This window comes from Rhodamnia argentea, chromosome 1, assembly GCF_020921035.1.
Source record: "Rhodamnia argentea isolate NSW1041297 chromosome 1, ASM2092103v1, whole genome shotgun sequence".
Taxonomy (NCBI): Eukaryota; Viridiplantae; Streptophyta; class Magnoliopsida; order Myrtales; family Myrtaceae; genus Rhodamnia; species Rhodamnia argentea.
In genome coordinates, this window is record NC_063150.1 from 23,299,988 (window position 1) to 23,443,077 (window position 143,090).

Sequence of the window (143,090 nt, forward strand, 5' to 3'; positions counted from 1 at the left end):
CCAACATGGATTTTGAATGTGATCATGATTCGGTCAACTTTTCCATATACATACGGATACATTCACTTGGTTGTGGATTTTTTTTTTTTTTGAAGCACCGTTGTTGATGTGAAGAGGTCTTGAAGCGCCGTTTGTTGAGTGCTTGTTCGTGAGGTTTATTTCATGAAATTTCACCAACGATACAAGTGTTGAAGTCAATTAAATCTTGTGAGTTTAAGGTTTGCAATTGCTTTGTGAGATTGAGAGATTATTTCATGAGAAATTGTAATGCTAAACAGTTGTCGGTTATTGGTGTAATTGGAGGCTGATAAATAATGAGAGTATTTGAGTAGCTTGAGTGTGGTTTGTAATTTCCGTTATATCACTTTATTTATAGTGAAATTCGTTACTGCTCTTCCCGTATACGTAGGTCTCTACAACCGAACTATGTAAATTTGGTGTCAGAATTATTTTCTTGTTCTATCTATTTTATTGTTTGATTGCTTGCTTCCGCAATAATAAATATGCATGCATGTGAATGTGTGAGTTCTCTAAGGGACGATCCTGAATGATTTACTAGACAACAGTCCATGTAAGTGGACCATACTAAAGATCTCAAGATGAACTCTGCCAATACTAACAGGAAACAGGAAAAAAGTCCGAATAAATATTAGTCTCAGCCAAAATCACTTTTCATGCCGTAAGTCTTTGGTTAGGAAAAAACTCACGTGTAGAATCTGCAAAGACAGAAATTAACTAGTACTTGCTCTGGGGAACATTTGATACTTCTTCCAAATTCCCCCGCATGGGTGAGGGTATAATGTCCACACTTGCGTATCTTCTCCTCTATGTCTCATAGCAACAGCAATAAAATGTCAAGAAAAAACTCGTGGCTACATCATTTCAAAATGCAGTGCTGAGAAATGTAAGGTAATGTCGAATGACTAAATCACATGCATGGACCATCCGCACTTTGAAATTCTAGAAATTATTGTCAAATGATGGAAACTTCTATATTTGACAGGACAATGCAAACAAACTCGATATGTTAGACAACACTGTTAGGTTACACATAAATAGTACAAGAATTGCGGATGTTTATGCTAAAAATTTTGAAAGCAATAAGAGATGCCAAATGGCAAGCAAACGGAAAGTACAAGCCAAATTCGAGGGAAATACGTAGATTATCAGAACCTACGAAAGAGAGATTGTCAATGTCATTCACTTTATTCGAGCATATACAAACCTTAAACTTTACATCCTAAAGCAATCCCAAATTGGGTCATGAGTCACAACTACCAAAGAAGAGAAACACTGTTAAATGGAGAGATAAAAAAGGACCAAAACTTTCATTCCTAGACCTTGGCAAAGACTTTAGCTTATGGATCAAAGGTCATCCACCACACATTGGACTCTTCCGGCGAAAGAAATTGTTAGGATCATTGCGGGAGCGTGGGCGCTTTGTATTATTTATTTTTATCCAAGTATGATTGATTTTCAATTGATTATAAATTTTTTATCCGATTTACATTTGACTCGATTTTTATATCAACCGAAAGCTCGAGATCGAAACTTTTGAAATGGACAAGTAATTAAAGAATGGTGCAATATCAGTCAATGAATGGAGTGAGTAGCAAAAAGTGTTAATTTCCACAAACATTGCCACAACATGAAAAGCAACACAAAGCAACACGATTTTCAATTGTGCATTTCAACATTTCGGATTGCGAGCTTTCCATTGATATAAAAATCAAGTCAAGCATAAACCGGATGAAAAAGTTATATTCGATTAAAGATGGGTCAAATTTAGATGAAACTAAATAATAGAGATAACGTATCATAGTAGAAAAATTGGTGACTAACTCACCCGCATTAATACATTAACAGGACAAAATACGAAAGAAAAAACACGTAACAATTGCAAAGCTGATCTGTAGCATGTATGCGGAGGCCCTAATTTTGAGGTCACGAATATCAAACAGGCCAAGCTCGCCCAAAGTGCCACGCTCGCGTGATCGTCGTGATAATCCCGTTCACCGGAGGAGTCCAGCGCGAGGTGGATGAGCCTTTTCGTGGTATAACCATAAAGCAAGACAAAAACAAGAGGATTTGAGATGCAAACCTTAAGGCTAACTAGAACCATAGTTTCATTAGCATGGTTCATTTTTGCTTCCCCACAAAGTTGGAATAGTATTTTCAAAAGTTCGGATCACGAGGTGTCTATTAAAATAAAAGTTGAGTTAACCAAAAAATCAACTATAGTCAAAAGGCACATTTAGGTGGGATCAGACATGGATTGTAAACAATGATAAGTATATGCTGACATATGTTGGACTAATGCTAGAAGTGTCACAATAGATTTGCGATAATACTTTCTTAGTTAAAATAAAGAATCAAACTATTTTAATTGTGCGTAATTTTTTCTTGCAACTATGAATTGACAAACCAGGCTCGAATAGGAGAAGTACATCATGTTAATATGCCTTGGATGATCCACATCTCGGTGTCAAGCGCTGATGAGCACATTGAACTATCCATGTGATTGAGAGCCCTCATAGGCCATGCTCAAGACACTATTATCAGGGGTGCTCTCTAACATTGAGCTAATAGTCCCCAAACATTCGCCCTAGATTAACTTCTAAATCATAATTGCTTTAGTGAATAACTAACTAAAATAGATGGGAGATAGAAGAGCGCGATTTTGGTATATATGGAATACTTTTGTAGTTAAAATTAAGAATTAGACCTTACAACAAAAAATAAGTTAGACCCAAATTTTAATTGTGCATATTTGTTTCTTGTAACGTTCAATTGATGCTATTTTTGGATCTACAAATGCTTATTTTTCGAACTTTCGAAAATAAAGTTTCATTAGAGAAAATTTAATTGATCCAATGATTTTGGGAAATAAACCTAAATAGCAAACAAGCAAAAAAGCAGATATTTTTCTTGTTTTAAACTAACATTTTGAAGATGGTCATCCGTGATAGGCCATTCACACTCATATCTCCCTTTTTGGTGCCTGCCAATTTGGCCATCGCCGGAGCTCCGTCGCCAAGGGGACGAGAGGGAGAGGTGCCCAGGTCAGCTCTGGGATTTCACCTATTTAGGGCTGGAATCCACTGCCAAATGTTTAATCCATAGGAAAGAAACAAATCGTGGTGTTAAATAAATATTTATTAGTCCTAAACATTTTCTTGAAAATCGTAATTAGGTTGCGAAATCATTTAGCCTATTGGTGCATGGGTCGTCGCATACAAGATCATTTAAAAGAGCAACGTGTTTCCGCAGAGAAAATTGTCAAAAAAATCCTAAATTTATTGCATTTTGCCAATTCAGTCCTAAACATTTTAATTTTATCAATTCAGTTCTAAACCTTATACATTTATACCAATTCAGTCCTAAGCTTTTTGCATTTGTGCCAGTTTAGTTTATTCGGCCAACTTTAATCGGCCGGGGCTGATGTGGACTCGACCGACATTGATGGGAAATTTTTTTATAATATTTTAATAATTTTCAAATTCTTTATTTTTTTTTCCTTTCTTTTATTTGCATGTGGGGAAAACTACTAAAAAAAATTATCCTTTGCTTATTGGGGATGTGTGTGTGTGTGTATATATATATTATTCACCATAATTGGCAGGAGCTATTCATGGGTCTCCAAGAGCTTTGAGATTCCATCAATTATGAAGGACAATGTCAAGGCATCAACTTTTTTGTTGATATTATCATGAACCGTATACAAGGTCTTATTTTTAGTGGTACCCCAAGCTCAAATACCACATAATCCCCACTACTTTTTGTCTTTCCCATTTCAGACACATCTATGGACACATGACAAATAATATTTAAAAAAAAAAGAAAAAAGATACGATGAAGTGTATTATGTGACAGTTATATCACGTGATAACCGTAGGTGAATAAATCGATCGGTAGGGAGTAAAAGTTTCGAAACTTACGCGCAAACATTAGCCAGGGTGCATATCACTAGAATAATGTCCGATGGGTCGATTATGCCAACGTCGGTTGAGTAACACACATCACGTGGCGACGATACGTGAAGAAACAGATGGATAGAAAGCGGGTACCCGGGATGTGTATTACGTGAATACTGCGTGATGGGTCGATCATATCATGTTGGTTATAGTAGCTGGGATGTGTATTACGTGAATAATGCGAGATGGGTCGATCATATCATGTCGGCTATAGAGCACGGCGCACAGGGGCATTGTAGCAGTCTCTTTTTTTTCCTTTTTTCTTTTATTGTGCTCTTTTTCCATCCTTATGTGGCAACAAATGAAGAAGGGAGAGGAGGAGAAATCCCTTTGAAAGTCAACTGTAACCCTAATGATTTGGACAAAGTCCACCATAATGTCATCTCACTCTCGCTTGCCTTCTTCGTCTTGTGGACCTCAATTCTTTCATGATTCCTTGGCTAGAACTGGTCAGTGCCACTCCTTAAGGTATCATGAAATAGGGACACCAGGAAATATGAGAAGGACAAAGATTGTGATGTCAATTCAATAGGGCTATAAAAAGAGAGAGGAAAAAAACACTCCACGCTGGTTTAATTTTGGGTTATCCAACGTTTAGAGGTTATTTATTCGTTATGCTCAAAGAGTAAGACAACTAGTAGCATTAATTTTCACAAAATATTGAGAGTTTTTTTTTTTTTTCCGAAAGTTTCGCATGTGACTGATTGTGTGGGAAAAATCACAAAAAAGTTATAAACCTATTGCAATTGTGGCAATTCCATCTTAAATATTTTGCATTTGTGCCAATTCATTTCATCTAGCCAACTTTTGTTGGCGGGCGCCGACATGGACACCACGATGCGTGGCAATTTTTATTAATACTTTAATATTATTTCAATTTATTTATTTATTTATTCCTTTTTCTCTCTTTGAGGAAGGAGGAGAAGCAAAATATAAATAAAAAATAAAAAATAATTTGAAAAAAATACTAAGATATTTTTGAAAATTACCACGTCAATGTCGAGAGCGTCGGGCTGGCCAAAATTGATCGAACGACTAAATTGACACAAATTTAAATGGTTTAAGACTTTTTTGATAATTTTTTCGTTATTATGCGCTTAGGTGCGTGTCTGTTAATTAATTTGTTCCGTTGTTTGTCATTTTTGTCCTGTCAAAAAGCTATATCTTCATCCATCCCCCACTTGAAAAGTGAAGTGAAAGAGATAAAAAGAAAACAAAAATCGCCGTACAGTTCTTATCCGAAACAATCAACAAGCGCTTCCAATGATTTTCGGTTTAATCTTTCAGCAAGACGCCTTCATATATTCATGAATTAGTTCTGCAATCACTAACCTAAGTACGTATTGCGATCAAGGGTATTGTGATACCCACATAAATATAATTGGGGATTTCTGATGAATAATGTGGAGTCAAAAGGTGTGGCTACGCATGCTTGTTCAGCACAAAGCTATTCTTAGTTAACTGTTCAATAATTATTATTATTATTCTAGAGAAGCTGACAAAGTCCAGAGTCTTAGTGGATGGTCGGTTGTGTGTTGACTGTTGACAATGAAACGGCCGATGGATGTAGCCATGCAATAACAAGTGATCCTTCTTGTTCTGCGTGCGAGCTCTTTGATTTCTCGTGCATAACTTTTCTCCAACAAAGTCTAATCCAACGCCATCTTTTCCTCTTATTCATGTCAACAAATTAAGATCAGCATCGACATACATGGATTCCTGAAGTGCACAAGGCATGCTCTTTGAAAAATAATCCCTTGTTTTTCCAAAGTCTATTCGAACGTCGGGGAATTTTTCTTTCAAGAATGGACTCTCACTAACTGCAGCTCGGGCCACCTCTTTTGACCAAAAATCTGGACTTAACTAGTCCATGAATTTTGTAGGATGTTTTATGAATCTCTAGGTTGTTGGCCTCTATGTTCATGAACATAAATCCGTATAGTAACCTCAATTATTAGTTTGGGTGTCCTCAATATGGGGGTCCAAATGAACTATTCAATGAGTGCCACTGGGCATCTTGCTGGTCAACATCTCTTTCTTTCTTTCCCTTTTTTTTTTTTTTTGTGGTACTACTCTCAAGCTGATCCTTGCAACACTGCTTCCCACAAACCGTTTGTGGATTATATTGTCCACAAGTGACATAGATTCTATAATTAGAACAGGGGTCCGCACGTTGCGATGGTTGTATAACATTCCTCGTACGGTTTGACGCGATCATACAAATAAGCAGTGGCTTTTTTTTTTAATCGAAAAATAAGAAGTAGCTTGATAATGAAAAAACGAGAAAAGAATTGTCCTATGATTTCTTCTTCTTTTTTTATCCCTCTAGAATACAAAATTAAGCATTTCTTTTGAAATAATTTTCTTGCTTTGGGACCCTTTTTAGAGTACTTATTCCTATTTGAATCAATCAGTTTAATAGATAACGATGGATATTTACCTCGAGTAAGCATGCGATTCATTATAAAAGAATAATGTTTATACGACTAAAATGCAAACTTTAAATTCCATTTAAAGCAAACTCTAGTGACACTAATATCTCCGCTTTAAAGTTTGACTAATAAGCATATATGGGCGAAGTCAGTAAAATTTTTACGTTATCATATGTGCATGTGTGTGTGAATTTAAATACTAAAGTTTATATCGAAATGTCAATTTCAGTTTTAGGACGACTCTTAAATAGATTTCACTATACTATCCATGCACCTGGAAAACAAAAAAGAATTAGTTAAACTACCTAGATATCTTGCTTAAAAAAAATTAAACTAAAAATAAAGTAAAAAGCGACTAAAGAGGGAAAAACCAAATGACAAGTGGAATTCGACCAAAAAAAAAAAAATGACAAGTGGAAATTTTCAAAATTTGACATGCCAATCTTTATGTGTAGCACAATTTAAAAAGGGAAAAGAAAAAAGTGATTGGACAAGAAGAGTAGTACATTGTCCCGCGTTAATAGCACACCCACTGTATCCTTCACGTACGGATCAAAATACTTAGAAAGTCCTTCGAAGGTGTTAAAACCCTCCGATCATGATTTTTGGAGGGCAAAATTCGGCTTATAATGTTCAGATTCTTTAACCTCACGGACGGTTCTAATGATTGAGGTTTATGAACTAGATACGCAACATAAGTTCACTCCCCCACCTTCTCAAGTACAACCAATCTCCTATCTCTTCAACCAAAAAAAAAAACTCCTATCTCGACCACACGTTTATGTCTCGGGTTATTTTGAAATTCGTGCGTGAGTCCAATAAGCTATGTCACGAGTCCAATATGGAATCATCTTGTACGAACATCACAAAAAGATACGGAAAAACGGCACAAATGGTTTATGAATTTTGATCCAATGCATAATATCGTTCATAAACTTTTGATTTGTTCAATGTAATTTTTAAATTACTAATAAATGTCTACTTTAATCACTAGACTTTATGAAAATGTTCAAACCGTTAATTCAAATTAACAAAACCTGTTGATGTGGTTTCCAATCTATTTAATTTGAATGGTGGACAACAAAAAGAAGTTACACATGCATTGTCTAAGTAAAATATTCAAGATATAATTATCCACGTCATCAAGTAATGATGGACGTGTTAAAGCCCAAATTTATTTATTTTTCTTTACCCAAGGAAATGGATAAAAATATTGACATGTTGGCTCATCATTTTCAATAATGGAAGATAAATCGAAAGATTATCACATGTGTATTAGCAGACTCTTACATTTTGACTGAGCTTCCATCCAAAAGTTCTATCTATTCAATCATCGAAGGAATAGATAATAACAACAATAAGGATAATAATAATGATGATGATAATAATAATAATAATTCAGCTAAAAAGTGTACATCAAAACTCAAAAAGTATTGTCTACAAGAAGTACGTACACTTGTTCCATGACATTGACAACGCAGCATAACAGGGGAATGTGCCAGGCCCAGCATTCGTTGGGCTTCGTCTAAAAGATGAGGACAACTAGTCATGCTTAACAAATTAACAATCGTCCATCATCTAACTGAAATGTGTGGTCCATGCTGCAAAAAATGCAAAGAAAGAGGAAAATACAGTCCAGGCTGATAAATATGGAGCTACGTGGTCATTTAACTACTTAAGCTTATGGAGTAGTCGGCTATGATTCCTCAAATTTTCATGTATATTAGAACATGAGATTCCAAATTCAAATCTTTTTTAGCCTCTAATTCACTTACCATTCAATATATTTCCAAGCTTAAAATGTTTAAATATAAAACAACATCTTAACAACTTAAACTACCCGTGAGGAGCAGTGTTGAAGCATTTAGATGTTAAACGGCGGACTCATTTAACAACTTGAAATTTTTAGCGAAGTCGGCCATGATCCCACCAAACTTTCACAATTCACACCACCACGAATCTCAATGTCTTACAAATACGTGCCTGGATCTTTTAGAAACATGTTGAGCCTCTAATCAATTCTTCCAGTCAATCAGCACTTTTCAATCACAAAACGCAAGAAAGATTAATATCATTAAGGGGATAAGATCATAAACATTATTCTCCATGATCTCAATGATTTGACTACATGTGCAAAGGATCCAAAAGTCGTACTCTAAAGTCCATACTGTGTTCTACATCAACAGTACTAGACATAAAAGAAGAGACCCATGGACACACCCATTCCACATACCACGAATAATATAGTTGGATATTATTTATTTATTTTTGGTCAAAAGTTGGATATTATTACCCACAGACTAATAATGGAGGAAAAGGACAACAACATAAAAAAAACAACCATGTGGCCAATTTTTATCCAATTGGGTTAATATTCAACTGTGAAATTGATTAATGAATGCAAACCCTTGTAATGTAGCACACTTTTTATCTTTAATTTAAGGGGAAATGTACTACAAAAGTCCTATATCTGTTGTATTTGTGCCAATTTAGTTCTAAATATTTCAATTGTGCCAATTTAATCCTAATTTTTTTGCATTTATGCCAATTGAGTTTATCTGGATAATTTTAGCAGAAAATCACGAACGTGAATACTTGCCATCCTAAGTAGCGTGATTGGCATTGATGTGAACATTTTTAAATAATTTTTCTTAGAAAATTGAGTTTTTAATTTTTTTTTTCGCTTTCCTTCTTTACTTTCATCGTGGCTGACAAGGGTTGCCGGTGACCCTTGCCGGCCACCGGCTGACTCGCTCAAATTTTTCGAGGGTCGCAACCCTCGCTAGCCAAAAAAAAAAAAAAAGAGAAACAAATAATTACAAATTCAATTTTTTTAAGTAAAATCATTAAAAAAAATATCCATGTCAGCGCACGTAGGATGGTCGGCGTCCACGTTAGTGATTTTCAGCCAAAATTGTCCATATGAACTCAATTGGTACTTATGCAAAAGATTTAGGACTAAATTTGCATAATTAAAATATTTAGAACTAAAATAGCAATAATGGAATAGATTTATGACTTTTTTTATACTTTTTCCTTAACTTAAGCCGTAAGTTGAAGACTTGATGAATTTTATAAGCAGCACTTGATTGAAGGGATCAATAGGGTCCATAGTGCAGAAGAACAGAAGGTTATGTCTGGGGTTGTACTCTCCCTCTCTCCCTTCCTTATCCATCTCCAATAGTTGGAAATTCAAATGATCATAGTTAAGAATCCAAGAAAAACAAAAGGAAAAAAATATGCGAATATAAAGGGAGAACGAGGTTTTATCTGGGTATGCTCGAAACCTCCGCAGTAATAATGCACATTGACCTTTCATTGTGCGATACCTTTTCTCATAGTGCGCCACTCTAGGTTCAACTCTAACAGGTAATTTTTCTGTTCTAGGGTTCGAAAGTGATCCATTATATCACCCTTTTCCGTCTTGCTTTTTTCACGTTTTCAAGTTTGTAATGAGCAGCATCAATTGTGCAGCATTATTGTTGATTTTACAATTATTAAGTTTAGCAAAGTCTAGATTTTGGAACTAACACCTTTATTGCGACAAATGATCCATGCCGTCACAAAGCTTGTGTCATTCTGAAGCGCACAAGGCCACCAGCCAGCTCATCCACATATGAATAACCGACGTTATCGTTCTACATAATTTGATTTAGGCTCCGTTTGTTTCGTAAAAAATGAATGGTTTAAACAATATTTTCTCAAAAACGATCTTTTGCATTGTTTGAAATAATCAGTCAATGAAAAACGTTTTCAATATCGACAACAATTTGTACCTAAACATTTTCATGGACAATAAAAAGTTTCCATTCATTCAATTTTATAATGGATATAATCGATCATTTAGGAAAATATTTCCAAATTTATTTATTTTTTCACGAAACAAAAGTAGCATTCGCTTCTAAATCTACTTAGTTTTCTATTCATGTGCGACGCAATGTAAGCTATTAAGGAAGCATTTTTTTTCCTGTGAGGGTGAGATCATTGTAGTTGTGCATGACCTTTCTCCACTAGCTTTAGAATATAGAACGCCAGTTTTGAACGTTATTAATAGTATTGTTTGATGACGTTTATCGTTAATTACAATTTCTCCACACCTTCCCCATATACGGGAGTTGCCATGCCACTCATCGCAAATGTATTAAAACTTTGATATTCTTGATTTAAGGGGTGTATTTTGTGAAAGAAACCACTTTCTTTCACCGTGATATCAATTTTTGGAGGTGTATTTTGCGAGTATTATTTTGTCATTATCAAAAAGGAGGGAATTGGCAAACATAGTCAAGGGTTTCCATGGTTGTCGATACTTGCTCGAGTTACAAGCTATCATTTTTAGGAAAAATATGACGTTTAAAAAAAAAATTTACAGTAAGCCATTTTTTAGGAAAATAACAATATTTTTCGGGTTTTTGGCTAAAATCCAAAAACTGAATGATTTGAAAAATAATTTCTTGGAAATGATTATTTATATCATTGAAATAATTAGTCAATGAAAAATACTTTTATTACCAACAACAACTCATTTCTAAATATTTAAGTTGATGATGAATATAATTTTCGTTCATGCATTTTTATAAGCGATACAAGCTATCATTTTTGGGAAAATGTTTTCTAAATCATTCATTTTTGTAAGGGATATAAGTGGCTATTTTCAGAAAAAATGTCTTTCAAAATTGTTCATTTGTTGCAAAACAAACGGAGCTTGATTCGGTAATTTTCCATGGTTTTTTGTGAAAATTGATTAGAAGAACTAAGAGAGAAGAGTCGGTCAAGCTATACCAAAACTCCACCAGATTTTCCTCTGAAGTTTATCTTTCCAAAAGCATGACTTTCAGTTTTCACTTCTAGCCTTAGTATCAAGTTTGTTGCCCGTAGATGTGCATCGGACATCATTGTCAGTGCTTCCCTTTGAGCATCACCGTGACAGAGTCTGTAATTACCGGTCAATGTCAATTCCCAGAAGTTCATCCACGTTTTTTCAGTCGAAGTGTTTTCACACTAGTCATATTCACTCCTCGTAGTCTAAATTTAAATTTTGCGTTATTTTCAGCATCGTCATTTCGATTTCCTTTGATTTCATTGCGCTTAGCTCTAGTCCGGTTTAATTTTCTTCACATTTACTACTCGTAGTTCTACATTCCCTCTATTTTTCAACATCGTGATTTCAATTTCCTTTCCTCCATCGCACTTAGCTATAGTCCATTTTACTTGTCTTTTCTTTTTCCAACTCAGGACGCACTTTGGTTTGTAAGAAAACGCAGAATTATGGCGCCATTTGCTACGTGAAAAATGAATGATCTGAAAAACGTTTACTTAAAGAAGATAACTCGTATTGCTTATAAGAATGACCAAAATTTATATATTTTCATCACCCACGAAAATGTTTAGACAGTGGTTTTTATCGATAATGGAAACATTACATTAACTAATTATTTCAAGTGATATAATCAATCATTTTAAGAAATATATTTTGTAAATAATTCATTTTCCACAAAACAAACGTTTCTTAAAAAACCTATATTGTATTGCTTATAAAATTTACCAGATTTTATATTTTCATCACCCACAAAAATGTACGGACATTTATTTTTGTCGATAATGAAAAAGTCATTTTAGAAAAATTATTTTACAAATTATTCATTTTTTGCGAAACAAACGGAGTCTCTCTCTTTGCTATATCCCCTCCCCCTCTCTGTGAAGCCTTGAGCCGATCAAATAACAAAGACTGCTAGTCATCACCAATCTTCTCGACCTAACTTCCATCTTTCATGGCATGGTTCCACCAAGAATTCACATCAGTTCTTTCTCATTGCCTTTTTGGCAGATTCTTCCCGGAAAGAAAGCCGGTCGGAGCCATCCCCACGCGGGTCCGCGACACGTATCCTCGCACAACGTGGCTACCCGACGTCTCCCCTTTCAAAAAAAAAAAAAAACGGCCGCCCTTTTTTTTTTGTCAACCGAGCTTCAACCCATCGTCGGCATTACAGGGGTCAAAACGTGGGAAACCCCACACACGAAAAATGAAGAGATAAGGAAGGATCTATCATTGCCCAAAGAACCTTCTTTCTCCGAAGCTGTATCTGTTTGACCAGCGATTCTTTCCTCGAACCGGGCCGCGTCCGACTCACTCGCGAATGAAAGGAAGAACACGTGCGGCTTTGGCTTCTGCGGAAGAGAGAAAGTCTTCTTTGGGTTCCACGTGGAGGCAGCACATCCCTGTAACGTGATTCCTCCTCGTGCTTCACGAGGCCTGAGAACCAGCAAGAAAGCAAAAGGGGGAAGAGAGAGAGGTGATCCACATGTGTTGCGCGCTGCTGAGACTGGAATGCTCAATGTTAAGTCCGTGTCACGTATCGTGTTGTGAACTGATAGACAAACCAAACATATGCCTTTTGCTATGACCATGAAACAAAGAATGTTCCTCGGATTCGGGTTAATATTTTCCGCATGTATCGATATCACTGCATGACCCGAGTTAAGTCTTAGGCTACTAATCAAATTCCTAGACCTAATTGACTGGATAGAGTAAATCCCTTAGCACGTCACTTGATCATTGTGATGCGGTTGCTTATGACCATTCTAGACCCATATCATTCGTCCTGAGGGATTGGGTGGTTGGGGGGGGAGAGGAGAGAGAGAGAGTAGCGGGCAAGGTTGACGACACCAATGCCATCCGCAACCGACAAGTCAATTGTGCAATCAGTAACGGGAAGCCGTGCTCGTATGCTTAGGCCAGAGGATAGTCATAACATATACCGTTAGTGTAAAATCGAGGCTATACAAGCTAGCTCATCAACATCCGTATATGCCTCGAGCAAAAAATCAATTAGAATATGTGATTTCATGTCAACTACCCACCGAATTGTCTCCTACTTTAATACCCTTTTCAAATGGCCACTACAGTTGCTTTTGAGCCGCATAATGTGGTGTGCCGCCCTTCAATTGCGTTCCGGAAGATCTGAATCAACTTTACAGAAATATCCCAAACGGTAGGTGCCGTTTGGCCTAAATCTTCTTCATTTCCTTCCAATTATGACATGGACAGACCCATAATTGCGTTTTTAATTAGAAGCATTATGTGAATCTGGGACCGAAATATCTTATAATAATGCCTAATAAAATAACAAAAGGTTGTCCAAAAAGTTGGAGTCCAGATCACAATGTTAGTTTCCCAAAAAGTTGGAGTCCAATTAAATATGTTAATGAGCTTGAATTTAAGCTCCCTCTTGGCCTTCTCCTTGAATGAAGGTATTAGAATTCTATTAAACGCTCCCAGTAAATGGTATCAGAGTTGATGGTAAATTGGTGGACCTCTATCTGTTTCGGTGTTTGGTGAATATATCAGGGAAGAAATCCGATAACCAACACCGTTTCCAAGCAGTGTTCCAATGTTTGTATATCTCAAGAAAGAAATCTGGTAACCAACGCCATTTTCGAGCAGTGGGCCTTGCGGTATAGCAACGCCGGACTGTGGAAAACTTTATTGTCCGATCTGAACATTGGAAAATTTTATGGTTCGGTCTAAGACCGGGGACGGGCCCGATGGCAAATTTCATAGTTCGATCTAGAGAAAGAGGCAAGCATAAAGGTCGGCGTTGATAGAGATTTAAATTGAGATATCTTGATGTACAAAGATATTTGAATTAAGGGGACACGAACTTAACATCGAGCTCATACGTGAAATGGAGATTGTTAAGATACACGTGTGAGTTGTATTAGAGAAATTCCATATCGGAGAATTGGTGCTATGTAGAGCAGTTAATATATGCTAGTTGGGTGATAACTCATTAGTTTAAGCTTTTGAGTGAATGTGGGTCCAATTAGGTATGTTGACTGGCTTAGACTTAAACTTCCTCTTGGAAGTATCCCCGGATGAAGGTATTAGGCTTCTATTGCACGCTTGCAACCCAACCTTGAAGATTGGACGCTTGCCTTTTGGTGGTGCGGGAAAATGAAGTTGCTGGGTAGGCACCTACGTATACTTTCGATCTCAAAGTGGACATGATGACTGCTTTCCACTTTAGATTTTGGTTCTATTGAAGTTACAATTGCATTTGGATTTCAAGATCGTCGAAAAATAACCGATCTTTTCCAAGAAAGTGTGAGGGTTTTGTGTTGCTAGCGCGCAACAAAAGCCCAATACCTTCGTCGGAGAAATCGTCAAAGGGGAGCCTAAGTTTAAGCCCATCAACATACCTAATTAGACCCTTATTTATTCAAAAACTTAAGACAATGAGTTATGGGTCAACTAGAAAATATTAATTTCTCTCCGATGTGCTACTTCTTTAACACAACTCATGTGTACATCATAATAATATCCCCCGATCTTTTTCTCCAGACCAAACCACTAAACCTATCATCGGGGCCAGCGTTGCTACACCACAACGCCCGCGGCTCGGAACCGCGTTGATCACCGGATTCATTCCATGAGATATTTGGGTTCACCAAACACGAAAATAGATTGGGAGTTCGCCAATTTACCATTGGCTCTGATACCATTTGTTGTGAACATGCAATAGAAGCTCGATACTTTCATCCGAGAGGATCGCCAAGAGGGAACCCAAATTTGAGCCCGTCAACATACTCAGTTGGACATATCTTCACTTAAAATCTTAAATCAATATCTTAAATCAATAAGTGATGTGTCGACTTGAGTATATTACCTGCTCCACACCACACCAATTCTTCGATGTGAGATTTCTCTAACATAACTCGTATGTACATTCTAACATTTTGGTGAACCAAAAAAGTGAGTATGAGAATAATACGAATAAGCTAGTGACTTAGACTTGGATTTAAGGGCTAATACCATAGTTATTAACATCTTGACACAAATTTGATCATAAGGGTATCACACGTTCGTGGTTAACATGATGGAAAACCATTGTGACTAGCATGTACCGCGAATTACATCCAACACATATTGTCTGTTCAGTTATGAGATTCATGCCATCAAGCTTGACCACAATATTCTTAAATATCAGTTTCTTAAAACATTAATTTAAAACGATTAGCTCACTATAAATGGCCCCACAGAACCATTGTACCTGCCTTTCGTTTAATCTAGACACTCCCAGTACAAAGCTGGGTTGCCTATTGGATCCATAGTTCACATGCTTCCCTTAATATATGGTCCCATGTGAAGAAACATCATAACTCCAAATACACAAGCTCCTTGACTCTAGGTATTGATTCATCTTGTTCCTCCCGTTTTTCGTTTAATGAATATACGCAGTTTGCTTTTGTCATACAGTCATAAAATTGATCTGAAAGTAGATAAGATCATGGCAAAAATTGTCAAAAAAGTCTTAAACCTTTTGCATTTTTGCCAATTCAATTCTAAGCCTTTTAAGTTTGTCGATTTAGTCATGAACCCTTTCACCTTTGCCAATTCAGTCCTATTGGCTGGAAATCGCTGATGTGAACGTCAATCATCCTACGTGGCATTGCTGGCATTGACATAAACAATTTGTCATAATTTTTTAGTAATTTTATAAAAAAAATTCGAATTATATTTATTTACTGTTTGGCTTTCCGGCTTTGAAGGCTGGCAGTAGCTAGATTTGGCCACAACGAAGGCAAGCGAGAGCGGCGACACCCTCACTCGGGGTCTAGAGATGGTCACCAGCCCTCACCGGTCCTTGCATAGGGGGCCGGCGAGGCCGCCGACCTCTAAAACTAGAAAGAAAAAAAGAAAGAAATTATTAAAATTTAAAAAATTCAAAAGATAACATTAAAATTTTAATAAATATTGTTAATGTCGGCGTTGACGGTATCTCGTAGGACCGATAATATCTACATCAATAATTTTCAGCTAATAGGACTGAATCGACAAAAGGTGAAAAGGTTTAAGACTGAATCGGCAAACTTAAAATGTTTATGACTAAATTAACAAAATGGCAAAATGTTTAGGACTTTTTTGACAATTTTTCGTAAGATCATGCGTGCACCTGATGAATCAGAAGATTTTCACTCGTGAAAATGTTCATTCAGATTTTCTTTGCCACCTCGTTATTGAATAGAAGATTATGTATCACAAGAAATGTTTCCCTAACATTACAGTCAAGGATGGTACAATCTCAACGTAGATTCACACGCCATCAATGTGTGTTTTACATAAAGTATTCATTGATTGGGAGATCGTATAGTCAGAAATAATCGATAGTATGGTTAGGCTAGCAGCTTTCATGTATCATTTAATATTATTTCCCGAAACAAAAAGAAGATATAATCAAATAATGATCACTATAGAAGGTGGGAGGGAAGCTGTGACGAAGTTGACGACATTCCATGTGTTAGGATGGGACCCGAACCGCATTTGCTAGATCCCTTTCCCTCCCTCGTCTCTCCTTTATATATACCCACCTCCCCTTCATTGCCCCATGCACTCCCTATCTCCGACCCAACCTCACTCCTATAATCTCTTAAGCCGTCTAATTCTTATCCAAGTCCCAAGCTCGATGTTTACAGATACCATACATTAGTATTGCTGCTAAATATTTGCTAGCTTGAATTTGTCTCCTTTGCACGCATTTGAGCTCTCATATATCATGGGGAACATGGACAATATGGACTACGAGTGTCCGCACAAGGTGGCGATTCCCCCGGCAAAGCCCTTCCTCAAGTCACTCGCGACCACCCTCAAGGAGACCTTTTTCCCCGACGACCCCTTCCGGCAGTTTAGGGGCCAGTCGCCGTCCCGAAAGCTCGTCCTGGGGCTCCAGTACTTCATCCCGATCCTCGAGTGGGGCCCGCGCTACACCTTCAACTCCTTCAAGGCCGACCTCGTCGCGGGGATCACCATCGCCAGCCTCGCCGTGCCGCAGGGGATCAGCTATGCCAAACTGGCGAACCTACCCCCAATTATCGGACTGTGTGAGTGCCATTACATTCGAACGGTTGTTGTAATATATATAATCTCTATATATTCCTTTCATCAGTGAACTTTAATCTCTCAATCTTGCTCTTGAACAACTATACTTCCTTAAGTTTTCTTCCTCGGTAACAAGTAGATGGGCATGTAACGAATGCAGATTCGAGCTTCGTGCCGCCATTCGTGTATGCGATGCTAGGGAGTTCGAGGGATTTGGCGGTGGGGACTGTAGCGGTGGCCTCGCTGCTCATATCTTCAATGCTTGGCAAGGAAGTGAGCCCAACCGACCGCACAAGAGAGTATGTTCAGTTGGTTTTCACTTCCACCTTCTTCGCTGGTGTATTCCAAGCCTCTCTTGGCTTCTTAAGGTACTCTCTCTCGAGCTCTCATGGCTCAATCGCTATTCAATCTTCTGGAAATTTTCGTGGTCCCATGAGTGTAAACCAATGAGCCGATTACTCGAGAGGGATTGGCATCATTTTCTACGTCGTAGTTAATCAAATTCATCACTCTTAAAGCGATGGAACGAGCATAATCATGTTCTTTTTCCTCTCCCAAACTTTCCTTTTTTCCGACTAAAGTCTCTATATCACGAGAGAGCAGTTGCATGGACATGGGTACAAGAACTTCGATTCTTGTCTTATGCAACTGAAAGCTCTTGTACGACCCTTTTACAGACAACCGGAAGGGGTGACAAGAGAGATCTTTTTATTCTCACGTAATATCAAACTCTATGATACGAAAAGTTTTGTCTTTCAGTCATAATCATTCCCTTTTTCGGACACAAGAACGTTTTTTTAGCTGTCATCTTTAGCTGATCTTCCTCTTCTTTGTGATTGACTTGATGGTTTCTTTGTGTTGAAGGCTTGGGTTCGTGGTTGACTTTCTGTCCCATGCAACGATAGTGGGGTTCATGGGAGGAGCAGCGACGGTGGTGTGTCTTCAGCAGCTCAAAGGTATGCTCGGCTTGGTCCACTTCACTCACGCCACCGACCTCGTTTCCGTCATGCGCTCCGTCGTCACTCAAGTCCACGAGGTTCTCCAACTCTTTCTCTTCTTCTTTTCCCAGACATGAACAACAATCATTAACATTAAATATTCTGTGTTAGGAACTTTCTTACATACCTCGATGAAGGTCTTTAATTTCATTTTTCAAACTTGCAGTGGCGATGGGAAAGTGGAGTTCTCGGTTGCTGCTTCCTCTTCTTTCTCTTGCTCGCCAGACACTTTGTAAGTAAACAAGACTGTACATAAATGTATTTATCCCTTTTTGGTTAGTATTTAGAATGATGTTGTTTTATTCTCTTGGCTGTCAAGAAATGCAATTTTTTAGCCTTTATAAGTGAGGTCATGTGTTGGTTTAATAGTTGATAATTAAGCCCACCGTTTATGTTCGCTGCGCATGACAACACTTCTAGAGCAGGAATACGTTTGGTTACGCAGCTCCATTTTTCTATTTTTGAAGTATTTTTTGCTCCGGAAGTAATTTTGGAGCTACTTGAACAAGTAAAAATAAAATTACTTATCTTCAAAAGTAGAAAAATCAACTTCTACTCGGAAACAGAAGTAGAAAAATCAACTTCTAACCAGAAATTGATTTTTAGAGCAGAAATATTGCCATGCGCGCCCTTTAATTCCTTGTCATTATAATCAAGATGAACATAAAAGTTCACAGGATAACCTAGCAAAGTTGTCGACAACCGAGAAGGAGTTAATTCTTACCATGTTAATACCTAAAAGTTTGCAAATTGTCGGTCCCCCTTCTTTCCCAACAAGGAAAAGAAACGGGAAGACAAGATAAAAGAAAGGAAAAAGGGTTAAAAGAGGCGCGTTATTGGGGATAATTTATTAATTATAGTCGGTCATTGCCTGATCTATACATGAAGCTCAGTGGCGTTCGGTGGGTTCTGTAAAAGCTCCAGAGAACAAATGGAGTGGACGAACTATCAGATATTCTTGTGCTCTGCGCACTGTCATTCATGTCTACTTTAACCTTTTCAAGTGGAAAGATCTTGGTATTCAGACACGGTGTATATAGACTCTACACTGTGAATTACACATCTGAATAAAATTTTTTTCAGGCACGTTTAGGGTTTTTAAGAAATTAGGCTTTCAAGCAATTCCCTCTCAGATTGTGTACATGGACATGATCTCTTTGCAAGGATTTAGCACATGAATCGGCTCGTTCTCTAACAGTTTAAATTATCAAAACGATCTACGGCACGCTTTGAATATCGCTCAACTCTCTTGATTCCTTGCATGCGTATAATCTTCTCGCGACATGTTTATTGGGACACGATGGTTTTTAATTTAAATTGCTTGCAAACTATGCATGTCAACTTGTGCAGAGCAAAAAGAGGCCAGCCTTCTTTTGGATAAATGCCATGGCGCCTCTCACTTCGGTCATTTTGGGGAGCGTCCTCGTCTATCTCAGTCATGCTGAGAAACATGGAGTTCAAGTGGTAAAGATCTCTCTCTCTCTCTCTCTCTCAGAGAAATATGAAGTGTTAATGTCATAAATGAAATCCAAAGGCAGAAGTTTGGATATTGACTGACATGGACCGACCTAGTGATTAAGGAACGAATGCATACGTGCCCATTAGGCGCGCATATGGATTTTTGCGGCTTATCTAATTCATGAGATTCATGAAATGTCTACGGGGATAGAGTTTATCCATCTAACATGGACTTTCTCGTAAAAATTCGATCATGACTAACATTTTACGCTTCATGCAAGGTCCATTAATTTTTAAATCCACAAGGAAAGATATTCATTTTTGGCCATACAATGTATAGTTACTATCCTTCTTTAATATGTCTTTCTAAATCCAGATTGGACACCTGAAGAAGGGGTTGAATCCGCCGTCTGTAACAGAACTGGCATTCGGATCGCCGCATTTGATGGCCGCCATCAAAGTCGGAATCATCACTGGCATCATCGCTCTTGCTGTAAGTTCTCACTCTCCAATTCAACTCTCGAAACACTTCTTCCCTGAATCGGATCCCTAAATTACAGTACATGTTAAATGAATGTCAATGGATGGTGTGTAGGAAGGTGTAGCTGTTGGGAGGAGTTTTGCCACATTCAAGAACTACCACATTGATGGCAACAAGGAAATGATTGCATTTGGCATGATGAACATTGCAGGCTCTTGCACTTCTTGCTACTTAACCTCAGGTACTAATTTCCTCCAACCAATTAATTCAAACGGATGATGAGAGGAGGTTTCAAATTTATCCTTAATTACGACAAAATCGAAATGATCCGCGTCATATGTCTGTGTCTTTAATTACAGGGCCATTTTCAAGAACAGCTGTGAACTTCAATGCCGGGTGCAAGAGTGCAGTGTCCAACATAGTGATGGCGACCGCAGTGATGATCACATTGCTATTCCTGACTCCGCTGTTCCATTACACCCCCCTCGTGGTGCTTGCGGCTATCATCATCTCTGCCATGCTCGGCCTCATCGACTACGAGGCCGCAATCCATCTTTGGAAGATCGACAAGTTCGACTTCGTCGTCTGCATTAGCTCGTACCTCGGCGTCGTCTTCGGGAGCATCGAGATCGGCCTTGTCACTGCGGTAAGGAAACCGAAAGAGGAAAGACAACCATAACTTATTCATGCGTTTGGTTACCACCTTCAGTTATAATTGTGTGCACGGTCATAGTATGTCTTGCCTGTTTAACTCACGAAAAAGTCATGAACTCTCCAAATTATATGCGTCGGGATGTCAAATGTTGGCGCAGACGAGAAATACTACTAAGATTGACTATGTTATGGGAATGAGCTTGCAGGTGGTATTGTCGTTGGTTAGGCTGCTAATCTCCATAGCCAGGCCAAGGACTTTCGAATTGGGCAACATTCCCAATTCCATGATATATAGAAGCATGGATCAATACCCAAATGCTGCACATGTTCCCGGAGTCCTCATCCTTCAGATAGACTCACCAATTTATTTTGCTAATGCAAACTACTTGAGAGAGAGGTACATCTAGCCTACATTACCATGCCCGACTTCTCTATTCTCGTCGAGCTTCGACCTTAAGTGGAAACCGGGGTATTTCGTGATTTTAGGCTTTCGAGATGGATCTACGAGGAGGAAGACAGGGTGAAGGCATCCGGAGAAAATAGTTTGCAGTACATTGTACTCGACTTGAGTGGTACATATAATCATAAGAAGAATTTTATCTTCACTCACTGTCAATCATACGTAGTTGGATTTAACTTGTTTGCGATGAATTACAGCCGTTGGAAGCATCGATACGAGCGGCATAAGCATGCTCAAGGAAACCAGCAAAAATGTCGACAGAAGAGGCCTCAAGGTAATAGGAAATCTTCAAGATCAATGAAGGGAAAATTCCACTTGTTTCTTCTATAACTAGAGAGTAGCTAAATGGTAGTATCTGCCATGAATTTTCGCAGCTTGTTATAGCGAACCCGCGAAGCGAGGTAATAAAGAAGCTAGAAAAGTCCAAGTTCATCGAATCCCTCGGCGAAGAATGGATCTATCTGACAGTCGGAGAGGCTGTAGGCGCGTGCAACTTCATGCTCCACACCTGTAAACAAAACCAAGTCGGGGTCGCGTTCGGTGCGCAAGACTGCAATGTATGATCCGCACGATAGGGATCGACAGATTGTCCTACACGGTGTAAACCGCGACCACAAATGCAAAATGTGGCCACTTAGTGATGTACCCTAAACTGAGTTTGATTTGAAAAGAAGAATGTGAGGAAGAGGAACAGGGGCTTCCACCAATTCTTGGGAAGGAAAAGCTTTGAAGGAATCAGTCCCAGTGTAGCATCATTCCGTATTGTATGCCAAAGTTTGAATCCAAGATCTGATTGGAACTTTTTTCTGACTTGTAATCTCCTCTTTTCTTGATGGGATCTTAGTGGGATTCCATGAGCCTGTGAAATGTCTCTGTCCAAGATCTATGCTTTTAGTACTAGCCACAACGCCATGGACCACACTGGTGACGCATGAACATCGATCTGCAAGTGTTTGATGAAATATCAGATTCTCTTCCAGGTCAAAGGTGCTAATAATCATGAGCACTTGGAAACGTTTCATTCATAGCATCTGCCTGAATTTGCAGTTTGATCAAAGCCAATGATTTTTTAATTTTCTTTTTTCAACTTTTCAATTTTGCTCTTTGGGTCCCGGAAAAATGAAAGAACTGGGTACCATCTTGTTAAATGGTGACTTCGGCGCAACCACAAGTCATTCTTATACGACTATCATTGTCAGAAGAGACGTATGATTCCTGAAAGAGATGGCGTTGACCGCCAAAGACGCGATGGACGAGTCTCTCAATCGTCCATCGACATGGGATTCATCATGTGCAGAGAATTCGCATCGCATGCTTCTCATCCACTGCGAGGACAAGGAGAGTAGGGACGGTGCAGATGGAAGAATAGAGCATGAAACTGGCCTACTAATGAAAGCAAAATCAGCAAGAAGGAAGCTTTAACCGAAAGCGAGTGATTGAGACATCTACCAAGATTAGGTGTTGATACCACCCTAGGAAAAAAGTCTTATCATAACTTCAGACAGCGGATCTGTTTTCCTTCACTTCCCCGCGATGAACATGGGAATTATGAGAATTAGGCAAAGTACCGGAGAGTCCATGTCAGAATTTTCTGGGTCTCGCCCCCCGCCCGGTCAACACGTTCCTCCAGTAGAGAAACAATATGACAGTCGAATCTCAAAGCAGAAACTTCAGATGGATTTGCAGATGCTAAAAAGAAGGAACACCTCTGCATATTCTTACTCTTTTAAGTTTCCAATCTATATGCCAATGTCATCGGATACATTACGAATAAGTGCATAGCAGTGATCAAATCCTGTGAGTAGGTGAATTCCGTGGTAAAATTATGTTACAGATCAATATATTACAAAGGTAACGCCTCAAAAGTTGATTTCCCTGGTAACGAAAAACTATAGATCCGCTAAAACAAGCAAAGCTGTCGACAATAGTGCATGTAACACTAGCGCACTTAATACGACTCGGAAAAGTGAAATACCTCGCAAAGTCAGCAGAAAAGGAACAATCTAGCACTTGATATATTCTTTCCTTGAGGTCACGAACAACTCCAGAAACCAACTTCCAGCATCATATGTATTGTCGTAAATACATCGCAAACTTACAAAACCAAGTAATAATTGGAGTATCAAAAACCAAATGAAAACCCTAGATTTAACAAACGTTTTTAGCTTTTCTACAAAATTGTGGAAATTAGCAGCTTCAAGGTAACCTCAAGACCACTTGCAGCTATGAAGAAACACCTCACACTGCCCATCACCATCGGGAGTGAGCTTAGAATCAAAGGGCATAACATGAAATGCAGCCTCAGAAAGATAATCAAGAAAAACCCACAAGACAACGGGAGGTGCATGGGCTAAGCACAGTATCACAGGTGTTCGCATCATATCAACGCTCACTGTTCATGGCCCATTCTTCTAATCAGCCGACATGTTCCTTAGATAAAGCCCCAGCAGCTACACTTGGCGCTACTTCTCAGAACTGGATTGTTTCCCTCTGAACAGACGTGGAAGAAGCTCATGGGCACTGATGTCCACTTCCACAGGATCCCTGCAATATTTCCAGTAAATCGAGGGTCAAGAGACAAAGACACTATTTCTATAGGTGAGATCGACAACAGAAGAAGAGGTCTATTCTTCCCAACTTGGTCTGCAATATGCCACTTGAGCTTCATAAAACAAAAGCCTTTCCAAAAAAGCAACAAGTGATTAATATGCAAACATGTTCTAGCGAAAAATTGGATGGGTGGTCACTCTTCAAGTAACAACGTAAAGAGCAAGTCATGGTTGAAGAAAAGAGGAAAAAAGGTTGACTTCTGAGAAACAGGTGAATGTGCTACCAGATTAATACTTAAGCTTTGAAAGGAGGCATACTTCACCACATGTAATCTGAAGGAAGTGAAAGCACCCAAAGGCTTTGAAAACTTCTCAAGCAAAAAAGATAAAGAACCCCAACCATACGACAGAATGATATCACACTGTTTGTCTGGACTAATCAAAATTCAAAAGTCACTTTTTACTTTCCTGCTAAAATCTAAAATGCTATTCAAGCAGGACATACTATATTTCACATTTCAGCTGTTAAAATCGTGAAAAGATCATGTTAATTCTAACGTGTCAATATTTATATACAGGGCTAATTGGTTTCAGGATGGGTCGGATCCAAGACCAGAACTTGGAACCTACTCTACAGGTCCAGTTCCGAAAAATTGGAACCAGGATCGGGAACCAGTTATACTTGCAACTGAACCGGCCAATCTCAGGAACTGGGTTTGTTTTGTAAAAATTGCACGCTTGGTATCACATATTATTTTCTTTAGCCCGTGATCAGCAAAGTCTTGTTAGTTAAGTGGCCTTGTGTGCCTACTTCAAGCTGGAGGTTGTGGTTTCCATTCTCTTCATTTGAATCTCAACATTTATTTTCTAATCAGGTGCATAAGATCGATTCTGAACCAGGGTCAATCGGCCTGCTTCTTGTTGTCGGTTCTGGGTCAAACTTGCAGTTTTGACATAAGAACCAGGAACTAAACTGGTGAAATGCTGTTACCCGGTCCGCGTCCAGACCGGAACCGATTAGGTAAGGTATGTTCAGTACGGTTCCCGAGTTGAACCGGCTTGATTGCTCACCCCTAATAATATCGTATGAAAGCTTTGGTGTTATGGCTCGGACCAATAAAATGGCAAGTGGAGAGCATACTAGCAAAACCCAACTCAGCTTATCGGACAGAAAAATAATTATAACTCTTTGATATGCCATCGTAGGAGAGAGCATGGTTTCGGGGTAGAACCTAGAACCTAAAATTGGACCGGTGGGGAACCTATATAGTTTCGGGTTCCAAGGTATGGAAAGTAGTTCCAAGTTCCAAAACTTGGGGCACCTATTCCGACGAGTAGGTTCCAGGTTCCAAGTAGGTGGAACTTGGAACCAGGGCTTGTAATATTACCCGCAACAAGTTTTTGTGTTTTTCTGGGTATATTTCTTCGCATGATCATGTGGTGTTCCATGGCATCTAGTGATGAGTATATAATTTGAAACCACCGGTCCGAACTTTCATTTTTCAGCTGTATGTATGATCGAGACTTTTACTTCGTTAATGTTTCATTATGTGTGGTCCGTGGATTGTAGCAGTAAATGGTGGTCATTAAATGTGATCATTCACCGCAATCGTTCAATTAAAAATATAGGTGGAACCTTTATAAACTCTGGAACCTGTAACAGTAGATTCCAAGTTTCAAGGTATGCAGAGTAGGTTCTATGTTCCAAAATATGAAGAACCTGTTCCGACGAGTAGGTTCTAGGTTCCATATGGAAACTATACGGAACCTAAAACCGCTTATCCCTACGCCATCGCACCTCGAGGAGGAAGAAAAGTGTTTAAAAGATCATTGACGAGTGCATGTAGACTGAATACTTTAGCTAATTCTTATTCCTCAACTTCTCGCATAAGTGGCCAAGCCGGGGGTATTACGGACTTTACATACAACCATATAGGCGCTTTTGAAGATGGAAGGACAATAATAAAAGCACTTTGGCCAAAAGTAGAGGCCAAGAGAAACAGGACAATAATACAACCATAATGGTCAAATTGCTTTATTAAAGAAGATACTTTTCTAAGGGCACTTGATTTGGTTCTATATAGTTTGAGCTGGAATTTGGATATATTAGGCCAATACTTGTTCCAAGATGGAGAGTTAGATATATTTGTTGGGTGCTGAAATTGGGTCCTGAAAGCCATATGTTGGGTCTAAGATCTAGATGCCATCAGTTTGGCATGTTGGCTTCTAATCTTGGATTGAGACTTGATTGTGATCAGTTGTCCAAACTCATAAACCTGAGGTCAAAGTCTTCATAATCCCTAAAATCCTAGAAAAAATCCATATGTTCTAGTAGATTCTTTCTGTATTCTTCTGGATTCCTTCTATATTTTTCCAAAGCTTGGTGGATGCCTCTCCGATCATCTCACATGCTTGGGAATTATCCCATTAAATTTGCTCTTGGTAAGCACGCGACCATATGGATTATGGGAAGATGTGACTTATTTCGCAGAAATATATATGTATCTTTCTATATTCAACTGAAAGATCTACACTACATCTAAAGGATATGCATACCTTTGCAGTGAAATATGCACAATTAAGTTGCTGTGAGAAGACAGAATTATAGGGTGATCATAGAATTTTCTCTCTAAGGCACAAAACATCCATGGCCTATTGGAAAAAATCGTTGTATGGATTTCAAGAATAGGGTTGAGATCAAGGTCTTAGAGAAATAGCTTCTTCCAATAACTCAAGGAATGGAATCACTCAAGGAATCATGCAAAATGAGTGAGATCATGATGTTAATATCCTGTGTCGATGAAATCATCGATGATCCTGTGCACTCTTGCAGTGGGAAACTCAACGGCTACAATATGAGTATGGACAAATACAAGTAAATCCATCTAAATTCTTTAGGAAAATTTAGCATATCAAATGGGAACACATGAATAAAACTAATATCAGTCTCTTTTGAGGAAATTCAGGAGGAATGCTTTTCTGACCCAAAAAAAAAAGGAGGGGGGAACACTTTGTTCCCAACCATTTCTGCCCATGACCAACACACGAGCTAAGCAGAACAAAGGCAAAAAGAGACTGGTTATTAATTATCTGCCTCTCAACCAATTCCTACCAGACAAGTTATCCTTCTATCTTACTCAGGGGCGAATAAGAAAAATCTAGAGAATTTTCTGCGAAAAGAATCACACCATCCCACAGTCCATATGGCCTTGTGCTTGCTAAGAAGAGTCCCAGAGGATTATTCCCAAACATATAAGACAACCAGAGAGACCATCCATCAAGTTCTGGAAGAAAATACAAAAGGAATCTTTGAGTAATGGATTTTTCCCTAGACCAAGGATTATGGAGATTTTAACCCCAGGCTTATGAATTTGGAAAACTGGCCACAACCAAGTCTCAACCCACAATCATAAGCCAACAAGCCAGACAGGTATCCCAGTCCCAGCATATGGCCTTCCGGACCCAACTCCAGCACTCAACAAATGGACCTCCAGATCAATTTAGGACCAAGAACTAGCCAAGTAAATCCATATTCCAATTAGATGATGCAGACCCGAATCTTGACTCATATCACGATTCCGTCAAATTGCTCATCAGTCCTTATCATACCCTCTCATGGTATCAGAGCCCAATTCATCAATATCGGATCTAGAAAATAATTCTATGCCTTATGATACATCAGTGATGGGAGGAAGGTAGTTGGAGCATCTAACAAAATAGGTGTTGAAATACTAGTTTCTGAATTTCAGCCGTAGAGATAAACATGACACAATTGCATCACAACACCTAAAAACTGTAAAAAGAGAGCTGCAAGCCAGGGCCTGTCGTTTCAACTTAAATAAAGCAAAAAAAAAAAATTATGTTTTTCCGTTGAAATATAAAAATTATTCCAACTTCAATAAAAGAAAATACATGTAAATCTACAAATCGACATTTGCACTTTTAAAAAATTTCGAGTGTTTCCGTTTAAGAAAAAAATCAAAGTATATGAGCTGTAAGATTTGAATTAAGCGAAAAATAATCAGTGAAAGTCCATCCAGGACCACTTAGTTCATTAAAACGTCAAGTTTGCTTGAAGAATAAGAAGTAATTTGTTTTACCATGAGATCTTGTTGAGACTAGATGGTAGTGGGAAAGGACACTATAAAACAGTCAAATAAAAATGCTAGGCAAGACACTCATGTTACCTTTTTTTTCCTTGGCCACCTAAAATGTTACCTAACTACAGTCTAAAATACCTAGATTTTATTTCTTTTCCGTAGAGAATATTAATATAGAACAGCTTCTCTAGTTATCAAATTGAAATTTCTACGCCATCAAAAGTGTCACAGAGCCTTCTTATCCAGGTTTTCTCTGACAACTATCTTGAATTAAGCCATACAATACAATCCACTTGTTGGTTGAAGATATTTTTTTAGGGGGATGATTCAAGAAGCCGCTCCATAATTTGTAAAATATTATGAAAGCAGTGCCAAAATTAGTGAAGAAAGAGATTCCACTGTTAGTAATCACCTTATTTAAGATTGCTAATACAACTGGAGGAACAATGTTGTGGAGAAAATAACCATTAAAAGAGCTTGCTTTACAAATACCGAAACACGGGAAACATAGGGAAAAGAACATGCATAGCTTTCCGTGACTCCAGAAGCTCAAAAAAAGAAACTCAGATGAATCACCAAACCAGTTTGCAGGAGGGTACAGTTCTACCAAAAGTAGGTTTGAGATACACTAGTATACACTCTCTCCTGTAATTAGGGGTCCACATTAAAAGTGAGAGAAAGGGAATATACACTGGTTATACATAGTAAGTTCCTTCTACCAAAGCCCACTCATAAATAAATTAAAACCTACTGTAAACTAAAGATTAAGGATTTTCGAAAGTCTGTTAGTATTAATGTACCAAGCAGAAATAGTACTAGCTGAATAAAATATATACATCTGACATTCTAGCCGAGCAACAGAATACTCCAGCACTCTCTTTTGGATTTTATTTCTTTGCTTACTTAAAGTGTACAGATGAGAAACAGAAACTCAGTTTATACTAACGGAAGCATGAATGCGAAAGACCAAAGTGAGGTAGGAGAAGAAGAAACCTGCACAATGTCTTCCCTCTTTCGGTAGAACTCGGAATAAACCATAATTTCCGACTGGATGGACATTCAAATTGGACAAAGAACCCATCATTTTGCCCATGTTTCCACTTCCTTGAACCTTGGCCTTTCCAGACCTGTCAGAGTATCATTTGACCAACAAGATGAAATTAGAACCGTTGCTATACCTTTGAATGTGTGTTTTCCGAAATGTCGACATATGTGTATAAGATGAAGAACACACGACTTGTAACAAGGTTGGAATAGACTAAGTGACAACTTTTAAATGCCAGATCTAGTTTTAGCGTGAACTTCTTCAAGTAGAAAACTTCTCATGCCAGCCACATCTACAAATACTTGAATGTCGATAACAAGTTCTCCTGAAAGCAAAGTATGTAAATTGCACATTACGAGAGCAAATTACTTAAGAGGATTAAATAAGAACGACGGAAGATGCTCCGGAAAATGTGATTATCATTCAAAAAGATTTCAGCTGAAGAGCCAAAGCAACTCTCATATTATCGTATCGTGAAAATGTTTGCCAACTACAAAGGTTGGGATGCTGTTGCCAACTCTATTTTTCTGGTTGAGAGAGAGTTGCTATTTGAAAAGTAAGTAGGTGTCTCAAAAGAGTTCACATTCCATGCAAATGCAATTTATTATGTACAACGTTCTCTTCTATTCTACCCTTCCATACATATTCAAGATTCCTTGTTCGCAATTTTCTTCTACCAAGAGAGACAGAGTTGCAGCTGAAAGGGGAAAAAAAGGAGAATAAATTTGAGTTTCATGGATTGTCAAAACTGAGAACATATAAATAAACAAGACATCTTGCAGTTGGGTATGCTAATCCATTGCTTTGGTGAATGCCAATGAAATTAAATCCTTCCAGAAACTGAATATGTATAAGCACAATTCAGAAAGCATATCCAACATTTCATACACTAACATCAGTGCATTGGCATTGCAGCTATTAACAGTACCTGAGGTAAGAAATGACATTAATGATACCTGAGGGTAAGAAATAATGCTTTTGGGAGCAACTAAGCAAGCTGCTTTGGAGAAAGAATCCTCAGTATATTGTCTGAGAAATGTAAAACAACTGCTGTGGGTGTGAGGAGACTCAAATGCCTGGCACATTGCAAAAAATTACAGAAAGAAGTCAAACCACAATATAATACCCTATCATCATTGGAGTCTAATTCCACAAATATATAAAGGTGAAGAAACTCCATGTGTATTATCTCAATAGACATTCAAACAAAACTCGCAGAGAAAATATTGGAATCGATCCCAATACCTTATCAATATTAACAACAGGAGCATATTTCTCAGTGTCTGTTGTTTCTTTATCAAGGAGGAAATAAACTCTAGCGTCAACCTTAGAAGTGTCATGCCAAGATTTAACTGCTGTTTCCAATGTCTCAATGACAAATGACAGCACATCTTCCCATCCTTCTTTCTGGCCATACTTCCCAGACTGCAGAAAAGAGAGATATTCAAATTTATCGTCGAAAAGTTTCAAAGGAACTCTGTCCAAGTTCTTAAACCCCATCAGGTGTCTGAAGAACCAGGATACTAAAAATCTTGATAGACTAATACAGGAAACTTATGGACATCTAAATGTAAACAGCACGTGTAAGAACAGGATAGCAAATAAGACTTGAGAACATTTTACCCTAAAAAGACACAGCAAGTGAACAATAAGGCCTACCAGTTCGGACTTTAGTGGTTCCAAGTGCTTTGCCATCTGAACATTGGTTCTCAAATTCTCAACCTCCTGATCCCGCTTCTTATCTCTGACCAACTGGTTCAACCTCTTAATCTTCTTTGTTACTTCTGAACTCTGTGGATTATACTGCATTGAAGTCTCGAAGGCAGCTAAGGCCTATACATGCGAACATAAGGCAACAAACTTGTTGAAGCACGAAAGACCTCATCTAAGGCAAAAAGATAAAAACAGAGAAAAAGGGAAATGATAGGTCTTCTCAAGTAATACCTCATCATATCGTTCCATTGACTCCAACACACATCCTTTTCTGAAATAGCCCTGAACAATCATCAACTTCCCCGAATAAGAAGACAATAGAAACATCCAACCACATAAACACAAGAAGCGCATACAATGTACCTTTTCCCACTGGGGATTCAATGCGATTGTTGTCTCAGCATCGGCTAGTGCTTTATTAAGCTTCGCCAAATGCAGGAAGGCAGCAGCTCGGTTGCTGGAAAAGAAATACATAAGTTAGAAACTACGCTTCTATGCCAATCAGAAAGATCGAATCTGCTCAGCCCCAGACGTCTTACAGAAAATTACAACAAGGACTAGAAGATGCAGAGTAAACTATGCACTATCTAACAACAGAAGTGTGCTGCCAATTCTACTACTATATAGAGGGAAAAAATTGCAGACTGTTCTACGAAACAATTCGCTGGTGCGATTCTACTTCTTCTTTTTTAGCATCAATGTTGTTACCAGACATGTCAAAGTACCATGACTGATAAATAGAGTGATGATGACCATGGCCACTGACTCAACCAAATTTGAGTTTTTAGTCATGCAACCAGATAACAATTTCTGTGGCTTCCTAGTAATCCTGTGTCTTTTATCTGGTTTTGTCTTTCATCTTATTAGCCAACTATTGGAATACCCCATATATAACTCAACCTTCCTTTTTCCTTCTTAGCAAAGAAACAGAAGCCACATAAATTTCACTAAGTTGAGCACATCTCTTTCTATCACAGATGTATTACACACCATTATGCCTCAAAGGGCACTACTTGTTGACACTCCATGTCTTTTTACCGCCACGGTCAACAAGTAAAACTACAAGTTGCACAGAAGCTCTTCGGATAAAGGTTTACTAACCACCAAAAGCAACAATTCAGGCTCCTATTGTTCAAAGTTCTCCACACACACCAAACACAAGAATACATTATCACTTTCAAGATTACCTATTCCCAAAAGTTACCACCAGGAACCCTCAAACTTAGTCCTTAGAAAAAGGTTATATTGGTAAGGAAAAGACTCCCAAAACCTACCCTTTTAACCCCCATTCCCTAGGCATTCTTCACAAATAAGCAAAGCAACACCAGTAATCACTTGACCAAAAGAACAAAAGCACCCGACAAACCCCAGGTCTTAATCGTAGCCAAAAGCCACTTCAGCAAACTGCACTAGCAAAACGAAACCAAAAGACAACTCCAGTTCAAACAGAGTGAAGAGACCTGTATAGAGCGGGGTTCTGAGGATCTTGCTTGATGGCCTGAGTGTAGAGAGCAGCTGCTTTGAGGTAATTCCCCGCTTTGAAGAACTCATTGCCTTTGTCTTTCAGGGACGTCTCTGTTGCTCCCGCAGATCCGGCCTCTGATTCTGCCATCTTTGTGTTGGCAAAAATGAAACGAATCGAATAAAGTACTGATTTTTCTCTTGATATCAGCGGTTTCTGTCCGATGGGTGATTAGGGTTTTTGAAGCGACTCTCGTTTCAGACTACCCTTCGCTGGTCGGATTGAAACAAGCAAAGCGAGACCGCGGGCTTCGCTTCCTTAGAAGCGCCAGAGTAAGGAAGAGGAGGTTTTACTCTTTCACTCCTTTTCTATTTCATTAGAGTTCCTCCTGCAAAAGCATTAGAATCCTCGAACTTTTAATAAAGTGCGATTACCTGCTAACTTAAAAAAAAAAAAAAAAAGCGATGCAAAGAATTATGGGCCTAATTCCCCATGAGACCGTCCACATAGGTTTTTTGTTATTTATTTGATAATCGAGATTTTCCACGTGCAATGGACTATTCCTCGGGATGGTAGGGGTATGAGCGCAATGGACTATTCCTCGAGATGGTGGGGGTATGAGCGCCAATGCCACCAGTTAAGTCCCCCAAGACACGGTCGGGGAGATTTGAAGCTAGAACCTCATCGGTTTAATTGTCTAAGGCCCGGGAATCTCACCAACTCAGCCAACACCTACATAGGTTTAGTCTCAATTCCATCATAAATCTTTTCCATAAAAAATTCAAATTTTACATCCAACCTTAATTTTTAGTCATGTCCCAATTCCAGTAGGTCCAATTTTACCTTAGTTTTTTTGTAATCTTGTAAAAAACTATCAACTTTTATTTGAGTTATAAATATGTCCCTATTTACCCTTCCTCCAAAATTTCTTATTGACAATTGAGAGATGGAAAACTCACAAACACAAGTTGTACGAGCAACCCGAGCTGAGTGTCCCAAGCACGAGCTTTCAGAACGCGAGAGACAAAACACTCTCAACCACGAGAGATTGAAGATCAAGCGCAAAATTGAAGATCCTTGGCGAGATGGAAGGAGGACTCTTTTAAGAATAAGAGCAATTGAAGGAAGCCTACCCTAATGCTCTAATATTTACCCAAATTTCAGATCAAAGAAAATGTTGTTTAGGGTTATATGGAAATTCATCTCCAAAAAACGTCTTCTTGGATTTGAATTTTGAGGAAAAACTGGAGCAATGACGTCAAAATACCACATAAGATCACTAAGAGCGATTTTGGGCGGAGGGTTAATAGAGGCAGATTTGAGACTTGAGTAAAAGTTGATAGTTTTTTACGAGACAAAAAAAATTGGGGTAAAAATGAAACTTGACCTAAAATTGAGATTTTTTTATAAGACAACAAAAAGTGTAGGGTAGAATTGGTACTGTAACTAAAGTTAATGGTTAGGGTACTAGGTCAATAATTTTGTATGTTTTATAGTTCTGTCCATTTTGAGGGATGAAAAAAATCCCACGTGGCTTTTCTTTAATAATAATAAGCCCTATTGGAAGCCGTTGGCTGACCTGGAAGAGTTGCATTACAGGCTCGTAACAAGGTTTATGCCTAATCCTAAATCCTAATAAATCTTAAGCCCTTTCTTAACTTAAATAAAGGTTTAAATAAATTCTCTTTTCAATTAGGCTCGCCGTGGCCAACCTTTTCTTCGTCGGGTCTTAACGGGGGCCTCAAAATGAACAAGCTAAGGCATCCTTACCCTCGCCTAGATTTGGACAAGCGCAAGCGACCTCAATGGTTGCGCCACAGCATCCCACCATCAAGCCTCGAACTCATGATCTCTTCGAAATTTGACGACCAATTCAAAATTTGTGCCCCCTTTGCTTGCTCAAAGAGGTTTTTCAACAAAAGAAGAAACGAATAGAACACCATATAGTCGTGCTGTAGTCCATTTTGGGATGGATTCATCTCTCTTGTGTCATCTTGACCAGCACAATTGGTCGGGTTGTTGGGAATTTCAAGTGCAGGAACTAAAGGCTATCTGTCCGAATCGATCATACGTTCGAAAATCACCAATTATCCAAATTGTATCGATTAGGGCCAACTGCATAGGCCAAGCATTTGAACTTAATCGGTTCAAGAAGTTTGAAAAGTGTTTCACGAGTATCCTGTTAATTAGGTCTCCAACGGGCGTACCCCCAAATAATTAAGAAAAAGGCATTATCGATTCTTAAGCATGCACTGCGCACAAATTGTTTGACTATGTGTAATGAAAGGAATAGTTAATGGAAGTCCAACGAAGTGGGTGGACATGTAAGTATATACTTACTTAGCAAATGATAAGTTGTAGGCACGTGAAACTACATTATTAACTTATCATCAACCCTTCGACCAAAAAAAAAAAAAACTTATCATCAATCCCGTGCTAAGAGTGACTGGAAAGAAATATAAAGTGAGAACAAAAGGAGGATCTCAATTATAAATTAGAAGATAAGTGAACAATATAATGATGAATCTTTTGGGTCAGCCTAGAGAAAAATCTAAGTGTACCTTGTAATTAGGTCACCACAGTCCCTTACGAATAAATAGCACAAATAATTTCTGAACTTTGAAAACTATCACTATTTACAACATTCATGTGTTGTAGAATATGATCGAATGAGATGAACAACAAAATCAGACTTTGAGGCGTGATAACACTCTCTTTAAGGATTTATTTGCCCCACAACCTTGCTAATGGTTTCGGCAAATATCGTTCAAGATACAACAAAGTCTTAATGAGAATAGTAAATAACAATTCTGATATTTCTCCAGAATTTCTCAAGGAAAACAATTGGAAACAATGACCGTGTGGTTTTTAGAAAAACAAAAACAGAAGTTAAGATTTTAAAAATGAACAAAGTTGCTCAATATAAATACTTGAAAGAAGATAACTTCTCATGTCTCAAAAGTGTCATTTGATCACAACTATTCGTGTCCAAAAAATAGTTAATTTCGGACACAGCACTTCGTCTATGAAGAGCAGTAATTTGGACACAACTCTTAGTTGTCCGAAAAATAGTTTATTCGGACACAACTCTTTGTTGTCCGAAAAACTGCCTTGTCTGAAAGATTGCAACTTTTGGACATAAACAGTTAATTAAATTTCGAAAAAATAAATTTAATAAAATAATTGCAAGCCTTACGTGTACGGTCGCACTGTTTCGTTAGAAATGAACAATTTGTTTTAATTTTAATTTTAAAAATTTTAAAAATAAAAAATAAAATTGATCGTTGATTAGTGCCAATAATTATCCGCGATCGCGCAAGCGTGGAAAGTGTTAAGTGCACCTAATAATTGCACTAAAATTGCGCATCCGCATGCGGGTATGGTGAGGTCTAGCCCACTTGCTCATTTCTATTTATTTGAAAGACTATAGTAGCCTTCTAACTAATAAAGAAATTTGCTCTCTACCTTCCATCCAATGTGGGATGCAAAAATGGCACTATTTTTTTTTTTTTTTTTTAAACAAACGTCAACAATCCCCCATTTTGTTTGTAAAAAACAAAATTACAAAATAAAATTTCTAAAAAAAAATACAGCCAAAATCTCCATGAGATTAATATACATATAAGAAGGTCTCTTTCAAGTTAAACCTTCATTTACCGAAAGTATCTGAAAATTCTATAAAAGTGACAAATAGCTGCTGGCTTTAAATTTGCTACTCTATATAATAGAAGTGGACATACCGCACATATACGAATTTCTTATTTTAACAAAAAGTTCATATTTACTCAGCACTATTATGGCCTTGTGCTTGTACCTGTTTCATGAGTTCTCTAGAAAGTAACCCCAACTTTCTTAAGAAGCATCACCACTTCTAAGCCCATATAGGTGGAGTATTATCACATGTTCCCGTTACTAACAAAAACGTTACTAAATCGTATTGTACTTCAAGAAGAGTATAACTTAGCCTCTTAAACGTAACAGATAATACTAACTTCGCATGTCCGAGCTAATGTCGGTATCAAACAATCACTTTCAATAACTTGTTTTTACCCATTAAACCTTATAGCTGGTGATATGCTAGTATTATGTTGGGTTACCATTATCGATGATTTTAAATAAAGGGTTTAAGCCCCATGTCATTTGAGATTACCTTTGCCACATCTCTTGATAGAGCCTTTGTAAAGGGATCGGTCAAGTTCTTACTTGACCACACGTAAATAATTGTTATGGCACCATCCTGAATCAATTATTTCACGCACTTATGTCTTAGACTAATATGTCTAGACTTTCCATTGCGAGTGCTACTATAAGCTCTTACTAAAGTAGCCTGACTATCACAATGAACAGAAATAGGAGGCATAGGACTAGGTCATAATTTGATATCCAACAACAAATTTCTAATCTACTCAGCCTCTTTTCCAGTTGCCGCTAAAGTAATGAATTTTGATTCTATCGTTGAGTGAGTTATGCATATTTATTTCTTGCTCGCCCAAGACACAGCACATCCACCTAATGTGAAGATCCATCCGGAAGTGAAATATTTATCTCCCACACTAGAAATCTAACTAGCATCGGTGTAACCTTTTAATAGAGCCGGATAATTGTTATAGAACAATCCCACATTTTTAGTTCTCTTAAGATAGCCAAAAATTCTGGTAATGACATTGCAATGTTCTATACTTGGATTATTAGTATGTCTACTCAACTAACATACAGAAAAAACAATATCAGGTCTCGTACAATGCATCACATACATTAAAGACCCTATAGCACTAGCATATTCAAGTTGTGTTACTGCTTTACCAGTATTGTAATTCAATTTAATACTGGGATCAAACGGAGTACTCACTTCTTTCAAACTAAGATGTCTAAATTTATTTAATATTTTCTCAACATAATGACATTGGTTCAAAGAATAACCCCCACTATGTTTTTTAAGTTTAACACCTAAGATGGTACCTACTTCGCCCAAATCTTTCATTTTAAAAATTGAAGTTAAATACTTCTTGGTCTCAATAACTCCTGTCATATTAGTTCCAAAGATAAGCATATCATCAATATATAAGCAAACTAGAACACCATAGTCTTTAGTGAATTTATAATAAATACACTAATCAGCACTATTTTGCTTAAAACCATTAGATAATATGACTTAATCAAATTTCTCATGCCACTACTTCGGTGCTTGCTTAAGCCCATAAAGAGATTTAACCAATTTACATATTTTCCTCTCATTTCTAAGAAGAACAAAACCTTCTGGTTGTTCCATGTAAATTTCCTCATTTAGATCTCCATTTAGAAAAGCAGTTTTGACATCCATTTGATGAACACAGAGATCATAAATGGATGCAAAAGCAAAAAGAATTCGAATAGAAGTTATACGCGCTACAAAAGCATAAGTATCAAAATAATCTATTCTTTTTTTTTTTTTGTCTATATCCCTTAGCCACTAGCCGAGCCTTAAAAGCTTGAATAGTACTATCAGAATTGTATTTTTTTTCTGAAAATCCATTTGCACCCAATAGGTTTAGATCATTTTGGCAAGTCCGTTAATACCCAAGTATTTTTGGACATGATCAAGTGCATTTTGTCATTTATAGCTTCTTTCCAAAAAGAAGCATCTTTAGAAGACATAGCATCACTAAAACTTTTAGGATTATTTTCTAAATTTAATACTAAATAGTATTTGTTTACCACGTTATTATCTCTGTCTCCTTTAATGAGGAAAACATGGGTAATAAAACCTGGACCAATCTTTGTTTTTCTTGCTCTAGTGCTTCTCTTAGTTTCAATCATGTCTTCAGAATCATTTGTTATTTTCTCATGAAAATCTACGTGTGCTTCTATGGGTGCTAAATTATTCGTATTTTTCATTTGAGCATTATTTTCAATAATTTCAGAATCCATAGAACATTTATTTTCAAAGAATTCAACATGTCTTGATTCCACAATGACATTTGAATCTAAACCAAGAAACCTATAAACTTTAGTGTTTTCAGCATATCCAAGAAATATACCTTTCATAGCTCTAGGGCCAAGTTTTGTTCTCTTAGGGTCTGATACTCGATAATATGCCAAACACCCCCACACTTTAAGATGTGACAAGTTCGGTTTTCTACCTTTCCAAATTTTATATGGACTAATGTTATTTTTCTTGGATGATATCCTATTGTGAATGTAACACGCAATAAGCAATGTCTTTCTCCAAAGATTAATTGGTAGCTTTGAATTCGAAAGTATACAATTAACCATTTCTCCTAAAGAACTATTTTTTCTTTCAGCCAAACCGTTTTGTTGTGGAGTATACGGTGCTGAAACTTGATGAACAATACCATCGTCTCACAAAAGGCTAAAAAAATCATTTAGGAAATATTCCCCGTCTCTATCTGAACGTAGAACTATAATTTTCCTTTCTAATTGATTTTCCACTTCAGCCTTATATTTTTTAAACATAGTAAACGCTTCATCCTTTGATCTTAGGAAATAGACATATAAATTTCTACTACAGTCATCCCCGAAGGTAATGAAATACTTTTTACCACCACGTGTTAGCATGCCATTGAATTCACATATATCACTATGCACCAAATCTAATAAATTTGAATTTTTGCTAACACTAGGAAAATGGTCTCTTTGTCAACTTAGACTTAGCACATATTTCACATTGATCTAATTCACCATGAAAACTTATCAAATCTGATTTCTTCATATTCTTTAAATAATGAAAATTTAAATGCGCTAATCTACTATGACATCAATTGGGGGAATCTACAACATAAATATAAGACACGATATTATTATTGACATTCAATTTATACATGCCTTCATTGGAATAATCCTTTCCCACGAATAGCTCATTCTTCGACAGGATAACCTTGTCGGACTCAAATAAAACCTAAAACCCCCGTTTACAAAGTAAATCAACAGAAACCAGATTTCTTCTGATTTCGGGTACAAACAGAACATTAAGAAGGGTAACCTTCTTTCTAGAAGTAAAATCTAAAATTACTGTGCCTTTGCCAGCAACCTTCGTAAGAGCTTTATTTGCCATCTCAATCTCTTGGAGATTCACTTCAATAGTCTCTTCGAATTGCTGGAACATTGATCGATCCTAACATATGTGAACTGTTGCACCAGAATCTATCCACCAAGTAGATTCAACAAAAGCAAAATTAATCTCAGAAATCATGGCCACAAAATCCTTAACCTTTTCATAAATATGCACGTTCGAAAACTTAGTTGAAACCATTGCCACTTAGTTATCTTCAAACATATTTGCATCTGCCTTAACTATTGAAGACTTCTTGTCCTTGAATGTGCTCTTACGGTGTCTGCACTCCTTTGCATAGTGACCCTTCTTGCCACAAACAAAGCAGCAACATTTTTTCTTCTTCTGTGGCTTCTTAAAATTCTGCCCTCTCTTGCGTTTTAAGTTCTTGTGGGTTTTGGATTGAAATCCATTTCTCTCTACAGAAATTCACTTTGGTATCATATAAAACAGATTTATCATATAAACGTTACTCTTCCTCAATGCGAAGATGTGTCTGAATTTGATCCAAAGTGATGTCCTCAAATTTATGCAGCATCCTTTTTCCATAATCCTCCAACTTGGAGGCAATTTTGCAATAGTTGCTCCAACTTGAAAAGATTCTGGGATATTTATCTTGAGAGCACGAATTTTATTGATTGGTACTTGCAATTCATGGACTTGCTCCAACAAAGGTTTAATATCAACAAACTTGAAGTCAAAATACTTAGCAATCAAATATTTGTTTGTACCTTGCTCCTTCGCTTTATACTTGAAGTCAAGTGCATTCCATATTTCTATAGCAGATTTCATCTCGGTGAACAAGTCATAGAGACGATCGAATAATGTGTTCAGTATATGGCATTGACAAAGCAATTCGTCCTCTTCACATTTCTTCCTCTCCTTGTTGACCCTTTCAACATCTTCAACACTAGGCTCTCCTCCTTCAATGGTAGGCTGCATATCCTCTATAGGCGCCAAATTGGGATTGAGGATATAGGAAATCTTCAAGGCCATGAGGAGGAACGTCATCTTGTCTCTCCAGCGTGCGAAATTGTTACCATCGAACCGGTCCAATTTCACCATATCCTGGTTCGTGACTTTGATGGATTCTGACTCTATTGTTGCACAAATAAATCCTTAAAATTGTTGTAAAATATGATCGAATGAGATGAACAACTGAATTAGACTTTGAGGCGTGATAACACTCTCTTTAAGGATTTATTTGCCCCACAATGTTACTAATGGTTTCGGCAAATATCCTCCAGGATACAACAAAGTCTCAACGAGAATAGCAGATAACAATTTTGATATTTCTCTAGAATCTCTCAAGGAAAATAATTGGAAACAATGACTGTGTGTTTTTTACAAAAACGAAAACAGAAGTTAAGATTCCGAAAATGAACAGAGTTGCTCAATATAAATACTTGAAAGAAGATAACTTCTCATTTCTCAAAAGTGTCATTTGATCACAATTGTTCATGTCCAAAAAATAGTTAATTACGGACACACTTCTTCGTGCTTGAAGAACAATAATTCGGACACAACTCTTCATTGTTCGAAAAACTGCCTTGTCTGAAAGATTGCAACTTTTGGCCATAAACAGTTAATTAAATTTCAAAAAAATAAATTTTATAAAAAATTGCAAGCCTTACATGAATGGTCGCACTGTTTCGTTAGAAATGAACAATTTATTTTAATTATAATAAAAAAATAAAAATTAAAATTGATCGTTGATGAGTGCCAATAATTATCCACGATTGCGCAAGCGTGGAAAGTGCGCCTAATAATCTCACCAAAATCGCGCAATCACACGTGCACCCGCAAGTGAATATGGTGGGGTCTAGCTCACTTGCCCATTTCTATTTATTTGAAAGATTATAGTAGCCTTCTAACTAATAAAGAGATTTGCTCTCTACCTTCCATCCAATGTGGGATGTAAAAATGGCACTATTTTGTTTTGTTTTTTTTTCAAACAAACTTCAACATCATGTTCTTCCTACATATAAGTTACTTTTTGAAGAACTATCTCGTTTAACTTAAATGTGCAAAAATTTTAGTTATTTGACTTTTGCATTATAGTGCAAAGTTGTGACACAAAATGAGAAAGTTGTGAGCACTCCCCGTGTGTTTTTCATTTTTTTCGTGCTTATTCTTTATGGGCTGGTGATACAATAAATCATGGCTCCCACAAGGTTGCAAGGCAAGTAGTTTGCTCACCTAAGAAATGAGGATTAGGATTGCCGGATTTGAACATATGGAACAAAATATTGTTAGGCCGCATACTATGGAACCTCATCGATCATTCATCCTCTTCATTTGGAGTATACGGGTTTACAAAACCAAATGCAGAGACACCCCATTTGTATAGCTCAATATTAAGGATAGTATGGCTTGGAGCTGGTGATGTCTCGTTAAATTGCAGCCCATTCTAACGTCGATTACCATGAGCTCAAGGTATTGTTGATGAGATACATATTACGAGTTCGGACAAAGGAGACCCCATGTGGAGTGGTATAACCTAACTTAGACCTGTGACATTAGCAAACATAACTTTATTAGCTGGCTAGTGTGCAGAGGTAGATTACCGACAACTAAAATTGTCTCACAATGGCTACCTACAGCTGATATCCAATGTCATTTATGCATGGCTGACATAGAACATATATCACATTTGTTCTTCCAATGTGAGTGGACAAGTAGCATATGGCGCTGTACCCTAGCACAACATGGGACTATGTGCCCTTTAGAATGATGGAATGAGGAATTCCAATGGATAATTAGGGCAACAAAGGGTAAAGACTTGGCAATAAAACTCCTCAAATTATCCTTCCTAGTAACCACATATTGCATTTGGATGGAGCGCAATATGAGAAAGTTTCATAACAAGTCAATTGACTTTGTATTTTTTTGGCTAAGGTGCACAAAAATGTAAGAGGTCGAGCTTCACTCTACCAAAAAATCATACCTTCCTAAACTGACATTGTATTGGCTACTGTATGGATAGTTCCTACATTCATCTTTTCGAATCATTAGCTCTTTTTATAATGCTTAGGGGTGCTCCGAAGTTGTTGTACTTCATCTACTTTATAATACTAACAATTTCCACAAATATATATAAAGATATATTTATACACACACACATACATACACACACTATCAAAGTAGTCACCCATGTTTTCCACAAATATATATAGACGCACTATCAAAGTAGTCACCCATGTTTGGTTCCTAAAAAACGTATCGTTTAGCTTTCTTTTATGTATGTGAAAATCGTAATCGACCTATAAAAATGCCTTAGGCATCGAAAACGATTTCTCAAAGAAAAGAAGGCAAATCTCTAACAAGAAGAAAAGTCATGAATGAAATTAATATGTCGTGTTTTTTCAGCTGTTTCATTCTACATAGAATTGTGAAGGGTTGGCACACAATATGTTCCCTTGTTTTGATGAGTCATTTTCACTTACCTGACGTGTTCTCAAGAAAATTGAATAGGAAAAGTCATATGAGTTTTAGCTTTCTTTTATGTATTTAAAAATCGTAATCGACCTATAAAAATGCCGTAGGCATCGAAAACGGTTTCTCAAAGAAAAGAAGGCAAATTTCTAACAAGAAGAAAAGTCATGAATGAAATTAATATGTCGTGTTTTTTCAGCTGTTTCATTCTACATAGAATTGTGAAGGGTTGGCACACAATATGTTCCCCGGTTTTGATGAGTCATTTTCACTTACCTGACTAGTTCTCCAGAAAATTGAATAGGAAAAGTCATATGGGTTTTGAAAGTTGAATTGAGTTATAAATGCAACTAATTGACACTAGGATTTTTCCTTCCTTGTTCTAGAAACTTTGTCAACGGAATGTTATTAGGTGGGCCCTAATCTTTGCCAATATTTTAGGGTTTGAAACTCCTTATCGATTTGCCCCCCATATTTATTTTGCCAACTATGAGTAACTACATATGACTAAATTTCATTTTTTAAATATTAGTGTACTAAAATTTGAAACACAAAGGCATGTGGCTAATGTAGATAGGCTCGGCCTACCCATGCATTTTTCCGCTGAGCGAACCCAGGTGCTTAGCTCGCAAGTTTAGGCCTAACTAGCACAAGAGATGCCGTGCAAAGTTTGAGCCTAAAGGTGCAGCCTTTCCATTAACTAGATCTATTTCGAAAGAGTTATCTTTATCATGACATGAATTTGATATCGCTTTTTCTATGGCTTTGGCGTCGAGTTTCAATCAACTCGATTAATCTTCGGGTCGAGCGGTTTTCTTTGACCTACCCCTCGCGCCCCTGTTTCTTCCCTCTTCCAAAACTTTGAATGGCTACACAAAATCTACAGCTTGTGTGAATTCAACTCGGCAAGACTTCAGACGAAAGTGATGCTTGACTAAACATCCCAGCCTCTATTATATAGCAACTAGCTGGGCGAAGAAGTGGATTGGTAAACCAACTCTTTCTCTCCCCTTTTTTTTTCCTGGAAAATCTGAAAGCACCGATATAATGCTTCAACAAACGAACCAAACATTTCCCGAGAAAATCTGCACGAAAACGAGAGAATAGACCATACACTGACAAAAGGATAAACCAATGAGTTGACACAGTCCTAAGTTAGTTGCGTGGTCTCTATTTGATTTCTGACCAGTGTCTGGAATTTTGCATAAGTTTTCACATGCTTCGCATGTTGCACCCGGTCAATTAAAAAAAGTTACCTAAACTCATTCTATTTAGAACCAAGATTGCACTATTTTGGAAAAAAAGATGAATATTGGGTTGCCTTTCCTTTCTTTGGAAATATCGTCAAGAGATCCTAAGTCCGAGCCCGTCAACATATTTAGCTGTATCCACTTTTATTCAAAAACTTAAGTCAATAAGATATGGATCCACTAGGATTTATAACTACTTAATACCACATCAATTCTCCGATATGGTATTTTGATAAGACAACTCACAGGTATATCTTAACATGTTAGATTCTACTACTGGAATATCTCTTCCGAAGATTTTTTAAAAACACTAAAGTGGTGTATCAAGAAAGAAAGGCCAAGGCAACTATCCCTTCTTGTCACGTGTCATATGGTGATTGGTGCTCGTGCTCTTTTTACTTTTTATTTTCACCGATATTTTCATTTTCCTTTAGACTGCTCTAAGTAAAGATAAAGGCCCACTTTTTGCATACCTTTACTTTTTCTTTCCCCCCCTTTTCTTATTATTATTTTTAAATATACTTAGACAATTTTTCTTTTTGGTTTTCTCTGTATTGCCCTAAGTAAAGACAAATTTACTTTGTGCTCCTTGCTTTCCATATATCGTTTGACATATAATTGTACTTAGTTATATGTATTTACTAATTAATCTACTCATGTATTTTCCAGGATTTTATGTTTTATATGTTTTGTACTTATTTGATAGTTAGTCTTCCCAAAATGTTGCAGTAACAGTTCAAGTTTGAACCAATTATTGCACGTTTCTCATATCTTTGGCTGAAAAAGATATTAGTTCAAGAAAATATTTTTGCTTATTATCTTCTACCAGAATCAAAGATTATCTGCATTGGCAATTCTATGAAGAATTACACATGTTATATATCAATACTTGTATGTTTTGCAATTATTAGGTACTTTGCATTATGTTACAAATAATCATAAGGATGAGAGGTTAAAGATAAAGTCACTCCAAATAGAATCTAGGCGAGTGATTTTCTTGAGCTTCCGAACAAAATTCGAAAAATAAAAGGTTTCACAAATTGCATGGAGTTGTAGATGCCAATATCTATTAGTTCGAAAATTTTAGGTACTTGCCAAAAACAAGAATGTTACAAGTACCAACAAAACTTCGATACCTTCATCCGGAGAGATTGCCAAGAATGAGTCCGAGTCCGAACCCGTCAACATATGTAGTTGGACTTTCTTTTACTTAAAAGTTTAAACCAATGATTTTTTGTCAATTAGGATATATTAACTGTTTTATACCACATCAATTCTTCAATATAGGACTTTCTTAATACAACTCGCACATGTATCTTAACAAAGAAAAAACAAAAGTGTTCCAAAATGACCCTTGGGCTTAATTGTACTTCATTAAACAAAATGGCTCTCTTAACTGGCCATAGCGTCATCTTAAATATGAAATTTAGTATCCTACCCTAATCTTTTTTCTAGTTATTTATCACCATCTATAGTTGATTCTCATAAACTTTGCACCGTCATCTTCAGCTACCCTAATCTGCCCAAGTCAACAGGGTTTTGCTTTCTGGAAGTTCCATGTTTGGGAAATGATCATGAGCTCCAAGTCAACGGAAACTCCACCTCTTCCTCCGTCGATGTATAACCAATCTTCTTTAAAATTAATTTATGACTAATGGTTACTCGCTCCACTTGATTTTTTCTTAGTTTTTTCCCCTTGTTTTCTCTAACTTGAGCAATATTTTTTTTTCCTCTTACCAAACTCAGGGGTACTTGACTCGGTTCTTCGTTCTTCCCAGCTCCATCATTTTCGCATGCGCACAGTAAATTTTTTTTTTTTTTCTAATTCTAACCAAGAGAAGTAGAATTTTCAGCAAAGGATATCTTTTTTGGTTTAATTTTTAGTTTTTTGTAAAGCAAAAGCCTGCATTTTTTTAAAATTGATAATGCAGGTTTAATAAGTCTAAGGCCCCTCCAAAAAGTCCTACCTGCTCTCCCGTGTGGTATACAGAAGATTTTTTCTTTTTTTTTTGGGTGTGGAGCAATAACAATTTGGGATAGCTTTCCCGCACTGAAATAAGATAGTATTCCTGATTCGGTCAAAGGCAAGGGTTATCATCGGATAAGAATTGAAAATTAAACTCACCTATTCAAGTGTGAGGTCCCAATGGTTTGACCACCTCGAGCAATACCTTGGTTTGTTGCTCTACGAACTTGAAACTTCACTTTTGTCGTTTGGATACTCTACTACCCGTCTTATAAACTAGAGTTGTCAAGTTGTTTCCATGGTAACAGCATCTTTTATTTACCATTTTTTTTTCGGGGTCAAATTTTATTTACCATTTTGAGTTACTATTTGTATTGACAATACACATGATCATGAGCTTGACGGTCCGCAAGCTCGACCCCACCCGTCTCAAGAGCCACAAGGGCGTGAGGACATATTCGGACATGCTTAGGCAAGGGCATTTGGCGAGAAAGCTCGGCTCGGATGGACCGGGATTAAGCCAGGCACGCACTCGAACATTTGCATATAAAACTTTTACGATAGCGGGATTGTGCAAAATCTTAGGCCTGATTTTGGAGTCCAGCTTGACTTGTACCCACCCAACGATTATGTCTACTTGAAAATGGTTTTACATTACTTTTCATGATTATTATGGAGTCGGACTCGCAAGCAACCATTTCTCTACTATAGAAATCAACTTCATCGCCTTATTTTGGTGACACGCTTATTTATGAAATTGGAAGTATGCTCAATTGTTTTCAACATGTCAAGATTCTTCATAATTTTAGGGAGGGAAATGCACGTACAGATTGGCCAGAAAATTAGGTTATCCAACCCAACAAAGCGGGTGAATGTTTGCTTCCTTTTTTGTTAGGGGATTAGATTCGATCATATTTTATTAGGATAGTAACAATGTAATTTTCATCCTCAATCCCTTTTCTTACCAAAATAAAATAAAATAAATAATAGAGCATACTTCCTACTTAGAATTTATTTCACGCACATCTTATAAGGCATTTCCCTTAAGTGATGGATGTCAACCATTCTTCATAAAATCTCTCTCAACTCTAGGGTCAGTCGCTGAAGTGGTTAATTTACATGTTCCTCAAACTGAGGTTGCGGGCCATGTCACCGCCATGGATGACCTTGATTGAAGTCACCCATGACAGCTCTTGACCTTGACTTTGTATGAGAGGTTGAGGGCAGAAAGACGGTTGCCTACAATGGCGACGACTTCGCTCTAGCGGCGGCGGGTCACGGTGGATGGAGGAAGCTGGGAGCCATAGAGAAATGCGGTGGCTTGGAGAGTTGGAAATGAATGCTAGGGTTTGTGTGGGGTGAATCGTGAGTTGGAGTGGTGTTTCCTAAAGAGAGGGAAAATCTGAGCATTTCGGCCATGGGATTTTGTCCTGTCGATGGAAAGTGGTGTTTCTTAAAGGGAAGAATTAAAAAGTGGCACCGAAGTCAAATGTGAGAAGGGTATTTGATCTCAATTTAAATAACCTTTCTTCCTCCTAAATGAAAATGCCCTAAGATAATCTTCCAGAACTTTATCCATTTCCACAGGTCTTCTTTTTTGTTTTCCTCCCTTTGTCTTCTTATGTTGTAGGAACGAGTCAAGGTTATGTTGTCCCTCACCGGCACTGGCCATGGTTAATTGAGGGAATTAAAATGCACACAAAACATAAGCCCAATTTCATTCACAAGCACATCTTCATCAAACCGCAACCTAAGTACCTGGGCAGGACATTTGTTTAATGAAATTGTTGGGCCGTTTTACCTATTAAATGCAACAGAACGTGTCCTCTCCATAAATAAAATAGAAGTGCTAAATTAAAATTATGTGATAGATGGCCAGTCCCTTGCAATTAGAGATTGTGGGGGTGATTTCCTTATTAAAACCTTGCAACCACCATGATTTTCCTTGACCAACCTGAAAAGCCTTGTGGATCACCAACCAGAATTTAATTAACAAGAAAACATAATCATCCTAAGAAAGTCTAAGCCCGATTCTATTTGGAACAGATCAAATCGACCTGTTTTATATCACTTTTTTCTTATTAAAGTAATTAAATACTAAACCACGCTTTCATCTAACAGTTTAAGTTTTTAGAACAGTTAGCTGTGGTCCCGTCAAATCTTTCACTTCTCATCATATTTTCGAAAGGAACTCGTTAATAATGACGTACGAACTTATTGTTGACATGAGCACGATTTTGTCTTAAATTTGTCCATGTTGGAGCAGCCAATGTTGAGGTCTATTGATCCAACTCCTTAGAAAAACAGCATAAAAATAGGCTAACGTTGCTAAAATTATCTCCAGCTTTAGGGCGACTCTTGATGTAACATATGTTAATTTAGTGGGGGGCAAAAAAATGTGAGGAACCGCGTGTTTGGTCGGAACGCTTTATAAAAATTGAAGACGACCAACACTACCTGACTTCACCTAGGTTTGCCTCCTCAACAATTTGCACGAAAAATTACTAAAGAAGGGGGACCAATCAAATTAAATATGTAAATAGTTAATTAGGGAGTGCAACAGAAGTTTCATCCCGCTTTCTTCACTCATTGAGTAGTCAAAATCACAGCGTAAAACCCCTCTGTACTCCAACAACACATTCACATATATATAAGCACACATGACCTCACTCTATAGATTTTTCCCAAATGCAAAATAGTGTTTAAAAGATTTCAACGGAGATGGGGTCCAGGATGGGGAAATTATCAAAAAAGCCCTAAACCTATTGTACGGCGGCCAATCCAATTCTAAACCTTTCAAATGTGCCAATTTTTTTTCGCATTTGAGCTAATTTAGTTCTAAACATTTAGACGATTTGCCAATTTAGTTATAAACCTTTCAGTTGTGTCAATTTAGTTTTAAACTTTTCAAAATTTTGTCAATTTATTCCTACAATTTTTTAAGTTTTGCCATTTTAGTCCTAAACATATTATTTGAGTAATTGGTCGGAAGGATTAAATGGGCAATTCGTTAAAAGTTTTAGGAGTAACTTGGTAAATCATTAAAAAGGTTTATGACTAAACTGACAATAATTATTAGACTGGGAAAAAATTGGTATAATTAAAAGGTTTAGAACTAAATTAGCAAGTTATTGAAAAGTTTAGGATTGAATCGGCCACCATGCAATAAATTTGAGACTTTTTGAATAATTTTCCTGTGAAGGGTTTTGGTGCAAGTTTAAATATTCGATGAAATAATTTCAAAATTGCGCCATCTCACCTTCTTCCAAGATGTGTCACTCCCCCACGTATTCTATAAAATGCCAACTCACGCTCCCTAATTCCAAATGACTCCAATCAAGCATCTGCCTTTCAAGTGTCAAATGTTCATGCCAATTTGATCCTGACCACCCTAACCAAAATGGAGAGAAACCCTTGTGACCGTCTCTCTCTGGCCCTCTTGGCGATCGTCCTCTCCATCACATTCTCCTCCGTGACTCGTTCCCATGCCCAACTCCCTCCATACGGTTTCCCTCCAAGCTTCCCTAATCCTAGGCTTGCCAAGGCTTACATTGCCCTCCAAGCCTGGAAGCACGCCATCACCGCGGACCCGAAGAACTTCACCGGGAACTGGTGCGGCCCCGAGGTGTGCAACTACACTGGGGTGTACTGCGCCGCGGCCCCCGGCGACCCGCACAACCTCACCACGGTGGCCGGCGTCGACCTCAACCATGGCGACATCTCCGGGTCGCTCCCAGAGGACCTTGGCCTCCTCGCCGACCTCGCGCTGTTCCACATCAACTCGAACCGCTTCCACGGGTCTCTCCCCAAGAGCTTCCGCGGACTCCGCCTCCTCTACGAGCTCGACGTGAGCAACAACCTCCTCTCCGGCGAGTTCCCCGCCGTGGTCTTCGACCTCCCTTCCCTCAAGTTCCTTGACATACGCTTCAACGGGTACCATGGCAAGGTGCCGGCCAGGGTTTTCGACTTGAAGCTGGACGCCTTGTTCATCAACGACAACAACTTCAGCTTCAGCCTGCCGCCAAACATCGGCAACTCACCGGTCTCCGTCATCGTCTTGGCGAACAACAACCTCAACAGCTGCCTCCCCTCGAGCATCTCAAACATGTCAAAGACCCTCAACGAGATCATCATCATGAACTCGGGGTTGACTGGGTGCTTGCCGCCGGACATCGGGGCGCTGAAGAACGTCACGGTCTTCGACGTGAGTGGCAACGACCTGGTCGGGAAGTTGCCACACACGATCGGGCAAATGATGAGCTTGGAGCAATTGAATGTGGCTCATAACAAGCTATCCGGCGAAATCCCGGAGAGCATATGCTCTTTGCCTAAGCTGCAAAACTTCACTTATTCAGATAATTACTTCTGCGGAGAGCCAGAGAAATGTCTCAAGCTGCCAAGCGAGGATGATAGAAAGAATTGCATTCCTGAGAGGCCGCTCCAAAGGTCAGACGAAGAATGCGCGGCCTTCTATTCCCACCCCGTTGACTGTGGAGCCTATGGCTGCTGGCCCCAAACCCCGACACCGTCGCCGTCGCCGCTGTCGCCATCGGCTCCTTCTCCGTCTCCGCTGCCTCCTGACTTCCACTATTAGTCTTGCTCACCGGACACAGATTTATCGGAAAAAAAAAAAAGAAAGAGAGAAAAAGACTTGTCATAACTACCTTTTTTTAGGTTTAATTTCTTAACCTATTGTGTTGCTTGTAGAGGAGGGTCTGAGGTTGGACCCCCTTTGTTTGCACGAGGAAAAAAAAAAAACATGGAAGTTTTATGGTTTCCCACAATACAAGTTATGTGCTGGTGCTAATTTGTTTCTTCTAAAAGAACAAAGGCTGTTGTAATTCCTTCTCTTGGTCAAATAATAGAGCCAGATTATAAAAAGTGCCATTGCCTGGTTGCTCCTGTTTGAATTTGATTTGCCCCCTTGGAGAAGGACTTGTATGCAAACGCCTCTTGCCATTCCACACACCAACCCCAATTACCATTCAATAAAAGGCAAATATTCTCCAGTTCATACGGTCAATCAGTAGTATTCATACTATATTCCTGCGGGTACATATTGTAATCCTGGTTGGTGAGCATATAGTAAGAATTTAATAGACTCGAGGACTTATTGGGGTAAGCTGTCCTACGAGGAAGAAAGCAAGTGCCCCCCTAATTTCGTCAATTTTTTTTTAGGGAAAATACTACAAAAAACTCCAAATTATGCTTATTGCGACACATTTACCCTAAACTTTTTTTGGTGACGTGAAATATCCGGAATTATGCTCATTGTGACACATTTACCCTGAATTATTTTTTTATGATACTAAAAACTCCAAACTTATATCCGTGTGATACATTTACTCTCCGTTAAAATTCCATCAATAAATGACGTTAAAAATCTGGCATGGCAGTTGATTTGGCATCATTAATATGCTCTAAGAATAAATTGACCTTATGTGGCATTTATATTAAAAAGAAAAAAAAAACTAAGAAATCCACCAAAAAAAAAAAAAAATCAAACTGAAGGATAGAGAGGGGTTGCAGTTGCAGATAGTGGAGGGCCCCACCAAAGTTCCGATTTGCAGATGAAGGCCCTCGACCACCACGAGTAGAGTTCCAACTTGCAAGGGATACGCACAAAATATGACAAATTGCAAATCAGGAATCAACCCATAACTTGAAGACGTAAGCAACCATAGAAGAGAAAAAATAGAAGTTCTCAACTCCAGCAAACATTCTCAGGCCACACCTAGAGATTCTTAACCTGTGGCCACATTCTAGGCAAGCCAGAGAGAAGTTCTGATAGTTCTCGAAGCTTCTTCGTCATCTGCTCGATTTGGGCAAGCGCGACCGTGTTGCAGATCTGGCCACGCTCGGCCATGATGACGAACTCGATGCCATCTGGGATCGAGCTTCGCTTGCCCGCGGTGGTCGATGACCCTAGCTGGCGAAGTCGGAACGAAGGTGGCTCCTCGGACCATCTGCAATTTCTCTCTCCTCTGGTTTTTTTTTTTTTTTCCCTTTGCTTTTTTAGTTTGTCATTTTAATCTTTTTCTGACATGACAGGCGCCACCTCAGCCCAATTTATTCTTAGAACATATTAATGATGCCACATCAACCGCCATGCCAGATTTTTAACAGCGTTTATTGACGGAATCTTAACGAATGGTAAATGTGTCACACGGATATAAATATGAAATTTTTAGTATCATAAAAAATAGTTCGAAATAAATGTGTTATAATGGGCATAGTTCGGGATTTTTCATGTCATAAAAAAAAGTTCAAAATAAATGTGTCACAATAGATATAATTTGAAGTTTTTAGTGGCGGTATTTTCTTTTCTTTTTTTATGCGAGAAGAAGTGGGGAGGAAAATTCGAAATTTTCTAGGGAAATTCATTCTCTTCCTTTCCTCCGCGTATCCAAACGAAGCCTGACCTTAGCTTTTTCCATTATTACGAAGGTGCGTGCTTGCTAAACAGGCGACGGGGAATACGGTAATTTAAGTAACCAAGGGTGATTCTGTTTGAGTGAAAGTGTTCTTCTACTTTCAATTCGTTTGGTTCGCCGAAAATAAATTTTAGTCAATGGAAAATACTTTTCGATTAACAAAAAAATTCATGCATAACAATTATGAAGTTAAGTTTCTAGATATAAAGAGGTGAAAACACTTTCTCGAATTGTTCATCATGATTTTTTTAATATTTTATGTATTTTATTTTTTTTTCCCTTTTCTTCTTTCTCCTCCAATCACAGCACCTCGGCGTCGGTCGGCGACCAACCACCTAAGGTCAAGCCTCGCCATATTCGACATGCTCAAGCTTGCCGGATCCCGATGAGGCTCGACCTTGTGTGGCTAGTTGGCATCACTAAGGCCTGGCAATCATCGGAGGAAGAAGAAAAAGAAAATAATAGAAAATTATATATTAATTCGATATTTTTTTTTTTGGCCTCGAATGCATTCATAAGATTGAAATCATTTTTCAAATAAGATACAAATGCCAGAAAATGTTTTGGTATCACATATCACAAAATAAAGGAAAACAAACCATTCTCATGGAAAACGATTTCCCTTTTTCATGGAGTTTTCCACCATCCAAGGAAGTTTTCATGTTAAATGAAAATACTTTCCAGGAAATCGTTTTTCAGAAAAATAATTAATGTTCCTTTATTTGGTTATATGTACCAAAAATTAGATCTCATTTGAAAAATGATTTCAATCTCATGATTTTATTTTAGGCAAAAAAATTCAAGTTTCTAAATTATTTTTATATATTATATTTCATATTTTTTTCTTTTCTTCTTCCTTCTTCCTTCGCGTGACTTCCTCCATGGCAACAATATGGTGGTGGTCACTGGCGAGATCAAGACTTGCTGGCCTCGGCAGAGCTCGGGCTCACCTGGATCTCGCGAGCCCCGATCCCATGGCCTCGGGCAAGCTCGAGACTTGCCGGGCGTTGCCAAGGCCCAATGACCGGTGGAGGGAAAAGAAAAATAAAAGATAAAATAGAATGTAAGTAATTAAATTTAAATTTAAATACAAAATATCAAAATATTAAAAGTTGAAAAATTAAAAAATTAAAGAGGAGCAATTTGGAAAGTGTTTTTACTTCTTTAAATTTAGAAACTTTATTTTTTGATCGAAAGATTTAGAAACTCATTTTCTAATTTTGTGCATGAATTTTCATTGACCGGAAAATATTTTCCGTTGACTAAGTCATTTTCGACGAACCAAACGGACAAAAGTCTAAAAGATTAATTGCTGAAAAATACTTTCATTCGAACAAACACTCCCTAAACTTCAATTCAATTCATCAAATGCGTGGAACTTCCCTCGACTTCCAATCGATGCGCATTGGTCTTTATCCACCTAATGTTTCGATGAATAATTGATGTCTCCCTTTATGTGGCAAAACATGCGATGGAGACAAACATGTGAAGTCAATGTCTCGTCTATGGTGATGCCGCGTTAGCCTCAATAGACATCGGAAAAACAGACCTTCTCTTTCGAAAGAGACGAACCGATTGAGAGAGAAAGGGGCGATGGAGGAGTCGCCGGCCTGGGGTCAACGGAATTGTGAGCGACCCCAATTGGACCCTCTTCCCACTCGGCAGTCCTCATGGCCTTACGGGTTTATCGTTCTCTCTCCCTCTCTCAACTTGCTCAAAATCCATGCTCCGAGCCTTGATGACCTCACATCAAGGCCAATCCGGGGTCGTCGGGGTATACAATGGAGCTAGAAGCGACATTTAGGAGAAGTCGAAAGTGGTGGTGACGAGAGAGAGAGACCCGTCGACAGTGGGACGTTAGGGGGCACGGACATAAAGGGACAAGGCCGGTGGATTGTGATGATGTGACTTTGGATGCAACATCTACATCGGCAAGAACCCTCTTCAATTTACAATCATCAACGTTGGGTGTTCTCTTCTTTCCCTCCCTCTTTTGCCCTTTTATATAAAATCATCATCGAAACATTGTATCATAGCAAGACACAATCCTATGGTCGTCTCCATTGTCAATGCTTCCGCTTATCCGTTGATGACTAAGAATTCGAAGTTTTTTTTTTCTTCTTCCCCTTTTTTTCGTAGAGGGCGACCATGGTTGCTTGTCTCAATGGGTTTTGTTTTTAATTAACATAGTGCTTGGCTGTTTTTGCTCTTTGGAAAACTGTACTAGCATGGCTACATCATCTTTACCACACTTCCATTGGACTCGATTCATGTAAAATAAGTTTGTTGAACTTTGTGCTATTTCTCTGCTTAGCATCGTGGCTGATAAGGGTCTACATAGCAACGATTCTGGTTCTCTTATTTTCATTTTTCGGAACAAAAAAGGATGAGAATCATGTTTGATAATGTAAATGATTCTGATTCTATTCCCGAGAACAATTTTGGAGCAAAAACAAGAAAAAAAAAAAGTTGATTCTGAAAAAAACAATCACTTTTGAGAATCACAAAACAAAATTAAGTTTTACATCTCTCACTTTTCTCTTTCGGGTTTCTCATCACTTTTCCATCGACTTAAAATAAAACGAAGTCTCATTTTCAAAAAATATATATATACATAAAAGATAATAAAAATAAAAAATGAAATGAAAAAATTTGGAAAATTTTAAAAAAATAAAAAAATACGAAAAATCCCTAAAAATAGAAGAAGCTTAGATTTCAACTATAACATCATATCTAATCTAGTGGCACATCTTCCTTTTTTTATTCTAACATTCTAGCATCTTTATCATTCCAACAAAAGTACATGTTTGAAACCACTAATCATGCTTTTTGAACGTGTCACCTCTAATCTTGTTATGATGATGCATCTTATTATCGGAGCTTGCTTTGTTTTGAAGCTCTCTGAAATTTATCTTGGTTTGCAGTTGGACTGCATTGTACCTCTCTTGTATTCCTGCGGAAATAAATGGAATGTTATCTTGACAAAAAAAAAAAAACCAATAATATGTTTTATCATATTCTGTATTTGGTAGCTATCCATGATAGGATAAAATCGGATATAGGAGCATATACCCCAAATAAGAAGATCCTAGGGGGAGGGGTGGGATAGAGCCGGATATGATTTTTTCTTTTTATAATATAAAAGATTATCTAAACTTAGGCTCTCATTTTCCTTCTCCTTTATTCACACACGCGACTCCTCTTCATCGTCATTCGAGCTTGCTGCTTTTTTTTTTAATAGTCATTCCTAGCCTCGGATTCGCTGAGTAACTGGATCACCTTTCTTCTTTGTTTTTTTGACGAAAATCATATGCACAGAGGAAAAGCAAGAGGAAGAATCCTTGTTCCTTACAGCCAAAGTAAGGTCGTATGTGCAATCATTTGTTTTAGAACCGACGAATTCAAATGTGGACGTGAACATGCTTAATACTGAGATTTGACTCTCTTTTCTGTGTCATGGAAGTATCTCTGAGTGTTTGTATTGGTTGTATGCTCATTGATGCTATCTGATTGCTGTGTGCAGGGCGATCACTACAGGAGTGTTGTAAGCAATAAGCGACATTACAGCCTAGACGCAAACTGTCATACAGAAGCCTCAACTGAAAATGCTTCTTCTCAAAGTGGCAACCTCATTAATCTTCTCATATCACAAAAATAGTACTGTTCGCCTACACAATTGCAAATGATTATTCGTTCTGATCAATTTATGAATCATAAGTCATATTCATTCCTGAAATTAATAGGAAACATTTTCATGTATTGGAATCATTGGATGATTAAATGGAATGACTTAATTCACTATATTTTTACTGATAGCTTATAGAATTTAACTTAAATTTCTTGGATCGTGTTCATGCTTGTTGTACATATTCATTCGTTGTTGAAATAACAATCATCAAGGCTTGTGTATGTTTAGGAATGGAAGGTACCGATTTTGGTCGAACTCAAGGAAGGGGAACAGAGAGAGACGAATATGTATGGACAATAGATGAAGACAATGCACTACTAGATGGTCTTGATGAACTAGTTTGGCGAGGAATGAAAGCTTATAACGGCTTCAAAACGGCTACATGATTATGTTAGAGAAGTGGTTTGAAGAAAAGCTTCCTAGTTTAGGCATCAAGGGTAATCCACACGTGGAGTCGAAGGTGAAGAACTTGAAAAAGTTGTACCATTAGATATATGACTTGAAGAATCAAAATGCCTTTGGGGGGGATCATGAGAAGCATTATGTTGATTTCATTTGAAGCATAATTCACAAAAATAATGCAAGGTTTGTGTCACTTCTTCCCATTTTTTCTTTACTACTTTTTTTCATTTTGAACAAAACGATATACTTCTTAGCAGACCTATCCAAATGCTTCTTCTTTGAAAGGCAAGTCTTCCCTCAATATGATCAAGCAGCAACCACATTTGGAAGAGACTGTGCCAAGTAAAATCTCAGTGAAGACCTTTTAGAAGCTCATGAGGCTATAGATCATGAAGAACATGAGAATCGTGATGATTAGACAACTAATTGTGCAAGTCAAAACTTACCGCCATTATCATCTTCTCGAACACAAAATAATTTCTATCCTTCAAGAAGAAAAAGGGCAAAAGCAAGTAAAAAATGGGTTGCTGAGTTAGTTGAGAATGCATGTACTTTTGGGTCTTTCTTGGAAAAAGCTAACAAGAGAATGGAGATGATTGCTAGCAGCATTAGGCATGCTAAAGGTTTGTACAATGATAAAAGAAGAATCAACGATGAGCTTCTTCAAATGTCTCTAAATAGTGTGGATTGAATAAAGCTATGTAGAAAATTTGTGATGATCTCGAGAACATTCATTGATTTCTTGGATTTCAAGAAGAAGACATGAAGATATTGTGGAACAGCTTCTCCAAGAGATGATACATGGGAAAGACCAATGATATGTTTTTCTGAATGTACTATTTTTTGTGAAGTTTGGAGCTTGGCTTTTAGTTTTCATGGTATTTAGTGTGTTATAGGCAGAGTTGGAGCAATGGGTCACAGTATATTTGCGCGAGTTAGAAGGGAAAAGTTATCCTAATTTTGTTTATAAGTAATTGGTTTGTTGCCTTTGCTATTTTATGAAAATGAACAATGTCGAACAATGCTCTTTTCGCTATTTCCTGGAATCATATGTTTTATGAATGTGCTATTTCTTGTGAAGTTTGGAGCATTATTCTTAATTGCTGTGGTATTTGAAGAATTAAGTAGGGCTGTTATATATTGATATCCAATTTCTACCCAATAATGGATAGGGATAAGTTTACCTGGAATGCCGTAATTTTTGTACGACATTCGGTTGAGTGCCATAACTTTTTTTCGCTTACTTAAGTGTCACAAATTTGAAAAATCGATTAGTTAAGTGCTATTAGCAATTTGCCTCGCTGAAAATCCTATGTAGATGCCGGAAAATCTAACGTGGCACTACCAGTCAATGTTATTTATTTATTTTTTTATTTTTTTGAAATTTTTTAAATATATTTTTTAAAAATTTTGAAACTTTTAATTATTGATCTTTTGTTTTCTTTTTCATTTTTTGCCCTTGGTGAGCAAGGGTCATTAGCGACCCACGCCAGCCACGAAACCCTCACCCAAGGCCGGCAAGGTCGTGAAGGCCCTCCCCGACGAGGCCATGATGGTTATGGGCAAGGGCCTTCGCGTCCTCGCTAGCCAGGGGCTAGGCGGCCCTTGCGTAGATCCGGCGGGGCCGTGGTACCCTCGTCGGGCAAGGGGAAAAATGCAAAGAAAAAAGAAAAAAATAAAAGAAAAAATTTGAAATAAATAAATAAATATTAAAAATATCCATGTGTGACTGAAAAATAAACAAAATAATAGTAATAAATCCACACATGATGATTTCTGAAAATAGCACTAAAGTGATCGATTTTACTCCGATGTGGCACTTAATTGAGCGAAAAAAAATTATGACGGTCAAGTGAACGTCATACGAAATGACACTCCAGGTGAACTTATCTTTAATGGGTATGATAGGATATAAATATATCTAACTTTAAATTCGTAGCTCATCAAATAGTAGATAAGATATGACAAAATCCCAGGATTTCTTATCATGACTAGAAATTCGAACGAGTAAATACAGCCTAATTGTTAGAAGTCATATGCACGCTTTTACATGTTCTTCAAAAAACCTATGATAGATGTCCTTGTGTTTGTCTTCAAACTTGCTGAGGGACGGCGAAATGCAACTGTTTTCTATATATTTATTGATAGATTGAACAAGTGAAGTCAAAGTCCATTCAACTTAGCAAAAGTTGCAGAAATGAACACAATTAAGATTCAGACATTTTGACCAAAAAGAAAGAAAGATTCAGACATAATACTGCAGAAGTCCGTCCTTTTGTTGCGTAAAGGAACTTTGTGGAGCAAATAGTAATCCAAAAGAGCAAAAAGAAAAATCCCTTTCCTTAAGGAAGGAAGAGAACATGTTACGCAAGTCTAATATATGTACTAAACTAAATGTGCACCGTTGAGATTGGTCAATTCTACGTGGATTCTGTTGGACATGATGATCAAGATCTGGTTTGATGCATATGTTTTTTTTTTTTTTTTTTTTTATGATCCAGGATCCGCTAGTCGTAATCGAGCCCACTCACCACCCAAGATACATATGTTAGGCTCTCTTAATAATATAATTCTCATAAAGAAAATAGATAATGATAGAAATGGTCAATAAACTTTTGGGCTAATATGCAATGTGCCCCTTGAGCTTTCAATGTGATTCTTGAACTTTATTCTTATATGTAACGTGGTCTTTGAACTTTATATTGCTCAACTTTCTTGGAATCCCCAAAAGGGGAGGGAAAACTTATTTATATTCAAGTCCCTCTAATTACAGCTATTGATCCAATTAATTTAGCGGTGGAGATCTAATCTTAAGAAATACCTAGAATACATTGCCCATATTACCATCATGAATATCCATGCCCTAGAAACATCTAGATATGATTCCTATAAATGTCTAAATGTGTACATTTTCTTTGTTGCCGTTGGAAATATCTAAAATAATGGGCCTCCAGAAGTTTCAAGCTTCAGTCTGGGCCTTTGGGCCGTTGGGCCATTTCGTTAATTTATTGGGCTTAGAAATTTTGGTCCATGACGCTAGAGTATAGCTACTAGCCACTTATAAGTTGGCAAAATTAGGGTTTCGAGGTCTAAAGGATTTTCAATTTTCCGCGCCGTCTCTCTGGAGCACAGGAAACCTATCTTCTCCAGCCATGGCCGTCGGGTGCTCCTCTCCTCTCGCTTTCCCAGCTCGCTCTCGTTGTTCGTGCCTTACTCTGTTCATTTTCTCGGTGAAAATGGGCTAATGTTGTCCCCTTTCTATCTGTTCGGTGCAGGAAGAACAAGAGGATCTCCAAAGGGAAGAAGGGCGGGAAGAAGAAGGCGTGAGTGCTTAATCCCGCCTCGGCTTTGTCTCTGCGTGTGAAATTGATTCGATTCTTTTGCCTGTTTTGAGCTGCTGATTCTGCTGTTGTTTGATCTTTTCTCGTTTGGTCTGGCGGTTATAGAGTTGATCCATTCGCGAAGAAGGATTGGTACGATATTAAGGCGCCCTCTGTGTTCACCGTCAAGAATGTGGGCAAAACGCTCGTTTCTCGTACTCAGGGTACAAAGGTACGATTTTTATTGTGCCTTGTCGTAAATTTGTCGGCTGTTGGACGTCTCGTCTTGGTGTTCTGGAATGCTTGGCTGAGTCCTCGTTTTTGCGTCTGAAAATCATTTGAAGATTATTGTAAATGGTGAAGTTTGGCTCAATGCCACGAGATTTTTCTCGTGTAGACATTGTGAGAATAACGTAAGAAAAGTTGATCCGTTTTCTTCCTTTGTTTTCATTTGGTACCTTTTGATAAGCAGGCGATGAACCGATTATATTCTCTTGATATAAAAAAAAAAAATTGGTGTAAGGGACACCTTATAAATGGATTGGACTTTTTCGGGAAAAAAATCTGCTCTGGATGTGGACTGGGAATTTGTTGGGTCTGTAAATTTATGCATTAGATGTTTGTATTCTCATTTGAAGTTTGTTCCTGTGAAGTGTTTTTCTCCATGAGCAGGGAACTTGGGTGTAGGTTATATTTCCTTGACTGACTTCCCTTGGAAGCATCAAAGTTTTTTCTTGCTGTTTCGTTCAGCACTTGTCAAGAGCTTGATCAAGTGATATTCTATCCTTACCAAAATGGAAGAGGTCTTAGTTTCGATATCTATCATCCGACCCTGTTATACCTAACCCAAAATATGAAAACAATCTAGAGTGCTTTTGGAAATCTCTGTGGAGCTTCCATGATTGATAAATTGATGTCAAATGGTATAGCACAAGAACATACATGCATCATGCATGATATCCTGTGAGACCAATGAGCCTTATAGATTTGGATTTGCAGTCAACATTTACAGAAGCTGTGGACCTGGCTGTTTGAGTAAAAAGTTCTTGTTAATTAGGGATGTGCACATAGGTGTAGGTTAAGTGACATTGTTTTCTTATTATTGCCCCATTCACTCTGTATCCTTGTAAATGCCTTTTATGGATTTGTATACCTATGTATGTCCATATTGAGTTAAAGAAATGGGATCTACATGTAAGACTTACGGGGCCTATTCTGCAGATTGCTTCAGAAGGTCTCAAGCATCGAGTGTTTGAGATATCACTTGCTGACCTTCAAGGTGATGAGGACCATGCGTACAGGAAGATCCGTTTGAGATCTGAAGATGTCCAGGGTAGAAATGTCCTGACTAATTTCTGGGTAATGTTCACATTTACAGTCGCTCAATTCTGTCCTTGTTCATTTGCATGTTGACTCTCTGTTGACTCACTATCTCGTATGATAAATTAGGGCATGGACTTTACAACTGACAAGCTGAGGTCCTTGGTGAAGAAATGGCAAACTTTGATTGAAGCCCATGTTGATGTCAAGACGACAGATAATTACACATTGAGGATGTTCTGTATTGGCTTCACTAAGAGACGTCCCAACCAAGTCAAGAGGACCTGCTATGCTCAGTCTAGCCAGATTAGACAGGTTATTTTCTAGTATTGAGCTATAACTGACTAGCATAGCTAGAGTTGTAATTCATGCGGCTTTGGGATTCGTCATGAATTCTTCGACATCATTTTATAACTTGGGATCATATTATGTTCTTGTTAAAATTTTGAAGAATTACAACATGGGTGATCTGTCTATGTCTTCCCGTAGATAGTATATCTTCAAGTTGGCAACAGTGATTTTAGTCCTCAAGTTCTTGCATCATTCACATATGATTAACTAAGCAGTGACTTTTAATTTGTTTCTCCTTTTCAGATACGTAGGAAGATGAGGGAAATTATGGTAAACCAGGCAACATCTTGCGATTTGAAAGAGTTGGTCCGCAAGTTCATTCCAGAATCAATTGGAAAGGAGATTGAGAAGGCAACATCAAGCATCTATCCCCTACAGAACGTGTTCATCCGGAAAGTGAAGATCTTGAAAGCTCCTAAGTTTGACCTTGGGAAGTTGATGGAGGTATGTTCCTTGTTGGAGCACCTATAAAAAATGTTAAATGTTGAAGTATGCATGAATCTCGAATGGCAGACAAATCTTTTTACTTTTGCCATCTTTAGTATGTGCTGCACTTAAAAGTTATTCCATTAAAGAATTTGGGAATCTGGATCTTTCTCTGAAGTAAGAGTAAAATTGGTGATAATTTACCCGTGCCAACTAGAACAGAGATGATTTTGCAGCTTGGTTTTCTTAAAGGATCTTTGCTTGGCCCAACATCTTCCATAATCCCGGAGTCATGCTAATGGCCATTCTGTTGCTCTTTCTATAGGTCCATGGAGATTATTCGGAAGATGTTGGTGTGAAGCTGGACAGGCCAGCTGATGAAACTATGGCAGAAGTGCCTACCGAAGTTATTGGAGCTTGAATGTAGAGTGACAGAGATGCTGAGAATGTGTCCTTTTGTGAGAGTTACCTTGATCATTTCCAGGGAGGTTTTATTTGTGAACCCGCGGAAAATTTTCTTTCGAGCACCTTATGACCGTTTCATCAAGGGAGAGAAGACAATTTAGTTCTTTAATTTTGTAGACACCCTTAGATTTATGTTGACAGCCATCTAAATTATGGGTAATTGGTTGTTTATTCCTATCTACTGAGTCTCTGATGTTCCAAATTTTGTGAACCTTTTTCATGGGACATTATCATGGGTCCTGTCAGACATTTGGCAGAAATTTGGTTTAAATTGTTTGCAACCCAGCATCCATATATCGACTAATTTGTGATCTCTTAACTAGTCCCTTGTTCCCTTTGTTATTTCCCAAAACTAATAGAAATCTAGTGGTCCTGTCAGCCATCTGAATATGTAGGGAACTTGGTTACGGCGGACAAGCTCATGTTGGTGCTTCGGGCATTTGTTCAAGGATGTTAAGCATTCTTGGTTGGATGATCAAGTGTCCCTCATTGTCGGCGTCCCTCATTGTGGTTCGTTTTTGTTTAGGGTGAATCTGTCTAGTTCATGGCAATTCTTTGTTCTGCGAAATACTACAAAACGGTTCTCGCATTGATAGGGAGAAATGCCACGAGTATCTTGAAATTTCTTACAACTTTAAGGTGTTTGTCGATTCCAGATATTCACAATGACCATCTTCTGGCCTTAGTTATGAGCTTAAAGCAAAATACGTCGATTCGAGATATCACAAATTCTTCATCACAACGCAAAAGCGAGAAAACAGAAAGGACACTGCTAATCGAGTAGCTTGAGCTGAGAGAATCTTCCTGGGTAAATGCCGTTAAGATCTGCTGATCACCATCTACAAGCAAATGGTCTAATGCAAGGATGTACATTATGACTAGACAGAATAGCAAACACAACTTTCTCCTGGAGGCGCCCATCGCCCCTAATTATTCTGGTCCCAGTGAACACAAAGGACCAACTGTTTCATTCCTAATAAGAACATACTACTAGTATATGAGAAGGGAAGGCAAAATGCAGCCCATAAAAGCAGGCACTCTTGCTGCTCTTACATCAGCAACTCGCTTGCCCCGATCACTCATTAGCGTTAGGCTTCCCGCAGCCACAAAAGCAGGCCTTCTTCTTTCGCCTTTCCCCGTTCCTCGATCCGCTGTAAATGAAGTCCCTCAGGATGATGCCCGTCCTGCTCCTGGAGAACCTGCTCTTCCCTTTGCCATTTTTCTCGTCCTCCATCTTCAGCAAGACGTAGTTGATATTCTGCACCTCGAACTGCAAGCGCCCGATCTTCTCACTCTCTTTCCTCGCCTGTTCCCTCACTTTCTGCTCCCGGACGCTCTCAATGTCCTCCATCTCGACTTCATCCTTCTGACCCAATGAGGATAAGTTCACGTCGATATCTTCCGCCAGATGATCGTTCATGACCATCAGATGCATGACTGCCTCCTCTGCTTCTTCTAGCTGCCTCTTCACTGACTCGTACTTGACCTTGAGTGACCTCTTGCTCCTCTTCTTCAGTTCCGCTTTCCTTCTCATGTCCTGCACACTCGCCTGGAGACCGGTCAACTTCTGAGCATCAGAAGCGAGTCTGTCCAAGATCTTTCTCTTGCTTCTCTCTTTACCAAGTTCTCTACTGGTCGAGACCTCGTCAATGCCCAATTCTTTCTCAATCTCTAGTTCTGACGAAGGGTTTAGACTCTTCTTCCATGCATCTTCAAGCATCTGATTTTCTGTCCTTTCTTCCTCTCTACTGGTTATTTCATTAAACAAAGAATCTGAAGCATGATCCAGCGGAATATCTTTCATCAATTGCCCTGTCTGAGGAGGACTTTCGTACTTGGACTTGGTTGGCTTCTGGTCATTGCTGAGAACATTTACAAGTACTATTTCCTCTTTGTGGAAATCCTTTCTCCCTAGCGAGTCGCTTTGGAGAATCATAAGCGCATCTTCGCTTTTCTCCATCCCGACCCTTCCCATTTCTTCCCTGACAGCCTTTTCAACAGCTTCAATCCTTTCTTGCATCTTCTGCAAATCTGAGACTGCTGGTACTGTAAAGCTTTGTTCTTCCAGGAATTTGGCATGTCCATTTTCATGAGATTGATATGCCTTTTTCGCACCCTGGAGAGAATTATAACAGAACAAGTTATCATCTTCAGCTGAACTAGCTCATTGCTCAAACGGCACTATACTATATGATGCAGCTAAAAGGCATGGAAAAAGTCAATGAGTTGCATGTCTTCACTTTTTACCTTCACTCTCTGATTTTTCATATAATTCAATATTTGATTGTAGCACCAAAAGAAGAGACTTTCTCATTTAGTCATTACTTTTCGGTTTATCTACTCAGCATGTTTTGAAATGCAAACTTATTCTCGATGATGAACAGTACCTTGTGCTTCCAGTAATTGGATTGTGGATTGAGAGATGTCATCCCATCTCTAAGAGTTGATAGGATTGGAACATAGGCAGATAGCTCACTCTTTAGTCCACTAATTTCACTCTCTAAGAACCCAAGTTTTTCTTTCATCTGTTCAATATCCCCATTCTTCGTAGCACTTTCATCCCTCAAGCTTTGACAGACTTCACTTAGCTCCTGAACCTTATTTTCAAGTAGAACTTCTCGAACGGAAGAAATTTGGAGATCAAAGTAAAAAGTTGCAGCCTCAGCCTCCCAAAGTTCAAACTCATTGCTCCTCTCTTGCAGCTCCGAACTCAAATTCTCTTCTCGAATCCTGCGTTTCTCGATTTCATTCTGTAATGTGTTCACTTTGAGCTCGAGATTCTGTTTTACTTCCAAAAGACTTTCAATTTGTTCCTCCTGTCTTTTCCTTATTTCAGATAACTCCTCAATCTGCTTTTCTACATTTTCTCTATCCAGTCTCGACTCTTCGTGGTCCCTTTTTAGTTCCTCGACAGTTCTCAACAATTCAATGGCCGAGAAATGCGAAAGCTCCAGTTTTTGGTCTACTTCCGAAAGTTCCTTTGCCTTCTCTCTCAGAAAATCGTTGCCAATCAAAATTTGGTGGTTTAGTTGATCGTTGAAGTCTCTCACTTCATTGAACTCTCTGTCCAACTTCTCGATCGAGTCAACCAGGAGTGACTTTTCTGCCCTTTCTGTCTCTAGTTTCTTCGTCAGCATTTCAATCTCCTCCCTTAGATCGCTGTTAATCACTTGGAGGCCACAAAGATCAGCAACAAGAGCTTTTAGTTCTTCAGCTTTCTCCTTTCCAAAGCTCTGGAAAACTAGTGAGACGTTACCAAGAGAATTCAGTTCTTGGATTATCGCAGAGTTTTCCTCTTCAAGGGCACGCTTCTGTTCTTCCGAATCTGTAATCTTCTCCAGCAAACCTTGGTTTTCAACTAGTCTGTTGAAGTTATCTTCCTGCAAAAGGTGGTAAGCCATCTGCATGTCAACCAATTTCTCACTCATCACTTTTGTATCAGTCTCTAGAGCCTCCTGCTGTTGCTCTGCCTTGCCTAGATCTGATTTCAAGAGGTTTTTCATCTCTAGAAGCTCATGCTTATCTTTTTCCAGCATCATACATTGCTCGGTCATGATTCTAAGCTCCTGCTCAAGGAAGTCTTTTCTTGACTCGAGCTCGTTACACTCTAATCTGAGTCCTCCAAGAAAACCTATCAGCACAGTGTTCTCAACCAGCAACTTTTGCTCTTCATCCCTGCTCCTTGTCAGCGATTTCTTTAACTGCCCTACTCTGTCCAAGATATTCACAAAAGGCAGTCGGTCAAGTTGGGAAGGTACTTGCTGTTTCCCAATCACACCTTCACGCCCTAGTTCTGCATCAATTTGAAGAGCCCTGAACACCTGACAAATTTCTGTCTTCAGTCTTCCAATTTCATCTGCCAGCATTTCCCCTTCTACCTGCTGCTCGAGATTTTCGCTCTCGAGTTCAGTAATCAACTTATTGGATAATTTCGAGGCTTCAACGTGCTTCTGACATTCTAACAAGAGGGATAAATTCTTTGCTTCCAGATCTTCTACAAACTTCTGCAAGATAAATGTCTCAACTTGTGCATTTACGGCTTTCTCCACTTCTTCCTCAAACTCCTTCTTCCTCAGTTGAATTTCTTCTTGCAAAAACCGTACATGGTTTTCCAAACCTGCCAAACGTGCCTCACTGGATTGCAAGTAAGTTGAACGTTCTTGTTTCTCTATGCCAAGGTAGCCCTTTAATTCTTCGACTTGACAAAGAGTAGTCTCTTTCTCCTTCTCCAGTCTATCACATTTTTCTTCCAAGTTGGCAAACCTCCTTTCGAGACTTCCGAGTCTCTGCTCTACATTATCCAAGTGCAAGGCAAGGTTGCTTCTTTCACTCACGAGGCTGGATTTCTCATTAATGAGCAACTGGCAGAATTCGTCTAACCTCTTCGATTTTTCTCTCAAGCTCTCAGCCTCAGATCTTGCAGCAGATATCAAACCCTCCAAGGATGAGTTTTTCTCCAAAAGCTTCTGCATGTTTTCAGTGATAATCTGTAGCTGAGAAAGCAAAGCAGCTTTATCAGTAACAAGACTGCATTTTTCTCCCTGCAATGATTGGCAATTTTCCTGCAACATCTTGTTCTTCTCTTTGGATTCTTCTAACACGCTGTTTAACTGAGACAAGGAACTTTCAAGCATCGCATTCTTCTCTGAGATTGTGTCCATGTTCTTTAACTTTTCATAAAGAACTTCTCTCTCATCTCTATCCCTTTTTTCGATCTCTTTCAACTCAGAGTTCTTGCTTTGCAACTCCTTCACTGTTTGTCCGAAACATAGAGGGTCGAGACCTGCCAACTCCACTTGGGAGAGAAGTGCTTTATAGCACCCATTCAAGCCCTCAATTTCTTCTCGCAGTTGAAAAATCTCTTGCTGGAGCGCAGTACTTTGTGCTAATTGTGTTGCAAAATCCTGCTCAAGCTTCTCTTTCATCCCCTTCAAGCTATATAGTTCATTCTTCAAATTCTTCTCTGAGATGACGGAGGATGTGTTGAGTTCAGTGAGGCTCCGGTTTTCTTCCTTGACCTTTGTGATCTCTCCTTCCAAACCATGTTTGCAAGACTCCAAATCCTTCAACATTTGAAGCCCGCTTTTAATTTCCAAAGCCAGATCTCTCTGCTCTTGCTGCGACTCATAGTGCACCTTCTGTAAAGTCTCCATACTCGCTTGAATGTGGACAAATTGAAGGCGATCATCTTGCATTTGTTGTTGAAGCTTCCGCAACTCTTCATGCTTCCTAGAAAGTTCTTGGTCCTTCATTGTAATCTTCTGTGACAGGATCTCTGCATTGGACTGCAGAGACTGGTTTGACTTCTCCAATAAAAGACGCTGCTCTTCAGCATTCTTCAACTTCTCGGCACCTATTGCAACTTCACAATTTAGCCTTCCGGTATCATCTTGAGCTCGAGAAAGCTCACCTTCCATCTTAGACAAAGTCTCGAGACACTGCTTGTACAGGAATGCGACTGCTTCTTTCTCTTCATTTGATTTAACAAGAGCCTGCTCCAGCTTTTGAATTTCTGCTTCTGCCTTCGCAGCTTGCTCAGATAGCTTTCCAGCATCCATCTCTGCGAGCGAAATTTTACTTTCTAGAACAGATATTGTCTCCAGGCAGTGTCGATACTGAAGTAGACCAGCTTCTTTTTCAGCCTCTAGTCTGGAAAGTTCATGCTTGAGATTCTGTGTTTCAGTTTCTGCAGCAATAGCCCGTTCACTAAGACATTTCGCATCCTCTTCAACTCGAGAGAGCTGCATCTCAAGGCTGGATATCTTTCTTAGACTCTGATTGTACTGAGCAAGGCTAGCATCCCTTTCAGCTTCAAGTTTCTCAAGCGCTTCCTTCAAAATTTTTATCTCAATATCTGCTTTGCTCGCTCGATCGTCGAGACCCCTCGCATTCTCCTGTGCATGGTCTAGATCTCTCTTCAGTTTAGATATCTGTTCCAGAATTTGCTGGTATTGTGAGAGCATAGAATCTTTTTCAACTTGGATCTCAGCCAAGATCTTCTTCAAGGTTTGAACCTCAATTTCTGCCCTGCTTGCACGTTCGGACTCTGAAGCGACCTGAATTTTGAGATTTTGATTCTCGCTAGATAACTGTGACAACCCATTTTGCAAAATTTCAGGAAGCTTCAATCCTTTGCTGGTTATTCCATCAGCAGCCCTATATTGAGAAGTCACTTCATCTGACTCAAATATCTCGTGCACCTGTTTCAGACCTTTCTTACTTATACAAGAGGTGGAACCAGAGCTTTCTGAATATCCTCCATGTCCTTTTACGCCAGATGCATTGTTTGAAGAGAGAGATGAAGCATCTCTATTTGCATCATGCACATCAAACGATGCACGGCGAGGGTGAGAAATTTCTGGTGTATGAGGATCAACCTCACCTCCTGATGAAGTGGAGGCTGAATCTTCGGCTAGTACATCATATACTTGATCGGGAAATGCTTCTGCCATAGTTCGATGAGCATGGCGAAGCTCCACTGTGGCATGGTTGTACCTCTCTGCTAGCGCACGATAAGCGCGGTAGAACTCCTCGACCAACTTCATCAGCTCCGGGCGTCTCTTGTAGTACATTTCTGCCCTCCTCGCAAAAGAGTCCGCATCTTCTTCGATGAGTTTGATCATTGCTTTGACTTTGGCATCCATATCTGGTTGCAGAAAAAATGAAAAGTTAAAGTGCAGTCGTGAATGTAGTCAAATCTGCATGTCGCACATGTATGCAAGGAAATGCATTTTTAAGCTGCTCTGTCATTGAGGGTATAGTAATAGCAAGGTTGGTAATTTATGTTGGGTATGCTGGAAGTGATCATCGAAAACAGTAAAACTTGGATGCGACAATATTTGAGAAAAAAACAATTGACATTTTTAGTACTGCAGATCAAGTATGAAGAAGACCTCCAATCCAATGTCCTATAACCAATATATACTCTAGAATCCGAAATTAATGAACAATCTATTGTGATAAGTTCAGCAAAATCATTTCACAATCTTCTTTGTCGGGGAAAAATAAATACCCAACTTAAGTAGTAAACATAGTAACTCAGCTCACAAGCAAGACTCAAGTAAATACAAAATCTTCAACTCTCTATAGGGGCACATGATTGAGAAGCTCTTAGGGTTTGCAAATTGTAGCTTCTTGCAGGGATAATAAGCCCATTTTTCTGCTCCTCAATTCGGGGATGCTTTCAAAAAAGAACTGTTCTTCCTTTGAGAATGGTTCTTCCAGACATTCATAGCAGCAAAAGGTGCTTCCATGACTCATTATTATTGACCCAAGAACAAGCTAGCACCTTGTAGATTGAAAAGCCATTTGAAGAGGATCCTCTTAAAATGCAGTTAGGAAGACTTTCCATGAAAGGAGAACATTACCGGTAAGATTTTCCTGAAGCCATTTTGAATTCTTTGGACTAATGTGGCTACTCCACCACCAAGAATACAAGCGTCTTGACTCGGAGTGTAACAGAGTCGCCATCACTGCAGCAAAAATAAGCGCCGCAACTGGTTTCGACTTAGCTAAAGCCGTCCTTGGACCAGTGACAAATGCCTAGGTTGTAGATCCAGGCCAGAGTAACAATACCCGAGTCTCCAACTTAGCAGCTTTTTTCAGATGAGTCTCTCTCTGTGAACTGAAACATAAGAGGTAAGCAAATGTGAGCATAACAGGGATGATGTATGGAGTTTTGACTGTCAACCAAAAAGGAAAAACTGAGGATTTCTGATAAACTGGAGATTTCCAAACCAATTTGCGTGTTTCACTATAGACTCCTTCCTACCACTAGAGAAATCAAAGCAAATATGCAAAGAAGAGGAAGGAGAAATGGCAATGCCCAATCCAAAACTGGGTGTTGCTTAATCTGGGACTGAGGGAAGGGTCATAATTTGTCAGTACCAAGGATATACTCAAATTCCTACAACGAAACGTTCCTAAAGCAGCCAACACAAATCCAGAAAATAAAGAGTTCAAGTTAATAACCCTGTAGGTGAAAAGTTTAATGAATAGATTGATTTGTCCAAAACAAAAACATTTTTGACTAATCTAAAAAGAAGTTCTAAACTTTATGCACATAGATCAATCAGTAGTCACATAAGGAAAGAAATTCACAATGAGAAAATAAACCGAGAATGCTCCATGATGCAGCAGCAGGAGTTCACTCCAAACATCAAGCAATAGAATTGACCAAGTAAAATAAAAGAAACATAAAGCTTTGAATTTTGCTCCAAGTGAGCCAGAGCACAAACAAGAACTATATTACCATAAGTTTTCACAGCCCAGAAGATCAAAAGCTACCAGGTCCAGAACAGCTCATTTCTTATACGATCAGCAAGCCAAACCCAAGTCAAGGAAGAGAGAATTGAGCCCAAAAGCAAACTTTCCACCTAAACCCAACACATCTTTCTTTCTCTTTGGCTTCGTCCAGATAAGATCAAGAACTCACCAAATGAACCGACTTTAACTTGCCGATCAGGAAGCATTACAATCACCGAGAAAGAGATTTTCCTGACGAGCTGGAAGCTCCCAGATCAAGCACAAACCGAAAGAGTGAAAATGTATGATCAGGGGATGGACTTATCACTGGATTCAGCAGCTGTGATAGTAGACTTCCAGCCGCTACAACTCTATCTCACCCCATTTTCTCTCTCTCTCTCTCTCTCTCTCTCTCTCTCTCTCTCTCTCTCACTGGAACAATTTTTCTGTTTCTCTCATCGATGGGTCGCTTTTGCATTATATTTCAATATTCGGGATTGGGTAGTGGGTACCGTCCATTGAGAGAGAGAGAGAGAGAGAGAGAGAGAGAGAGAGACAGGCAAAGAGTGGCAAGGTGTCATAAAAGTCCATGGCAAGCAGGAAGAAAGGCTTTGAAAATGTTCAGATTTTCTTTGCCTTTTTTTTTTTGGCAGTTGGACTTTTTGGCAAGTAATTAATGGAGGTAAATTGTGGAATTCAAGTTAGGCTTAGGTTTCTTTGTTTCGTGAAAAATAAATTACTTAAAATTTTTTTTGAAAGCAATCGCTTGTATAGCTTATAATTAATAAAAAAAACCTATTAAATCAACTGAATCATATTTGAAAAATTCATAGAAAAGATGGATGTTTTGATTAAAAAAAAAACACACGAGTTTCTATACAGTTAGCTATAGAATATATACATATATATATTTGACTAAAAGCAATTTTGTGGTAATGATTCAGCTTTAATCGACCCAAGATTACTAAGTAATTCAAAAAAAAAAATCCAAAATTCACATAATTATATTACCACCCAAATGATTTTGCTCCGTGAAAATGTGGTAATGATTCAGCTCTTCATTGGGTTTCGAGTAAAAAAAAGAAGCATGAATCTCCAGATTTTGCTGTCCTTTGTCGCCACTTTTGTCGAAAAGTGTAAAAGGGGTTTTCGTGGCTTGTGACAGATTTTGATGACTGAACTGCCCTCTTGCTTCAGATCTCAACGACGTGCTTTTCTTGGGCTCAGGATGGTTCACGTTGCGCACAGGTGAACAGCTTACCTTTTCCCACGTTGCTTCTCTTTTTCTCTTTTCTTTTCTGTCTTGGGCTGTGAAGATACCAAGGATCACTTCACCTGTAAGGCTACGAGGTACTAATGGATGGGATTAGTGACTAATTACTGATTTGCATAGGCTAACCGCAGCTTATTTTAGAGGGAGCTACGACTTGTGAGGTTGAGGGTGGGATTTTCTTTTTTGACAATATGGACCTTTCTGAGGTGCATCTAAACTAGTTAGAAACTCTTGAGTATGCGCATGTCAGGGATCATAAGTTCCATGACCCAACGGATGGGATCCCTCCTTACTCATATACCCTTGTGAGTGAAGCTTAATAGTGTCGTCATGGTGAGTGAGCGATGCAAATAGGAAAATACAACTGATCGTGGGAGTGGCAGCAAGGTGGTTGATACTATGAGTTTTGGGTTAGAATGAATATATCCTTAGGAGCTCTGAAGACGGCACTAACCTCCCATGGACAAACCGGTCGGGGAGTTGATGCTACTCTCCCGATGAGGCTATGGGAAGCCAAAACCAGTTATGATACCTAAAATATTTTGCTCGTCTCTTTTGACGGACTGAATGCCCGAGCATAGTTGGGCGTGGTACGATCTGATACGATGAAACTATTCGCCTTAATATTCTATGGGACAACATGAGAAAGAAGGCTGGCTTAGCATTCTCGACTCACTAGTGCCACACGTGCTAATTCCACAGCTGAAATCTGCCGGCCCGTGACTGACACACACACACACACACACACAAGTTAGGATACTGTCTTAAAGGAAAAAAAAATGGCTTTGTTCGTTTAGAGTAACTTGCAATTTCACCCTTTTAATTCATTTTCAATGGTAGGAGGTTTTCTTTTTTTGTATTTGAGATGCTGCTTTTTATGTGGTACGAAACCCTCCGAATTTTTAGAATCCTATATGAACAAACACGGACTTTTAGGTTCGTATGTATAAGACTATGATGGTTTATAATATCGGTCATATACTTTAGAAACTCTTAACATGCTATATAACAAACATAGTATGCATTGGTTTTCACTGTGCATAGAAAATCTTTCTTGTTATTTTTAAGGGCCGTATGAAGTGTTTCTTGGGAGGGTCATAACAAGAACTTAATGCTGAAATTTTCTCGGCAGTGGTCATTCTGTAGAGACTTCAGCAAAGTAATTTCTATTGTTGGACATCCAAATTCCAAAGTCCATCAAGCCAAAAACATATATTAAACTTTAAATGAAAAAAAAAACACAAAATACAGCTCTCTAAATTAGTTTTGGTAGTCGGTTGATGACTCCTATAAGTCAATGGGTGCAATTATTCACCATAAATTCCAATGAGGCAAGCTGCTGTTGTCATTTTGACATCTTGCCCCCACTAGAATAGCCAAATCACTTAAAATGTCACATATTTCAAAAATAATTTAATGTCATAGGCAAAGGACCCCAAAATATTTATCATAGTAGTCATTATGACAAACTTTCAAGACAGCACCGCAGATGCACATGATCCCATATAAGTAATTCATCAAAGCGAGAGATGCACATGCAACTTTAGCCACATTACATAAACTGTGAAAAATTTGTCATTGATACGACAAACAGAAACCGAGAAATTGACATATCGATCTTACGCATCTCGAGTTCGATTCTCGATTCAAGTATACAGAATACGAGGTTTTTCATCTACCCCGAAAATATCTCGCGTGCAGATCGTGAATTAATTTGTCTTCGACGTGCGAGATAGAGATTCGGTAGGCAGTTTCGATACCGCGAAATGTTTCTTTTCAAAAGCCATTACGATCTTTTTGTTTTTTTCCCCCCCTCTTTGAAGAGATGGGGCACAACCCCGAAATCGATTGAGGGTTGATTTAGATTGTGGCTCATAATCGTGGCCTTTCCGAAGGTGGGGCGTCACGTTCTCAAAGGTGGGGGAGCGGGGGGTGCTTTTAGCTTTAGGGACACGGTGGTTCCACCCCTTTTTGTCATCTCTCCAAAAGTCTCGAATCGGAGATTTCACGTCTTTATTGCCACGGCTCTCTTTTCGTCACAGGGGAGGGGGTGGCGTGGTGCAAGTGCAACTAAAACAATAAAAAAAAAAATTGCCAAAAAAAATCTTAAATTTATTATAACTATGTTAATTCGGTCTTAAATATTTTATGTTTCTGTCAATTCAATTAATCGGGTCAATTTTGACCGACCGGCGCTGATGTGATACTATCGACGCCGACGTGGATTTTTTTAATAATTATTTTATTTTCTTTAATATTTTTCTAACCATTATGGCAGCGAGGGTTGCTTACGAACCCTTGCCTGGCGAGATCAGGCGAGGGACCACCTGCCCTTGCCAGCCTTAAGGGTTGGGGAAAAATATTAAATATTAAAAAAATTAATAATAATAAATTAAGAAATTAATAAAGATGTTTACGTCAGAACAACAGTGTCACGATAGTATCGGTTGGCCAAAAATTGACCAGACGGACTGAATTTCTACAAATACAAAAGGTCTAGAACCGAATTGACAGAAAGAAAAAAGATATTTAGAACGGCATTTACACAATTACAATAGATTTAGAACTTTTTTGATAAGTCTCTCATAAAAAAAAATTATAGTTGAAAAGAGGACGAGCAAATATAAATTTTATGAAGGCCATTATTGAGTTGTTTACCTTTTAGGGACAAGGTATCATTCTTGGTGGAATATCCTCCGAGTGTTTTACTTGTTTGAAGCTCCTTCGATGCTCATAGTTGACGCAAAGAGGAGCAACCTCAAGTGAATAATAAAGAAAGTGGTGGTCATCCAATAGCGACGGTCTCACGACCTTGACCTTGATTTTTGCTTGGAGTAGCAGTAAAATACAAACATCTCAAGTTGCCGTTTCTTAAATATGAAGCCGATGTTTTAATATTCGCGGTACAATTGTGTTATTTATGCATGTTATAAGCACATATGCGTATTAATGTCGTCAGAATGAATAAACAATGTAGAAACTAGCAATGGGCTAGGAGCTAGTCAAGGGGCGACGAGTCGAAACGTTCACATTTATGTTCGAGACTCAGGACAAAGCGAATGCGCGTCATGTACGCCAGCGGAATTAGAGGAATACTAGGCATGTGGCGGAACACTTGACCCCTTGAGTTGATACACCGTATATTAACTTTCTTCACTATGTTGAAAAGTAATTGCACTTCTGCCAACACAGTCCTTATTTTCTGGGAGCAGAAGGCGAAGGTCGCTTCATCGGACTACTCAGGTAAGGAATGCGAAAGGAGAGAGAATGAGGGCTCCTCTTTCATTCTTCCTACGTTTGCGAGAAAACATGAAGCAACAATCATCCTTGATGTGTCTTTTCACGCTAACGAAAGACGTTATCGCTGTGCAGTACTACTATCCCTATCGTTACCCACCAAGAAGTGAAGCACTCTTATGTATAATTGGTGGATGCTTGTCGATACGACAATCATCCTCATCCAGTTGTTCCGCATATTGAAGATCACCAAAACACAGAACTTGCCGACACTCTTGCATCCCTAGGAAAATTGCCCAAAAAGTTTTAGATTTATTGCATTTTGGCCAATTCAATCTTAAACCTTTCAATCGTACTCAAAAGCTTGATGAATACTTGACACGGCAATGAATTGAGACACAAGACGTGAGATGATGGTCCCGGCCGGTGACCGGTACTGACCACGACAACGCCATTTGAGTTCCAATCAGCACGTGATGACTCAAAGCAGGAATTCAGACCCATGATCAATTTGGGGGAACACCGTGGGTCCTGTGGCCACATGGGTTGATTGGAGGCACGCACGTAGAGCCTCAGAATACAATGCAAGTCAATGGTCTTGGTGCTTGAATTTGCTCAGAGGATTCAAGGCAATGCTTGTCCGGGGGAACAAGATAACGTTGGATGATGCATCCATCAATCCATATGAATATAACCTGTTCGGAGTCAGGTGCAATTAGCTTAATTCTTTTATGTTTTCTTTCCTTTTCTCTTTTAGATAACAAAAAGCTTAGGGAAGGGGATCAATGTTGGTGAGCCTGGGAAATTTTCATAGTAATTCTACTCCTGCGGCGAGGCATGATTACTGTTGCTAGAGCGAGCTTGTCGTCATTGTCGCTATCGCTGCCCCACTACTGGTGCTGGTGGAAGCGAGGCCATAGTTAACCGAATTATATTATAGGTAGACCAGTCAAAATGGGTCATAAACCCATTTTTAACTCATATATGATTGACCGAGTTATTATATGAGTTATTTATATTCAATAAATATGTCATAAATGAGTTTAAAGATAATAATAGTGCTAAATGGGTCATAAATATGTTTACAACTTACTTAGAACCAACTCATTTTTATAACTCTCTTTTCATTCCCCTCCCCCTCACTCAACCTCGCGTTCGCTCACTCACTCTGCACTCTTACCTCAATTTAGGTATACATTTTCCTATATTGAATTAACTATGGAAGTGCTTTAGGAATACGGGTGAGGTCGAATATGTGTTGGGTATGAACCAGGTCCGGTATGAGTAACTAGATTTGAATTGTACTAAATGGGTCATAAACAGGTTGAATGAACCTAAATGAGTCATAAACAGGTTGAATGAACCTCTTTGGGTCAGACCATTCATGACCCGACCCAAAACCGGCCCCGACATAACCCACCCATTTTGACGGGTCTAGCTATAGGCAAAACCAACAATGTACCGCAAATGAACCACTATCTTATGAGACCTACACCACTAAGCCGATCTTATGACGGGTCATAAACGGGTTGAATGAGGAGCAAACCATATGGGAGTCGGCCCTACATCACTAAGCCGGTCGCCATTGTGGTACCCTAATCCTTGTGTTAACTAGTGGCGAACCGGGGATCCTTGTCATTAATTTCATTCGGTTAATTTAGTGGTTCAGGAACAAACTTATTTGTGAAAAGTGGATTAGGTACACGACACAAGTTTTTAGTTCCTGATACTACAAGCACAAGTGATTCCATATTCGGGGCACTCATCCCAGTTTTAGTCTGCTTTTTTACCCACTCCACGAGATTATTGGGACACTTCCTAGGTCCAGAGCATTACCATCTAAGGTTTACCTTTTGTTGAAGGGACTCGAACAGAAATTGGGAAGACAAGAAAATTGCAGAGAAAGAAAATAGCGCAAAACGTGTTAAAAAAAAAAAACCATCTTAAAACGGTGAGTAACCTAGGAACTCATCGAAAGGCACGAGTTTTTCTTATCACTATAGTAGTCAAATTCTGTCCAATGCAGAAGAGTCTTTTCTCTATCGATCCACAACACATATCAAAGAATGGGGCAACTGGTCAGTCACAAGCAATTGGGGAAAATTGTCTGATTAGTCTTAAACCTATTATAAGGATATCAATTCAGTATGAAAACTTCCAATTTTGCCAATTGATTCCTCAAAATATTTGCACGAAATTTCAATGTAGTCTTGAACCTACAGATTTAGGACGAAAATTGACTAGAACGACTATATTGAAATTCTGCATAAAGATTTAAAACTAAATTTACTAAATTGAAAAGTTAATAACTCAACTGACGTACAATAAGTATAGGAATGATTGGTTAATTTTTATCAAACAATCGACACGAAATACCATAGCAATAAAACCAATCATCAAGAAATCATGCAACACTTGTCTAATCAGCCAACACAACATTGGATACTTCAGTTTTGTCCCCACGAAAAGGACCCTCACGACAATTTCTTTTTTTTTCTTTCGGAAAAATAAAAGTATTGCCTGATTACTTATTGATTTTTCTTTTTTTCCTTCTTCCTTTTGCCCAAGATTACAGGATGCTGTCAATTCGTGAAGCGTCGACATCGTTTTGGTTGGGGGAATGAATAGGTGAGAAGGAGCCCTTCAACATCCTTGTCTACTTCTAGTGTGGTGGGTGACTTAATGGCTTTTGGTATACTTCTTCGAGAAAAAGTTGCATGGTCCTGAGACTATTATTTATAGTAATTCTTTTTTTTTTAATAAAGGTAAGATTTGTATTGACTTTAATTAAAACACAACTTTACAAGGGCGAGACCCGATACCGACAAAAAAAACTTGCACTCATGGTGATACCAATCAATGTCACTAGGGATGCAAGGGTGTCGTGAGTACTTTTTTTTTTTTTTTAAGTTTTACAGTTGTCTTTCTTGATAAAGAAGGTGGCTTGGGATTATGATTTTCTAATAGTTAGTAGTTTACTAAGGTTCTGATCATTTCTCGAAAAATGGATAATTAGAAAATTTTCTTAAAATAATTATTTAAATTGTTTGAAATAATTAGTCAATAAAAATATTTTCATTGTTGACAATAATTTATGTCGAATCACTTTCATGGACAACGAAAATATTTGGCATTCATTCACTTTTGTGAACGAAACAAATGATCAATTTAGAAAAAACATTTTTCCAATCAAAGCACCCGAAGGTTTTGTTTGTTCGCAGAAAGTGTGTTGCTTTTGAAAGATGTTCTTCGGAAAGTTATTTTTCAGGAAAATAATAAATTTTTTTCAATACTTGGCTGAAACTTGAAAATGAACTGGAAAATATTTTCCATCGTTTGGTAATAAATTGATTTTCCTAAAGAAAATTACCAAAAAAAAAATCAAATTTTTAATTATTTTTATTTTCTTTTTTTCTTCTTTAGGTCGCTAGCCACGGCAAAGGCCGGTGGACAACCACAGCAGCTCGCCCGAGGCCGAGGAGGTTGAGCTCGAATCTTGCTATCCTCGAGCGAGGCGTTGGCAAAGGCTCCGGCCTTGCCCGAGGCCAACGAGCTTAAGCGTCACTAGCCTCGAGCGAGGCTCGTTCCTCACTTGTGGCCGAAGACCGGCAGTAGAAGAAACAAAAGAAATGAAAAGAAAAGGGAAAAAAAATTAAAAGTTGATAAATAGATAAAAATAATAATAATTAAGTTCCTTTAAAAAAATTAAAAAGAAAATGAAGGTGAATGAATGAAGGAGGAAAGAAAAGGGGTTTTTCTTTTCTATTTTTTTATTGATGAAAAAAGTTTTCCTCGACTAATTTATTTTTTGTTAACAAAACGCCGAAAAATTCGAAAAATATCTTCCTGGAAGTTATTTTTTGCGAAACAGAACCTAAGAGATCCGTCAAATTTCGAATGAAAGGTCCGCACACTCATGATTTGTGTTTGCTTGCGCATGATGAGCATTGTAGATGAGGTTCCTTAGCGTAGGAGAAGCGTTAACATCTCGTAGTAATAGCACTGGAAGCAGGATAAAGTAGAAAGGGCGTGAGCGGAGAAGCAGATACTCTCGTAGACTCGAATGCCAGGCGGCAGACAGATGAATGTTGGGCGCTCAATGGAGAGTTTCTCAACGTCGCTGCCAAAGTCCTAGGTCCGAGAAAACCTGAAGCCTAGGCATCCAAGGATACCCGAGCGAGATGAATAAGTTGATTGGCACACAAGATTACGCCATGTGGTAGTCCTAACGTTGGGAATCGGCGGTGCATAAATTGCCACATGGCATGAGCGTAAGATCTAATGATGGCTTGCCACGTGTCAAACGACGGATTGCCATAGCATACGGCTCGACACCAATTCCACCGAAAAGGGTTAGGGAATAGGCCGTGTTATCCTTACGAGTTCTTCTTCGAGCCTGCCGAGCCAAAACTCTCTAAGGCATTTCAATCGGGTAAGAGTAACCTAGGCTCTTTTGCCACCCCGTCCTGCGTCATTAGTGCTCCGAACGAAGCTCATGTTCTTACAACAATTATTTAACAAGGGCATTCGTGAGTAATATCGAGGAAATCATACATAATACTGTGTCCACTTCAACCGCACTGCGGTGAATCATCGGAGCTCTTGCATCATCCACCTGTGCTTCGCACTTTGAACAGACTTGCCAGCGACGTACTCCTGATTCCAAGATACTGTGCTTATGGATAAGTAGCAGCGGTCGGGGCTTAATTTGTACAAACTGCTATTGATGTGACTCCACCAACAAAAGAGAGAACTCTACTCTTTAGGCCACGAAACCAGACACACCGACACCCATAAGAACAGTATGGGCATTAACAGTTGGTGAACAATGAGGGAAAGAAAAATGAAAATTTGGCCCTTGATTGGCTCTCATAAATGACAAATTCAAGTCCAACACGCACCCACACACTCCCCTCGCATCTTCACCAACCTCCATTATTGTCTCCAGAATCACCCAAGATAAAGGTAAGAGAGAGAGAGGGATGATGATGATGAAGGAGACGGTGAAGCAAGAAATCCAGATGCATGGGACCCAGAAAAAATTGCAGGAAGAGTAGAATCCATGTGTGTCTTTTTCGTCGTGTTTCCATGGAGAAAGCCAGCTCGGACACCACATGTTCCCACTTCGACCGCCCCCACATGGGACTCTGGAAAAGTTGCTAATGATCGACAGGGCTTTGCAGATGCACGAGGCTCGTTTGGTACTGTCTATCGTTTTGCAGATCTTTGGTTTGATCCTTGATGGCAGGTTTTGTTATGGAGGACATGCAAGAAAAAAGGCAAAAAAAAGAGGAGTACTTGCGCTCGTGTTTGGAATGGGAAGATGATGATGATGACCTCCGCATAACCCCGTGAATCTCTCTCTTGTCTTTATTAATTTACTCTCTCTTTTTTTTAAAAAAAAATATTAAACAAGTCACCTGACGTTATTGGAAAATATTTTCGAGGAAGTCATTTTTTACTAAAAACTAATTTTTCAAAAAAATGACAATATTTTACTGTGTTCGGCTGAAATATGAAAAAGACATGAAAAATATTTTCCATCCTTTGGTGTGAAAAATTGAATTTTATTTTTTCCGCGCACTTTAATCATTTTTTATTTATTTTATTATTTTCATTTTCATTTTTTTATTTTTGAAAAATTAGAATTTTTAAATTTTTCTTTTTTGTTTTCATCTTTATTTTCTTCTCCCTAGCAGGCGAGCTCGCCGGCCAACATCATGGCCGGTGTTCGGGCCACTAGCTGCCACCGAGGCCCATAGCCGGTGAAGGAAGGAGGAGGGAAAAGTGAAAAAGAAAACAAAGAAAAGATAAAGGAATGTAAAAGAGTCCACGAAGAAAAGAGGATGAAAAATGATATCTTTTTTTATTTTTGAAGGCATCTTTTCCATTGATGAAAAATGTTTCCTTGACTCATTTATTTTTCGTGAACCGGAAACGCCCGAAAATATTGTCCTATAAGATGTTTTCTGCGAAACGAACCAAGCCATAGTGTTCCAGGTCACATTCACATGTAAAAAGATGAATTGATGACGAATGATGGATAGATGTCGGCATGATTTGTTATTATGATTTTAAGGTGTTTATCGAAAGGGCATGAATGATTTCCAAACGATGTTTATTTAATTGTCTTTTTTCACCGTTGATGAATTGTATTATTATTGAAGGTTGTCACTCTTTTCCTCAAATAAAAAAGGTGTAATTGTATAAAAAAAAATGTACATGGTGATGGGCATGTGCTAGCAACAATACTGTTTCTTTTTTAGAAAAAAGTCAAGGACCAACCATGAAGAAGAGGCCTCTGGTCTCCAACTCTTCATACACCATCCACTTCACCAATGATTGTGGGCCTCAGATTTCATCATCTCCCAATTCCTAGACCACTGAACTTTGGGCCTCAGTTAGCTGAGCAAGGCTTTAATGCACAATCTGCTCCTTTCATGGAGATGAGGTGTCAATAGTTCAGGTATTTGTAAGCTGCTCCAGTTGCAACAGTTCTCAAGTTTGAGACAACTTCAAGTGATGCGACTCTCAAACTAAATGATCTTCGAGCTTTATGCCTACTGAACCTCTAGAGACATTGCAAAGTATGTTCATAAGAATGTGTAAATGATGCCATTGGCATTTACAGGTTTTGACTTCATCGAAGAAGCTTGTAGATTGAGTCCAAGCTCGAAACCAGACTAGGGACAAAGGAGCATCGGCGCCGAGTGAAATCGAGTTCAAACACATGGAACACTTGGGATTTGGCAAGTCAAGCTCGGTATCGAGGTATCCAGTATTAATTTGGCAAATCGAATAGCATTGGAACAACGATAGAGTCTTCGGTTTTTGTTTGTGGCGCAGCTACACCTGTGTTCAGATCTTTGTTCGCTCTCTGTCCATACAAGCAAATACCAGACAGTTACTCTTAAGCAAGGAAGATCGAATGAGTTAACATAATTAGTGCCAGTGAGACAACCTCAAGAGTTACCACAGGAACAACTGGGACTGTACAATCTACCACTACCCCTCTATAGTTACAGAGGCAGAAGGAAACATATGCAAGGAAACGATCAAACTCAGGGTAGTTTTTATGAGCAAAGGAAAAGATTTTATGATACAACGGGGCCTCTAATGCATACAACTGCCACAAGGAAAAAGCCACTTACCAACTGTTACAAACCACTCTCACCGTCTCAATGCTGGGTTAGAGAAGGAAAAGAAGGTATAGATTTCAAAATCAATCTCCGCCCGTTCCTTAGTGGAGGGGAGGAACCAAAGTCGCTATGTGGCGGAGAAACCCTCTTGCATTTGGGAGAAGCAGTCTTGATTACCGTGCTCGGAGTGTCGTTGCTTTGGAGCACCTCCGGCATCTTGCCACCATCGTTGTTATTATTGTTGAAGTCGTAATGCTTCTCAAACTCGGGTTGCGGGGCAGAATGTTTAAGTTTCCCCTGATTTTGACTCGCATGAAGTCCTGACGAGGAGCTGGTGGTGACGAAAGATGTGGATCGTGGTGGCTCATTCTTCGCCAAATATGCAGTCTGAATTGATGGTCTGGTACACACAAAGGACCATTTAGTGTTTTGAGTATCATTGTGAAAATTTATCAGCAGCAGAGAAGCTACATGCTGATACCCGTAATATGCAGACGGTGTCGCTTGAATTGAGTCCCTCTGTTTTGTGATTTCCAGAGAGCCTTGGTTCACCACGCTTTTTTCGAAATTTTCCTTCTCTTCTTCAATTACTTCGGTCTCCACACCAGTTAGAGTAGATCCTGGGGTACAGTGCGACAACTATTTTAACAACATAATCGCAAACAGCAACAAAAGGAGTCTATACGGGAAAAATTAATACAAGCAAGATCCAAATATTCAGAGAGACACCCATAATCCACTCACCGTCTTTTCTACCAAATGTATTTTTACAACCTTCACATCTGCAGTTGAAGGAGCACCCCACTCCACCCTTTTGTTCAAAAGAAATGCAGTGTTTAACTAGGATCGAGTTATGTGAAAACAAAAAATAATGACAAAGGAAGAACCTGATAGCATTCACAATACTTCTTCAGGCAACTAGATTTCTTGCAGTTGCATCCCCTCTTATGCCGTGCCGAAGCAGGGGTTTTATTGGACTCGTCCTTCAAAAAAATTTGCTCGTGAGACAGCAGTTATGATTGCATTGACAGACATTAAGGAATATGTGTCTTACCCCAGTATCAGGACAAGAGTCGGAAGCTCTAATAACTTTTGGAGCAAATGCAAGTGGGTTGCGCGACTCGATCTGTTTGCGAGTTGCAAGAACAGTATCTTCGTGAATAGGCTTATTGAGGCAGTCTAGGCATGCGCATGGCTCAATGCAGTAGACACCAGCAGCAAAGCATTCACAGTAACTACAAGAACAGGGAAAAAAAGATGACTTTCTATTTTATGAATTGTTTCATTTTATTTATATGCAATCCATATGACCATCTTCGCATTATTTAGAAGAAACAAAACTAGGAATCCGATAAATCTTTGCCCTAGTGTCAAAACCAAAAAACACTAAATTGCACATCCATATGGAAAGAGGCTAATGGAAATGCAATCAGCACCATGATGATCCAAACAATAGACCAATTTGCAGCCTAAGAAACAGAAAGAGGAACAGAGAGCAAATTTCTGACACATTGATTGGTGCTCATCACACTTATCGACCATGCTGGCCAAAACACAGAACAATGTTTACCCCGCATATGAGCCAGCATACAATAAAAGATGGAGACTACGAGTAGTCATGGTTAACTAAGACTACAATGAGAAGTTACTCTTTGTCAATCCAGATGTCAGTTACAAATAAACCAACTCTTTGACATATTTATCATGGCAGTTTCACTTATTCATCAGTCTCACAAGAAAACAAAACTTACAGCTTCAGACATTTTGATTTCTTGCAGTTGCAACGTTTGCAGGCCCCATCTTCAGAATGTTCTGCTTTGCGCCTGTGAAGCAATGAATAGTGCTCTTAACATTATGTAAATAAAACAATTGTATGCATAGTTCTTTTCAAACTGAGGTTTAATTTCGACCAAAAAAAAAAAAAACTGAGGTTTAATAGTCTTGGACATGCCTCTTTTTCTGAGGACTATTGCAGTCAAGCTCTTCACCATCAGGATATGGACATGATTGCGAACGATCTTGTACAACTAGGACTCCATTCTCGGAAGAACCTATGTCCTCAGATGCAACTGAAGTCAAAGATTCATGAAGAGTTTGATGGGAATTGGGGAGATTCAAGGAGCTAGAAGAGACTTGTGCGTTCATCAACTGATTTTCACTCAACAAATTTCCATGTTCTACACTTCGGTAGTCGTTTGAAGTGGTCGCCAGAGCATTTAAGTGCAGACCAACTCCAGGTAACGTGCATCTCAAGGGATCACCTTCACCTTTAACAGGCAGCTGCCCTTCGTTTGCAAGAGTGTTTTGATCACGTTGAGATAATGCCATGTGACTATAATCTGAATCACCACCAGAGAGCTTACAAAGTTCAGCAATCTCAAAGTCCAGACAACGCCTCCTCAAGCCCCGATGGAAATTAGGGACAGCCTGAAAAACTTTTAGTTCATAAGATTGTCGACTAAATGATGTTATAAAGCAAAGGTGCATATTGGCATTGCTAGACCAGGGGGATTCTACTATATGAGTGTCACTTAATATAGTAGTGTGAGCGGATTGAGTATGTACCAACTGGACAATTGTAACAAATAAAGTTTTACTTTGTAATGACTGGACTTATGAAAATACCTTACAAGCGACAACTAACGCTTGTGACACAGCGGAAAAAGATTGTTTCACTATAAGCACCACATAACACACACGTATAATATTGAATCGACTAACCAGAAATCATTACCGCGTAATCAAATGGCACACATGTTCCTGAATCATTGTGCAAATTCTTGTCCAGCTGGATTGACATATACTTGCCCAAAAACTTATCCAGATTATGCAAATCGAGATTCTTTATCACTTCTTTTCGCTTGTAGGCTTCTTGAGTCAGACATAAGGGCGCTTCTATTTGTTGTTGTTCCCTAGACCGTAAATCAACTTGTTGCAGTCTCTCAAAATTACTGACATCACCTGGTGTGAACCTCGACATGAGAGAACTTAAACATACTGTTCCAAGATCAGGTGATCTCTGAACAAGCTCCCTAAAAGCCTCAGCATCATTAGGGGAGCTAAACATGAACAAATCACTAGTATCAATCGGCCATTCTTTGTTCTGTTCTTGACCATCATCTTCGGGAAATTGTTTCCCAGGAGATTTCACAACCACCGGTATAATGGGGGTCAACATACCAGCAGTCTCTAATGCAGATTCCGCCTCAGCAGAACAAGCTGTCATGTTACCTTCCGGATTATAGAAGCTAGGCCTAGAGTTCTGAGGAAACTCGGCTGCAAACTCTGAATTTTCCTTGCATGGTTCAGCATGAACTTCAACTGAAACCTTTTTGTCAGAGTTTTCTCTTCTTTGAGAGATGCCATTAGTAAAATCCCCATTTGGGCAGACTATGTTTTGGTTTCCAGAAGAACGATCAGGATTTGATGGATCTAAGCTTTGATGCCTGAAAAGAACAAGTCAAGGAATGAGAACTATTGTGATTACTAGTGATGATACAACGCGCATGCTTTGCAAAGAAAATCTGCAATGCCATCAATTACCTCTGCAGCAAACTTGAGTTCTTGTGAAAATTAGCATGTGGCGAAGTGAAAACTGAGGGAAGGGATGTGAAAGGAAGCGAGGTGAAAGTCTGAGCTATGTTTACGGATTTCACTGGCTTGATAGGCGAGAGACTTCTGATGAAATTGAAAACTGGGGAGTCCTGCCGATAGAAGGACAAAAACACATTAGACCATATGAAGATTAAGCGTCTCTATTAACAGGGAAGAGCAACAATAACTGAAGAGAAATACCGTAAATGACAAGACAAAACACTGAAGCAAAACAAGGCTGCCCGAAAATTTGCACATGAAAAAAAAAAAAGTGATTTTGCCGACTACTTAAACTACATTATAGCTTAGAACAGCAGAGTTCTGTAAGAAAATCACTTAAGCGGTAAAAAAATCTTCTCTTGGAATGAAATATTGGTAAAATGCACTTGGCGAAATCACCATTTTCCTCCTGAAATAATCAGAGAAGAGAACTGACCAAGAAAAGAACCCTTATTTCTAGACATAAAGTGGCACCGGCTGGGAAAAAAACACCAATTCGCTCCCCCGAAATCATCTCAACGATTTATATCACCAAAACTATCGCAATGAACTGCTTGCAGAGTGAACAGGGCCATGTTTGAAGGTGCATAGCAGAGCTGCTTGCAGAGTGAACAGGGTGACGTTTGAAAGTGCACAGCAGATCAATAAGCAAAGCTATCCCTTTATCAACTCGCAAATGACATGAACAAAACACAAGAAACTTCAGAAGACCGAACCATATCTGCTTCAAAAGAGCAAACCTTTCCTCGCGGGAAACACCCAAAAAAGAAAACCCATGAAAGAGAAAAGAGACACCCGAGCGAAGTGGCATCGCCATACAAACGAAGAAGACGAAGAACCCGAGAAAGAAAAAGAAGGAATTCACAGGACAATCGCGTAATTGGGTCCGCAAGGAACCCACAGAAACCTAGAACCGAACGCGATGAGAATTCTACCTCGTGGGTAGGGACGGGAGGGGCGATCTGGCTCTTCTCAGGCGTGTCCATCTCCAGACAACCAACTCCTGCGCATCTCTCTGTCTCTCTGTCTCTCTCTCTCTGAAGTTAATCTCTGTGCGTGTGGGTTGTGCGAGGGTGTGGCGGAGCGAAGGAGGAGAGAGAGATTCAAGACGAAGCGGGAAGGCGGGAGAACAAGATTTTTTGTCGCGGTCAGCGGACGATGACTTTTTGCGACGGAACCAGAAGCATGTCCCACATCACACCCCACTCTGTCTTTTCGAGCCACCTGTCTCTTTTATATATGTATAGGCCAAGCGATGGGGACCTCGTTTTGGCCTATAAAGAATGGCTCGAGCGTTTCACTCGACCGTTGCCCTTTTCTAATAATGAAAACTTAATCATATTTAATCTTTGAGATAATAATACAAATAATTTTCGAACTTTAATTCAATGTGTAATTTGATCTTTAAAATTTTAAGTTATTTAATGTTTGCCTCCCAGCATCCATGTAGGTAACCTTTTTAAGGATGCTCATCGATCAAACCTTGATGGAAGATAAAATGTGTTACACATGTACAGATTTAAGATTTTTCGTGCCACAAAAAAAAAAAATTAAGATAATTTAGGATTTTTGGAGGCTTTTGCCTCGAAATATATGAAATTACTAACCAAGAATCTTTCGAGGGCTATTTCCCAGATGCTTACTTTCTGTTTTTTTTTTTTCCTCACTATTGCCAATTATCAATTATTGTCCACACATGAGAACAAAATGCTACGGCTAGATTCTTTATGTCAGTGACATTTGACGGGCAATTTTGGCGCCAAAATACTTTTGGAGGATAGGCTATGTGCGTTTCTTCAATTTGGGCTTTCTCAGTCATGTGACTATGGCCTACATCACACATTAGTTGATGTCATAAAAAAAAAAAAGTCAAGATCGTAGGGATGTCGAAATGGAAAATTTGGAGAATTTATGATTGACCGGTAAGGATGTCGGTTTTAGAGTAAGCTGGAAAAATAAAAACTTCATGTTATATAAATAAATACCTAGAGCTTCTAATCGCCAAAAAAAGTAATAATTAAGTACCTACGCTCTGTTTGTTTTGCACAAACTATTCTTTTTTTTTTTTTTTCAAATGATCGCTTGTAGCGCTTACAAAAACGAATGACGATACTTGCTCCATGGTCCCATAGATTTTAGTGGCGCATTTTATAATTACTTCTTCCTTTCGTTTTTCTTTTTCTTTTTTTTAAGGCGGGGGTGTCGTTGGCGTAATTACCACAAAGCCAGAAAATAATTTTTGGTACTTGAAAACCAAGACAAGAAATAAATATGATATGTGACATAATAAATTATAAGTGGGAATTTGAATAAGCTAGTCATGTTCAATGCACAATAAGGTTGCCACATAATTTTTAGAAAACCAAATTTGTTAAACAACCTTAGTATATTTGACAATACTTAGAAACTCGTTGTGGGAAACCGTTCAAGCATCATTAGCTAAGGATGTATACCGCATGATTTGGCTGATTTGCCAATCATTTTCCAAGAAGCATGTTGAATGAACAGCACAGCCAAGGAATGAAGGGCATAAATCTTAGCAAATTCTTTGTGTCCTAATCATATAACCGTCGTAATGAGGCCTTCCAAAATACTACCCTCATACACTATGGCATGGAGAGTGTTAGGCCGAAATATGCAACCAAGAGAGGAGATTAATTGGTTTTTCTATCATGTAAAAATTAATTTTGACTAACCACTGTGAAAAAAGTTTGCTTCTAAACGCAAAGACCCTTTAGGGGAAGAGAATTTGCAAAAAAAGGATGTATAGTGGTTCGACCGGGGCGTGCCTACTCCTCTCTTCCAAATCCAATAGCTTAACCCACGAGTGCACTTACCGCCTTGTTATGAATGTGAAACCTTATACCGCGTAGACTCGAAACCTTCTACCGCTATCCTCTTATAGAATAAGTAAAATATAGCACCCTTTAATAATTGCTCTCACATCATATACATACCACATAATTGACTCAAATTACTCGGATTGAGTCAATCATGCTTTATGTGACTCTAGTACGGTAAATATAATTGACCATATACTTTTTTGGAGTTCACTTATGATTCACATGAAACAGGAAAAAAAAAACGAATGTAATAGACCGAAAATAAGATGGTAACCAATCGAGAATAATATGTAAGCTCTCTCTCTCTCTCTCTCTCTCTGAAGTCTGAACAAAGGGGGAAACAAAAGGTCAGCTCTCTCTGACACAGTTGACATTACAAGGATCAACCGAAACATACGGCGGAGTCCTCGGTAATCCCACTGTCCAAAAGCATAAAGTTCGGGAACTCCAGGTAACCATGGAGCTTCAATTTATCAAAATTCCTGGCACGAAAAACACAAACCACGAAGCGTACAAGCTCCTCAGCAACTCTAGCGACTGTCAGATACATCACACCAGCAGATTCATCGTCTCCTCTACTTGGACTTACTTTTGAATCCTGGTGAACGATGCTCCTCTAGCTGCAAGCCTCCGCGAAAACGACAGGACGGGCTACAGATGAGTGAGCAATGATTGGGAAGAGCATCTTCAATGCTCTGAATATAAGAGTCAAACAGTTTCTTGATTGTTTAGTTGCTAGGGTTTTGGTTTCTTCTCCTTTCTTGTCTTGATTCATGTCATGTTTTTTGCTGGATCTTTTCTGCTCTTGGTCGTTGACAACCACGCCAGGACAGAGGTCTTCATTAGTACGTTTTTTCTTTTTTACCTCAGCAGGTAGCAAAAACTTATGATTTCCTAGAAAAATTCATGGGGCTTCTAACTTTCTTGTCTAGGGCACTAAACACCCAACTCATTAGGTGCGGTTTGAATTTGAGCATCCATGGCCATTTGAACCTGCAACTTTTTTTAAATTCATTCAATTACCCAAGTCCCAATGAGTTGGTAGGTTTATCTGAAGACTCGGAGATGCTTACATTGAACTTGTTTTGACCTAGGGTTGGGTGTCAACCATTGTTTTTTCGCATGGATTTTGTGAGTTTTGGAGTGAGGGTTGCTGCATTATCGAGTTCCTAGTTGCTCCCGATGAACTCCTTTTTGTTTGTCCATTTATGTTCTCTATATGTGCGCTCACGTGTAACCAAAACATTTTCCTATGGGTGTTCTCTATGTACGAAAGTCAAATCGCTATAAGTGAAAGTAAAGCGGGAGTGACGAGTAATTAGGCTACTGTTTTCTGCTTAACATGAAATAATTCGGCATCAAAGAACTGCCTTTGTTGTTGTCCTTAAAAAGGGTTAATTATTCCGTTATCCCCGATCGAAAGAAACTTTTTTCAATCACGATTACGATTGGTGGGGGTCATAGACCATGTGCAATAGCGACATGCAACTTCGATTAAATAGAATCACGGGTGCTATACAAATCCGTGACCCATCGATCAATAAAGTGATCGGAAAACAGTAGCGGCAATGAAAAATACAAGACTTTAAATATCGCAATTAAGGAATGTGGATTAAGCACACGACACGAATTCGATTCCCCCGATTTGCTCAACCCCACTGCCCAAGCATCGTTAGTTACATGGGGTCTAATTATTGTCGAAAGACATTAGGGGAGATTTATATTGGTCTTGGCACTTGTTGTATGGAAGAATGTACCTCCAAGCTTACTTTGACTTTGGAGCGGTCGCGTGGACGCGCGAAATTATGTGAAACTAGGAGTTGGTGCATGATACATTGTCTACTCAAAAGTTATAGTATTCATATTGCCTTTGGCTTTTTCCCGATGTGCATAAATAAGGATTAGTTTTACTTTCCAACTTAACTACTCTAACTTAGGGTAGATCGTGGTGGAAAGTTATAAGCGCCTTTTTCAGGTTTTTGTATATGAAGTACTTAACTTAATTTCCTTCCTAGTATTAGGGTTTGGTAGCATTTCTCATGCACATCTGTTAAGGCTGTCGAGAAAATTTTACTAAGATTTCATTTATTTTGCGAAAAATGAATGATTTAGAAAATAATTTCCTAAAATGATCGCTTGTAATTTGTAGTCAATGAAAAATATTTTCCTCATCGAGTATAATTTAAGTTTAAATATTTTCGAGGACGAATCATTTTTGTAAGTGATATAATCAATCGTTTGTATAGAAATATTATTCAAATCAATTATTTTTCGCGAAAGAAACAGAACCTAAAAGAGCGCGCAACGTTTATCACCAGCTCTGATTTCCTTCTCCTTCCTCCAACCGCTTGATCGTTTGATGTGCATTGCGTATCTATCTGATAACCAATCTGAAGAAAAAGGAACCCGGCTCTCTCCCTTCTCCTCCTTTCATCTTGCTTATTACATCTTAAGTTTTCCAATTTGGGAGTAAGTTTTCTTTAAGTTATTTTTGTACCTTCGACCCTACAACTTATGCTATGAAATTGACCCCATCAGTTATGATCAGACGAAAATGCCAAAAAGAAATATGAAATTAGGAAAAGACAATGATGATGACTGTAAACCATAATCATCTTTCTTTTTCTTTTCGTTTTTTTTTGTTGACAGTATTCAATTGGTTGCGCTTTTTCTCCATTTTCATTTACGGCAAAAATTCCCAACATAATATGAGAGCATAATTCAAGTTCGACACGATTTCTTGAGAGAAATTCGAACACAACGAAACACAACATGGTATGACTTAAAACCGATAAGAATTAGTAGGTTTTCACTCATTTTTGGCGACAAATGAAGAGCATTGTATGGTTACATTTGAAATTTTTCTAGATGCAACACAAATCAACAATGTTCATCTCATAATGGAGTTATAAAATGTTTGCGCTCGCGTACGAAAGACACAACTATATTTGAATGTGCCGAAAGAACTCTTAGGCTTGGTCCCTGCCCCCCTTCCAAGCACACCACCATGCCCTTCATCCCCATCGTTGCATTCATATAATGAGGGAGAAAATTTTCTGTTGTTCATTTTAAAAAGCCATAAAAAAAACCTTTTATAATTTGCATGTTCATATATGTATTATGTTTAATTCCAACGTTTTCGAGGGGTTCCATATTAAATGTATATTAATTTGTCAGCAAGAATATTCAATTTGCAAGAGTCATAGACAAAAACAAGAACTAAAAAGTACGATTCCAACTAAACAAAACGGATCGTCGAAAGCAAAGTAGCAATTTTCATATTTGAGATCTTAAAAAAACCGTACGATTATATTGAACAAGGGGCAGAACGACCGGACATGCGTGCGTGAATTCACCGCATATATTTGGACTACCCACATGAACTTTGAGTGGTTTCGCATCGAATTTAAAAGGTGTATCACGGGTCCACGGTTAAATTGTCTAAGATAGACTTTCCCGTTGAAAAAGCTTAGAAAAAGATCGAACAAGAGACAAGATTAGAAGCGGTGTTTGATTGCCGGTTGAACTTTACGTGTCCCTATGAGGTGGAAGTCCTATTTTCTCTCGTGCACTTCCCCTCGTATGGGCCAAATTACGCACTTCTAAAAACATGGGCCAAAGATATTTCAGAGATTATAAGTTTTCACCAATCTTACATAGTGGATAAGATTAAGGAGACTAGAAATATATCCTTAAATCCATATTTCCGTACCTCTTTGGTAATCGTGTCATTTTTTATGATAAATTGATCACATGATGTTTCGCTGGAATTTCTCCGCAACAAAATATCTTTTACCGAAATTCGTTCTTTGGCTTTTAAATACGATTAAAGGCCCCGTTGAGATCTTGGACGGGAAAGATGCGGACAATCAGAAAAAGAAAATCAATACGTAAGATTTGCAAAAATTCCGATAGAATTATACAAATGTGATCTCATCAAGAGTTTAACTCATTGGAGAGATTTAATAAGCACAATTAAAAGGAAATCGATACAACCGCACTCGAAAGAAATTGCACAAAAGTAGACCGAAGGGGAGTCCGACTTGACAGGGCGATTTGGTGAGCATAATTCCTCTCAAGAGGTAACGAACCAAACGCACCCAAAACTATGTCAGAGTTTGACTCAACAATAGAGCTTGAATACGCCTTGATAATACAGCAGAGTTTAACTCGATTGTGTAAAATCTAAGACAAAGATGGGCGCCGGAGATTGACAACTAAGCAAAGTAAATTGCATTGCGATAAGTAAAGATAAGATAAATTTTGTTGATTTATACGGGGGGGGACTCTTCTGTACATGGTAATATTTATAATGGTTGAGTCGGTAACTGCCCTTCGGCCATTGTAGCTTTTAGTGCGCCAATAGCTTCCATGTTTATCATCTCCCACAAACTTTTTTGACCTAGCCCGCAAGCATTTATTTTGTTTTATGCGTAGCTTTGTATAACTGTCAATAACCGCGCTTTTCTTAGTCCTTTTGCTTGAAACGGTCCTGCTTACGTTCTCCAACTTTAGTTCTTTTGAGTCGATAGCCTCTAGATTGCCTATGCCGACTGAATTTCTTTCTTCTTTCGTCCATGTGGCCTGTATTCACGTCCTCTGCACTTTAAGGACTCCCGAGTTGCATTTTTAGGAAAATATGCCATCATTTAATTACTTGTTGATAACTGTTTTCAGCCAAGTAATTCGAATATCAATTTTCGTCTTCTCTAGCGCTCCTTGAAAAGTACTTGGTTCTTTGGCGGGATTACTTTTCATCGGCACCAATGTTCATAGCTTGCTTTATCCATCCTTAATTTGCTCTGCTATTTTGGATGCACGGTGTTACCCTCGCTTGTTGGATATGTGACATTTTTCCTCGCTGGTATCGATAGCTTGCTTAATGTTTCTCGTTGATTGATACTTATAGGGATCCTCACGCATCCAATACGTGGTCTCTTCGTATCCCGATACTGTCAAGATGCTGGAGCCTCATGTTTTTAGCATGTGTGGCAATTTCTCACGTGCGCAGCACATGATCGACGGGTGGATTGTTTTGAGTGCCAACACATGAACTGGGATTCAACAATATTCTTCATCTTGAAGATCTCTGAGTGTTTCAATAATCAAGAAGTTTTGCGCCGCGTCAAGTAAACCTAAAGCTCCTGCGTCACTATAAACTTTGATGAGAACTAAGTTATGAAAAAAAGATTGGAGAATGTCAATAATTGACAAAGTAAGGTATCAATATGTTGAAGCAAATTTCTTTGTCAATGGTGTGTGCCCGCAGGTAATGGAAATCTAAGACCTAAAGTTCCTAATGCACCAAGCTAAATGGCCACATTTTTTTGGGTATTGTCGTTCCCATCATGATATGTTCTATGCTAATATAAAATGGCCTTGGACGAATGTCTCATTGACCAATGAAGTGGGACTACGAAAAATAGATAATGAATTTTAGGGCACGGCAACGTTCAATCATCCTCTCGAAATTACGTAGCTTAAAGGCGAAATATAATTAAATTCAAACGTTCGTGCACTGATCATGCAGCACTCGTCACGCAAGATTTGGTCCCTTATTGCTTAGATTCGAAATCCAAATGTCATGATCCACTCAGTACGCTGAGCTCATCCAATATTGTTGCTTTAACACATACTTGGCAAATCTACGACATGCTTGCCCCATCATCATATTTTGCCTTCGTTTTCAATCGTCAACCTTCTCCAAGCTTCCCCAACAAGAGCAAAAACAAAGTTTTCACTACCAGATGTGAATATTCGATTCGAGTCACGGCTATATAATTCACGTGTTTGGCAACATTTGAGATTGACAAGCTCATTACCGTTGCCTCAAAAAGTCGAGAATCTATCCACACTAATAGTGAACAACGAGAAAGGCACAAAGTTGTTAGAGGCTTCGAGTTGGTGAGCTCATGAAAGATATGTTACCCTTTTATTCTTGGGCTACCATTCTCAAAAGTAGGTCTCTCATCATAGGGCGGACTGACCTAAGGAGAAAAATGAGTAGGCACGAGTGAGTAATTTTCTTCCATATGTACCCGCTCGCTACGTTCTTCCATTCATTTTATATGATATTAATACATTTTCGACTGAAGACAGGTTTAGACAATTTTTCTTCAAATTTATAATTGGTTCACATGCGCACTCTACGTGCGTTTGGAATTAACTTTGGAGCAATATCATAAATTCTATTCGTCAAAATTTATGGAGTGTTATTACTCTAGGAATAACGTAAGAACAGTCGTATATTGCGAGTACAGGAAGTTACCAAAAAGCTTTAAGTAACTGCAGAGGTATAAGTTCAGGGATTATCCGATGTCAATGTCGTGAAAGGCGTAGGAAATAACATTGGTATTTTATGCGAAGTGAGATAAAATGGGGTTTTTTTTCCAATTTAATTTTTTTTAAAAAAATATTTACAAAAATATTTTTTTAAAAAAATTATTTACGTGTTTGGGCCTCGCTCGGCAGCCCAACTGCTGAGCAGCCCTGGGCTTTTTATTTATTTATTTATAATTTCATTTTTTTAAGTGTTTTAATTATTTATACTTATAATATTTAGTTTATTTCGTATTTTTTAAACATGTTTATAGTTATTTTATTTATAGTTTTTTTCTTGTGAAGCTTATCTTTATAACATAATTAGTAATAATTAATATAAAAATTATTAAGATCCGCAATTAATAAATAATGTTGTAATTATGTAATTAATTAAAAATATTCATAAAATAAAATTAGTAAGATATATGAAATTAAGGAACCCCTTCTTAATTCAATATCTTTATAACATAATCAATCGAAAACTCATCTAGACGATCCCGAATAGCAAAAATTGCCATTAATAAATCCCGAAAATACTAAAAAAATAAGAAAACCCATCTAGACGATTCCGAATCGCAAAAATCCATCGTTCGTCATTGTTAACCGCTGTGAATATTGATTAGGACGTCGTTTCGCTTCAGCTGACCAAATTTGAGCCCGATCCGATGTCGTCAATCGATCTCGCCGATTCTTAACACATCACTGTTTCACCTTCCGATTGGATTTCTGTCTGTCCAATCGATCTAGAAACGCACTACTAATACATTCCGCATCACTCCGGCAAAACTACAAAAGCTGATAAAATTTGTCATTTATGAAATGTAGGGAAAAGGGCAAAAGAAGGGTTTTTTTTCAATTTAATTTTTTTAAAAAATATTTACGAAATGACATCTAGATCCTCGTCCTCCTTAATTTCATATATCTTACCAAATTTTATTTTATGAATATTTTCAATTAATTACGTAATTATAACATTATTTATGAATTATAGATCTTAATAATTTTTTATATTAATTATTACTAATTATGTTATAAAGATAACCTTCGCAAGAAAAAAAACTATAAATAAAACAAATATAAACATGTTAAAAAAATATGAAATAAACTAAATATTATAAGTATAAATAATTAAAACACTTAAAAAAATGAAATTAAAAAAAAAAAGAGCCTAGGGTTGCTCGGCAATTGGGCTACCGAGCAAGCCTTGCTTGGCAATTGGGCTGCCAAGAGGGCCTCGCTCGGCAGCCCAACCGCCGAGCGAGGCCCAAACACGTAAATATTTTTTTAAAAAAAAATTAAATTGGAAAAAAAAACCCCGATAAAATGATGTTTTAGTGTTGTAAATGGAAGTTATAAACGGGCGGTGGCTCAGCCCGGATCGAAAGGTAATTGTGTGGATTTAAGCAACGGGCTTACATGAGGGAGGCTCGATCCACCCAACTTTGGCCGAGGTAGTGGTCCATAAATTTTTATGTGGTATGCAACCCCAACTCGGCTCTCTCGGATCGATCACTTTTGACCCAAAATTGCTGACGTAAACGTCAACCCTCCTACGTGCCATGCCGGCAAGGACCACTGGCGAACCCTCGCCGCCCACGGGTGATGGCCGCGACACTCTCACCGGATTTGAGTGAGGAGCGGCATGTCCTTAGTTTGGCCGATGAGGGACCGCGTGCCCTCGGTTTGGTTGGTGAGGGTGCGGAGGCCCTCGCCAAGCTTTCACCAGCCAAAACAAGGGCATGGGGTGACGTCCTCAACGCTCTTGCCAGCCCTCAAAGAAAAAAAAAAAAGAAAAAGAAATAGAAAATAAAATAAAATTTAAAATTTAAAAAAACTTAAAAACATATTAAAAATCATTAAAAAAAAATATCCACATTAGCGCAAATGTCCACGTCAACGATTTCTTCAGTCAAAATTGATCAAATTGACTCAAATGGTACAATTGCAAAAAGGTTTATGATTAAATTGGTTTAATTAAAATGTTTATGACTGAATTGGTATAAATGCATTAGATTTATGATCTTTTTTGGTACTTTTTCCCATTCTTCATATTCAAGATCCTTTTCGACCTAAAAAAGATCTTCAAGATCTTTGAGTAATCCAATAATCATGAAGTTTGCACCGTGTCAAGTGAACCTAAAGCACTTGCGTGGCTACAAACTGTGATGAGAACTAAGTTAAGGAAGAAATTGGGAGAATGTCAATAATTGACAAACTAAAGTAACAATATGTTGAAGCACATGTAAATGTGGTGCCCGCTATACTTTCCATTCCCGCCTTCTAGTCAAGTAGGCTTATGGTATCGTAGCAAGGTTTCGGGCGTCGAAATAAAGTGCGAGAGATGCACAAAGCAACGCACAAAAGAAAGTACAATTGGGTTCACAAAAGTGGCCTTAAAAATTGATTCTAGAAGTCTATCTCAAAGTCCCTAAAGTTAGGATTGAACGATCAATGAGTAAACTAGTCGGAAGTCGATGCGTCCATCGTTATGATAACCATGGCAGCCGAATATCTAGTTATCTCCTAGATGAGATCGACATGTCTACTTTGAGAAAACAAGTCGTGGTACTATTGAAAATGATGGTGTCATCTTCAAATTCTTTTTGAAGATGATTTGTAGCCATTATTGTAAGGTTACTCACCATTTGTCATTATTCTTTCCAATAGGTCATGGAAATCTCAGGCCTAAAATTCCTAATTCACCAAGCCAAATGGCCACAATTTTTTTTTTTTTTTTTTTGGGTATTGGCGTTCCCAATCCCGGCATATGTACTCTATAGAATGGCCTTAGACGAATGGCTCATTGACCAATGCAGTAGGACCTAGAAAATATAGATAATGACATTTTCGGAAACGGCAACGTTCAATCATTCACCGGAAATTATGTAGCTCAAAGGCAAAAAAAGGCCTCAAGTGCCCTCATTTTCTCAAATAGGACTCAAGTGAACTTTATTTTAAATAAGGGCCTGAAGTGCCTTTATTGTGTCAAACGAGAGCCTAAAATGCATATTGTTTCAACTAAGGGCCTAAAGTGACTATATTAGTCTAAAAAAAAGGCCTGAGTCATTTTAGCTAGGGACATTTTGGTCATTTACTATTTTTTTTATTTTTTTTTATTTTTCTGTTTTTTAAGAAATTTTGAAAAACAAAAAAAATTATAAAAAGAAAGAAAGGAAGAACGCAGGCGAACCTCCTGCCTGTGTTTTTCTTTTTGTTTCTTTTTAATTTTCTGTTTTTTTTTAAATTTAATTTAATAAAAAAATTAGATTAAATTTATATTTTTACGAAAATACCCTCGATCGGCCGATAAGGCCATGCCCTTATTTGAAATAACTATAATCGCTTCAGGCCCTTCTTTGACACAATCAAGGCACTTCAGGTCCTTATTTGAAATAAAGTTCACTTTATGTCCTTATTTGAGAAAATGAAGACACTTAGAACCTTTTTTTGAAATTTTTGCGGCGAAATATAATAATGGGTGGGCTGATCATGCAGCATTCCTCACGCAAGATTTGGTGCCGCATTGCTTAGATTCGAAATCGAAATGCCATGATCCACTCAATTTGCTGAGCTCATCCAATACTTGGCAGATCCATGACATGCTTGCCCCCATCATCATATTCTCCCTTTTATTTTCATTCGTCAACCTTCTCTTTGCTTCCCAATTAAACAAGAGCCAAAATAAAGTTTTTCACCTCCTCCCGAACATAGCGTGAACGATAAAGCTTGCACCGTCGTCTCGAGGAGTCATGAATGTATGTGCCTCCATAGTGCGTGGTTGGGTTAGAGAGAAAACGAAAAATGGAGAGTGGGAAGAATCGGTAAGAAAAAAAAGGATGCGAAAGTGAGGAAAAACAAGATGAAGTAACCACAAAAGGTTGGGGATATTGTGATGAATGAAAAGTAGGGGATGGGAAGGACCGACCAACGCAATTTCCCGACCTCGGCACCAGTTAGCCTTCCTTGGGACTATCTTTTATTTAGGTTGATACCATAAAGTATTCGTACCGGTTATGAAATGTTCGATTTGAGTCACGACTTTACAGTTCACGTGTTTGTCAACATTTGAGATTTTTTTTTTTAGGTCTAATAGGCGTTTGAGATTGACAAGCCCATTACTGTTGCCTCAAAAAGTCGAGAATCTTTCCACGCTTTGTAGTAAACGAGAAAGACACAAATTAGTGCCGATTAAGTCCTAAACCTTTTATTGGTGTCAATTCAGTCATACACCATTTGCATTGGTGCCAATTCAGTCATAAACCTTTTTCATTAGTGTTAATTGAGTCAATCTGGCCAATTTTGATCTGAAATTCGCTAACGTGGACGTCGGATGTCTTATATGGCACGGCTAGCGCCGACGTGAATTTTTTTAACCTTATTTTAATATTTTTTTAAAAAAAATTAATGATTGAGAAAAGAAAAAGAAGGAAAAAAACCAAAGTATTTATTTAAAAATATAAAAAAAAATATCCACGTCGGCGTCGGCCATATCATGTATGAGTTATGACAACCGACATCTACGTTAGCGAATTTCCAGCTAGAATTGGATGGATTAACTGAATTGACACCAATGCAAAAAGTTTAGAACTGAATTGATATCACTAAAATGTTTAGAACTGAATTAGTCCTAAATTGGCATCATTACGAAAGATTTATGACTGAATTGACACCAATAAAAAGTTTAAGACTGAATTGGTACCAATGTGATAAGTTTGTGACTTTTTTGACATTTTTTTCCCAAATTATTTAGAGGCTTCGAGTTGGTGAGCTCATGAAAGATATGTTACCCTTTTACTCTTAAGCTATCATTCTCAAAAGTAAGTCTCCCATCATAAGGCAGATTGACCTAAGGAGAAAAATGAGTAGGTATGCATAAGTAATTTTCTTCTATATGTACCCGTTCGCTATGTTCTTCCATTCATTTTATATAATATTAATACTTTCTTGATTGGAGATGGGTTTGGACAATTTTCTTCAAATTTATAATTAGTTCACATGCATGTGTTCGCAAATACTTTCGAAGCAGTATCATAAAATCTGTTTGTCAAATTTATTTAGCTTTATAACTCTAGGAATAATATAAGAACCATATCATATTGTGAATACAGGAAGTTACCAAAAAACTTAAGTAACTGCAGAGGTATAAGTTCGGCGATTATCCGGTGTCAATGTTGTGAAAAACGCGTTAGAAATAATATGGGTATTTTACGTAATATAAGACAAAAATGATGGTTTAGTGTAATAAATAGAAGAGTTAATACTACGAAAAATCAAAAACTGGTATACTTGTGACAAATTTACCCTAAACTTTTTTTTTTTTCATGAAAAACTCCAAACCGATATACACTTGTGACAAATCTACCATTCGTTAACTTTTGTCAAATTTCACTGTTAAATTTGCCGACGTGGATGACACATGTGATTTGGTATAGTGACATGGACTAAGTTTACGTAGAAATCCCATAAGGTTAATACTACAAAAAATCTATAATTGGTACATTTGTGATAAATTTACTCTAAATTGGTACATTAGTGATAAATTTACCTCAAATTGATATATCAATGATAAATTTATCCCAAATTGGTATACTTATGACGAATTTACCCCAAACTAAATTTTTTGGTCAACGAAAACTCCAAACTTATACACTTGTGATAAATTTATCCCAAACTAATTTTTTTAGTCACTAAAAACCTCAAACTTCCTCTCTTTCGTTGTTGTTAGATCTCTCAGCCATAACTTCTTACCGCATATCTGGTTGCTTCGATCGTTATTGGTCTGTGCAAAACTTGGTCTTATGTTTCTTTGTCTCGGCCCAATATGATTTACTAGTTATCTTGAAATCTCTTTGTATGCTTAGGTACTGCTCATACAGTCATACTATATTGGTCATTTATGTCAGTTCATGTCCTCATTATCATTACGTGGTCTTTTCAACCTTAAATCGTACGTGTGTCTAAATTATAATAGGGAACTTTCACATGAATGGTATGATTGACTCATAAACCACATGCTCGATGAAATGCTAAGACTAGATTCACTTCTGTTTGTCACTAATTTTGGGTTTGCTTTGAGTGTTCCCGCTTCTTATGAGAGTTCATTTTTTTGCTTGGATGTAGAACTCGAAAAATACCAAGCAGCTTGTTTACCTTTTGTTGAACTTGATCATCCCATCCTTGCTAGTTATCTGTGAGAGATTTTTACAAACTAATTGATTTTCTAATTATTCTCTTGTAGATGTCTAACGAATTTACAGTTGTACTTAATCGGGATGGAGTTGTGGTGTTTGAAGACATCACTAAGTACACGGGCTCCCATGTAGAAATATCTTCATGGTTGTAAGTCAATGTTAATGAACTCTAATGCAATCGCTAAGGTTGCTAGGATACACAATTGAAAAGTTGCTTGGCACAGACAAGCGTGGATGACCAATTTGAGATTTTTAGGTGATCAAAAAACTTATTTTGAGGTAGTACCAATTTTTGATTTTTGGCGACCGAAAAATTTAGTTTTGGGTAAATTTGTCATAAGGGTATCATTTTAGAGTAAATTTGTTCTTGATGTATTAATTGAGAGTAAATTTGTCATAAATGTACCAGTTTGGGGTTTTTCGTGATATTACCCTTGTGGGATTTTCTCGTGACTTAGTCTATGTCACCATACCAAGTCACATGTGTCATCCACATTAGTAAATTTAACGGTGAAATTTGACGGAAGTTAACGGATAGTAGATTTGTTGCGGGTATGTCGGTTTGAAGTTTATAGTAGTCAAAAAAATAATTTGATATAAATTTATCACGGGCGTACCAACTTGAAATTTTTCTTGGTATGAATGCTGAATAAAAGTGATAAACGGGACGGTAACTTGCTAAGGGCAAAAGGTAATGCGCGGATTTAAGCAATGAGCTTGCATGAGGGAGGCTCGACCCACCCAATTTCGGCGCCGCCACCCCCCGCGGCTCTCTTAGACCCGTTCAAAGATCACTTCCACCACACTCTCCCCCCAAAACCCAACAACCGGGGTCTCTTAGACCCATTCAAAGATCACTTCCACCATTAATAATATAAATGAATCCGATATGTTAGACCTGGCCGTTGATCTAGAATACTCAAACTATGGTCATGGAATTATTTCTTTTTGCTTTTTCGCATTGATGGTGATGGAATTGTTGAAAGGCGGGAGCATGAGGAGGACTTTTGAGCTGCGATGGAATAATTCAAAGACGGGGAGTTCTAGGAGGACATTCGGGCTACGGCCCTGTTTTTCTCTTCCGAAAGCGAACAAAAAGGAGAGGAAGAAGGACTAGGAGGACTAGCACTAATACGGGCCAGCGAAAGGATGGTACCGAAAAATCGAAAATGGCAAAGAAAGGAATTTGTCTGAACAGAGAGTCGAGAGGCGGGATTGCGACATTTGCCATTCTCTCTCTCTCTCTCTCCCCCCCCCCCTCGAAACGGAATCTGGTGGCGGCGGCGGGGGCGGTCTTATTTTAGGCCGTCTAGCTCGAACATACGCGTCTCTCTGTCTGGCTCTTTCGCAAGCTCTGCTTTTTGTCCTTCTGTTGAAATATAGCTCAAATTCCAACTTATTGAAAAATTCTCGTCCACGAAACGATTTCTGTCTCTGGCTTTCTCTGGCTGCAAGTAACTGCTTCAGGATTCTGTTTGTCGTTTCTTTTTTGCACCCGTTATTTCTCCTTCTTCCTCCGCTTATTGTTTGGTCCGGTTGGGGTGGTCGCGAAAGCTGACGACAAAATGATGTCGTGAGAATCCATCTCTCATGGCTTTTTATCTGAATTAGCTTCAAAACCCCCCACCACCACCGACTTGAGCTTCAAAACTTTCTCGTCATCTTCCATCTTATTAAGCCGTCAAAGTCAACTTTTCCGTCCTTGTCTGTCTGTCTCTTTAATTCTCTTTTCTATTCTTTGTTTTTTTTCCTCCCGTGGGCGGTGTTCAAAGGTTTGGTCTTGCTTGCAGCTACATATACATGTTTTTTCCTCCTTCTAGCTCCTCATTTCATTTTTTCTAACAGTTCCCAATTCTGGGTCAATGGTCTTTGGGACAAATCACGCAGAGGTCGTATTTTAATTGGTTTACGTCGGTCATCTTGTCATGTTTTCAGGCACGAAAGATGGGTTGTGATTATTTGGATTGCTGGAGGGTTGCAAATGCTAAAGCTCCAATTTTTCACCTTCCCCATTGGTGGGACTTTCACGATGAGAAGAATTTTGTTTTTGTCTGGTCAAATAATTGAAAGGCCATTCCAAGTTGTCTTCCAAAGGGTTTAGCCCAATTTCATTGGAATAGGTATCGTGCATGAACCAAAGGTTGTCTTTCTTGTGTTTGTGAAATGGACCAACTCATGATTGTATATGGGTTCTGATTTTTTTGTAATTCTCTTGTACCATTCTGATACAAAGGAATTTGCTCTGTTTGATGATGGATTCGGAGAAAACTGAGGGAGTTGGTGGTGTGAAGGAAGAGGGAATTATGGTCGCAAAGGGGAAGGGGAGTGGGAGTTTGAGCAGCAAAGAATTGTATCTGAGAGCGGACAAGTTTGATCTGAAAAGCTTGGACATACAGCTTGAGAAGCATCTAAGCAGGGTTTGGTCGAGAAGCATTGAGAACCAGAAGCCTAAAGAAGAGTGGGAGATTGATTTGGCAAAGTTGGACATCCGATATGTCTTTGCTCATGGTACCTATGGTACTGTCTACAGGGGCACCTATGATGGCCAGGATGTTGCAGGTACTTAAGTTTTAACCTTCTCTTATTCTTGTTTCAAAAGTTAGTCTTTCCTAGAGATTTATCATAGTTCTCTTGTTTCTTGGTAAGGTCAAAGATGAATCAGAATGTAGAAATTCTTTGTGTGCTTTTGCTATATGTGAAAGCCAGTGGGCCTAATGTATATGTGGAGCTCAAGAGCCATTTTATGAGCTGTTGCTTCACCTACTGCCAATTCTGTGAAATGCTTACTGAGGACCTAGCTATTTCTAATGAAGAGTCTGTACATGTACTGCCAGCTGTAGCTCAGACTTTTTCGAGTGGAGGGTTGCTTTGCTAGAATTGTGTTGTCTCTTCTTGCACATGGATGTGATATGCTTATATAAAATGTAAAAAGGACGTTATATGTTTTACTTGGAATCTCTTTCATTTTGATTTCCACACACGTCCTTTTCTAGGAGGTCTACAGCCATTATATGGCTTGGGGATTACATCACGTACAAAACTTAATAGTATACCACTTCTACGAATAGCTCATAATGTTGCATCTCTTCTAAGACCAGGACCTTTTGTCATGATTTCTGCTGGTTGCATACCTTGATCTACTACTGTCCGAATAGCATTTCCTGCTGTGGTTTGAGCAGCAAGTGGTGTCCCCCTTCTCATACCATGACTCAGGTTAAAAAGGGAGGTCGGTTTGACTTGATCTGTAGTAATAGAATTTGAACATTGTACAACCAAATGACCATAACTGTTGTTCATGGAGCGCCACGGTCGATGGTGAGGGACAACAATCCAGTAGACTTCGGAGAGTTAATTGAAGATCAATGCAGATAACCATCGCTGATCTTGAGTTTCACTGTCTTTGCATTTGTGATATATGCACTGACATCTGGCAAATCTTGGAAATGTCACAATGCTTGAGATGAAATCGTAGCTCGCAAGTTAAATACTGTTTAAAATATTTGAGAGGAGTCAGTCTAAATTCGAATATAATCTCAAAATGCCTTGTGATTGGCACTTGAGGGATAGAATATATGCAAATGAGAGGTTAGTGATCTTGGAAGTGGATTTTTCTTCTCAATTTCTTCATCAAAACGATTATTGTTGGCAAAATGTGCTCTTACTTTTTCGGCTTTTCCCTGTGCTATGTTAGCGAGGTGGTAATTTATTAATTTCCAGAATCTTGGTCAGGTTTGAAGTACCTGATGATGTTTAGATAGATATCTTGAGATGGATTGCTTGGAGATGGAGGAGAAATCAGTGATCCAGTGCTTTAACTATAACCTATTGTTTGTTGCAACCTATTTGGCATAATTTGGTTACTGAACTCCAATAACTTGTATAATTTGTGCAATTTTTCATGACTTTTAATTCAGTTAGATTTATGGCGTGCATTAGTTCCATAACTTTCTGTTGACAAAAGCTCACGTACTTAGTAGCTTAAGTTCTGTTCTTGGTAAACTTCTGGCGTCTTTTTTGGCTTTCTTACTTCTCTGTTTTCTATATTTTAGTGAAGTTGTTGGACTGGGGAGATGATGCTGTCGCAACATTGGCTGAAACTGCTGCCTTGCGGGCATCATTTCGGCAAGAAGTTGCTGTATGGCACAAGCTTGACCATCCTAATGTTACCAAAGTACAATCTCATTCTCTATGTGCATTTTATGAAAGATGTTTTTTTCACACCATGTAGAAGATGAAGGGATGTGCCTCCATCCACAATTATATCTTTTGTCTTCTGGATGAGCTTATGATAGTTTTTCCTATCAGAAGATCTTTTTCTTTTTCTTTTTTTATGAATTCCTTACCATTTGTCAAATTGAATTCTTTTACCGAACAAATTTGGCTCGTATATTTTACCTTTTTCTTATGCCATTGCAGTTTGTTGGAGCATCAATGGGGACTTCCAATCTTAAGATTCCATCAAAAACCCCTTCAAACGAGCCTCAGAGTTCACTTCCGGCTAGAGCTTGCTGTGTGGTCGTAGAGTATCTTCCCGGTGGGACCTTAAAACAGTACCTGATAAGGAATAGGCGAAAGAAACTTCCCTTCAAAATTGTTATCCAGCTAGCTTTAGATCTTTCCAGAGGGTGAGTGCCCAAAAAGGTTGTTCTTTCTTAGTAGCTTTTCATGTTGCATTTCTTAATCATATGTGAATTTCTGTATTGCAGTTTGAGCTATCTGCATTCAAAGAAGATTGTACATCGGGATGTCAAAACGGAAAACATGCTGTTGGATGGCCACACAACACTAAAAATTGCTGATTTTGGCGTTGCGCGTGTTGAAGCTCAAAATCCAAGTGATATGACCGGTGAAACCGGTACTCTTGGTTACATGGCTCCTGAGGTACTAACTAAGCCATATCATTTTAGTTTATTAAGTTGGTATATTTTGGGAAGATGAAAGTGGAAAACGTTTTGATAGCTGCATGCAATTTTTGCCCTCACGGGGACAAATGTGTGAACAATAATACATTGAACATTGTGATTTGCCTTCATACGTTTTTCTTTCTGAAAAATTCCCTTTTGGCCATTAATATTCAACAACTCCACCGGTTCCTTTCTAGGAAAGACATTTTCTTTTGCGCTTTCCTATTTGATAGAGCCCTACCCCTGCTACTGAAAAATTTCCATCAACGACGAGAAACTTGTTATAGTAACGTTTCTGTTGATAAGGTGGACATAACTGAGAATTGACGTACTTTTTACATTCTTAAAGACGAGTTTCTGAATCTAATGAGACCGCTTGTAGGTTCTTGATGGTAAGCCATATAACAGAAGATGTGACGTCTATAGCTTCGGCATATGCTTATGGGAAACTTATTGCTGCGATATGCCGTATCCTGATCTAAGTTTTGCTGATGTGTCATCTGCTGTGGTTCGTCAGGTCAGTTCTTCGAATGAGTTTTGCTTCTAGATGACCTTTTACGTTTGTATTCTTCCCAATTGAGTGTGCTTTAATCTTCATGTTGTCCTATCAACTTTAATCACTTTCATATGCCTTTCTTGGGAGTGTTTTATATTCTGTTTAGAACTTTAGATATTAAAGCATGGCTCCTGCCCTGATGTGACGTTACACACTACAAAATCATATATGTTGCTTTGATTCCCATTGCTGCGGATGGAAACCATGCGGTTGACAACTTCATTTGTCATTTTCCTAACTTATTTTAGACTCTGATTCAAATGATTCCTCCTAATGAATAATGAAGTCACACTTAGATGGATGAAGACAGTTGAGTGTGCTTTGAAGGATCTCACTTGCCTGACATCTATGTGTGCCTACTAATGGTCCACAGCCTCTGTTATTTGAAAATTTTCATCCTGCCTTTGATTTTCCTCTATACAGAACTTGCGACCTGAAATCCCGAGATGCTGTCCCAGTTCTTTGGTGAACATCATGCGTAAGTGCTGGGACAGAAATCCAGAGAAGCGTCCCGAAATGGAGGATGTGGTTAGGATGCTGGAAGCGATAGATACAAGCAAAGGAGGAGGTATGATACCAGAAGATCAGGCTCCGAGTTGTATCTGTTTCGGTCCTGCCCGAGGGCCCTGATGTCGGTTCGGCGATCCACAACTGAATCACCCTTTAGAGCAAGGCTGAAGATTTTTTTTTTCCGGGAGGAATCTGTGACGAGTACTCGAATGAATGTGCAATTGCGTGACTTTGGTACTTGATGATCCTTTGAATCTTACTATATTCTCGAAACTCTCGTCTGTATAGTTCTGGCCCATCCGGCAGGTCATCGATGATTTGTCGAAGAGAAAGTGATAGCAGGCGCAGAAAATGCGTGCGTAGCTTCATAAGAATAGGCAAGAGGGAACGTTATGAGACAGGTCCTTAGTTTCTGGGATTGAATCGAACCAGATGTGATACACTTTTGCTACTGTTAAAACTCTCTCTGTTTCATTCAAACTTCCAGTTTCTTGAAAGATCACATACTTTATTTGTACTTCATTCTCATGGTACAGGCCAATTCATTTTCATTTCTCTTCACTGATCTATCAACAAGTACTGGATGGGCTCACCAATTTTCCCTCAAGCATTTGGGTCTTTCATCCGGAACTGTCCCCGCCAAGTTGACCTGGTTCGGAGTTTAAAAGAAGCGCGACTACTCGACCTGACCTCCAGTGCAGAAGTTTTAACTGCCCAAGGGCGGAGATGTTGCCCTTCTGGGTCAGTCCCGAGGTCGCTCAGGCGCACACCGGGACATTTGTATGGCTTTTCACCATAATCATGCTCTCAAACCTCACTAGAACATCCTCACCGAGATGACAGAGATCCTGCTCTGTCGTTGGAAGGCACCCCACATCTGTGATGCCGAGGACCTCATGACTCATGACCAAATGGTACAAGTGAAAAATGCAGCCGTTCAACATATTTTGTTCAATCCTACGAGAGCAATTGGTGCAAGCAAAGCTTGCCATCTTGAGCAAAAAGGGTTGCTGTGGAAATAAAAAAAGTGGAGAAACACCTTCACAAGATTGGTGAATGGAATCAAGAGAGAGAAAATGAACACAAACTACAAAAAGTTTTGCGCATTACTAAAATTTAGTGCAGGCTGATAGGAGTTTTCAAAATCTTTTTTTAGGGATGATAACATAAATAATTCCTGAACTTTGATTTAATGTGCAATGTCGTTTTTCGACTTCAAGGTATGTTGTTCAATGTAGTCCTTGAACGATTAGTAAATGTTCAAGGTAATCCCTGAACTTGAATGATTAAACATTTATCAAGAGTTCAAGACTATATCGAACAAATTAAAAGTTTAGGAATGATATTTTATGTTGGGTTAAAGTTCGGAGACATTGCGCAAGCTGAAAGTTCAGAAACGACCATTTGTGTCATTTTTTCGATCTTTTACTTGCTTTAGGACAAAGCCCACCGAGCTTCATAAACGTCGAGAAATCGAAGTCATGAGGCGAAGTGAAACGTGCATTGTTCATCGACGTCGAAGATGTCCAAGATAGAAGCAACTCATTGTCATTGAGATAGGAAAGAGTTCAAATAATGTTTCAATGTTCATCAATTTTTCACTGAGTCCCACATTCTTCCCATCAAATAATTTAATACGAATTATTTTCCATCTCAGTGACTTATTTCTTATTTGAAAATTTTCGGAACAAGTGCAAGAAAATTCATAAACCTATTGCATTGGTACCAATTCATTCTTAAACCTTTCAATAGACCAATTTAGTCCATTCGGGCAATTATGGTGGCAAATTGCTAACATAGCTGCTGACCGTCCTATATGGTACAACCGTCCCCCTATCGGTCACAATTTAAAAATATATATAAATTCAAAAGTTATTTAAAAATTATGAATTTCGTCCACATCAGCACCGATCGTACCGCATAAAAAGGTCGACATCTATATCGGCTATTTCCAATCGCAGTTGCATGGACGGACTCAATTGATATTAACGCAAAATATTTAGGATTAAATTGATCAAATTGAAAGTTTTAGGACTGAAGTAGTATTAATATAATAGGTTTATAATCTTTTTGGTACTTTTCCTAGAAATCTGCCGTTGAAGAACTCAAGGAGCATCAAAGGACAATGCACGTGCTCATGACTTGGAACTCCTGCCAGTCTTCGCTAAAAATAGATAACCTCCAAAATTTTGTAGTATGTACGTAAGTTTTAATTAATAGGTTCTTGGCTTATGTTGATGCAGGGTTTTTTAATGAAGGAAAACAATATCACTTTTCTTTGCAAATTACGAATCTTCAATTGATTATACCAATTTACAAATTAAATGTCTTTCTCTGACTTTAAGTATCGCACCCCAACCTCCATCCTACCTTATTATTGCACCGCGTTGCGATTAAATTTTGCTGGGAAAGATAGGAAAAATTATTGATGGCATGCTCCATATAATGGAATATTTGAAAAATAATATTTACAAAAGTAGGAGTGCGTTTCTATTAGGTATGAATGGATCGGAAGTTCTAAAACTTGTCATGAAAATGCAATTGAATTTTAAAACTTTCAAAAAGTACAGTCAAGTCTTAAACCTTGTCACGAAAACACAATTGAGTTTTAAAACTTTTAAAAAGAGCAATCAAGTTCTAAAACTTGTCATCAAAGTGTAATCGAGTGTTAAAACTTTCAAATAATGCAATTAAATCCTAAAACTTATCACTATAGTGCAATCGAGTCCTAAAACATTTAAAAAATGCAATCAATAGAAAGATTTGATTTCACTAATTTGACAAGTTGTATGACTTAATTGTATTTTTGAAAGTTTTAGGACTTTATTGTACTTTCTAACAAATTTTATGACTTAATTTTACTTTTTGATAGTTTAGGACTCTATTGCATTTTCTTGACAATTTTTAGAACTTTCAATGCACTTTATCCCTTTCTACTAATGTACAAAGTAAAGGGTTTTTCCTTTTCAAGGAAGAGAAAACTTGAGTTTCGTTTTGAATTAGATACAATCTTTTAAAATATGTTCTGAATTTAACTTTTAAAACCTCATTTGAATTTGGAAAACATTCAAAATTTTGATAAATTAGCTTTTGATCTAAATTTATCTGCTCTCGTCATTTTCAAAAGGATAAGGGCACGGGAAGGTAACGTTTTTAATTTGTGCCGATATTTATAGGTGTCGTACATAAAAGTTATTCTTGATTTGATCATCAAAGCAAATTATTCTTCTAAATCTTATGTTGTACATGCATCTAATTTTCTTTTGAAGCTATCAAGCGACATAATTGTTTATTTTTTTTCGATTTTCATTAATCATGTTTACGGCATTTTTTAAACCAACATTCATATTTTTGGCAACAAAACAAATAATTGCTATTATAACTATTCTAATTATATCGACTGCATTAGTAATAGCTTTTCTAAGCCACCATATGCTCATTGCAATAATTTAATGCGTCCTAATTTTTTATTAATACCCGAGCTACAAAAATTTTTAAAAGGAAATTAATCTCTTTCTAGTCCTTTCCCCACTTCCCACAAAGTCCAAATTGAATGGACAGGAGCGGTTTTTTCTTTTTTCTTTTTAATGGCTACCCACAAGATATTCACCTGAGATAAGGACAATAGATTGATGTGCATTTCTTTAGTTATAATTCACAAGATAAGCATCTTTATTACCCAACTTTTGACCGATATCTTTGCTTTCCTTATCACTTTTGTGTGTTCTAGGACGGAACCTTAACTATTAGGAATCTCACATATTTGGTAGAAGAGAATTATTTGTATTGTTCGGACCTTAGTACTTTGATTCTCAACATGTTGCCTTCATCCCTATAATCACAGACCATGAACTTTACAGCACGTTTGATGCCGAAACGCAACTGAAATTGGCTAAACAAGAGAATTGGAATTGATAATGAAGAACAAACTGTTCTCTCGGATGTGATTATCAAATCGATAGAATCATATCAAAAAGTCTGTTCTCTTCGAAACCCTAAAACACCATTTTATATGGTGTTGACCATAATTACATTAAGGAACATAAAATTACAAAAACGCCTCGGAAACTACAAAAAAAGCTCAAAAACCCATGAAGACGACTCCTAAATGCTAAAAAACGACATTCGTCACAGCATAACGGTGAGTTTCGATCAACGGCCCGTTTCCATGCAGCCGACCAAATTTGAGCCTATTCCGAGTTCGTCGACCCTAAGTGCATCAACGTCACATTGAACACCTAAATCACACGCCCTCGTACCCTGTTGCAATGAATTGAAAGTTCTTAATAAAAATCGAAAAAAAAGGGGGGGCTGGAAACCTAAATCCGTGAAATTAAATAATTTCAGGTTTGGAGGTAGTTGTAGGAACCGGTAAAGTTGAGATTTAAGTTCAAAAAGTTTGGAACCGTTGCAAGTTTTCAAGGCGGGTCAGATTCGGGACCAGCCCTTGATTTCGTCCACTCCGAGTCAATGTGTCTCCTACCTCGCATACCACAAGGTTTGACAACGAACCCATCGATTCGCGCTCGTCTACCGTTTGCTAAGCCCCGGAAAAGAGAGGAAGGTAATGCCAATGCGCGTTCTGTATGAGCGTATTAGCTCTTGTTTGTGTTCCGAACGTCCGATGATCGCTTAATTAATCGTGACTGGAGAAGGACACCGTCGTAATCTGATCGGATCAGTCGGGCGATAGAAGATAATGCCGAGACGCGATCGTTGAGAGCGATGCGTAGTGTTTTGAGGGATCGAGACTCGTTTGCTGGTCATCGTCACTGGTCGCACTCATGCATCAGATGCATCCACGAGCCGTCGCGTCCGAGGAATTCGAGTCAAGAGAGCACTACTTTTGTCCTCCACTCATCTCGGTTTCGTCACTTCAACCGGGTATCTCTCGTCCTTTATCGTCAGTAAAGGCTCACGTTTCGTGCGCAATGAGAAAATTATCAAGAAAGGTTTTTTTTTTTGGGTCAAATAGCAAGAAAGTTTTAAATTTATTGTGTTTATGGCAATTCGATCTTAAATTTTTTTAATTTAGCTAATTTAGTTATAAATTTTTTGACAATTTACTAAGGTAGCCCATCCGGTCAATTTTGATCAGAAATTGCTAACGTAAACGTCGGTCGTTCTACGTGGCACAACCGACTCTGACGTGAATTATCTTATAATATTTTAATTTCTTTACCTTCTTTAAATTTTAAATTTCTTATCTTTCTTTTTTCTGTTTTTTCAGTCAACGAAGGCCCGAGGACAATTAAAAGGTTTATGATTAAATTGGTACAAATGCAATAGATATATGACTTTTCTAACACTTTTCCCTCAAAAGACTTGTCATCCTTGAAACAAGTTCCACTTTCACTAACATAACCCAAGACCTCTCTGGGCACCGTTGCACAGGTGAGGCGACCCTCGCTTAGCCCAAGTGTGGCCGGCGAGGGCCACCCTAGTCAAATCGGGCAAGAGTCGCCTCGCCCATTCCTCTTTGAACATCGTCGATGACTAGCCATCGCTCGAGGCCGATCACCTGAAAAAATGAAAAAAAATAGAAAAAAGAAAAAATTGATAAATTTTTTAAAAAGTTATCCATGTCAACGTCGGTACGCTATTTATGATTGTCGGTCTTGGCGGACCGATCACGTCAATATTTTTTTGTCAAAATTGATTAGAAAGACTATATTGGCTAATCGTCAAAATAATTATGATTGAATTAACACAATTAAAATGTTTAGGAAAAAATTAATAAAAAATATAATATATTTATAAAAAAATTGGTAATTTTCCTCATGCGCAATGTATCTCCTGTTGCTCTTCTTTATGATTATCCTTGTCATTATTAAAACAAACAAATAATTTCTGTATTGTAGGAAATGATTATCTAGAATTATTCCCCGAACACTTATCTTAGGGCGCGCATGATACCCTTTCTGTTTCCCGGCTCTATTTCTGACTAGAAATAGATTTTTCTATTTCTGTTTCCCGAATGAATTTCTGAACCAAAAAGCCTGTTTGATAATGACACAAAATTTCTATTTTTGGAATAGAAATTCGTTTGATAACAGTATAAAGTTTCTATTTCCTAGAATAAAAATTAATTTTTTTTTGGCCGCAAAAATTAATCTATGATGCAAACATTCCATTATCATGATTTTTCAGTGATTATGTCTAAAATTAATTTTTTTAGTAAGGTAAATATGTATTGATCTTTCAAAAGCACTAGGTACAAGGGAAACCGGACACAAAACCATGAACTCGGTATGGCACAACAAGTGACATAGGGAGTTCAACGGTGAACCGGTCGCAACAAAGTCAAAACAAGAGCGAACACAAATAAGGGGCCAAACATGGCAACAAGAAATAGAGCAACAGCCAAACAGATGGCCAAAAAAACCTAACGGCAGAACCGTAATAACAACAAACAAGGGAGGGCCAAGCAAGAGGACCTAAGAGCATCTCACAGTAGCCCACAAACAACAACGCAAAAGGGACTACAACATGGTAGCAGAGGCATCCACGGTAGACCGGCGTCAACGACACAACCGCAGCAGCGGAGTCATCAGACAAAGAGGGGAGGGCGGCAGAAGCAGCAACATAGCAGAAGCACCGGGGAAGCCGCAAACGAGCAGAAGCAAAGCGGAAGATCCACAATGCGGTCCAAAGCAGCAACACGGCAAGGAAGAACCGAAGTAGAAGAAGCATGAAGGCTTCCAATTAGCAATTTCACGAACCTCCGGGCAGGCAAGAAACCAAGTAGAGCAGCGGTGGCCGGCAGCGAGCAGCAGGGCGTAACCAAGAAATTAGCGGTTCGGTAGTAAACCGACACAGGGGAGGCGACCCAAGTAGAAGGAGAGCAAATGGTCGGCAGCAGGAGAAGACCAAAACCAACCCGCAGTCGTAACAAACAATGACCACCACCTAAATAGCAGCTAAAAACCGGAAGAAGAGACGAAGCAGCAAATGAAAGAAAAGAGCAGCACTACGCCAAGGTTGGATCAAAGCATTTATCCAAAGCCGAGCATCGGGAGGCGTCCCAGAAACAAAGAAGCCACCCAACAAGCATAGGCTTCTCACGGTATAACAGGTATCGGGAATCGGAACATAGCAGCGGTAGATATTATCCATTGAGAAGTATCCACAAGAGAAGCAGAAGCAACAGGAGAGCCCAGAAGCAGCAACCACAAGGACAGAACAAAACAACAAAGAAGCAAAGTAAACTTTGTTTGCTTTTATACGAACAAACCGAGTACCGCTACGGACAAAGTGATCATGTTGGACTTCAAACTCAACAAACCGAGTACCACCACAAATGATCACTTCTACAAAACAGAGTCCGATTTGTCTAACACAGGCTCTCAGACGGAGGAAACAAAGGAAATCCTCATGTACAAAAATACACTACCACATACAAGGTAGGAAAACCCAAAATACAAATAGTGGAAATACATTACAATAAGTCGAGAACACAATTTCATGGAATCTCCACCATATCATGATCCCTTGCCATTTGATTGGCAATAACTTTTTGAAGCATGTTCATCTCGGTTCCCTCCGCGGTTGATGTATCATCTATGACATCATCTTGTGTAGGTCCAAATGGGTACTCTGGATCTCCATATCCGGAAAAGTTCTTATCCATCTTGTTTTGATCGCGAATGTAATTGTGGATAGCACAACATGCAATTACAATATATACTTGTTTTTGAAATGTAAATGGAGGTATGTGTCTCAAAACGAAGAAGCGATTCTTTAAAGCCGCAAACGATCTCTCGATGACATTCCTTAGTAACGAATGCCTATGATTGAACAATTTTCTAACTGTTCTTGGCCGTCTTGTTCTACTCCTAAAATCATTTAGATGATACCTTTCACCTTTAAAAGGAGTTAAGAATCCCGCAACTGTTGCATAACCAGAATCTACCACGTAGTATTTCCCTATAACATGGTATTCATACATCGGTCATGTTGCAAGAATAAATACAGAAAATTACTGGTATTCATCCATCGGTCATAAGCAAATACCTGGTGGTGGTCGAGGAAATTCCAAGCTAGGAGTCTCGAGTGCTGCTGAGAGCACGCGACAATCGTTGGCGGATCCTTCCCAACCAGCATACACAAAAGTAAACCTCATATCAAACGAGCAAGCACACATCACGTTCTGAGTGGTAATTCCTTTCCCGCCTCTAAATGGGATCTGCTTTGACACAGGCATTGAAGCATGAATACGAGTGCCATCAATAGCAACTATGCAGCCCTGTCATTTTATCAAAACGATTAGATTTATACAATATTATCAACAAAGTGAAATTTTTGGTGTAATGAAATATATGAAAAATCCTACCTTGAAGTAAGGTTCATGGTTGGGATTCAAAAGAATCTCCTGCGGGACAACATTAAAAGAAGATGGTCTGATAATCTCTTTTGCCGGATGGAGAGTCGCTTGCAACACTTTAGCAAAGTACTTGCTGATAGTTTGTCCCGACCGTTGGAATCTTTCACATAAATTTCTGTTGGAGTTATTGTGACAAATTATACATAAGAAAATTCCAACTTGTTCATCTATGTTAATATATAGACTATCTTTCAACCAACCTCTTGCCTTCATCAATCAACATAAGTTGAGAAAGACATGTCTCTCTATCCTAAAAGCTTCATATACTCTATCCGAATGTCCATAAAGAACCTCCCTTACCCATTCGGCTCCTAACAATACACTGTCTCTAATAGGTTCCCTCGTGTGCAAGGCCTTATCCACCATATAAGTACACAGCCATGCTATCAATATATCAATATCAACATCATCAAAATCTAGTTGAACGGCTTCAACCGATGCTACCTAACCATCATAAAGGCTACTTTCATCCCCCTCCATAATACCTATGCCATCATGCAAAAGAACAACATAACAGATAAGTAAAGAATTCAATATCATCCAACAATATCGACAATGTCATCATAGTTGCATCATCATAAAGGAAAAAACCACAATGTCTGAAATACATAAGTTATAGAGTGACATCAACAACATCTACAATACCGACATTGTCATCATAGTTACATCATAAAGAAAAAAACCACACCGTCTGAAATACATAAGTCATAGAGTGACAAAGCTAAATATAATTCCTAACATGGTTCTCAATATCTACTTAAAGAGATTCAATAAGTCCACGTCTCCTTTCCGTCCACGTCTCCTTTCCGGCAGAGATATGATAAAGCTTCTCTCCGGATAGCATTAAGGCATGCTTGGTTCACGGCTTTGCTTTAGAGATTCTGCTCCAAGTCGGGCATGCCATTTAAGACAGCAATCACTGCTGCTATGGAGTATGGGTCTACAGGTGATGTGGCATGTGAGGTGACGGAGCCACTTGTTGTTGATTGACTCGTCTTGAATTTGATCATATCGTGAATGGCTTTGCAACAGGTATTAACATCAAATGTGTTACTCTTTCTCCTCCTTTTGGAATTTGGAGTCCTATCCAACTTGTGTTTCTCATGAACTAGGGTGGCAGCCACGTCAGGTGTAAATACTCCATCATCAACTTGGTGTTCATTAAATTGCTTCGGATCACCTATTGCATCACCGATGTTATCATCACCGCCATTGTCGGCTCCCTCCGATACCACCCTATCTTGTGCATTTCCCGCTACATAATCCCCAGTAGCATGTGTATCTCCAAACACAATACACAGATCGGGATAATGAGGAAACCCTTCATTCTTGAATTTAGCCCGGTCACTATTCTCTTGCAATTTTCGCAATTAACATAAGTCATCAACACAATCAAAGCTTATATCCACAATTAGAAAAAAATGACCCAAGTAAAGTAATACCTTGACATGAGTCTCCCATACACTCGGATCATCCACAACCACCGTTTGTTTACATTATCCCATCCAAATCCAGTCTGAGAAAGAAGCTTCTTGAAACTCATGTACAGTTTCCTCGGTTTGTTTACCCTGTTCTTCACTTGAACTAGAGTGTAAGGGAATCCTGTCTGTTTATTGAATTCTGCATGTATGTTCTTCCACCCAGCTTTGTTGTAGGTAGAGGTGGTACGATTGCCTTTTTTGACCTCTTCTACCAACAAACTTACTAATAGATTGGACAAAGGTTCGGTCCACTTTGCTACAAATGCCTCTTTATGGGATGTGGATGCCATTTAACCTTAATTAGTGACCATCAAATGAGCCCGCTCATCAAATGCAGTTACATTAATATCAAAGGCAATTAAAATGACCACAACGCATCACCAAACAATATCAAAACGGTACATGGACTACTTGCACAGAAAACACAATTTGGCAAACCATACATCAATTTTGCACAGAAAACTCATTGTCACTACAGCAAATTAAAATCACAACATCAATTACTTATTGCTTTCTTTTCCTCGCAAGCTCCACCTGTTTAAACCACGGTAAAAAATGAATTAGAACTAGCTCACCAGTTCACATGGCCAGAACAAAAAAAAAAAAAAAAAAAAGGCTTGACTCAGGCAAGCGTATGTAATAGCAACCCAACATTGCAGAACAAAAAAAAAAGGCCTAACTCAGGGAAGCATATGTAACAACAACCCAACATTGCAGAACAAAAAAAAAAAGGCCTGACTCATGCAAGCGTATGTAACAGCAACCCAACATTGCAGAACAAAAAAAGAGGCTTCAAGTGAGGAATCAAGCAGGTATTGCATGAAAATTGCAGAAAAAGACTATGTAACAGCAGAGATATCAGCGGTGATAGAGAGGGGGGGTGGCGTGGTTAGAGGGTGGGGTGAATTGAGCTTGAGATTCAAGAATGGAGTAATGGGTTGTGCGAGGTTATCTACGATTCGCACCGTCCACACCACCTATCGGCCTTTCCGCTCCATTTTTCCGTCTTCACGCTAACAAAGAAAACCCAACTTTGAAGTGGAAATCGACTGACTCTGATTCTGGAAGAGAAAGAGGGGAAGGTAAAGCTTTGCACGAAAATTGCAGGCGAATGCGAAGACAAACCTGGGTATTGAAGATTCTTCTCCTCTGCTCCACAATTCCTCCGCCGCACTGCAACGTCTCGCGATTCCCTTTCCGGATCTCACTCGTGGAGCCCCTCCGTCTGCCTTAGCGAGAGCACGATCTGCGTGCTCGAGACGCCAGATGAAGCTTCGATCTAGAAGAAAGCTTCGATCTGAAGGCGATCTGCAAATCAGGGCAGAGAACGACCAGAGAAGGCAGAGAACGACCGGATAAGAAAGCTTCTGCGTTTGCATCGCGAGGAAAGAGAACGACGAGAAAGAAAGTTATTTCCACTTTCTGTTTCAGAAACAAAAAAGCCACTTTTTCCTATTTCTCAAATCTCACCCAAATCTATTTCTCAGCAAAAAATCTGGCCCGGAAATAAAAAAAATTATATTGCGTTGTCAAACACATTTCTAATTCAAACTTATTTCCTGAAACAAAAAAATAGAAAAATAGGGAAATAGAAAGACATTCATGCACCCCCTTATCGATTGGATGCACGCGCTGCCATGGTGCCATTTTGAGTGGGGTTGGTGGCGATTGATGGGCCGAATCTAAGCAACATTTAGGCCAGATTCACAGCGTTGTTCTAAAGTTACTAGGAAAGGACTTCCCTTACGAAACCAAAGAAGAATATGGACGCATTAGCGACGGGGTACATTCGTTGATTTCTCTTTAGTTGAGGACAAACATTTGTAGGCATCACTATTCTCGTCACGATCGCGAGGTTCCAGATCATGGTACTCGCCATTTCGTCTTTTCTAACTCTGTTGTCCGACCAAAAAAAAAAAACTCTATTGATCTCTCAAATCAACGTGCTAATATATGAGTCATGCCAGTAGACAATTCGTAATTTTTTGTTATACTATTTTTAAAATGAAATAATACGTACTTATGTGATGAAAAGTCGATTGCTCGACGATTTGAATTTCTTGATAGCGGGTTATTGTTTAGAGGTAAATTACTTTCTTTTTCTCGATAAGTGATTCCAAGGACTCAGCGAGGCATATTACAAAATTTATCAGAGAAAGGCCTTAAAAAAATTAATCATATTGTAGACAAATAAAAAGAGAAATGTTGCTTTTCCCCACCGAATCTGGAAACGATATATTGGAAGATAAGAGGCTGACGTACGTGTCACTTGTGGTGGTGACGTTGAAGATTTTCTGTTTTCTTTTTCTGTCTGATTATGTATATATAAAGCCAAAAAAGCAAAAAAGAGGAAAATGAAGATGAAAATTAGTTGTCTTGTTGTCGTGTAAGAAGAGAATAATAGTAGCCAATAGTATTATTCCAAGACAAGTGACCTTAGTGGACACTAGGAACCATATTCCATTTTTTTTTTTCCACACCTTAGTCGTGGTTTTATCAAGAAAAAATGACATAAATAGTTTCTGAACTATAATCGAATGTGCATTGTGGTCCCTCGACTTTTAATTCGTTTAATGTGGTTCATGAACTTTAACCTAATATGCGATTTCGTCCATGAACATCTAATTTATTTAGTGTTCGAACTAGTTTCTAGATTATATGAAAAATTATTCAATGTTGTCCCTAGTCCCTAGACTTAAATTAATGGAATGATAATATTGGATGCCTTCATATAGCCCATGGACTGGTTTGAACATTTACCAAAAATTTAGAGATCACATTGAACAAATAAAACGTTCAGGGACGACATTACTCATTGAGCTATAATTTATGGATTACATTGCACATTCGATCAAAGTTTAGGAAAGCGTCGATATCCCTTCTATCAACTATCACAAGTAGTGCATACTCACGCGTCTCCTTAGCATAATCTTCCATGAATATACAGTGAAAGCATCGATTTTCAAAAATAGTTAATACCATTAAAATTTTCAAACGAATAACTCGTGGCACATTTATTTAAAGTTAATTTTTTGGTCTAAAAGCATCTCGTCGACACACCATTTATGCAAAACCAATTTTTGTCTAACAAAAAAAAAAAAAAAACTCTATGACATGTTTACCCAAACTCATTTACGTCTAATAAAAAAATGCTCAAACTGATATTTCTGACCTGAATCTACCCTCCACTTAAACGTACACATACCAACACCGTGTTAGATTTGTCATCCTCCACGTCAGATCCGTCTTGTGAGATCTCTTGCGAGGCAGTGATTAGTTTAGTTTAAATGTCTCATGGAGTACCGATTTCGATTATTTTTTTTAATATATAGGGCAGAAAAGATTATTATTCGGGTCAATTCTTGTTACTCAGGATCCAATGAACAACTAAATTAATGAATTAAAAAGGAGAAACTCGTGGATGAAAATTAGCCTTCGAAATTGGGACAAGTTGCATGTAACTTCATTTGAAAGTAATGGCGTGTATTGGGATGTTGCGTGGAAATTGGCGTATGAGCTGGTGAAGATGAGGCCAGTCGTGGATGCGTGTGTATGAACATTGCACTATATTAGTTTTCTTGCCATCCTTATGTCATTTCTTTTCCACTTTTGTGTGTGTCTATCCTAAGTTTCCTCTTCTTCTTTTATACTACTAATAATAATAATAATAATAATAATGATGATGATGATGATGATGATGATGATGATGATGATGATGATGATGAAATTTCATGTATCAATAATGTGCCGGTGCTCACACGCCTTACACCCTTAATTATCAATTGTATATTTTTCTTCCGGCGGTGTATACCCTTTGCGTGTTTATGGTACTAGGGATCCCGAAATCTACACGAGACCTCAGACGAAACTGTTTTAGGACTTACTTAGATCCCTTAAATATATATGTTTCCGCCTTTTTGTGTGTCTATCTTATGTCTCATCTTCTTCTTTTTTTAAATAATAATAATAATAATAATAATAATAATAATAATAATAAAGTTTCATATATCAATCACGTATCACTTTGTGGCTGCCGTAGCTTATCTTCACACGTCTGATGGAAAGGAAGAGAGCTTGCTTGTAGTTTCTTCCACCTTTTTCTTTTTCATTTTCGCGAATTTCTTCCAGTTTTTTTTTTCAATCGTGCTAAAAAACTTTGTGTTATCTTTATGTTATATAGTTTGAATGTGAAGGTGAATTCAATAATTTGTTCAAGAATGACAAGAGCTCGGAGTTAAGGGCATGACGTAGTAGAAATAATATCTCGATATATAATTTTGCATGTACATGTATCCACTATATATGATCATCGAATGAAAATTTCAACAGCAAATTTTCCTGCAGGAAAAAGTTTCATTATAAAGTCCCGACACGGCGCTACGACAAGTATTAATTCCTAAATAATGGATCATATCACGATTTAGAACTCAAGAAAAGCAATTAGAAGGAAAATTTTAAAATTCACGCCACTTTCTAAAATCGGATCTTTCCTCTACAAAAACTGTCATACTTTTCTTGCAATCGCGAGAAATGTCGATACATCAGAAATCGTGAAATTTTCTCTTTTGTTAATCGCTCGACCGATGCCTTTAAAATACGTAAGAAATTTTTTGCGTTTTTTTTTTTTTTTAAGGATATTTAGTAACTTCGAAGTTCAACTCCAATAAATTGAGCTTTTAATTTGGCCAAAAAATTGCCAATATATATATTTTGGGTCCTTTTTGATAATCTACTGCAAACTGTCTCTCAAATCTCCCAGCGAGGCTCAGAGAGCCAAGTCAGGGGTAAAATAGTCATTCTATCTTCATCTCCCCATCTTCTCTATAAATAAGTTGCTGCGCAGATCTTTGAATCAGCCATATCTGTCAGCTTCTCCCATACTCTCTCTCTCTCTCTCTCTATACTACAACAAGAAGAAGAAGAGCGACGCCGTTTATCCGCTTTCTTCCAAATACAAAATTCCCACGACCCTCCTCCTCCTCCTCCTCTTATTCTTCTTCTCTTTCGTTGCAATACCGGACATGGGACTCGTCACCGAAAATGCGTCGTCGTTCATGCTGGACTTCCTCAAGCGGTGCGGCGGCCACGCCGTAATCGACGGCGGCTTCGCGACGGAGCTCGAGCGCCACGGGGCCAATCTCAACGACCCCCTCTGGAGCGCCAAGTGCCTCATCACTTCACCGCAGCTCGTCAGAAGAGTAAGGAAAAAAAAAAAAAAATCGTTCCTCCTCCGTCGTGTTTTTGTCGGGAAATCCTTTTTCGAAATTGAAATTGGTCGTTCGTACGTATTTGTTGTTTCTTTATCGTGTTTGCTCGAGAATTCACGGGTCGAGTGAAATGGTGGGATTTGGGGTGTTTGGAAGTGGAGGGGGGCGATGTTCGTTTAGGCATGTTAAGATGGTTTTGGTTTAGAGATTGAAGAAAAACATGGTCTACTGGGTTTAGTTTAGAGTGAGATCATGCAAACTATGATTTTCTGTTTTAGCTTATTTTTATTGGGAGATTCTTAAAGATTGCACCTTGAAAATGATGTGTTCATTAATTTTTCCTATTTGGCATCTGACTTTGAAACTTGAGAACGAGCTATAATGTCATTAAACCATGTGGCTACCATATTTTTTACTGTGTTTTGTGCTCTGCAGAAGAATTTATTCGTTCTGACACTGACTTGGATAAATATGTTCTGCCCATCTAAATATATAATGGATTCCTTCGGAAATTGTGGGACAGTTGTCCTTTCCTGCTCCAATTTTTTTTTTTTTTTTGGATGAAGCTGCCAGGTTTAATAGTTGAATGTGATATAAAACCACAACTAGATTCTTCATTACTTTAAAGACCTGGGAAGGTGTTGTACAGGGAGAAAAAAAGAAAAGAAAGAAAGGGTTCTGGGAAGGTGCTGCTAGTCTGGTTGTATGTGAATATTATAATGTTCCAGGATCTTTTGAGAAAAGAGTGAACCCTCTGGCAAAATAGGCAATATTCTGGACTTTGTCATGCTGTGGACAAAAATGTGAACAGCACTAGTACTGTTAATCTCACATGTCCTGTCCAAAAGCAGAACATAGTTGTCCTAATGAAGTATGCGGGTTTGAGCCCATGTGTAGCCATGAGGAACACAATGTAGAAATCTATCCTTTCTCTTAATATTGTGTTTGCTGTGCTCCACATTACAGGTTCACTTGGACTACCTTGAAGCTGGAGCAAATATCATATTAACGGCATCTTATCAGGTACGACTATGATCTTCTCAATACTCATGCAAAACATTAGCCATAATATGGATTATTGGATGTTGATGCTGCATGAGTTGTGTGAAAACGACAGGCCACAATTCAGGGTTTTGAGGCCAAAGGATTATCGAGAGAAGAAGCTGAAAATTTACTCAAAAGAAGTGTTGAAATTGCATGTGAGGCAAGGGAGATATATGAGGAAAAATGCACAAAGGATTCATTAAACTTCACGGAAAATGGAGGAATCAGAACACGTCCTGTTCTAGTCGCAGCTTCTGTTGGAAGCTATGGAGCTTACTTGGCTGATGGGTCCGAATATAGGTAAAGTTTCTATTTTATTTATTTTTATTTTTTTTACTTTGTAATCTGAATGATCTTGTATCTCAAACTTAAGTATCCCAGTAGACTTGCATTTGCAGAGGATGTAGAGGTCTGAATATCTTGCTTGCATGCATTGGCTACTGATGATTTATGTATCTTCAAAAGAATACATGTTATGAGCAAGCATAATAAATATTTCAAGATAGTGCCTACAATAACAACTTTTATTTCTGCTCCATTCTATAGTGGTGACTATGGAGATGCAATTACTCTTGAAAAATTGAAGGAATTTCACAGGAGAAGGGTGCAAATTCTAGCCAACTCAGGAGCTGACATAATTGCATTTGAAACTATTCCAAATAAGCTGGAAGCAAAGGTATGACTTGCAGTAGTTCTGCATTGTTGGCATGAGGTGGCAAAATTCTCTCTTTCTGTGTATGTCGTATAGTATTGTAAAGTAATCAAGCCATGCTGACTATGGAGCTCAGTCATAGCCTTTAACTTCTCGGTGCTGTGCTTCTCAGTTTTTGCTATGTGTGGCATGTACTGTTCTTCATTTAAGAAAAGCTATACATTTCTGTTAATAGGCTGCTGTTTGGCCCTCGCAATTCCTTGAGATCTTCCTTATTTTGCTTGTCTGAAGCGTACAGTCGTAGAACAATGCAATAGAGGTATCGAGTAAACTCAGCTCTATATATTTGTTCAGTCCACAAATCAATCACTTCTGATAGGATGCCTTGATATATTTTCACAAGGCATCACTTACTGTGATGGGTCGTTGGGCAAGCATAAAATTGTTATAGATTCTTGTTAATATGCTGCTGTTTGACCCTCGCAATTCCTTGAGATCTTCCTTTTTTGCTTTTCTGAAGCCTACAGTGATAGGACAATGCAATAGAGGAATCGAGTAAAGTCAGCTCTATACATTTGTTCAGTCCACAAACCGATCTTCTGATAGGATGCCTTGATATATTTTCACAAGGCATCACTTACTGTGATGGATCGTTGGGCAAATATAATATGTCCAACCGTGTCACTGATGCAAAACTAAGTCATTTAGTAGCTTGTCCAAGTTTGCTAATCAGGGGTATCCCCTTAGCGACTATCATATAGCGATTTCGTCTGGTGATTTGCCTTCTTGATGCAAAACTAGATATGCTTTCTAGAATTGGTGGATTTGATTGCTTTGCACCTGTGGACGTCATGTGGTCATGTCATGCTGCCTTGATGAATATATTGGGTAGATGTACTTATATTTCTTTTTTTATTGCAGGCTTATGCGGAGCTTCTTCAGGAAGAGAATATAACAACCCCAGCTTGGTTCTCTTTTAATTCTAAGGATGGAATTAATGTGGTCAGTGGTGATCCTTTGGTGGATTGTGCATCCATTGCAGATTCATGCAAGCAAGTTGTTGCCGTTGGGATCAACTGTACCCCTCCGAGATACATTCACGGGCTTATAACTTCTATTGGGAAGGTATAAACTGTAAATCCGATTCTGCGTTCTTTGTTTCCTTTTTAGCCTATTACTCTTCATTATGCTCGGTGCTCTGTGCTATTCTTTTCTTAAGAACTTGTCTAAGTGAAGTATTAGAGAAATTAAATATTAAACCACGCCTTCATCTAATAGCTTAAGTTTTTAGAACAGTTGGCGGTGATCCCACAAAATTTCACATGGTATTAAAGCAGGAGGTCTGGAGTTCAAATTTTTCCAGGCCTTATTTGTCTCCCTAATTAAATATTTCCACGCTTAGTACTAGGTAAAAAGACCAGACTAAGCGTGAGGGGGAGTGTTAGACTAATTAAATATTAAATCACGTCTTCATCTAATAGTTTAAACTTTTAAAATAGTTGGCAGTGGTCCTATAAAATTTCACATGAAGTCACAAATTCTTTTAGTTTTCTGATTTGGCTTCAATGAATTTGGCAGGCAACTGAAAAACCTATTCTTGTCTACCCAAACAGTGGTGAGACATATGATGCAGATCGCAAGGAGTGGGTGGTAAGTTTTTGCTCGATATACTTGTGTGTACACTTTCATTGCTGCCTTGGTGATCAGTTCTCTACAGTTTCTTGTTTGTGATGTTGCAAATTAATTAATTCTAGGACAATTGTTTTCGTGCACCAATTGTTTTTGTACAGCAGCAGATGAAAAAAAGAAGCACCTCCTGTTGTTGCTGCAAAACCAGAATATTCTGAATGCTTTGAAAGAAGCTTCCTTCGAATGATATTGAATTTGATCCTGTTAATAATGTGCTGTTCAAAAGTCAAATAAGTTTGGTTAGGGATTCATCCTTGGTTAAAGAGATGATAAAAGTGATGCAAAATGTTTCATTTGGTTGCAGCCGTCGACAGGAGTGGTAGACGAGGATTTTGTGTCATATGTAGGCACGTGGCGTGAGGCCGGTGCTTTACTTTTCGGAGGTTGCTGTAGAACTACACCAAATACCATAAGGGCCATATCTCGTGCTCTCTCCAACAAATCTTCCGCTTGTTCCACTCTAAGCTCCAATGTAAATAACAAGTAGCTAGTTCTTGAGAGCTTTTTCGCTGTTTTTCTTCAAATGCTGTTTTATTAGCTTCTCTTCTGCGGTGTTAAAAGATATGGCAAACAAGAGCAATCAAGCGTAAGGTGTCTTGAGTTCTTTTCTTCTCGTTTATGCGTCAGCCGGCTTTGTGGGAGTAAGATAAATGCACATATATTCTGTCTTGGAATCTGTCGATTATGCAATAAAGGGTCTATGTAGTCCCATTGAACTTGTCTAGGATTTGGTTTCTATAGTTTTCAAATTTCAAATGATGGGCTTAGAACGGAGCACTGACGAGATGTAACAATGGTAGTTATCATATAAAGCATCGGATGCTTAATAACTATAATTCGAACGCAAGACAATAAAGTCTGAAGATTTTATTTTAACGATGCTTTGTGTCGCAAAACGAAAGAATGAGTACAACACCTTTAAATTTATTGCACAACTGAACTGTGAAGCATTTTATTAGCAGATGTTGGGCAAAAGGTATCGACAGTATAGGTGTGAAACCCTTTTGCAAGAATTTGACTCATTATGACACTATCACTTATGACATCATGAGAAGATACAGCGAGAACCTAGGCCTTTCTAAATGCAATAACATTTCAATCGTGAGCATGTTTAAAAGAGCATGTCAATGCTTGGAATGATATGTGCTCCATATTCGTTGATCAGATGAGGAATCTTTCTCTGATTCATGGCTGCTGAAGCCGGAAGGACCATCAATATATGCAAGCATAGGCATGATCCATAAAAAATTGTCCTCCATTTTAGAACACTCGGTCAGATGCATCAAGAGAAAAGGAAATGGGAAAAATAGAAAGCAGCCGTGACTACGTTCATAATTTCCCAAAGCAAAAAATTCAAAGTCCTTGCAGGAACGATCCCAACAAAAACAGATAATGCCTGCTAGAGGGTGCACGAAATCCATCCAGAAACAGAATTTTTGTTCCAAACCTATTTCTGGAATAGAAATTCGTTTGGTAACACAATTCTATTTTTCTATTTCTGAAACAAAAAAATATTTCAGAAATAGATTTGAAGAAGAAATCAGAAGCAATAATTTTCTACTTTTCCGAGAAACAGAAATAGAAATCTCACTTTTTCCCAAACACTCGCCGCCACCGACCACCACCCTCTCCCCCCCCGCGGCCGGCCGCCGCTGCCACTCACCGTCGGCCGGCCGACACATTTTTTAGAAGTAGAAATTTTATATCGTTATCAAACACATTTTTCTGTTCAAAAACTCATCCAGAAATGGAAATAAAAAAAAACTATTTCTAGCCAAAAATCTATTTCTGAAACAGAATGGTTATCATTCACCCCCTAAAACTTCGGTAGTCAAGAAATTCACAGCCGCCGCTATCAAGATCAGGGCATCGAGAAACTGAAACTTCAATGGAAACCCCTTCATAAAGAGGAGAGAGATGAACAGAAAAGAAGAGGACTTATTTATACACATCCATCTGGTTCCGCCTCCAACTGCATTAACTAAAACACAAAAGGAGCATCCTCAAAAATATCGGTACACCAGACTTTTCAAAGACTCGAAAGGGTGCAGTTCAATGATTAAGCTATAGACAAGGAAAGCAGTACAACAGTCTAGGATTATTGGGTAAGCAAAAGGGCGGGAAAATGGGTCTGTGAGCATGAGGTTCATAATTCTGGGAAAACAGAATCAACAAAGGTATGGTACAGCGGATCTGACTTCCACAGCTTAGCAATGTAATAGTGAGATGATGTGCGCCGGTGAATTTCTTCAACAAGCCAAATCATTGCTTCGGCTTTAGCAGGATGGATGATCATGTCGAGTGGCACATCTTCAGCCCCCGAGCCGATTCTCTCTTGGTCCCACTGCTTAAGGAGGGCATTTGTGAGGTAATGCAATGGTTGTCCATACAGTTGCTTGACCGATTTGCCTAATCCCATCCAGGTAGTAAATGGAATCACGGAGCCACGGCCGGTGGGTACTGAGATCTGGTTCATGTACTGCTGGTACATTTCTGCCCTTTTGATCAAGTCACCTGCAAGAACGTTTATCATCAGATGCCCATGCCTTAGATTGGCAAGGCTGCATTGATAATCTGTTATATAACCTCTATTCTGTATACAAGTACCTTCAGATGTCGCACCTTCGAAATTACGTTCTACTGGAACAGCAATTGCAGGGAACTTGCCACGAGATTCATCAGTAGCCTCCATCTCAGAATCCAAGGAAGAAGATCCATCGGATGATATTACATCCACCTGGTCACTCCATGGCTTAGCCCTTTTCATTTTATCTGGACAGAAAAGGCCAGGAGCGTTAATTAGTTGTCAGCTGCCAACAGAAGCCTCGATCTTAGCTGCAAACTACTTGAGCAAAGTGTTGCCTTGGTACAGGCAATCTCCTAAGCGGCGCCTAAGTGAAGGTGATTCAGGTCAGAGCAGGCAAGGTGACCATGCTTTGGCTCCCCTTGCCTGAGTGCCAGCAACGCTTTTGACAATACTGACTATGAAGTAACGTGAAGGCAAAAGCATTGCCTTTATTAGAGAATAGATAGATCATCTCCCCTGTAGAAAAGCTTGACTCGTGATGAAAACTAAATGAATGCAGAAAAAAATAATATCTACACAAGTACTAAAAACAGTGAAACGACGAAAAAGTGATGCAAGTGGCTGTTTATTCTTCAAGCACACTACAAAGAAATCCTCACATGAAATACATCATATGCAGCCTCGGAATCAGATCACATTAGGAGAGTAGCCAAAATATAAATGGACAAAAATGGAGTGTCCTTTTTTAAGCTTTAACTTCTATTGTCTGCACACAGTTTCCACGCTGAAATTATAAGGCATTCAAAGGAAGAAATGGCAGAAGGAATAATGCCAGTGGTTATTCATTCTCTAACATGACAGTGCAAGCATCAGTTGTCAAAACACATCCAGCCATTCAATTGAATTCCAAACAAAGAGGAGCCTAGATGTGAAATGGACTATCTTCCTATAACTTTAACACCTTGTATAGTCATGCTAATGCCACACTCTATTCACAGCACAGGTCAACTTCTGTAACCAATAATAGAATAGAGGAACCATTTGAGAGACATTGATACTGCAAATTCCTTTTAATAACAAATAATACAAATCTGAATAGCTTTTTTCCTCTCAAACAAAACTAAATCTTCTCCCCCTTTTTCGCCACTGACATTAGCTTCTCAATGTGCTCCTTTTGTTTTCCCATGCTCATTCCATCAAGCTTCTGTACCAGCATTTTGCATGTGGTTTCCCAAGGGACTATTCCTCTCAACACCATTTCTTCAAAGAACAAACAAGCCTCCTCAAGTTTCCCAGATTTGCAAAGCCCACGTACCAAAAGAGAGTAGGTTGAGACTTCGATACTGACATCGTTTTTAAGCATGTGGTTCAACAAAAATTGAAGAACCTTCATTCTCTTCTTTCTGCAGCACATCTTTATTAGAGATGCATATGTCTTGAGATCTGGCTTACAAGAATCTTCTTCCATTTTCTTAAGAATCTTCAAAGCAGTCTCTTCTCGTGAACACGTGCAAGCAGCCGCAATTACTGTGTTAAATGTCAACAAGTCTGGTTTAACTCCTTGCGTCCCCATGTCTTCATATACAGCCCACGCATCCTTAAATCTACCAGCTTTACTCAAGATATAAATCAATGAGCTATAAAAGGAGGGATCCGGAGCACAACCAAAGCTCTTCATATTTTCATAGACCTCCAGTGCATCATTTAGTTGCTTTGCTTTCCCCAACCCTTGCATTAAAGTAGTATATGTCACCGTATTTGGCGAACAACCCTTTTTCTTCATTTCATCCAGAATGGCATTTACTTTATGAAAATCCTGTTCACGACAATACCATTCGACAAAACATGTATAAGAAATAACATTAGGTTCAAACCCTTGTTGCTCCATCTCTTCCAAAATTTTTCTTGCATTATCAAATTGTTTACATTTACAGTACCCATGTATCAGAATATTGTAACTATGGATATCACATGGAATACTTGACTTAAACTGCAAAAACACTTCACGGGCATGCTCAACACTATTTTCCTTAGCCAATGCATCCATTAGCACATTCATTGCAGCAATGTCCCTCTTGACACCAAATTGCTCAATTTCTTTGAAGGCGTCTATTGCATCTTGGTACTTACCTGCTCTAGCAAGCCTTCTAATCACCTTACTCATAGTTGCCAGTGTAACATAACCTTCTACTATCTTCATTTCCTCCACCAAATTCCACATCAAATGGAACTTACTTGATTTCCCTAGTATGTCAACCATTAGATCACATAACACAGATGGATGATGGTGACCCATTTGGAGTTTTGCCCAAGTGAAAACACCAAAGGCTGGGATCCAATCATTGTTAAATTTCTTCAAAATTCGCTCAATCATACTGCTTGAAGAACCAACACCACTAGCATTCAAAGCTGCGACAACACTATCTGGTGATGAATACCGGTTCCTCAAAAGTTTGCAGACTTTCTCAACATTAATTTCTTCTATGTCACTCGATGTAACCTTGGCAACTTCAATACGACCATATGGCCCATAACTCTCAACCCAAGAAGCAAGGGAAGGGATCACAAAATTATCATCTGCATCAGGACTTCCATGGCTCTTGTCATCAAGGAACTTCACCCAACTTGGGATTTCCGGTGACTCATTTCTCTCAGGCGGCTTAGTGACAGTACAAAAGGAGTTGCACAAGTAGCAACTTGAAGCAACATACAAATCAGTCTTTCTTTGAGAAGCCGAACAGGACAAAAGCTTTGCAACGTGGAACTTTGAAAGCATTTTAGATGGCCAGACCTGGATAAGACAGAGATTGCTCAGAAACAACAACAATTGTTGCTCGCTCATGCAAACAAAAGGTTTTTCCCCCTTGACTAATGAAACCATTGAGAGTAACCGTTTGTTCTAGACAATATACAAACCCCACTGAAATCAACTCCAAAGTTTTCAGCTAAAACTGATGGAACTATAAGCATCGGAGCGATGAAAGCACTGCTTCGTCCACGTCAATCCTCTCCAGGCTAAAACCTTGGCATGCTCTGCTTTTACAAAGGCAATTTGGGAGTGTCCTGAGTCCGCACAATTCAACAAAATGCGAACCATACAATTAGCTATCAGCCGACGCGGATGCCCACAATCTGGCTCATGCAGGCGAAGATTCGCACCCCCAATCGCCGCAAGGCAAACAGGTTGCTTCGCTTCGCCCTGTCACCCCACCGTATATCAAAATATCACCTTTCTTCTCTGTTTGAGAAACGACGGCCACGACAACGACAACGAACATAATTAACACAATTTGAATCATGGTCAGTGCAGGTAATCAAGCAAGAAACATTCACAACTCGAAGCGTGTTCTCTCCCGACAACCACAGCTGCTCACAAATGGGTGAAGGAAAAATGAAAAGATCGAACTACAGCCAAGAAGAACCTGCTCTGAGCACCTGGTGGTAACCTAGTCCGAGAAGAGCAAACTAGCTACACGCAGAGAGAGAGAGAGAGAGATTACCTGAGCAGGGAGTAAAGCGAACGAAGGACAACTGAAGGCGACGCAACTTCGAGCCTCGGCGTCGAGCGGGGTCGGCGGCCCACTCGAGGGGCGGAGGGTGGTTGGGCGGCGGGTGAAGGAGGGCGGAGGCTCCGTGCACTGTGTGCGAGTTAAACGAGTGAAAACAGGGTGGACAAACTCATTCAATTACCTGCAATTCGAAGCGGTGGCCCTATAGTTATTTACTTTCCTCTTTACTTAGGTAGGATTTACTTACCATAATTAAGAAAAATGTATCTCTTGTATTTACAGACACTATTTATTGTTGGATTTTACTTCCATAAAATTTGGTTTTGTCAACAAAGAGAAATTTCTAATAAATCTATTTTTTTTTTCACATTATCGAGCAAATTAATGAGTAAATTGTCAAGTAGGATTTATAATTTTTTTTTTTGGACATAGACCATTTTTTACACAATCACTTGTTTACAGATTTTCACTTTTTTTGTGCATATTACCATTGAATCCCTTCTTGTTAGATTTATCTTATACTCATAGATATATAGGGAAAATTTTAAATAAATGCATGAATTGCTTTTATTTCTCAAATAAAGGTTTGGAGTAGATTTCGTTTTAAATAAGGACCTTATTTGAAATAAAGAGAAAACTTCGAGCCTTTATTTGAAACAAGATTTCCTCAGGCCCCCCCTCCGCCGCGCGCGCAAGCACACACACACACACACACATATATATATATATAATGGGATGATCGGATGAAGCAAAAAAAAAAAAAACCCTCATTAAATATTTTAAAAGAATAAAACCCTCTTTAAAGATTTTCAAAATAAAAACACAGTTACATTCTTCAATATGAAAATTTAAGTAATAAAAAATTGCATGAAATAACTTTTTTTTCTGAAAATGTTAGTGAAATCTCATTATTTTGGATTGACAAAAATTAATATCATTCTCGAAGTGTTTACAAAAAAAAAAAAAACATGTCTCATTGTGCATAATGTTTTTCTCCTATTCCTAGATGCTTTTATAACATTTTACATGCTATGTGTAAAAGTATCTCGCCGAATAGCGAGAAAAAAAAAAGATAACTATTTATTGTAATGAGCAGCCATATAGAGCATGTAAGAGTTATAAATGTATCTAGGAATAGAAGGAAAACATCATGCACAATGAGGCATCCTTATTTTATTTTATTTTATTTTTTGTGTAAAAGTATCTTGCCAAATGGTAAGTAAAAAAAGATAACTATTTATTATAATGAGTAGTGATATTTGATGTTTACTCTAGACTAATGGAATTATAACATGAAAAATTCACCAAGAAAGTGACCTTTTGAGATAAGAGGGACAAAATAATAGACGAATGGTTATAAAGGTAAATATGAAGAAGAGACTTTTAAGCTTATACTATGTAATAGAATTTGTCTTCTCTATTTACGATTGGCAAGATACTTTTACATGGAGCACGTAAAACGTCATAGGAACATCTAAGAATACGCTTTTAAAAAATTATTTAATACATTAAAAAAATCATGTGCAATGAATAATTAAGACAACCAATCATTCTGACCCAAAAAAAAAAACGACAATTAGATCCTAAATTTGAGGGCAATTTTATTTTTTTAGTATAAATAGGGTGGATTTAGTCATATAGAGGGTGTGAATAGCGCTATATTAAATAAAATATTGATCATATAAACTCGATTACAATGATATAATTGCATGAAACTTTTATAAATTCCCCCGCATTTCCAAATAATTTAAGTAGTAACTTGGCTTTATTGCTGTCGATCTTTGCATGTACATGAATGTATTTGTGCTATTTTTTGACGTAAAAACAAAAAGATTAACAAAAGCTATAGAATAAAATTCCTGCTACATGATTGGACAAAAAATGTGATCAACCAAAGAATTACATTATAAACTTCTGTAGATCCATACACTTGCAATTGCAAATCTGCACAACATGTATCTTTGCTATATTTCTCTCTGATTGCCAAGGGCAAAAATGAGAATGTCAGCGGAGTACTGAAATAATGTTTTTCCCCCATAAAAAGGCCTTTAGGCGTTGATGGGCCGGGCCGGGCCGAGCTGCAGATTACTAACATAATTTTTTTCCCTATAAAAAATGCCTTAGGTATTGATGGGCCGGGCCGAGCTAACTGTCCGGATGGTGATACCCAGTCGAGATTGGAACAGATTGACGATGAAAGGCCACTGAGGAGTATCATTTTCATAGAAAGAGGCAAAGGACTTGGTCAGAAGTAGCACATTATCATAGCAAATATCCTCTTCTAATCCATATTCTCTCTCCACATAAACAATCATTGGACAATTATGAGGTGGAGTATTGGACAATGCTATGGAAATATTCTCCTTTTCCAAAGTTTGTTTGGTCTAGATCTCAAGGAACATTTAATGCTGAAGCTGGTAATCCTCCGATATTGTCATTCGGACAACACGATACATGTGTTTTGAGCATTAAGCCAAAGGTTGGTCTATCTCGACCACCCGTGTTAAGTACTGGCCACTCATGAATTGCCACGTAAGAAATTTAGACTTAGTTATGTCTTAATAATGTAATTTGTCACGTGATAACTTTTGAGTGGTGGGTGGTGCACCTAATAATACGTGATCCTCATACCACCTAACTTTCTGTCTCGAGCATTATCATCTCATTTCCAAAAATTCTATATGTTCAATACCTTGTGTTGGCGAGATGCACAAATCGAGCTACATTTTCCGTGCACATTCCCTAAATCGCAACATCAGAAAGGGTATTATGAATCACATAACTCGATCGGTGGGATCGCGAGAGGTTATGACTCCATGGAGCTAGAAAGGGAGCCCTATGATATTGAAAACGACCTCTCATCAGACAGTGGGATGCCCTCACTCCTAAAGCCCCCAACATCTAAACAATTAGGCCATCAACTTCTCCACATCTTTCATCAAATTAAATGCATGAAGCCAATCCAAAAGAGGGCATATCTTTCATGGCACCACTTCCCAACAGGGAATTAAATGCAAGGCGTGGGACTTCATAGGGGGGAAGACAAGACTGAGAAATGAACAACCACCTCATGATGATCTTGGTGGCCAAAATGGAAGGTGAGTGTGGTATAATGCTCGAGATATATGCACACATGATACATTGGGGAAAAAAGATTGAATGGCCACCACAAGATTGTCAAAAGAGGGGATTGGAGTGAGTGGCTCCTCTGACCTTCTCCTCTTTTCTTCTTGTATTGAGATGCCCCAAATTGGCCTTTCACTTCCACATCCATGTCTTAAATTCCCATCAACTGTCAATTAGGCGTGGGGTGGGGCACCGGCTAAGGTTGATGGACAAACATTCTCTTCAATTGTCTATCCCTTCATGGCCCGAAGTTTTGTCCATAGATTGAACAAGTGACATTGAATTTAAGCCCCCTTGGCTGAATATACGTATGTGTACAGATGGGCGATGAGGGAATCGCGTAAATTATTTGAATCAAATAGGATGCATACATACATCGATTGAATTTGATTTGATGAGATTGTTGATGTGCGAATTTTGTGCTCTTTGTAAGAATACCTTTATCCTAATTGTAAGGTCCGGTGTGGATATCAAAATTGTTCCCTTCTGATTATCTAAGTAGTCAGGCGAAAGGCTCTGACATCATAGGGTGAAACACCAAAAAAAAAAAAAAAAAAAAAAAAAAAAAAAAGAAAAAGAAAAGCCAATGCTCTGATAAAATAAAAGTTGGATAATTTATCCATGTGGGTAAAAGAATCGATGTGAGATTTTTGTTGTTGCAAACTCCCTTATTTAAAAGATTGATATTCTTGTTAGTATCGGCCATTTTGCTAGCCAATACTCACCCTGTTCCATGTATCATTCGGTCCATTCTAGCCCCTTTGTCACCCTAGAAGAGTGCTAGGAGCCGGACCCATGTTCAACCTCAATCTTGCTTGGGCAATCACCTCCCACCCTCATCGGATCAACTTCAATGTAGTCCAATCTTTAACTGCATCGACTGGGATAGGTGACTAAACGGCAATAATTTGCAATTATTCCGACTCAATCCATGGGGACCATTTGAAGGTGGCCTTTACTTTTGAACGACATCATAAGCCATTTCCATACGACTTTAGAGTGGGGGTGTCAAAAGATATCCCGAACGAAAGTTTTAGCCTCTAATACCTCGTGAAATTTAGTTTCCATAACTTGTGGAGTATCTCTCTCGTATCTAATCTTTCATTTTCACACCAGCATCTCCCTTCAAAGGTTGCCAATTCTCTCGTCAAATTCAGAACAGTGGTCCAAACCCCAAACGACCAACGAACCCGACATTCTCTTTTGGCCGTTCATGGAGTTTGGCTCCACTTTGGAGAAAAGAATGGTGCCAACTATTAGAGACACAAAAATAAAATTTATCCGGAAAGATAATTAAGATGAGCAATCGAGGAACATATCTCATCACTGTTGACCGACCAACGACTAAATCATTCGAATGGCACAATTATTTGGAACTCAAGTAAGATTTGGTCTTCTTTTCCCCATATAAAGCAGGGGGTTGGTTGTAGTCTCCAACTTTCAAACCGGGATAATCATGGGTTTTACTCATTATTGCCAACTTTTTTCACCTCACCTATTCGGTCCGTCATGTCGCCTCATTTCTCGTGACGTTTTTGTGATTATTTTAGCATGAAAATACATCGCATCTATATTGGTGCCCGGGGGCATGATTCTAATCAATGTACTTTACAAGTAACTTTAGCAAATGAGTTATATTTGATGAGGAGGTTATGTAAACATGTGTACATTTTTCGCGCGGCGGTGTCGCGATAAATTGCATAGGACTGTGGAAGAGTTTAGTATTCCGCGATTTTCACAAGTTCACTTTTGTGTGCAACGGCTGTTTATATCTAAGAAGTGCTCTCGGGCATTGATTTGTCCTTCTTCCTCAAACTGTATACTTCTCGTTCCGTTTTGTATGTATGTCACTTATTAGCCCAAAGATATGTGCTCTTAGGCCATACTTTACATGAAATAAAATCGAAAACTCTCAAAATTTACGCATAGAATTTATTTTAGCCGTAATTTTTTTCTTTCTTCAAACGTTGCTCAATAGATTTTTCGTGAATCACGCGGTCCCCTTTAAGGAACCAAAAACATAATTATCAAGCATGCAAGTGAACAATCCACAGAAAAAGAGAGACATGCGTCTTAATCAAAAGAATGAACTGCGGAATCAAGATGGCTTGATCCAAGCAAACGCTAGATGCTCAAGATAACGGCATGTGAATAGAGAGTTTCGGCAGGTCATGATGCGAAACCCTAGGATAAAATTAAACAAAACAAACAAAAAGAAGACCGCCAAAACATTGCTCAAAATCAGATAAAAGCGAAACCCTGTGGCAAGACAAAAAGGAAAAGGCAAAGAGGAGTAGAATTATGGGGTGAGGATGGGAGTAATCAAAAGCCGCAAAAGGCAAAGCGATAGAGAATCTGAGAGGGAAATCAAGAACCAAATGTGGGACTTCCTCCTCCCTTTGACTGCCTCGTAAATCAAGATTTTGTCCTTTAGATCGAATTCGACAGTAGTATGAAACTGTGCAAAGGGGCAGTTTAGGAAGGCGAAAAGAGAGAAAACAAAGAAAAAGCAAAAGTGGGGCACGATAAGCCATCCAAATCTTCTTAGAATTCCATGTGCTTGTGTTGGTTTTTTTGACCTAGTTTTTCACGTTATCTCATGCATCTTTGGAGGACGACCCAGATGGGTCCGAGGCTGTGTGTAAATACTTTTAGGTCAGCCACTAGTGAACTTGGCTTTTTCCCAACGGCTGCCCTAGCACGTACCATAATGGGTTCAATGATGTAATGATTATCCTCGTCTTTATTGTTAGAAGAATCAAGAAAAGAACAGTCCCATGTCACGTCACCTATGGTTGCTGGAATTATTTGTTTTGGCGAGTCTACTCAGAGAAATCAGAGGTAGAGGGTCTAATTTTAGAACATTCCTGTTTTGCTTCTTCCCTTTTTTATTTTCATTTTCGGCTTAAGATAGGATTGATCTTTTTTGTTTGCTTGGTTCTGCTATAGTTTAAGTGATACTACTGAAGAAACCAGCCTTTTTTAAACCGTGAGAAAGGCTATGCAAGCTTTGCACTTCATGCATCCATGTTGGATATTTACTAAAAAAATTGGCTTCTTAACTTACTGTTTGAGATTGGATTAAAAAAAAATTACTGTTTGAGAGAGGAAAGAAGGAAGGAGGGGGGGTCAAGTATAAGCAGCTAGAAAGGAGAGATATTTAGGGTGAATGATTTTGGATGCTGCCAAAGATCTTACCATACTCTACTGATTAATCTACAATGACATGGTTGAAAGGAAAAAGAAAGTATATACTATAATGCTTATGTCTTACCTCTGGAATTGGTGAAATTGATTGAGGTCTCTGGGAATTTTCAGCTCAAAAATTAAAAATCATTGTTCAAACCCCATAAATTATGTATAAACTGCTCTAGATCAAGGGTCACATGCACAAGTGAAAGGCATGTATTTAATCAATTCATGATACTTGTAAGGTGTTTCACGAGTTTTCAAGTGGTCGGTCCTCTATAATCGTATCTCTGTGTGTGTATACACACACACTTTTAATGGGAATTAATTGAGACTCTTTGAAAACCTAACTATTCCTCGTTGGATGTGGCAGTCCTCCTGCTCCCCACAAATGAGATTAATTATTGGAGATATATGGTTCCGTGCACATATGAATCACCCCAAGAGAATAAGCAAGTGTTGTGATTTGAACTCTCACCTTGAGTAAGGAGGACGAACACGCTTACCAGTTGAGCAACACGTTGGGATGCTAGACGTTGAGAGTGAATGATGTGTTCGCCATCTCTCTACCTCCCTCCGCCTTTGCCATTTGCAAGCATCGATGTGATGTCCCCATTGCCAATGCATCCGCATGATCGCTATCAATTGGAGGCCTCTAGTCACATTGTTGTGACGCCACTCTCACTGTTTGTCTCTCTCCCTTCCACTATCGGCAAATACGAAGGAGGCTACAAGGTTGGGATAATTCCGAACGAAAGTGTGGCCCTACCCCAATCACATTGGGCCAACGCCATTAGATCGGGGCTACGTCGGCATCTTAATACGATAATTGATGGTAATATTAGGATATTTAGTTGATTCAGTATATCTTTCAAGATTATGCATATATCTCTTTTGATAGGTTTGATATTATCTATTTCTTATTACATCTGTTAGTTTTCTAATAAACTCTATAAATAGGCTCTACATACTCTTTTATAGAGATATTGAAGTATACATAAATTCTTCATTTCACTTTAGATCTTAGACAACCTTCTTCTTTATTTTCGAAGATTCCCGAATAGGTCAACCTTTCGAAATGAAGTCTCACTCACACCAGCTGGACATCGCTGGTGCCACGGTATGGACGCATCTTATGCCGGATGGACGAACTAGCTCCCAAAGAATAAAAAGAAAAACGAAAGCTAGATTTTTTCTCGGAGGACGCGTGGGGATCTTTAATTGGAGAATCATGTGGAAGGACGGCTTGGGTGGCCCATTTAATCTCATGTGGTTCTCTTGATCCCATTCTTGACTTGGGAGATCCTATCTCAAGTATCGTAGCCCGTCCTATCTGCGCGAACGAGGCTCAAAAGAACCACACAAGTTCATCATAGCCTTTGTTGAATCCAAAGCAACACTCGATGGAACTTTCCTAAACATTCGAAGATCGCTATGTGTGGCAGGAATCTAAAGCTGATCGGGGCTCAAGAGCCAAGAATCCACCGTCGAAGTGCGGAACAATAATTAAAGATGCTATTACGTTTGAACGAATTGAAGGATCCAGAGCTACGAGATGGAAAGCAAGTACTATTCTTTTCCTTTGCCAGGGGAATAAAAAGATGTGTTTTGTCCTCACCTACTCATGCCAAATCCCCCGCAAATTAGGGTGTGTTTATTTCGCAGAAAATGATCGGTTTGAAAAGTATTTTTCAAAAAACAATGGCTTATATCGGTTACAAAGTTAAATGAATGGAAATGTTTTTCAAGGCCCATGAAAATATATAGGCATAGATTGTTATCAATGGTGAAAATATTTTTCGTTGACCAAATTTTCTACATGATATAAGCAATCATTTTTCGAAAAATATTTTTCAAATTAGTCATTTTTCACGAAACAAACGCATCTTAGGAATCTTGGTTTATTTTCTTAGGAAGTGACAGTCTCAATAGATTCTACTAGATTAAAAATAGATATAAGTGCACATTATTTTTCGTATTTTTTGCTTGTTCTTTAGACACATTTAAAAACACACAATTCATGTGGGTCCGTTTTTTAGAGGGGGGTCAATGGCCCCGTGTAAGCAATATTCAGAAAAAAGAAAGTAAAAGAAAGATAGGGGGCATGAGATTCGTATTCTTCACTTTAAAGATGAAGTGACGCATCGAACCACCGCCCAATAGAGATGGATGTCTAAATTTGTACGTAGATTCAATGTCCATGTTCGTTAATGGAAAGTTGATTCTCTTTTAGTAGATTTGATGGCATCGTAGTTCTTTTCTCCATCCTATAGCATTTGTCAATAAGTCCATTCAAGTCGATTTTTCCGTTGGATGAACAAACGTAGAGACACAAACCCTACTCCGAATTTACGATACTTCGATTGGTACATCGAGTCGATCATATACATATACCATCGTTTCGAACCTCCGAAAGAAACCCTCCTCCGTCTATTTATGTACATGCGCCAAAAGGAAATTACTCAAAGAGAGAGAGAGTCACTCACGTACACGAACGTTTGGGTGCTGCTCTTCTTCTCTATCCTCCATCATGTTCACATTGACCCGCAAAGCTCAATCGCACTTTGATTGTCGATGGTCGAATCGAAACCATACAAGGTTGTGAAAAAGCATAGTGTCAAGCTTTTCAAACGGAATACGTGACACATTGTCGGGCCATGACCCCCCCTCCCCCCCCTCTCTCTCTCTCTCTCTCTCTCTCTCTCTCTCTGATATTCTTTGCCTAATGTGGCCCATTAGGGTTTACGCTTTGACACAAAAAAAATGGCGCACTTTAAAGGCCCCCTCTCGGATTATCATGACTAAGTGCTCGCTTTCTTTTTCCCCTCTCTCTCGAGATAACATCCCATGACCCACTAGAGGAAAATCAAGCATTAAAGGGAAGGGAACGCGAAGGGAAGAGAGAAAAAGCAATTTTGTCTGGAGATTAATAAAGAGGGAAAGGCAACATCACCCACTCCCTTAGTGAAGCTAAACGGGGTACACTCCTCCTCTTCTTCTTCTTATTTTCTTCCCGGATTTAGTTAACCCTTGATCGACCTAAATGGAAGTCCACTCATTAGACATGATTAGGAAAGAGTAGAATGATAAGCCATAAACTTTGCATGTCCAGGGAAATTGCGCCGTGCAATGATAATCATTGCAGCATGCCAATGATCCTACGCATTGATTGCCCATGAGATCCCTACATGCATGTGCCATGCATGTTGTGTATATAATCAGCATGTATAGGGTCTTGGGGTGTGATTCCTACTTTCATCGACGAAAACACAAGGGGTCTCGCTCTCCAGTGAATAAGTGGGGGGGAGGGGGGGCTGTTCTAGCGGGGTTTGCAGAGGGGGCAGCACTCTCGGGATGTTAGTGCTTTTATAGTTTGATCTCGTAGTTTATTGGTAGCTTGTGCTTTGACTCATGAATAACTACTGAGTTTGTGTCGTCTATATATAATCTCTTTTTCTTATAATTGATAGTTGTTACGGAGAGGTCGGGTATGTTAATTACAGTGGTATCCTACGCTGGATGTTTCCTTAATTTGGATGAATCGGGATAAATCTTGCGTCTCGATTTCTCTTTCTCACATTTACTCTATATTTCATTGTGATTATGCGCCTAATCTTAATATATGACAGTCAATTGGGCATAAATCTTTGCTAATTATCATTACAAACTTGATAAACGTAACATCAATTGGGTATCATTATCACAGCAAACTTGATAGGTATATTGATTAACAGCTAGTTACTCGATGGTTGGTAAGATATTTTCTTTTTCCCCTCTGTCGTTCAACTAACAACTCTATCTTCTACTTCGAAAGTCTTGAAGTAGTTAAAACGAAGTAGGAAAAGGTTCGAGAACTGGACGGATACGCCACTCGAATGAAGTCGAAATTTGAAACATGGTACTATGTTGTGTCGTGAGGGAAGAGGACTTGTTTGACCTATCCCTCGATGGAGAAAATAAACAAGGCTTGAATAGATCATACCACCTCATTTTGCGGCGTTGAACCGTTTTTTGGGTAAGATTTTGGGACCCTTTGAATTTAGGAGCTGAACGGACATAAAGCTTAGGGAGAATTACCAAAAAAGTCCTAAACATTTTTTGGACCAATTGAGTCATAAACCTATTGTATTTGTGTCAATTCAATCTATAAGGCCAATTTTGGCCGGAAATCATTGACATGGATGTCGATTATCCTACTTGGCGTGCCTGGCGCCGACTTGAATATCATTGACATGGACGTCAATGCCGGTCATGCCATGTAGGACGATCGGCATCTATATCGGTGATTTTCGGTCAAAATTAATCGAATGGACAGAATTGGCATAAACACAAAATGTTTATGATTCAATTGACAAAAAAAGGTGCATGACTAAATTGACACAATTGTAATAAGTTTAAAACTTTTTCGATAATTTTTCCTATAGTTTATGATGGTTGGTCGAGTGAAATTTTGATCCCCTTAGAATAATGTCACATAAAGAAAGGATTATTTGGGCATAATATCCAAAAAGTCCTAAGTCTATTGTACGGTGGCCAATTCGTCTTATCAATTGTGTCAATTTACTCTTAAACATTTTGACAATTTGTCAATTTAGTCTTAAACCCATTATGTTAACAAATTGTTAAAATGTTTATAATTAAATTGCGAGATCATCCAAAGGTGTAAGGCTAAATTATCACAATTGAGAAGTTCAATATTGAATTAACCCTTGTAAAATAAATTTATGATTTTTTAGATAATTTTTCCGAATGTTTTGAATGTTGAAATTGAAAGCATTTTACCAAATTACCATCATCCATCACACACGCCAAACAGTTGCCACCCATGCCACTATTATAAAAAAATTTGGGACATCGGCGCCGATCGGTCAAATGAACTGAATTGACACAATTGCAAACGATTTAAAAATGAATTGGCAAAAAAAGGTTTAAGACTGAATTGACACAATTACAATAAATTTAATATCTTTTTTTTTTTTGGATAACTCTCCCCATTTTTCTCCTATCCTTAGTCCTGTTGGAGATGGAACATACACATCCATTCACACAATGCATTCCAACATATCAAAGACCATGGAATATACGCATCATTCACAAATACTTAGTGGTGAAATTTTCTCAAAGCCACAACAGTGTCACCCTCCTTGACGCATTCTCTTCTCCCCCC

The 143,090-nt window shown here is 38.5% G+C and overlaps 11 protein-coding genes across 14 annotated transcripts; 5 read left to right on the forward strand and 6 right to left on the reverse strand.

Annotated features, from left to right (window-relative positions):
* The first annotated feature begins 16,774 nt into the window (after positions 1–16,774).
* LOC115750293 (sulfate transporter 3.1-like) lies at positions 16,775–22,140 on the forward strand. Its single transcript, XM_030687557.2, has 12 exons — positions 16,775–17,281; positions 17,440–17,647; positions 18,144–18,315; positions 18,444–18,509; positions 19,628–19,741; positions 20,112–20,228; positions 20,331–20,457; positions 20,576–20,862; positions 21,077–21,267; positions 21,357–21,442; positions 21,528–21,604; positions 21,705–22,140. The coding sequence occupies exons 1-12, from the start codon at positions 16,957–16,959 to the stop codon at positions 21,891–21,893; spliced, it is 1,959 nt and encodes a 652-aa protein (XP_030543417.1). The 5' UTR covers positions 16,775–16,956; the 3' UTR covers positions 21,894–22,140.
* A 1,180-nt stretch (positions 22,141–23,320) lies between these two features.
* LOC115750294 (RNA polymerase II-associated protein 3) lies at positions 23,321–32,571 on the reverse strand. The gene is made up of 8 exons (XM_030687558.2): positions 32,198–32,571; positions 31,101–31,194; positions 30,969–31,019; positions 30,684–30,857; positions 30,270–30,449; positions 29,981–30,100; positions 28,973–29,106; positions 23,321–23,874 (listed from the first exon to the last, which is right to left on the reverse strand). The coding sequence occupies exons 1-8, from the start codon at positions 32,347–32,349 to the stop codon at positions 23,793–23,795; spliced, it is 987 nt and encodes a 328-aa protein (XP_030543418.1). The 5' UTR covers positions 32,350–32,571; the 3' UTR covers positions 23,321–23,792.
* A 16,666-nt stretch (positions 32,572–49,237) lies between these two features.
* On the forward strand, positions 49,238–50,669 carry LOC115750345 (leucine-rich repeat extensin-like protein 6). Its single transcript, XM_048280465.1, has one exon. It carries the CDS (start codon positions 49,299–49,301, stop codon positions 50,490–50,492), a length of 1,194 nt encoding a protein of 397 aa, XP_048136422.1. The 5' UTR covers positions 49,238–49,298; the 3' UTR covers positions 50,493–50,669.
* An 8,842-nt stretch (positions 50,670–59,511) lies between these two features.
* Positions 59,512–62,477, forward strand: LOC115750320 (40S ribosomal protein S3a-like). The gene is made up of 7 exons (XM_030687592.2): positions 59,512–59,585; positions 59,698–59,745; positions 59,869–59,974; positions 60,964–61,101; positions 61,192–61,377; positions 61,657–61,857; positions 62,165–62,477. The coding sequence occupies exons 1-7, from the start codon at positions 59,575–59,577 to the stop codon at positions 62,258–62,260; spliced, it is 786 nt and encodes a 261-aa protein (XP_030543452.1). The 5' UTR covers positions 59,512–59,574; the 3' UTR covers positions 62,261–62,477.
* A 612-nt stretch (positions 62,478–63,089) lies between these two features.
* On the reverse strand, positions 63,090–71,097 carry LOC115750267 (protein NETWORKED 1A). 3 transcript variants are annotated; one of them, XM_030687498.2, is made up of 4 exons: positions 70,739–71,097; positions 69,672–69,921; positions 64,692–68,950; positions 63,090–64,420 (listed from the first exon to the last, which is right to left on the reverse strand). In XM_030687498.2, exons 2-4 carry the CDS (start codon positions 69,772–69,774, stop codon positions 63,380–63,382), a joined length of 5,403 nt encoding a protein of 1,800 aa, XP_030543358.1. In that variant the 5' UTR covers positions 69,775–69,921; positions 70,739–71,097; the 3' UTR covers positions 63,090–63,379. The 3 variants fall into 3 exon arrangements, with proteins under 3 accessions (XP_030543358.1, XP_048129851.1, XP_030543359.1); XM_048273894.1 differs by having other exon boundaries at positions 69,672–69,928; XM_030687499.2 differs by lacking the exon at positions 70,739–71,097 and adding an exon at positions 70,556–70,720.
* An 11,020-nt stretch (positions 71,098–82,117) lies between these two features.
* LOC115750335 (CRC domain-containing protein TSO1-like) lies at positions 82,118–86,976 on the reverse strand. Its single transcript, XM_030687617.2, has 10 exons — positions 86,727–86,976; positions 85,741–85,901; positions 84,932–85,643; positions 84,149–84,624; positions 83,949–84,020; positions 83,252–83,432; positions 83,085–83,180; positions 82,942–83,008; positions 82,679–82,817; positions 82,118–82,597 (listed from the first exon to the last, which is right to left on the reverse strand). The coding sequence occupies exons 1-10, from the start codon at positions 86,775–86,777 to the stop codon at positions 82,237–82,239; spliced, it is 2,316 nt and encodes a 771-aa protein (XP_030543477.1). The 5' UTR covers positions 86,778–86,976; the 3' UTR covers positions 82,118–82,236.
* A 15,318-nt stretch (positions 86,977–102,294) lies between these two features.
* Positions 102,295–107,495, forward strand: LOC115750319 (serine/threonine-protein kinase STY13). Its single transcript, XM_030687591.2, has 7 exons — positions 102,295–103,266; positions 103,354–103,705; positions 105,196–105,317; positions 105,563–105,771; positions 105,853–106,027; positions 106,433–106,567; positions 107,030–107,495. Exons 2-7 carry the CDS (start codon positions 103,396–103,398, stop codon positions 107,234–107,236), a joined length of 1,158 nt encoding a protein of 385 aa, XP_030543451.1. The 5' UTR covers positions 102,295–103,266; positions 103,354–103,395; the 3' UTR covers positions 107,237–107,495.
* Positions 107,496–116,371: 8,876 nt separating this feature from the next.
* LOC115750300 lies at positions 116,372–117,270 on the reverse strand. Its single transcript, XM_030687566.2, has 2 exons — positions 116,942–117,270; positions 116,372–116,846 (listed from the first exon to the last, which is right to left on the reverse strand). The coding sequence occupies exons 1-2, from the start codon at positions 117,268–117,270 to the stop codon at positions 116,372–116,374; spliced, it is 804 nt and encodes a 267-aa protein (XP_030543426.2).
* Positions 117,271–121,725: 4,455 nt separating this feature from the next.
* Positions 121,726–126,186, forward strand: LOC115750333 (homocysteine S-methyltransferase 2). The gene is made up of 7 exons (XM_030687613.2): positions 121,726–122,178; positions 123,154–123,210; positions 123,305–123,531; positions 123,778–123,907; positions 124,805–125,008; positions 125,462–125,533; positions 125,877–126,186. Exons 1-7 carry the CDS (start codon positions 122,002–122,004, stop codon positions 126,057–126,059), a joined length of 1,050 nt encoding a protein of 349 aa, XP_030543473.1. The 5' UTR covers positions 121,726–122,001; the 3' UTR covers positions 126,060–126,186.
* A 1,304-nt stretch (positions 126,187–127,490) lies between these two features.
* LOC115750322 (protein RDM1) lies at positions 127,491–131,732 on the reverse strand. 2 transcript variants are annotated; one of them, XM_030687596.1, is made up of 3 exons: positions 131,600–131,732; positions 128,180–128,344; positions 127,491–128,086 (listed from the first exon to the last, which is right to left on the reverse strand). In XM_030687596.1, exons 2-3 carry the CDS (start codon positions 128,337–128,339, stop codon positions 127,719–127,721), a joined length of 528 nt encoding a protein of 175 aa, XP_030543456.1. In that variant the 5' UTR covers positions 128,340–128,344; positions 131,600–131,732; the 3' UTR covers positions 127,491–127,718. The 2 variants fall into 2 exon arrangements, with proteins under 2 accessions (XP_030543456.1, XP_030543457.1); XM_030687597.2 differs by lacking the exon at positions 131,600–131,732 and adding an exon at positions 128,453–128,568.
* LOC115750321 (pentatricopeptide repeat-containing protein At3g22670, mitochondrial) lies at positions 128,622–131,725 on the reverse strand. Its single transcript, XM_030687594.2, has 2 exons — positions 131,600–131,725; positions 128,622–130,890 (listed from the first exon to the last, which is right to left on the reverse strand). The coding sequence occupies exon 2, from the start codon at positions 130,873–130,875 to the stop codon at positions 129,220–129,222; it is 1,656 nt and encodes a 551-aa protein (XP_030543454.1). The 5' UTR covers positions 130,876–130,890; positions 131,600–131,725; the 3' UTR covers positions 128,622–129,219.
* Positions 131,733–143,090: the final 11,358 nt, after the last annotated feature.

Excerpts from the sequence above, each read along its gene's own strand:
- LOC115750335 (XM_030687617.2), bottom strand. The coding sequence starts at position 86,777 with ATGGACACGCCTGAGAAGAGCCAGATCGCCCCTCCCGTCCCTACCCAC. Across the intron at positions 85,644-85,740 it reads AACTCAAGTTTGCTGCAGAG|GCATCAAAGCTTAGATCCAT; the intron begins GTAATTGATGGC and ends TGTTCTTTTCAG. Across the intron at positions 83,181-83,251 it reads ACTCTTGTCCTGATACTGGG|GACGAGTCCAATAAAACCCC; the intron begins GTAAGACACATA and ends ATTTTTTTGAAG.
- LOC115750300 (XM_030687566.2), bottom strand. The coding sequence starts at position 117,270 with ATGGCATCCACATCCCATAAAGAGGCATTTGTAGCAAAGTGGACCGAA. Across the intron at positions 116,847-116,941 it reads TATGGGAGACTCATGTCAAG|TGACCGGGCTAAATTCAAGA; the intron begins GTATTACTTTAC and ends GCAAGAGAATAG.
- LOC115750333 (XM_030687613.2), top strand. The coding sequence starts at position 122,002 with ATGGGACTCGTCACCGAAAATGCGTCGTCGTTCATGCTGGACTTCCTC. Across the intron at positions 123,532-123,777 it reads GCTGATGGGTCCGAATATAG|TGGTGACTATGGAGATGCAA; the intron begins GTAAAGTTTCTA and ends TCCATTCTATAG. Across the intron at positions 125,534-125,876 it reads CAGATCGCAAGGAGTGGGTG|CCGTCGACAGGAGTGGTAGA; the intron begins GTAAGTTTTTGC and ends ATTTGGTTGCAG.
- LOC115750267 (XM_030687498.2), bottom strand. The coding sequence starts at position 69,774 with ATGGCGACTCTGTTACACTCCGAGTCAAGACGCTTGTATTCTTGGTGG. Across the intron at positions 68,951-69,671 it reads GCTTCAGGAAAATCTTACCG|ATATGGATGCCAAAGTCAAA; the intron begins GTAATGTTCTCC and ends TTCTGCAACCAG. Across the intron at positions 64,421-64,691 it reads CCAATTACTGGAAGCACAAG|GGTGCGAAAAAGGCATATCA; the intron begins GTACTGTTCATC and ends AATTCTCTCCAG.
- LOC115750322 (XM_030687596.1), bottom strand. The coding sequence starts at position 128,339 with ATGAAAAGGGCTAAGCCATGGAGTGACCAGGTGGATGTAATATCATCC. Across the intron at positions 128,087-128,179 it reads CGAAGGTGCGACATCTGAAG|GTGACTTGATCAAAAGGGCA; the intron begins GTACTTGTATAC and ends ACGTTCTTGCAG.
- LOC115750293 (XM_030687557.2), top strand. The coding sequence starts at position 16,957 with ATGGGGAACATGGACAATATGGACTACGAGTGTCCGCACAAGGTGGCG. Across the intron at positions 20,458-20,575 it reads TTCTTGCTACTTAACCTCAG|GGCCATTTTCAAGAACAGCT; the intron begins GTACTAATTTCC and ends CTTTAATTACAG. Across the intron at positions 20,863-21,076 it reads AGATCGGCCTTGTCACTGCG|GTGGTATTGTCGTTGGTTAG; the intron begins GTAAGGAAACCG and ends ATGAGCTTGCAG.
- LOC115750319 (XM_030687591.2), top strand. The coding sequence starts at position 103,396 with ATGATGGATTCGGAGAAAACTGAGGGAGTTGGTGGTGTGAAGGAAGAG. Across the intron at positions 106,028-106,432 it reads TTGGTTACATGGCTCCTGAG|GTTCTTGATGGTAAGCCATA; the intron begins GTACTAACTAAG and ends GACCGCTTGTAG. Across the intron at positions 106,568-107,029 it reads CATCTGCTGTGGTTCGTCAG|AACTTGCGACCTGAAATCCC; the intron begins GTCAGTTCTTCG and ends TCCTCTATACAG.
- LOC115750294 (XM_030687558.2), bottom strand. The coding sequence starts at position 32,349 with ATGGCAGAATCAGAGGCCGGATCTGCGGGAGCAACAGAGACGTCCCTG. Across the intron at positions 29,107-29,980 it reads GCATTATTTCTTACCCTCAG|GTCTGGAAAGGCCAAGGTTC; the intron begins GTATCATTAATG and ends ATACTCTGACAG. Across the intron at positions 23,875-28,972 it reads AGAGGGAAGACATTGTGCAG|GGATCCTGTGGAAGTGGACA; the intron begins GTTTCTTCTTCT and ends GAAATATTGCAG.
- LOC115750321 (XM_030687594.2), bottom strand. The coding sequence starts at position 130,875 with ATGCTTTCAAAGTTCCACGTTGCAAAGCTTTTGTCCTGTTCGGCTTCT.
- LOC115750345 (XM_048280465.1), top strand. The coding sequence starts at position 49,299 with ATGGAGAGAAACCCTTGTGACCGTCTCTCTCTGGCCCTCTTGGCGATC.
- LOC115750320 (XM_030687592.2), top strand. Across the intron at positions 59,975-60,963 it reads CTCGTACTCAGGGTACAAAG|ATTGCTTCAGAAGGTCTCAA; the intron begins GTACGATTTTTA and ends CCTATTCTGCAG. Across the intron at positions 61,102-61,191 it reads ATGTCCTGACTAATTTCTGG|GGCATGGACTTTACAACTGA; the intron begins GTAATGTTCACA and ends ATGATAAATTAG.